General features: G+C 42.6%; 2 protein-coding genes across 2 annotated transcripts; one reads left to right on the top strand and one right to left on the bottom strand.

Moving 5' to 3' along the window:
- The first annotated feature begins 26,630 nt into the window (after window positions 1–26,630).
- POU3F2 (POU class 3 homeobox 2) lies at window positions 26,631–27,943 on the top strand. The gene is given in 2 exon segments (XM_050893087.1): window positions 26,631–26,862; window positions 26,865–27,943. Coding segments are annotated over 2 exon segments (1,311 nt in total).
- A 24,146-nt stretch (window positions 27,944–52,089) lies between these two features.
- FBXL4 (F-box and leucine rich repeat protein 4) lies at window positions 52,090–114,224 on the bottom strand. Its single transcript, XM_050893085.1, has 9 exons — window positions 114,197–114,224; window positions 108,671–108,836; window positions 107,279–107,868; window positions 97,434–97,779; window positions 89,556–89,800; window positions 79,551–79,764; window positions 63,201–63,272; window positions 61,644–61,956; window positions 52,090–53,592 (listed from the first exon to the last, which is right to left on the bottom strand). The coding sequence occupies exons 3-9, from the start codon at window positions 107,785–107,787 to the stop codon at window positions 53,429–53,431; spliced, it is 1,863 nt and encodes a 620-aa protein (XP_050749042.1). The 5' UTR covers window positions 107,788–107,868; window positions 108,671–108,836; window positions 114,197–114,224; the 3' UTR covers window positions 52,090–53,428.
- Window positions 114,225–144,179: the final 29,955 nt, after the last annotated feature.

Here is a 144,179-nt window from a genome sequence, read left to right as displayed (position 1 = left end):
TCCTCACGGTTCGGGTGAGACTCATCTCAGCAGCTGACCTGTCATCCACCATGCAGCAGAGTGCTGGGAGCCCCCCGCACCCCCTCTCTCGAACACTTCTCCCAGGAGAGAGTGCACTTCCCTCCAAGAATACCTAATATCTGCTGAGGGAGCCCCGGCGAGCAGCTTGAACTGGGCTCCTGGCTTTTCAGTGGTGAAAATGAGGGGAGAGAAACACTGCGCTCAACCTGCGCTGGAGGAAAACATTTCTGAAAACTTTGATAAAAAAAGGATGGCTTTTCCAGTGTGAGGAGAGTAAAAATAAAATGACATTTCCCTGATATAAAAATAATTCTTCTGGCTTCTTTCAAGTGTTGTAGCCCAGAAATATTCCAGAGGAGAGAGGAGAGACTTGGGAAGGAGATTGCCTCTGGGGAGTGGTGGAGTGACTTTCCCCAGTCCCATGGAAGTCCTGTTCAGGTTTGGCTGCATTATGTGGGTTTGATAATCAAAGTCTTTGTATGCAAAAGATTTATTTTAATAAGAAGAAGGGGTAACAAAAAAATCTTCCAGTTGAAAGTAGGCTGTGTTGTACAGGCATAAGGGATTTCATTGCCTACTCAGAATAGATAGATGTGGGGGTTTTAATGTAGGAAATCAGGTGGTGAAAGGATAGGAAACAAACGACTTGTGGTTCCTGCCATTTAAGCATGAAAGGAGCACGTGAAGAGGCATTGATTTCAGCCACGCTAGGCTGAAGGGTAAGGACTATTCACACAAGTAAGGCTTTGGAGGACTGGGCTTGTAAACTGCAGCCGCTTAAACAAAAGCCTGGGGCACCTTTTTCAAGAGTACCTAAGTCTGGTTTTCTAAAGGACCTTCCCCTCTTAAGTCACTTAGGATATATCTACCCCTTCCAGCAGGGCCTTGGTTAGTAGAGGGACTTTGCCTGGGCTAACAGGGGGAGGGATGAGGGAGACCGTCTGCTAATGGGGCTGTGGCCAAAGCAGGACCTCTGCAGGCTGCTGGTGCAGAGCTGGCTGTACCAGTGCGGGTGGTGTACTGGGGGCCGCACGCTATCCCACATTTTTCGTTCCCTCAGGCACTTTCAAAACTGTTACCTTAAGCTTGCAGCAGGCTTTCAGCAGAGGTCTCTTAGGCTTTAAGCAGTTTCTAACTGTATTTATGTGCTTTATCCCTTGAGTAGGATAAACAGGTTAGCAATTAACTCTAGCTTCCTGACCTCTAGCTGGATAACCAGATCTCTAATTATATTTTCAGTGGCAGTGAATCTCAAGAGTTGTGTGACACTATCTGAAAGTTTCCACTCCCGTGTAGCATCTGCAGCTCTATGTGGAAATTGGCAGCCCAGAAAGTATTGGCAAAACAGAAAGCCAATTTTTCCCCTCCCTGGTACTTCTGCCTCCTCAGCACTTCCAATCCTTCCACTCTGTTGCTTGGAAAATACTTACCCTGATAGGTGATTCCTGGTATGCCAGACAGCTCACATTGAGAAGCAAAAGATTCTGAGAAGTATTTTATTCAAAAATCCCTTTTCTTTAATAGGACCCTTGTGGTAGAGAATATTCACAGGAGTCAAGACACTGGAGGCAATGATAAGCCCCATGTCCTTTATAGGTTGTTTTCAATGGTTTCTTAATAGAGCACTATGTTGGGAGAGAGGGTGGCTTTATTTCTTTATACTGCTACAGAATTATTATTTATGAAAAAGAAAAAAAATAGAAAAAATGTGATGTACCACTTACTGTAGGAGCATAACTGACCTTCAGAAAGGTGATATAGTTGGAGGGACAACTCTGGAACTGGCAGAGCACATCTCAAAAACAGAGTATCTGGATGGCCTAATGCCAGAAGCTAACAGTGACAAAGCAGAGCAATTTGGAAAATCAGCTTGCTGTCATCCTGTATGCATGTAACTCTTGAAATAAAACAGTGATCTAATATAAAGGAAGTATATGGATTTACTCTGACAGCAATACCAAGAATCCATTCTAAGCAAGTGCCACACATATTCTCTTTCTAAAAGGGGTAAAATACACAGCAAATTAGCTCTGTTCACATCTTCAGAATGAGTGGTCTCTGCACTGATCTTTCTATGTGGTTTCCCACTATCTGTACAGAAAATGCATGTCTGCGTCTGACCCCACTTCTTACTTCATTACCCATAGGAATTGTCCCTTCTGAAGACAGATGTGGAAGAAGATATTCAAGACAGATGTTCAAGATCTGCATCAAACCAGGAGAAAAATAAACTACTTCTTACGTAGAACTTGATACTTTATTGTAATAGAAGCTGGTTTGGATTCACACCACAAACACTTCCACACTTCAGGCTTCTGTGCTGCAAACAGATTAGTTTGGAAAGCTGCACTGAATGTCCCTGCCATCACGACAAATGGGCGTTAAGACACTGGTAGATTCCTTCTCAAGACGGTGGAAACTAAAGTAAGATGTGCACACCATGAGATCATAACCTACAAAAGTAAAGGCCAAGAGAAGAAAATATGGTTCACACATCAGCTCGACAGTTAATTATACAGGTCTTAGAGGACCATGGCAAAGTCATTTTAGAAGTCTCATTTTGTTTCCCTCAATGGAAAAGAAACAGCGGCAGTGGTGAGCCTATTAGTTTCTGCTTAGATCTTTCCCTTCTCAGTGGCTTCCTTGGTTCTCACGCCTTATCACCAGTTCTGTGCAGCAGGGGCCAGTGGATTACACACCCAGCACCAGCCAAGTTCTTACTTTGCCTGCTCTACCACTACCTCTCCTCCAAACCAAGTATAACAAAAAAAAAAAATTGTTGCGAAGCAGTTAGGGGCAGCCCCCAGCACAGTTCAGATGGCCCATTACCAGCTCCAAGAAAGGTGTGCCTTTGTATCTCTGGCCATTTCACTTTCTGGGTTACCTCTCTACAGAAGAAGGCAGCGTGAAAGGGAGACTACGAAACACAGCAGCATTTCATGGAAAGAGCAGAAGCAAACGTGCACCTGAGGCTACAAAGAAGGAGGAGACCGCAGAAGAGGAGCAGAAGTAGCAGTGTTATCCCACTTATGCAGTCATGATATTTTTTGCTCCCCACAAATTCCTTGCTTGGCCTGTCTCATCCACATCGTGTTACAGCTTCTCCTTTGGACACAAAGGACCATTGTGTATCATACTCGTGTTCTCCATGTGGGACGATGCAGACCAGGCTCCAAGCTCCATGGGTAGCATTTTCCAAAGCAGCCAAGCATAACAACAGAATTGGGCCACAGAGGTTCACATCAAGAAGAGTACCCAGAAGAGTATAGAGATGTCTCATCCAGCTGTTAGCTTTATGTGAAGGAAGGGGAAGTAGTGGAGGGAACAAATGGCTAACCTTGTTTATTGGAAAAGACAAGACAAAAGCCAAATTGAAGAGGGCCAGGACAGAACTAAGGCTGAAAGAAGGAAACTCATAACAAAGGTCACCCACACAGTGACTCTGGAGAAGACATGCCCAGTGAGCCATAGCTGCTGGAAATACACATTTCCTGTATTTGTACCGAAAGAAAACAGTGTGATTGTGGTATGGAAAACAGGTGAGATGCATTCAAAGGGAGGTATACCTGAAGCAGTGTGTAGGAGAAGAGGAAGAGAAAGGAGATCAACTGAAATTTTAATTAATCTTATCTTTTAAAGCAGTGGAATAGTTTTTTTCATGGAAAATTGTGGGACAATGACTTAAGGAAGGGCCTTAAGCGTCCAAATAAACTGTGTGGAGGATATACCTCGGAGTCAGTGCATGTAATACAGCTTAGCAAGGGATAAAATATGCTGGATGAGGCCAGACTTAGCAGAAGGACAAAAGCACCTATGAACTTCATGTCCATTCCGGTGTTGAGCATCCAGCCGATACAGTGCCTGCTCGGCTCACATGGCACAGCCAGAGCCATGCAGCTGCCCAGCTGTCTCCCATGCAGAGAGAGACAGCCACATGAGGAACAAGAACACAGGAACAAAATTGTTGCAGAGCACAGATTCAGGGCACAAACCATTCTGAGTGCTCTAAATAAAGGTTTAAAAGAAAAAATTACTATACTGTATAATTTATACCTCAGAGAACAAAAAGATGGGGATGATTCTGATGTTCTTCAGATGCCTGAAAGACTCCAAATCAGTCAAGAACAGATAAGTAGGTAGGCAGGCTATTCCAAGCTGAGCTTGAAGGGTAATGTGCAAGAAGAGCTGCTTCATGACTGAGTCTCCCAACAAGTGTGTTCTCATCCTTTCTAACCTGCTTCTAGGCTAAAAAAAGACTAGACATCCTTCCTGCTTCTGAAAGTTCTGCCCTGTTTTTGTGCTTGGCAGAGGTTAGAAAGGCTGAATTCTGCAACTACCCAACCAACCGCAAATAATTTTTCTGCTGTAAAGCAAAGGCAGAGGATCCAGTGGTTGCTGTTGAATAGCCAGCAGTAATAGTGCACGCTCTCCAAGAAGCTTCGTTGTTTCTCTGTGCCTAGAATGGAAAATAATTGCTGCATGGGAGGGTTGGCTTTTTAATGGCAAGTGATATGCATACGCCAATATTCAGGTAGTCTGAAAATTAGTACTAACCTCTTGGGCAGTTTTAGAGGTTTTTTTCCCCTTTCCAGTTTGTGTGTTAGTTTTCACAATCCCATTAACAAATTTCCTAGAAAACCAGAAGTGATCTACATTCAGATAAAAGCTAGCAATGAAAAGTGGCACTCATCTACTGACATGATCCAAAGACGCCATCACACATAATCACACTTTTAATGTATAATAAAACAATACTTCACACATTTATGGAGTGGAATAAAACCAATCTATTACTGGTGCCTTTTAGTTTGGTTTAGTTTGCTTGAGAAATGATGACTTAATAAGAGCCCTCCTCACAGAAAGCATGCAGGTCTGAATTAGAAGTGTGAAACTGAATTTATGAAATAACCTTGGCAGTAAATAATAGCACACCTCAAACCGGGATTCATCACACACCTGTGTGGTAGGGAATGGAAGTCAGCTTCATCACACTTAGAGTATCAATCACTCCCAGGATGCAAATTCCATGAGATACAGAAAGATTACTTTACATAACCTGCAGAAAGTAGTTGAATCAATGTAATAAAAGTTTCAGCACAGCATTGTGCAGCTTACGAGTGTCCTTAAGACACACTTTTTTCATCATTTTAAATATGAACAGAAGTATGTGATCGTTTAACCACGACACGTATGTAGACAGATGTACTAGCTCGTAGCTGAGGGCATGCCAGGCTTCATTCAAATATTTATTCAAAGGTTTCAGTAATGAGTGTTGACTCTTTTGGTCAGAAGAAGTCTCTCCTTCTTTCAGATTAGCAGCAAAAATCCCATGGCCTTCACTAAGGGTGGGTCTTCCACCCTATGTGTATTTTTAGTGCTCTGCTTCTTTCTGACAACCTCTGGCATTCCTGAGCGGTGCCCAAAGGAGGCTCAGCCAGCAGGACACGCAGCCCCATCCATGTGTGTCTACCGTCCTGGCTGGGACTGCTCCAGGGATGGAGATGACTTCAGGGACTGCAGCTCTCCATAGCCCTGCCCCTGTCTGTTCCTGCATAGGCACCCAAAGGAAACATCTGCATTTCCAAACAGCCCAGCACACAGTAGCTAAGCTCTTCTGAAAATCCAGCCCGTGGGTAACGTATATATGTAAACGTCAAATTCTTTTAAAACACCTGTCCCAAGAGGCTGGCCAAACCCTTCTGAACTGCTGTCCTTGGTGGCTGTGCTGGGTGCTGGGACAGGAGGAGCCGGCGCAGCACGGTCAGCCCGGACGCCCACCGCTTCACTGTGGTCTGTGTGGCAGGCAGAAAGGTAATCAGGCGTTTTGCAGTGGAAGGCAAACACGGCAGCCAGAAGGAGACAGATTGTCTTATTTTTTCCTTCTACTACATAATATAATACTTAGGTTCCATTTACTATACATACAGTCTCCTATTTACTCTGTTATTTGGTAAAACTGTGTATCACTGTAAACCCCTGTATCATGTATATTGCAAGTGATTTCTGACACCAGGATACCTTAGAAAAAAAGATGCATATAAAATGCATAGGGGAAAAAAATAAAGATCTCTTTTTCATTCTCATGTTTTTTACTATCGTCAAAGTATAAACACACATACATAAAACCATAAATCTTAAAGCACATTTTATATGCTTTTTATATATTAAACAGAAATGTTTACCTTCAGTTTCTTATTTTATTCCTTTTGAAAAGAGATTAATATAAAAAAGTTTTAAAATGTGGCATTCCATTGCCACTTCTTTTCTATTGCACTATTTATTACTGCTTTGAAACTGCAGAAAAGAAAAAGGATGCAAATGGCACTTTATTCTGTAAGTCTTTGGGTCAAACTCAGCTGCCTACCATGCTGATCAGATTTCCTTTTTTTAATTTTGGCAAGGGCTAGATATAACCCATCTTCATATTAGATTTTGCAATATAATCCTTGTTATCTAAGCCCATCTACACCTGTCAGCATACAGCTTTTGATTTTTCTTTTCTTGTCATTTCTTTCTTTCTTTCTTTTTTTTTTTTAGATTCACACATACAATCCCCACCCTAACTGATGTATAAAACATCAGGATAAAAGATAATAAACTTGTTTTGCCTGCATAAGCATTTTAAAGTGAACTGTTTCTTATTTTATAGGGGTATCTTTTTACTAAAAGAAAAAACATTGGAAACAGTTAAAATGTTATGTTTAACACTGACTTACTATTTAGCTTTTTATAACTTCAAATCCTAAACAGCATGCTGAAGAATTACCGGAGAGGAACAAGAGCTCTTCCAGCGCAAGAGCAATCAGATTCAGGCAGCAGTTCTGCAAAGCCTGCGAGGGAGCGCGGGGCCGGAGAGCTGGGGAGATCGGGGTCCTGCAGTCACATCCAAAGCTAATTGAATGGCCAGCCTCAGTATAACACAACTGGAGGTCTCAATTTAGCAAAAATACCTTACAGACGTGCTTAATTCAGGGCACATCAGATCACCGGCATCATCCACCTGCTGGAAATTAGGCACATAGCTAAATCTTGAGAGGAGCACAGCTTTCGTTGCTATTACATTTCCATTGGGGCGGGGGGCCGGGGGAGGACGTGGGGGCTGCATTCCAGAGCACAACGGCCACATTCATAACAGCCTTCATTCCTTCGCAATAATTCTTCTTCCTATGTTATACAGAACAGTCATTTAATATTTGTTTCTAGGTAATTAATTTTGGAAATGCTCTTCATTAAAATTGAACAGATCATCGTGCGTTCTGCGTGTAGTGCAGGAACCCGGGTAACCTGGGGCTTATGCTGTGCAAAGATGGAGATAGAGGAGCTATAGGTAGGATGGAAAGAATGCAGATTTATAAGATTATTTTTAAAATGTGAATGAACTGACAAACCTAATTTTCCTCGGTGCAGCAATGCCTCGTCTCTATTTAAGAATTAGTAGATGCAGAACAGTCTGTTGAATATTCAGTGTGCAACCAGGACTTCTGCCTTTGCTGTGCCCTCACTGAAAATTATGAAGCATATAGGGCCAGAAAAATAATAAATCTCAGTTCCCAAGAGTTACGCTCACTCTACCCACCTCAAATTGTCATTTTGGAGCTTGATTGAAAGACAATTGAGAAGGAGGAAAACAGCAGTCAAACCAGGGCCCTGGCTATAAGGCTGCTGCAGCTGCTCTGTGCCCATTCACATGGACAAGTTGGGCCATTGGAAACTTCTCCAGCCTATTCCAGCAACCTCATGTCTTGGAGAGCCAGGAAGGTCAAGGTGAGCACCAGCCATCATGACAGGGAACAATATAACATTAACTGGTGTCAGTGGCTCATCTACACTGAGAAGTTTTGGGGCACCTGGCGAGGATAACTTGACGTTGCATTGCACAATGCTGTTCTCTATTCTCTCCAACAAAATAAAAAGGTGATGGTTTCTTTCACTTCCAGCCAGACGACTGAGTGTAATGAGCTTGTGCTCCAGCAAATAACAGGTCAGATTTCCTACCCTGGCGTCGTGGTTTAACCCCAGCCAGCAACTAAGCACCACGCAGCCACTCGCTCACTCCTCCCGTCCCCGGTGGGATGGGGAGAAGAATCGGAAACAAAAAGTAAAACTCATGGGTTGAGATAAGAACTGTTTAATAACTAAAATAAAATAAAATATAATACTAACAATAATGATAATAAAATATAATAACAATTGTAATGAAAAGGAATATAATAAAAAGAGAGAGGAATATAACCTAAGGAAACACAAGTGATGCACAATGCAATTGCTCACCACCTGCTGACCAAAGCCCCAGCAGTGATCCACGCCACCCAGCCAACTCCCCCCAGTTTATATACTGAGCATGACGTTCCATGGTATGGAATATCCCTTTGGCTAGTTCAGGTCAGCTGTCCTGGCTATGCTCCCTCCCAGCTTCTTGTACACCTGCTTGCTGGCAGAGCATGAGAAACAGAAAAATCCTTGACTTAGGATAATCACTACTTAGCAACAACTAAAACATCAGTGTGTTATCAACAGTATTTTCATACTAAATCCAAAACACAGCACTGTACCAGCTACTAGGAAGAAAATTGACTCTATCCCAGCCGAAACCAGGACACCTGGTGAGGGCTAATTTTCAATGATGAATGAAGTGTTCCACCCACGTTATGAGGGAGGCTTTGGGATGAAAATAATGCACACACAATGTGTGGTGATTATCTATCATTGCCATATGCAATTAAAACCTCTTAAAAAGCATTTGGTCATTTAATCAAACTGTTCACAAGGGATCACTCAACTTTGGATGTCCAGTCTTAGTCAACTGGGGCCAGATATGTGATCACACAAGCACAGTTTAATTTATATACACAAGAGAAGAAACTTAATTCTGGCACGCTGTAACTTTTGAAGGCTCAATTATTCAACCTTCATACCCCTCAGACAGATGGAATTCAGGAGGAGGAAAACTTTATTACTTGTTTTAAAATAAATGTATCACTGGGTAGGAGAATTAAGTCCTCCACTCACAATTAGCTCTGTGGCACCATTTCTTGCTTGAAATAATGGCAGTAACAGGCTGTTGTCTTTTATGTGGTGCTCACCAGAGGTGTATGGGAACACATGCAAGGCTAGCGTGTCCGCTGTTACTTGCAAGTCAGAGCACGAAAGCTGAGAGGTGGCACTCTTGGATCCTGCCCCGGGTCCCTTAGGGGGCTACGAGTCCTTTGGCCTCTCTCCCTCTATCCCCTTTCAGCCTCATATTCCCTCCTGCTTTAGGCCCTGATGCTTCCATTGTCCTCTTAATCTTACCCAGTTCCTGCTCTGCTTTCCCCTTTCTCCTCCTTTCCCTTGTCTGAAGGCCCATCCTCCCTCCATCTTTCCGCATTTCTGGTATTTTCCCCTTCTTTTTGTACTCCAGCCTCATCCCATAAGATGAAACACGTAAGCTCACAAGAGAGTGACCCTTACTGGCAGTTCCCCTACCCAGGAACACAGAAATATAAAGTCACCACAAAGACAGGTTGCAGGCAAATGCTCCTCCAACCCACTCACTTGGGATCTCTTTCTCCATCCACGATCTGGTCATGGCTGGGTGAGGGGAGAGGTTGAAGCATGTTAAATGCATATGGAGCCTGCAAGAACGGTATCTGGCCCAGGCTAAGCAAGCAGCTGTAAACTGATGTTTTCAGAAATGTCAGAGTTTGGTTAAAGGCACTTCTCTGTCCTACAAAATTCTGAGTTTCTGTACCAAAGCATGTTGTGCTAGATCTTCCCAATGAAATAATTGTGATATTTTTTTAGGATGTTCAAATATATCATTTTCCCTTAATTTCATTCACTGAAATGATTGAACCACAAAACTGACTCCTTCCAGGATAGTTTGCCTTGAGTCAGAGACTAGGTGGAAAAAAAGCTTTCATTGTTATAAGGTTGGCAAAGCTATAAACAATAGTGCCAGTCCGAGCATTAAGAAACTACAAATCAGGCCATGCACAAAAAGCCTCACAGATTAGCTGTGAAACCGCTATTTTTTCAAACAGCAGTAAAAGCAGGCACCTGCAGTTAAGGTGGTTTAGCTTTCTCATTGCATTTGCAAGGCTTCCTTTGCAAACTCTGCAACTTTGCAAACTCAAGAAGCTTTTCGTTTGAAATGAAAGATAGGCTGCTTATATTTTCACTTGTCTCCTGGATCTTGATCTGGATGAAAACATCAAGCACTGAAACACTCAAATCAAGACAGATGGCAAAACTATATAAGCAAGAGGAAGCAGCATCTTATGATGAAAAGCATCAAGGAACGTATCTATAGGTGATAGCACCACTGTGTCTATCATGCTCCTTGTATCTCTTACGATAAAATTCCAGCCAATGAATCTCAACTCTGTGGTTAGTTATGTGCTCCTTTCCACCACTTTGGATAAGATTTCATAGCATGACAAAGCACGTGATTTAGGGGTAGCAGTACTCAGTATAGCAAGAATAAAGTTCTGCTTCTTGCCCTGATCTTCTTCCTCCCGTAGAGTGTGTCTATTTTCTTACCTAAAGGTATGATAAAAAAGTTGTAACATTTCTAAACCGGCAGCTCCCCTAACAAGTCCCAGTGAAGTCTATGGGGTCCACATAAACACGGGGATCAAGGCTGAGCCAGCAGCTTACATGAGCGACCCCTAAGAGGGGTCACACCTTTTGGGGGCCGGACTCCACGGAGATGCATACAGCAGCAAGCGCACCTATGTGCAGCCCCGAGCACGCCAGGGGCTCGCTGGCAGCTCCAGGCTGCAGCAAGGACAAGAAGCACACTCCAGTCTACCATGTTTGCAAGAAAGGGTGCTGAGGAGCTCGCCGGACAAGCTGCTTCCAGCGATGCCGCAGCCTGGGGAGCAGAGTTAAACTCCCTGGAAGAGGGACTGCAAAGGGATGTCTCCTGGGTACGCTCCTCTCCAGTCCCACCCTCCTGCTCTCTGGGGCCATCACGCTAGCTGCTACAGGCACTTTTGGCTCTGCTGACTCTTTTCCCAGAAAGTGAACCTATGCATAACATAATATGTGCTGACTTGATATCCAGAGGAGTTGTTAAGAGAAAAAAGAAACATGAAAAAGACAATTAGACAGACACTTGTTCCTGTATTCCCATATTCCTGCAGCTTCCAGAAGAGTTTCCTGAATATGTACCTAATCCCCTCCAGGCCCACTTTCTAAATGGTACACCGACTTCGGCAACTGCAATGCAAGGATGCTCCTAATGCATCTGAAACTTCCCGGGGCATATATTACATGGAACTGATATCACTGCCAGCAAGATACGGGCCAGCAGTCCGATAATAATAAACCAAGCTATATGGGCATAGAGATGAAAAGAGAGATGCAAAATGTACAGGGCAAGAATCCCAAATCTTTTTTTAAAAAAGGGGAACATTTCAAAGCGAGTATCAGGCACCTGTTGTTACGTGCTAAAGGGGAAATCTTTCCACCAGATCCACAAGGCAGGTCTGAGATAAGCAGCTGGAATGATAAGTTATCTCTGTTGCGATTCAGGAAATATAGATGCTTCAGATGCTAATGGTGTGTCAGCAGGGAAACAGACACACAGCGGACTCAGGTTAAGTAAGCCTAGGAAGGTGTTTATTCATGTATAACATTTGCAGAGAAGGTGACTCCCTACCTCGCTCCTGGCTGCCCAGAGGAACTGCTTATAACCAAAAATATGCTCGGAGAAGTCAAGCGGAAAGGTCATGCGGGGCGGGGGGTGCATCCCAGCCGTGACAGCCCTCCCGTCAGCACTGGCGCTCCCCGACGCCGCACGCATCCCAGGAAGGACGGCAGTCTGTCCGCCTGCGCCTGCCGGCCACCGCGCCTTGGCGCAACCCAGCCGGGCTCCTGCGCTGGCGCCAGCGGAGGGGGACCACTGCCAGCTTGCAGAGAGCATAACGTGCTGCAGCTCCAGAAGAATTAGAGGTCACTTGTGCATCCTTTTGCACTGGGCTGGATCGACTGTAGCTGAAACGTTCCCGGCAGACATTTGTCCAATCTATTTTCAAAATCCTCCCACTGCCACTCTAGGCAATCTATTCTTGTGCTTTCCAACTGAAAGTTAGAAAGCTGTTCTTAATGTCTAATCTAAATCATAAGTCAACTTTAAAAATGACAAGTACGGTTAAAAGTTTCAAGATTTTTCCTAATAATAAATGTGGTTTTCATTTTATTTCTCTGTTGGTTGCTGCACATTCAGGGTACTTTCAAATCACTTTTTAGAGCATCCCTCTAGAATCATGATGTATAGAAACCATATTTTTTATTTTTCACAAGAGCTGAGATTGTCATTTAATTACATAAATCCAGGAGTAGGAGATTTAAGGAGGAAAAAAATTGTGATAAAGTCCTGTGAGAGATGCCAACACTTAATTTAGCTGTAAAAGGCTTTTTTTTTTTATCCGTATGCCTCACAGACCCATTGCCCAAAAATGTTCTGAAGTGACAGCAATGTCAAGCAGAAAAGACATCTCACCCATAACTAACAGAGAAAAATATCTCAGGTGTGGGAGACACATATTCTTATGTATATGCATACATATTCCTTCATTTACCTCTCATCAAAATCCACTTTAACTATCCCAATCATGTGAACATTGCTTTTCAGTAGACATTTTGCAAGATCCCATTCAAATAAGTTAATAGCAAGAGAGGTAGTTTCCTCCTGCTTCACCAAAGATGAACCCATAGAAAACTGCCACTTTGCTCTGGTGCTTGAATTCAAAAATATTATTCAAAACTAACTGGACTCACTTTCTGCTTCAAGGTTTTCAAAAGAGCAGCCTATGGTTACTTACCAACCACGATGCAAATGCAGCAACACAATGAAAACACAAATAGGAGCTCTGATCTTTTACTTCAACAGAACCAGATATGAAGGAAAACCACACTGCCTCAACTTTCTAGATACACATGGCTGGGCACTGAATTGTCCCTGGAGACGACCACATTCAAAATTTACATCCTCAAAGCTTGTTATTTATCACTGGAAATGCCTAGCTTTTTAACTAGGGCATCACATTAATTTTGCTTAACTTTAGCATCCACAGTGTAGTCAACTATATCTGAGTTACTTACCCTAGGCACTGCATTTCATCCCAGAGCAGACACTTAAGCACAGCAGATGAGCTGTGCCTCCCGTTGACTGCAAATGGCCCCTGCATTGCAGACATCTGAAGTTAGGCGACATGATCCTCACCCTCGCTGCCTGCGTCCTTCTCTCCGAAACTACCTGGGCCAGAGAAGAGCAGAAAACAACTCTTGGTGAGAGAAGAGCAACTGCCTCTGCTTACCATTGCCTGTCAGCAGGTGGAGGCCAGCCAGCATGCCCCTTCTGAGGTGTCCACTTATCAGGATTGTAATTATGATAACCCGGAGTCCAGTTCCAAGCTGAGGATTCCCTTGGAAAGCGGGGTATCTAAAAATCAGGCATTGCAACACTGAGCTTCAGTCCCCTTCTGGGTATCTGGCCTAAACTGCTTTTCTAGTCTCTTTTCTATACCTTCAGCAAACATGAGGGAGGGAAGAGGGTTTGTGGCTATGCTAAGCAATTTAACTAGTGTTTTTACCACACCACATCTAACACCTGGCATGCAGTTACCATCTTTGTGTGTCTTTGAATAAATAAATAGATATATATTTTTATATATGTAGCATGTGCCTTTTTCTTTATGGACATCATAGCAAGTTACACTAAAATCAAAAAGCCCTATCTATGGTCTTGTCTTTTGCAGTCTAACCTAAGACAATAAATACGGTCCAATGCAAGGTCCAGGAGAGTTACATTTCCAGAAAAGAGGAACAATCATTTCTATTCATTGTGTCGACAATGCACTCACGATCTGAAGGTATGTCATTTCCAAGTGGCCCCAATTTCCACCCTCAGCATGTCTGCAGGACATATAGCATCATGCTGAAAGACCTCAGCTATGTCTGGAAGAGCTAGTTCTGCCATGGTACCTACTCCATCTGAAGCCAGTCCCTCTCAATCTGTTCCCCACTCCTCGGACTTTTCTCTTTGCTCCATCATAGATGAAAATTCTGCCTGTGCCTGCTTTCACACCGTGTCCCAATCCTCCCTGCATGGCTCAAGAAGTCCAAGACTCTTTTACCCATCCACCCTTAGGCACTCCAGCTCTCCACACAGCTTCTTGCTTGCTCGGAGTGCCCTCAGTAAGCTTTCTTTTTGTCTTTCAGACAGCAGGATCCTCCTCCCAATCCTCAGACCCAGGTTCCTTCTTCACCCCGCTTTAATTTCTTTGCCAAACCATTCCTACCCCACTTTTCTCATTTTCAGCTCTCACTCCTAATCTGAAGGCCAAGTCATAGTTTCCCTCCCGCTTCCAACTTCCAGAGGTGAACCCGAATCTGTGCCTCCATCTTCTCTTCTCCTTCCTTTTTCACCTCGTTCCTTCCCCTCCACCACCGCGCCAGGGAGCTTTGCTGTCTGGCCCGTGTGCCTGCCAACAGCGAGTCTGTCAGGAAGCAGCGCAGAGCAGCCAGGAGGGGAAGATGCAGCCTGTGTGCGTCTCCGGTGGCGTTGCACTCAGTTGCTGAGGGTGCATGCATGCATTCAGAGGGGTGAGCGAATGAAGGTTTTTCAGGGAGGAGAGAACCTTCAAAGATGCCTGCTGTTGCTTTGCTGCATACATACAACCTGTTTGGTTGGGGTTTTTTTTCCAAACTCTTTTTAACTTGAGCGAATTGGCATAACAGCTATTCTTCGCACCCTGGAACTTCAATGCCATGATCTTTGTTCTCATTCCCAAAGCTCTGGGTGACAACAGAATACTTTGGCCTCGTTGATACTATCTAGCAACATTATAACCAAGATTTTTTAACTGGAAGTATCAGGCAACTATCACAAGAGGCAGCTCTCCCATTCCCACCTGTAATGACCAGGATGCATTCAGATAGGAAGCAAAAAGTGAGGTCTTCATCTCCTACCCTTAAAACCAAAGCATGCAGATTTTTAAACATATTGATTTTTTCAGCAGCCATGAATATGGACGTCTTCCAAAATAATGTATGAACACTGGATGTTGACCAGGCTTTTCTGGATGTTTACTAGATAAATATGTTGGTTTAGTGTAAAAAATGGCTCTAAGAAAAAGGAAGAAAGGAAATAATGGGAGAGGAGCACAAGAAGCCCTGCAAGAAACATATGAGGGCTGGTAGAAGCCACTAAAGCCACTGAATTGCCCTTGAGTAGTCCAGCCTAACCATGATGCACCAGCCCAAGAGGTTTGAACCAGCAATGCCAAAACTCTGGAGCAAAAGGACTAACTCAGAGACCCTTTTGGCTGCATAAAGACCTTCTCTTCTGAGAGGAGAGCGAGTTGTCGTGAAGCCATGGCAGGGGAAGCAGACTGACACAGGGTCCCCCAGGATTATCGGTGCCAAATACAAAAGCTACTGTCAGCTCAGAAAATGCTTTACTGACACGCCGAAGATAAAAATCGTGTATTGCCAACCACCCTCACCACACATCCCAAAACGTGCCATATGGCCGAAAGTACTACAACTGATTTTGCCGTTCCTCGTGTTCTGGTGTGAATTGACAATGAGTCTAACATATAAATTACATCATCTTTTAACTTTTTGTGATGTATAACATCGGACAGCTTTGTCTGGGACAATCCATCATGAACTAGTCTTGTTGACATTTTGGATTCTCTCTTCTGACCTTGTCCTTTCAGCACAGGCATAATTGTGCTTATGATAATTTTATTCCCAGTTAGGCAGTGATTTTGCACACCTTTGAGTTACAGAATAACTAAGAAGCCAGTTCTCTGTACGACTGCTGAAACGAGGCACCTTGAACCAATTTATGCTGAAGCGCAGTCCGGTGGTGTAGCAGTAAATAAAAGTGGGTAAACTCACCTCTCTCGGTGCGCATAAGTAGGTTAACTCTCTTTAGTCGTGTTTACTGTTGACTATACCACAGGTGCAATCTCAGCTGGGGGCTCCCTACTGAGGAAACACCAACCATATGTTTGCACAGCAGACAAGGGGGGGGGGGGGGGGGGGGGGGGGGGGGGGAGTGTACAACCCAGTCCTCACGATATTAAGGGTCTAGCAGGCAAAGGGGAGGGGTCCAGGCTCATTTCTGCCACCCAGCTCACGTGCAGAGAGCCTCCCATTTCAGCCAGGGAGCTCTAGGTTCAGGAATCATCACTAATTTGTCCATACTTACATACCATCATGGGGTTTGGGGGATTTTTTTAGATATGTAACACTTTAGCAATCATCTAGGGTGATGGGCAAATCTTTTTTCTTCAAGAATCAACTGTTCGGTGTCATTTTAGTGGGAATATACAATTATTATCGTACATGAATTATTTGAGCTGTTCCCTACAAAGACTGATTGCCTTTCACGGGCTGTGTGTGGGAGCGGCAGAGAAATCCTCGCTGTTGTAACTGGTGTCAGCACCCCCAGACAGTCAAGCATAGCTGCAGAAGTGCGACCATCATTTCACCTGTAGCAATGCTCGAGCCAAGGTCCCTGCCCACCCTGCTCTCGAAACAAGAGAGTGATTTAGCTTGTTTCAAACCAGTGAATTTACACGAATGTGAGAAAATGTGCTGGACTGCAAATATTTAAAATTAAACTTTGAGTTATCACTCACCACAGTAAAGAGAAAGGGACATCCCACCACATCCACGTCTGCATTTTCAGGGAAGAAACAGTTACGTCAGCTGTAGCCTCCTTTCAATATAAAACTTCTAGACTTATTAGATTATCATAACGAATAGGCTATTACACTCCCAGTCTGATAACTGGGTAACTAGACAAGTGCAGGTGTGTTTTAGTTGAAGACCACAGCTTCACAACACCACCCACTCACTTCTGCCCTCTTCAACACATTTTTCAGCCCCTTCAGTTCTGCCACTGAAGCCGATGGGAGGAGATGGAGGGACAGACATCGATTTGACCAGGGGAAAAAGTAACCTCCTACAGAAACAGTTGTAAAGCTGGAAGGAGTGGCGAACAGTGGGAGCTCTGCAGGCTGCTACAGTTTTTTGCTGCTTGCCACAATTTCTTTTGTGTTGTTTCTGGATCTGCTGCCTTTACATATGTTTTTCAACTGTTTCTGGCTGGAGGTTGTTGTTACTGGAGCATAGATGTGTTGCTGGAGATGCTATTCAAGTTCACAGACTTCTTGTGTGCTGCTAACTTCCACCGCCCTCGGCATTCTTGCCCCCTGTCAACCAGACTTTATTTGCCATCAAATTTAAAAGAAAAGGTATCGGTTATTTAAACTAAAAGGTATTTGTTATTTATCAGAAAGACTAGCTCCCTGGGGAATAGTGACTTGTTTTTAGCATTGGTCTGGCTGCGTGGCCTAGGCTTTGTACCTGAAGGCGAGGTGCTTCTGGAGCTCAGAGAGGCAGCCCAAGAACAAGACAATTTCCTCTTATCTCCTTCACAGCCTCCTCACCTACTCCATTTCTGGAAGCTGTTACTTAACATAGCATTAAACGTAATTGGTGATCAATCCAGTCCAGAAAGTGAGCGAGAGACACTAATAGACAAGACATGGATGTTTTAGACAAATGCAGAAGCTCATGGAGGAGCAGTAACATCGCAATAACAGAAACTGAGTTTCAATTGAGTTGAAAAAGCAATTATCTGGTACTATGGAATGAAGTGAGAACAAGGTAACATTTTATGATGTGCACGGTTCCTCTTTTTCACAGCTTTCTCGAGGTGGGGAGGGGGTTGCCGTGACCTTTGCATTTAACCGTGAGGCCACCAAAGGCCACCCCAGCTCTGCTGCGCTCCTCCTCTCCCAAAACGGCCTCTGGATAGCAAACGCTTGGTTTAATCCCGGCTTCCTCGGACCTTTCTTCGGCAGCTTTCCTGGAGGCACGGCACAAACGGAGAGCCGAGGAAGGACCGTCGAGGTGCCACCAGCATCCTCCCACCAGGCCGGGGATGCTGCCGGGAGGACGGGGCCACCGGGGCCGGCAGCCCCTGGCATCCTCTGCCCCGCGGGTGCGCACCCACGCATCCCCTCCCACGCTCCCGCCTTTTTTTTTCTTTTCTTTTTTTTTTTTTTTTAAATTTATTTTTCCCCTGCAGAAGTCGAGGTTAAAACCCTGAAACCCGAAGCCCTGAAACCGAGCTGCTTGGCCTCGCCGGTGGCACGGCCCTGCCACTCCCACCCGTGTCCGCTCCGTGGCCCGGGCGCCGTCGGGATGGCGGGGGGTGGGGGGAGGGGGCTCGGGCGAGCGCAAGCAGCAGGCGACGGCCTGGGGTGACCGTGCCCCGTGGGTTATGCGTGGGTAACCGCGGAGCTGGAGGAGTGAAGGAGCAGGGGAGGGGGGGGTTTCTCAGCGATTTCCTCACGGGCAGGAAAAGGCAGAAACTCGCGTGTCTGCGTGGGGGAGGGAGGAGGAACCGCTGAGGTTTTGTTCTTGAGAGAAGCAATTAAATACAAATTAGTTTCCCTCATGTGGAGGGAAGATAGCCCTGTCTCTCCGTCCCTACCCCTTCGGGGCGGCCGGCGGGGGCAGCCCGTGGGCCAGCGTGGGTGCCCGGGTCCCGCCTCAGAGCAGCCCCGGGCGGCGGGCGAGGAGCTCCCGCATCCCCATCCGCACCCGCGCACCCTCCGCGCAATCCCGCCCCGACCGGCCTCGCCGCCACGTCCGGGGCGGTGGATGAGAGAAATTCAAGTTAAAGGACAGGTTGACCCGGAGCTGCTCCCCGGTCCCGCTTCCAGCCCCCGGTGAGCCCCGGGGGCCGGGAGGAGAGGGACGGGGCCGGGAGCGCTCCGTGAGGCCGGCGGGGGCCGGCGACCGAACAAGTCTGGTCTCTCCAGTCTGCATTTTAATCCTGAAATCTGGAAATGGAAATTGTTTGATGTATGAGGAGACGTTATCTAATTAGGGCGTAAGAAATTTAATCTTTCCAGCAGGCAGGTCATATAATTAATGTTAATTTAACGCTCAAATTCTCAGTCATTAATTTTTATTCTCTTAAATGTAGTTTGGCAGGGCCCCCTGATCCATGGCAATGGATTTTACTGAATGTAAGAGCACACTTGGTCTTTGGAGTGAATTACTGCAGCCCTTCCTATCCCAATAACAAGATCACATCATGTATGCATTATTAAGCCATGTAATTGAATGGTCCATAGTTTGCATATCAGACTATTAAAGTAATGTGTTTTGCTTTTCTTCCAACACGTAATGTTAAAGCCTTTGCGAATATTTGGTGATTCTGATAATTATCACCAAATTACTACAAATGTTCTCTTCATTAACGTGATTTCTTTCAAGCATTTTTAAAAAATGTGAATAATGCATTAAGTGGTGGCTTGTAAAGTGTTTTTTAAATAAAACTTGTCAACTACAATTCGAAAATGAGATAAAAAAAAGAGAGAGAGAAAATTAACAGTCGCACGGGAAGAGAACAATTCTCCTATAAGACTGGAAAAGACGACTTGCCTTTTTTCCCTATTTCAGATAAGTGACTGTACACCTTTAAAGTTTCACTTCATCGGGAGCAAAAGTGCATGCAATCTAAAGAACTGTCGATTGCAGATGATACAGAACAGATGGAGGAACAAAGTTGGAGCTTTTCCCTTTACAGGGAATAGATGGGGACACAGGCAGGCAGACAGACAGAGAGATTGATTTGAAAAGATACTGACCTCTCTCCTTCAGCTGCAATTTAACTTGTCCTGGAAAAAAAACCCAAGTGAAATCTGCCTCCTCCCCTGCCTGCCTCCTGCCTCCCCCCGCCCCAAGTTCGCACTGTCATCTGAACAAACTGCTGCGCCGATCTCAGAAGGTGAATAATTCTCAATTAACTAAGTAACTAACTTTCTTCTTGCCATCTTGAGTCACTCACTTAACTAAATCTTAAGCCTTCGAGACCCTTCATTATTGCCTTCCCCCGCCACACTATTTTCAAAGTTCAATAGCAAGGCAACAAAAAACACTGCTGCAAAATAAGAGTCTCTTAAAATTAAAGAGCTGTTCGTTTGCATCGGAAGAAGTTATTCCTCCCCCCCTTTAAATTATTTAGGCACCAAAAAAAAAAACCAACCCGACAAAACAACCCACAAAACCCCACGCAGCTCGTGTCGGGATCAGTGTCACGGATGCTCTGCAGGGTGCGAAGCCACTGTGACCAAGTGAGTAGGCGCTGGATCAGGTGTGGTGTTGGGCTGTGTGACTCGGGGCATCCCGCAGCGCTAGGCGCTTGCTGCTCTGCAGCCAGAAGCGCTCGGATCCCGCCGGGCCGACCCCGCTGCTCCCCGCGGGCGGCCGGCGGAGGATGCGCGGCGGCGGGCGCCGTGCGGAGCGGTGCGGAGCGCACGGCCGCTCCGCGGAGCCGGGGCCAGGGCCGGGGCCGGGACCGGGACCGCCGAGGCTCCTCGCCCCGCCGCGCCCCGCCGGGAGCCCGGGACGACCCGCGGCGCGCTCTTATTTTGGTTGGGAGAGGGCAGCGCTGCCGGCTGGAGCCGGGAGAGCGGAGGGAGGCGAACTGTGCCCCTCTGTTTGGTTTAGGGTTGGGTGTTTTTTTCTTTCCCTTTCCCTCCTCTCTCTCTCCCCTTCCCTCCTCACTATAGCAACCAACGCCAGCCTGACAAAAATGCACCCTCTGTGGACAATGGCCCAGCCTTCCTGCTCGCCTCGCTCCTCTTCTTCCTCGCCGAGCGAAAGAAAGTTTCCAGCCCCCCCCCTCCCCCCTTCTCGCCTCTCCCCCCCCCGGGGGCAGGCCCCTGCGCAAATCCCGGCGCGGGGCGACCGGGCCGCGCTCAGCCCCGCCGAGACCGGGCCGACCCCCACGAGGGACCCGGGGGGGCACACAGGTCGCCCCCCAGCCGAGGCCCCCGCTTCCCCCAGCCTCCCTGCCAGCGGGACGGGCGAATTCTGCCCTGTCGGGGGGGGGGGGGGAGGGCTGCTCCCTTGGGCTGCAAGGGTTTGGAGGGGGGGTGATGCGGGGGGGTGGGGGGGGCTGGCAGGACGCCCCTGGGCCGCCCCCAGCCCCGTGTCCGTGTGCGGTGCGGCCCTGCGCGGCGGGAGCCGGAGCGGTGCCGCCCGCAGCCCCGGCGGTGCTCAGCCCCCGGCCGGCTCCCGGTTCCCGGGCTCGCCTCTTTGGTGGCGAAAAATAGCATCCCCAGCCTGGAACGGCTTCTGCTTTGCACCGCGAGTGACGGAGCGGGGCAGTGGCGGCCGAGAGCCCTCTGAGAAGGCGCTTCGGGAGAGGAGCGGGAGTTGTGCCCAGAAGTGCCCCGAAAGCTGGAAGTGGGGAGGGAGGATCATGTCCCCCGGTGAAGCAGGGACACGATTTATCTGAGCTCTTCCCGGGGTGTCTGCTTGTCTCCATCAGGCGTGATCACTGAACGAAACAAACAAAAAAGCAACTGTTAGATTTGTCAGAGAAGGCTGGACACTTTTCTCTCTCTCTTCCTTCCACCCCCACCCCCCTTTTATTTTGTTTTTAATCTGTTGCTGTGCTTCGTCCTGCACAATTCTCCGGACAGCGCAGGCTTTGGCAAGTCCCGGCTGAAACCGCTTTCCCGTGCCGGAGAGGCTGGATCGCCTCCCCTTTCCTACCAATTCACCTGCTTTTCACGCCAGAAGAAACGCCCTTCCAGCTCCATCGCGGGGCGGTCATTTCCCAGCCAGGCTTTTGAACACTAAATTGCAAACTCCGCAGCACCAATCGCATCTGGGTCTGTCTCCGAGAATTCAATAAACAAGCTGTATTAACTCCAACCAGAATTTATCTCGTAGACTGATGGAATTTGTCTTTTTTTTTTTTTTTTTTTTTTTTGCTGCTGCTTTTGCTTCTTTTCCCCCCAAGGCCTGATATTCACCACTCAAAATTTAGCAGCCTGCCTTTGATAAATTACTCAAAGTAATCCCTGCAACAGCTAAGTCTGACTGGTTGACGTTGTGTTAGAAGTCTTCATAGCGGTATCTGTCTATAAAATATTCACTTGCGGACTACAAAGGGTGGATCATTTTTAATGACAAGATTCAGAACTGGAGGATGAAGGGAAAAGATTAATATCCGTGAATTCAAATAACTTAATTTCAAATACTGAACTTAGAACATTATATCCGACTAGTTTAAACAGTGATGCAGATAAAATAGCAGAGTCTCAGATGAATGAAGTGGCCGGAAGAATAGAGTTGCGGGGAATGCTGGAAATGAACATTAATACAAACTTTACAGGAACTTTTTTTTTTAATTCTACACTTTTCTATCTTCTGGGATAATCAGTATTCTAGCAGGGCAAAAATGTATATGATATTACACCTATGTGTGTGTGTGTATCTATATATGCAGGGAGAGAGATTTTCTTTCCTCTAGAGATAGGTGGAGAAATCTATTTAGACGGCGGATTTTAATTTCAATGGGTAATGTGAGCTTGTGCAATCAAAGTTATCAATTTCTGTCCTTTTTGTTTAGATTTCTTAGTTAAATGTGTTTGTTACATCTACCCCGAGGAGAACCAACTTGAAAGTGTAGCTTTTGAGTCATCTTATAAATACATCCCTGAGGCTGCGGTTCTTGCAGCTTTAAGCAGTTTTCATTTAAGCAGCCAGCTGCCTCTTTGTGTAGATTGGATTTTTTTAAAGCAATCACTTGTGAAGCCCTGGCCTCAGTTTTGTCTCTCCGCAGGCCCTTAAAGTTGAAGTTTCATTCATGTCTTGGGTCTCTCCACCGAATCAGACTCCTTGGAGCAACACTGGAAAGAGCCACACGAAAGTGCAGGCTTGAATACCTCATAGAGAAAGGTTAAAAAGGAAGCAGAGATCAAAACAATCCCATCTCACAAAAGGTGCATTAAATGCGCCCCAGCAATAAGCACAAATCTTCCAAGTTGGCCTTTAAAGGGAGCACCAGGAGCCTCACGTTTATTGCACCCGGCAATTCTCTGAGCAACTCGCCGCGTCTTTGCACTCCTGGCGCATTTCCTCCTAAAACAACATCTAATGGGAAGATAATAGAGACGCAGAAAGGAGGCGCGGGGTTCCCCACCCCCACCCCCCCCCGTCCTTTCCTTTTAGCTGCGTGAGTCTATCTCAAGGCTTTGAGACCAGAGTTCAAAATAAGCTTTTCACCTCTATATATTATCCACCCTACAAACGCACGCACCCAAACGCAGGCAAGAGCGTGTGTTTGAAGAGCGCTCCCCCAGCCCCCAGAGCCGGGGAGGCTGATGAGCAGTGGCTGGGAGCCGAGGCTCGCTAGGAACGAGCCGTGCTCCTGTTTTGCTGCTGGAAATGCAGCTTTCTCTCCGGCTTGCACGGAGTTGAAACGCCAAGGGAGCGCAACATCTCGCAAGCCGGAGCCCGCCGCAGCAGCCCGAGGCGGGTGGCGGGCAGGGGACCCCCGGGAGAGGGGGTGGCCGGGCGTGGGGCGGCCGGAGGGCTCCCGGAGCCCGCCAGCGTCCCTCTGCATGCACCTGATGTGTATGCAGCACCTCGCCTCCCAGCCAGGAGAGAGCTCCAGTTAAGTGGCGCTCTATGTATTTTATAGCGAATATTCTCGAGTAGCTGCACTGCAATGAAGGAGATATCAAGGAGGCCTGTCAGTTCAAAGCTTTTGGGGTTGTTTGAAAATCTTCTTCACGTCAAAGTAAGCAGCCCTAGTATTTGAACAGCTGCTTTGAACAGTGAAAAGGGCTGAGCTGAATCAAAACACTGCAGTGTCTGCCCAAGACACCGCATCACCTTCAACCTGCTTTTATACGAGCAGAGAAAAGGAAAGAAAGGCTGGTGAGACCTCTAATCCCGCGGGGTCAGCTCCGCCAGAAAGGGGCCACATGACTGTCTCTTTCACATCCCGAGCGCCTCGGACCCGAGCGGCGGCCGGAGCCGGAGCCGGAGCCGGAGCCGGAGCCCGAGCCCGCGGCGGGCAGCGGCGCGGCGGCGCGGCGCGGCGGTCGGGCGCTCGCTCCCCGCTCCCCGGCGCTCCCCTCCACGGGGGGAGACGGGAGCGAAGGATGCTTAAGGAGCGGTATTAATGACAGGGCTAACAATGATGGGGAGGACGAGGAGGTGGAGTCTGCGGCGGCTCTGAATGCACCGGCCGCGCTCCTCGCTGCTCCCAGCTGCGACTCCATAGGCGTGCGCTCAGCCGGGGAGGGGCAGGAGGGACGGCAAGGGGCTTTGCTGCGGGGCTCGGGTTTTGTCCGCCTCCTAATGCCGTGTTGCTACTTCGGTAATTGTGTGATTACCGTTAGCCTTTGAGATCTGCCGCTGGGGCGGCAGGGGTAAGAGGCAGGCAGGACGGTGACCGCAGGCATCACCTGCCAGGCGGCCGGGCAGGACAGAGGGCCGGGGAGGCGGGGGGGGAGAGATGCACGACCGGGGCAGGGCTGGAGGGGTTTCCCCCCCAAAAAAAAGTGATGGCTGGAGCTCGCTGACACCCGCGCCCCGTCTCCTCGTCGTGGCGAGCCGCGGGGAGCGCGGGGCTGCCGGCACCCCACGGGGACCGGCTGTCCGTGGGACGCGCGCACGCCGTGGGGCCGAGGCACAAGGGAGTTCCCTGGGACGGCTGCCGGCGTAGGTCCGTGCTGGCCGAGCACCGCACGCTGGAGGCGCCCGCGTGAAAATCTAGCCCCGATAACGACGCGTGGTGCGGCCCCTCGTGTCGCGTCCACGCATGAACTTTTGGCAGCGGACCTGGAGGCGGGCTGGCGGGAAAGCCGCTCCCGGCAGAGCCTCGGCGGCCCCGGGAGCGGGGCGGGAGGGCTGGCCCGGGCGCCGGGAGCAGGGCGGCTCTCCCAGGAGGGTCCCCGCGATGCTGTGGCGGAAGCCTGCTGCGGACTTGCCCTGTTGTTTTGTTTCAACTCACTGGTCTACACCTAATTGGGAGGAGAGACACGAGAAAATGAGCATCAAATTATAAAATTCCTGGGTGCCCAGTTGTTTCCACACGGGAAACAAAAGGCAGAGCTTCACTTCAGAGGCACTGACTTCCCTCCCCGCGACACTCTCGCAGAACAGGCAGTATTGTTCTTCCCTTCGCCTACACCTCGAAGAAAGGGGGGAAAAAAACCCTTAGGAAGAATCTCCACTCTTTCATGGACAAAGTTTGTTTCCCCCCCACTCCTCCTCCTCCTCCTCCTCCTCCCTCCCTCCTTCCCCTTGCCTCCCTCCCTCCCTCCCTCCCCACCCCCCGGCAGAAGGAGCTCTTGATACGCCGCTAAACTAACGAAACGAGGTAACTCCTGCTGCGCCCCTTGTCTCAGGGCACTGGATATCCTGTTTATGCTGCTTCTGTGTATATGTTTATGTGCAGGAGCCCATCCCCCCGCTCCTCCACACCCCCACGCAGAGGAATATTTCCAGGCAAGGCGCCTTTCCAGCGCTCACGTTAAATACGATGATTTATAAACAACTCGCAGAAGAAAGCTGTTTCTTGTTAGTAGCAATAAATTCCCCGGTACGCCCTATTGTATTATTTCGATGAAGATAGCGGGAGCCTGCGACGCGCACCTACCCCCGTGAGCAGTTTATTTTCGAGACAAAGCTATGGCTTCCAGCTCAAAAAATGGGCAGCGAACTCTTTTCGCGGCGGCCAGCCCGGGCGCTGCTCATTCCTAGGAAATCCGGATCCAGTTCCAGGGTCTCCTTCCTTCCTGTCCGGGCCGCAACTTGGGTTTTTTCCCCTCTCTCTCTTTTTTCTATTTTTTTTTTTTTCCCTTTCTCCATCCCTTCCTTCCCCCCCCCGCCCCCAAAATCTTCCGTATGGGTGCAGAGCCGCCACGGCCGCTGAGTGGGGCCCGCAGGCACCCCGTCCCCCGGGGACGGGACAAGTGGAACAACGCCACCTTCGCAGTGCCGAGGTGCGAAGCCCCGACATCCCCGGCGGAGCGGTGTGCTCCGGGGAGCACCGGGTTGCCTGGGGGCCGGCGAGGCCGGCGGGCAGGGAGGGGGCGGCCCGCTCCCCGCCCCCGGGGGCGCGGCGCTCCCCGGCCCCGCCGGCGGGGCCGGCTGCGGGGCGGCGCTGCGTGCGCTCGGCCCGGCTGAGAAAGTTGGGGGCGGGCGGACGGACGGGCGGGCGTCCCCCGCCCCGCAGCACCCGCCCCGGGGGCAGCACGGCCGGGCTCCGCGCAGAGACCCGCGGCGGGGCGCGGGGCCCCGGCAGGGCGCGAGCAACAGGAGCCGGCGGGCGGAGCGGCGGCGGCAGCCTCCCGCCGGCGGTGCGGTGCGGTGCGGCGGGGCGGGGCGCGGCGGGGCGGGGCCGGCGGCGGAGCGCCCCCCCCCCTCCCCTCCCGCCGCCGCCCCCCGCCCCGCGGCCGCCGCTCCCCCGCGCCCCGTTCCCCCTCGGAGTTGGGTTCCAGAGGGCGGTCGGGGGCGGGGCGGGGGGCGGGGCGGCGGCGTCGGGGCGCGCCAATGGTGGGCGGCGGCGGCGGCGGTCGCCAGGGGCGCCCGCGTCCGTCAGGGCGCGGGGAGCCAATGGTGTGCGGCGGCGGGGCGGGGCGGCCGCGCGTGCCTTCGCAGTGGGCCCCGCCGCGCGGGCCGGGGGGGCGCGGGCGCCGCGCGGCGCCCGAGGCGAAAAAGTAGCTGTCAAATGCGCGGCGCCTTTAACCGGCGCGATCAGTGCGGCTCGGCGAGTCATGGCGACCGCAGCCTCCAACCACTACAGCCTGCTCGCCTCCGGCTCCCCCATGGTGCACGCCGAGCCGCCCGGCGGCATGCAGCCCGGCGGCGGCTACCGCGACGCCGGCGCCCTGGTGCAGGCGGACTACGCGCTGCAGAGCAACGGGCACCCGCTGAGCCACGCTCACCAGTGGATCGCGGCGCTGTCCCACGGCGGCCCCGGCGGCGGCGGCGGCGGCGGCGGCGGCGGCGGGGCGGCGGCGGCGGCGGCGAGGCGCCCTGGTCGGCGGGCGGGCTGGGCCAGCCCGACATCAAGCCGGCGGTGGTGCAGGCGGGCGGGCGCGGCGACGAGCTGCCGCCGCCGCCGCCGCCGCAGCACCCGCCGCCGGGGCGGGCGCCGCACCTGGTGCACCACGGCGGCGGCGGCGGGCACCACGCGGCGGCGGCGGCGGCGGCGGCGGCGGCGGCGTGGCGGGCGGGCGGCGCGGCGCACCTGCCGCCCGGCATGGCCGCGGCCAACGGCGCGCAGGCGGGGCTGCTCTACTCCCAGCCGCCCGGCTTCACCGTCAACGGCATGCTGGGCGCCGCGCAGCCGGCGCTGCACCACCACGGCCTGCGCGACGCCCACGAGGAGCCGCCGCCGGGGCCGCCCGGGCCGCCGCACCACGGCCCCGAGCACCCGCCGCCGCCCCACGGCCCCCACCCCGGGGCGGCCGGGCCGGCGCCCGCCGCCGCCGCCGCGCCCCCCGGGCCGCCGCCGCACCACGACCCGCACTCGGACGAGGACACGCCGACCTCGGACGACCTGGAGCAGTTCGCCAAGCAGTTCAAGCAGCGGCGCATCAAACTGGGATTTACCCAAGCGGACGTGGGGCTGGCGCTGGGCACCCTCTACGGCAACGTCTTCTCGCAGACCACCATCTGCCGCTTCGAGGCCCTGCAGCTCAGCTTCAAGAACATGTGCAAGCTGAAGCCTTTGTTGAACAAGTGGTTGGAGGAGGCGGACTCCTCCTCGGGCAGCCCCACCAGCATAGACAAGATCGCGGCGCAGGGCCGCAAGCGGAAAAAGCGCACCTCCATCGAGGTGAGCGTCAAGGGCGCGCTGGAGAGCCACTTCCTCAAGTGCCCCAAGCCCTCCGCCCAGGAGATCACCTCGCTCGCGGACAGCCTACAGCTGGAGAAGGAGGTGGTGAGAGTGTGGTTTTGTAACAGGAGACAGAAAGAGAAGCGCATGACTCCCCCGGGAGGGACGCTGCCGGGCGCCGAGGACGTGTACGGGGCCAGCAGGGACACGCCGCCGCACCACGGGGTGCAGACCCCCGTGCAGTGAACTCGCGGCGGGGGCGCCCGGCCCCTCCTCCTCCTCCTCCTCCTCTCCTCCTCCTCCTCTCCTCCTCCTCTCCTCCTTCCCCCAACTTTTGATTGTCCTCCTTTTTTTTTTTCTGTTTTTCTTTTTTTTATTATTATTATTTTCTCCTATCTTTAAAAAAAAAGACAAAAAACAAAAAAAACAAACAAAAAAAACCCGCGCAAAAAAAAAAAAAGAAAACAAAACAAAAAGCGGGCGAGCGCGAATCACAGCAGACGAGAGAGACAAAGCACCTGCACCGGACTGTCCCTTAGACGGTAGCAGGTGCGATGCTGTATTTTGACCTTTCCAGGCGAGTGCCCGTGCACCGGAGTGGAGTGAGTACCGCGCACAGGCAGGCAGGCAGGCAGGCACCGGCAGGGCAGGGGCAGGCACCGGCAGGGCAGGCGCAGGGCGAAGCGGTTCGCACAAAACTCCCTTGCTCGCTAGCGAAAAAATACGGCGCTGCCCGGCCGGGGAGGGGGCGGGGGGGGGGGGGGGGGGGGCGCGCAGCCACCTCGGGTCCCCTCCGCAGCCCCCTCCCGCCACACAAAGGCAGATTGCATTGTGGAATGTCGCTTGGTGTTGGCACATGCTGCTGTGTTTATTTTCTGTGGATCCCCTGTAGGAATATATGAAAAAAAAAAAAAAAGAAGAGAAAGGAAAAGCTATCCCTTTTGATGTAGACAGTATTTAACCGTACCAATTTGCACTGCAAGAAAATCGAAGTTTACATAAACAAATTTTTTTTCTTTTTTTTTTTTCCCTTCCTTTCCGACCTTAATTTTGCAAATGACTTGCATTTTCCACGGTGAGCGTTAGTCAACCAGTGACCGGTCTACAATATGTTACTGTGTTTTAGCCTTTGCTTTATGTGTATATGTGAACTTTTGTTATAAACAAGTCTTCTTAAATATGTGTAACGCTTATTTTCTCCTTTTACCGTAGCAAAAAGAATGCGTATATCTGTATGTATGTATACATATGCATGCGTGCATAGACGTACATACATACACATATATATAATCTCTATATATTCACATATATATATGCACCGCCAGCTTCCATTCTCCAGAGACGTGACTCTCGTAATTGCTTAATATACGCCTTCAACGGCAAGAGTCGAGTTTGGAGAAGGGAGAATAATGCAAATCGACAAAGTAAACTTCATTTTCAGGCAGTGTGTCCGGGGGCCGAGGCGCAGCCAGAGGGGGAGGAAAAAAAATATATGCAGCCCTTCCAGATTGTGTCAGTGCGGGCGAGCAAGGCCCGGTGTGGGAAAGGCGGAGACGAAACAACACGTTTCCAGAGTTTTCCCGGAGAAAGTGGCACTTCCTTGAGAGGGAAAGGGGATTATTTAGCTTCACCCCCACCCCTCCCAGCCCCCTTCCCTTCCCCTCCTCCCCCCCGAGGCTCCCCGTGCGTGCCTTTGGCATCCCCGGTCCCACTGCCCGGGCAGCCCGGGCCGATGTCAGCCCCCAAACTTTCTTTCATTGAGCAGTTTCGCATCAAGGCAGAGCCAGGGAGAGCCCGAGGAGCTGCTGGGCCCGGGGGGGTGGTGGTGGGGGTGCCCGGGTGCTTACACCTGCGTGTAAACACACGCTGCCCCCTCCTCTCCGCAGAGACCGTGTGCGTTTCTTTTTCGCTTTTACTTTTCGTATTTATTTTTTTTTTTCTATTCGTATCTAGCCCCCCCCCCTCCTCCTCGCCCCCGTCCTTTGGTCAGATTGCGGTATAATTTATTGAAGGAAAGGATCAGTTTTAACTTGGGCAGCCTTGTGTCTTTCACTGGGGAATGAAATGAAGTGGGAAAAAAAAAAATGCCATTTTTCAATCCGTCTTTTTTCCCCCCTTCGTTAATAGTTTTAAAGTGCATTTCGTGACATTATCATGATGGGAAACGGTTAACTTTCAAAAAAAAAAAGAGAAAAACCCACGGGGACAAAAAAAAAAGAAAAAAAAAGAAAAACAAAAAGCTCTAAAGGGAAGCAGAGGAGCGGGACCTCGGAGCAGCGCATGTATGTGCGTGTGTCTGCGTGCGTGTGTTTGTGTACTTATGCACACACACAGCTATGCATATACATTAGAGGAACTTTAAACTATGATAGTTATAAATTCATAAAGGGATCATTTAGTCAGCACAAACGGGTGCTATAGAGACAAAGCATTTTTATAATCTAAAAGTTTACTTAGTTGAGTGTTGGACAATTATGGAGAAAAAACAGTGAAGCATTCTCTCGCAGAACTCTCCTATAAATATTGCAGTCAGTAGCTAAGGCTTTAGAGTATGTTTCTCATTGTCTTCTAAAGCGCCTGTGACATTGGGTTTTCTTTCCTTCTTTCTTTCTCTCTCCCTTTCTTTCTTTCTTTCTTTCTCTCTTTCTTTCTTCTTGGTAAGACAGATGATGATTTCTAAGAGGCACATGCATTAGCCTTTTTCCTAGTTTTCCAACAATTGTTACAAAGATACGGGCACCAAGCTTTTCTCTTTTCTTTTCTTTTTTTTTTTTCTTTTTTTTTTTTTATGTATTGAGCTGCTTGTTATTTAAAGTGTTGAGGACTAGCGCCTAGTGAAGTGAATCAGATCAGGGCAGATCCAGTGGTAAAGGGAGGAAATGAACTTTCAGACACTTATTAATATGTGCGTAAGGTCAGAAAACGGAGTCCAGAGGATGTTTGAGAAAAGCCTCAAACTCCAAATAGGTTTACTAAAAAAAAAAAAAAAAGTTACCACACAAACCTTACCACTATGTATATATGTTTAATATTTGTCCTTTGAAATGCAGAAATAGTTTCAATGTTTTCTTTGTCTATTTTTCTTTTTTTTTTTTTAAATGCTACCCAGGGAAATATTTTCATATCATTTTTAAGTGGCCTGCCTCAATGTATATTTATTTCTTTTAAAGCAAACAGGTTCTGGAAACTGTTTTTCTGTAGCTTTAAATGAGTAGGTGAACAAAATCTATATGGGATGTAATTTTTTTTTTGGTTCAGTCTCTTTAAAAATACTTTGTTTTGGTACATTTGGATGTGCTTGTGGGGAAAAATAAAAACGCAGAGATCCTTATATATTTATGTTAAAGTAATATTTTATTATCTACATAAAACAGAAATGCACAATACCTTCATAGTTTGTTCTAATTATTGAAATATCTTTATTTTATTTTTAAAGATAGCACAGATTTGCATAGTTCTTAAGATTTGGAGGGAGAACACCCCAGTACTTATACTGAGTTGAGTTCTGTGTAAAAGCACCGCCATTCCTTTATATTTCATGGAATTTTTGGAATAAATTTGATGCCTATACCGAGAGGTTCCACGCTCATAACTTCCAGGGTCTTGAAGGAATGCCTCAGGAGCTGTGTTCATTGTGTCTCTCCGCAGACGAACCGCAGCCGTGTGTTTTGAAGCATTGATTTCTGTGCGGGTAGGGGTGTCCTGCCTTTGATGCTGGTGGGGAGATCTGCTCCTCAAGTTAGTTGCGTGTTCTGGCGGAAGGCGTGGGGGAGAAGGGACTCTCCTCTCCTCGTTCCCTTTTGATAATTTAAGGTCTGACTCCTTAAAAAAGAAAAAAAAAAAAAGAAAAGAAAAAGAAAAACAAAAAGGCGGGGCTTAATTATGGGGAGTACTGTTTGAAAGAGGGAGGAAGGATCCGGTTGCCCAGCGGGGCTGCGCACCCCTGGGGCGGGCGGGCGCTCCCCGGGCAGGGCCGGGCCGGGCCCCGGGCCCGGGGCCCCGGGCTCCGCGGTGGCGGCACCGGGCCGGCAGGCCCGGGTCTTTCACGTTAGACGTCTGCGGCTCCGTGTGTGGAACGACCCGGTCGGTTTTACCGGGGGGGGGGGGGGGGAGTACCGGCTGGGGACCAGCGGGGCTGGCGCGCTGGCGAGCGACATCAGGCTGAGCGGTGTTCGCACATGCGGCGGTGTGTTCCAAGTCCTTTTTGGCCGGCTCGGTTTCCTAAGTGCAATGTCCTGCTCTTCCCCCCCCTCCTCCTTCACGATAGTTTCTAGGCTTATTAGATTTAATCATCTTTTCTAACTCCTAGTCAATATTACACTCATCCCGAACAGATTCAGCTAAATGATCTTATCAATAGTTTCGAAGAGAAGTGACAGAAAGAAGAAGTGTTTTGTGACCGCAGACGTGCTGACGGGTAAAATGTTGAAGCCGGGTATGGATTTAAAAGTCCTTGGTCAATAGCCCGCGGAATCGGCTGCGAAAGCGAGCAGCCTCTGCCCTCTGCAGGACACTTGGGTGGGCGCCGAGGGAATAGTTCGCCTTTGACGACAGGGCCCTGCTATCGGCGAGCGCTCCCGTGTCGGGTGGGCAGGAGGCGACTTGGGTGGATGGTGTGCCTTGCGCGGCGGGGCAGGCCCGGCGCCGCGGGGATGGCCGCCCAGAGCCGGTGGCGGGGCGGCGCGCCCCGCCGCTGCTCGGGGCCGGGCCGCCCGCTGTGGAGGACCCCCGGGCTGCTCCTCCGGGGCTCTTTGCCCAGCGAGAGGCTGACCAGATGGGAGCGACTTCTCTCGTCCTTCTCGGCTGGTTGCGGGCAGGCCGGCCGGTTGGGGGGTCGTTTTCCCTGTTCCCTTCTCTCTCTCTTTTAAGAGAAAGAAGGGGGGAAAATGGAGCAGCCGTAGGATGCACCTTTCTGCAGGTGGATGTCAGGGTGCGCGGCAGCTCCCGGGGCTCCCCCACCCTCATTCCCAGCAGGGACTCTCTGTCGTAGGTCAGATGTCAACAACAAAAGCCCTGTTTCCTCGGCTCGCTCCCTCTGATGGAGGCCGAAACTGGAAGGCGGGAGGAGACTGTGTATCCCGAAGCCCTTGAGTCGCGATTGCTTCCCCCCGTGTCCCCGGCTCCGCGGGGGTGAGAGGCAGCGGTCAGTGCTGCCCGCCCCGGGGAGCTCCCGTCGCCGCCTAGCCCCACCAGCTCTCCCGAGGGCGGGCAAGGGGGGCCGGGGTTTGGAAAGAGAGAAGCGGGGGAAGGGGAAATAATCCGGCAAATCCCCCCAAGTTGCGGGGCAGGCCGGGGCGGTACCTCGCCAGGTGATGCTCTCGGGCCGGGCAACTTGCGAGAGCCCCGAGGGGGGCAGAGGCCCCGGTCGCCCCCGGCTCCGCCCCGTCGCCTCTCTCTCTCCCTCGGTTTTGTTGGCGGGAGCTCGGGGTTCCCCCCCTCCCCCCGTGACCCCCTCTCCAGTGGCCGCCGGGCCGCGGGGGTACGGCGGGACGGGCCCGGCTGCCCGCGCCTTACCGGCCTCCTGCCCCCGGCCTCGGCCCCGACCTCCAGCCTGGGGCCGCCCCCGTCCTCCCCCCCCGTCCCCCCTCTCTCCTCCGGCTGCTCCGCTGGGGGAAACCCCCCTCCCCCGGCTGCCTGCCCCTGCCCGCCGGGGCGGCCCCAGGCCCCGAAGTTGTCCCAAGCCGCGTTGTTGGGGGTTTGATGGCTCTTTGTTCCGGTGCCGTCGGTGCGGAGTTTCTCCGATGCGGGAGGAAGAGGAGGGGTGACCCGCCCTGGGAGGGGACTCGACGGCCGCCGGTGGGCGATGAGGCCCGGCCGCGGCGGGGAGAGCGGCCACCGGCGGGCGGGCCCGCTGGGTTTAGTCCGGCTTAAACCTCTGGGCTTAGCTAAAGCCACGGGGAGGGTCGCGTACACGGGGTGTCCCCCCAGCCCCAGCCCGGGCAGCGCCTTGCGGGCAGGGGGGTGGGAGCAAGGGGGAAACCGTCGGCGGCTTCTCGGCGGGTGGATAGGGCAGCGGCGGCCTTCTGCTGCCTCGAAAACGGAGGCTGGGCGTTGTGGTCTGTCTCGGAAAACGTGGCTCTCCCGCGCCCTCTGCTCCCGCGGGGGTTATCTATTTATTTTGTGTTTCGGAAGGGACGGGGGCCTGGGCTGCCGCTCCGGCTTTAATCTCGAGATGGAAAAGATTAAAAAGAATTTTTTTCAGAGTTGCGGGCGCTAAGTTGGTACTTTGTGCTCGGGGCATGGGCAGGTTGTCGTCGGGGATGTAGGAAGATGCTCCGAAGAAGGCGAATTTCACCCTGGCTCGGTCGGGCGGTACTTGGAGGAGCGGGTACTTTTCCGGGGGAAATTAGTTAGAGCAAAACCAAAGCGTGCTTTAGCAGAAATGGTAAAATAAAAAGCAAGAACTCCTTCTCAGGCCCGACTTCTCATCAAATTATAAACCAAACAAACGGGCTTTTCGGCAGGCGAGTCCGAGCCGCAGCGCGTGGATTTCCACGCCGCCCTCGGCCTCAGCCCGCGGCCTGACCCACGCTACATGTCTCTTTCCTCGAGCCGCAAATCCCTCCCTGCAAAGTCCGTGCAAACACCTCCGAAACTCGGCCAAGTGTCCCGGGTGTGCCGGGGTTTCAAGCAGCGCCCCCGGGGCCGGGGAGGCCGCCGAGGCCGGCGCGGAGCCCCTTCCCCTCGCACCCCCTTCCTCCCAGCCTCCCTCGCAAGGCCCGGGCCTCCCCGCGGGACGCAGGGGTCGGATCCTGCCCTCCCGTCGGCGGGCAAGGGAGAGGGATGGGGCGAGGGCAGCGGCGAAGGAGCGGCGGAAAACTCTTTGCCGGCGCTGCCGGGAGGCGCGGCGGGGCGGCGGCGGGCGCTGCGCCCTTGCACGGGGGGGCGGCCGGCTGGGAGTGGGAGCGCCTGATCCCTTCGCCCCGGGGAGGGGGCGAGTTTGGCCGGTGTCTGCCTGGCCCCGTCCGGCCACAGGATCAGTCCCCCGGCAGGGCAGAGCCGCTGCCGGTGCGGGGCAGGTGGGCTGCTTCCCCCCCCCGGCCCCCCCCGTGAGGGGTGCAGGGGTGCAGGGCACCGCTGCCGGCCCGGGGGACCCCACCGCTCCCACGGCGGGGCCGGGGCGGTGCGGGCTGTCCCGGGGAGCCGCCGGGGCGGGGAGGCGGCCCCGGCGCCGGGCTCCGGCTCCGGCCCGGCTGCGGCTCTCCCGGCGGCCCCGCAAGGTCCAGCCCGGCCGGGCTCAGCTGTACCGCTGCGTGTATCGCCGGGCATGTCCGCACGGATGTCATTTTTAAGGATTAAAAAGGGAGTAGGCCGGTAGGAAGTTGGCGGCCGGTGTTTCTTCCCCTCCTCCTCGCAGGGCGGTAAATCCTGGCAGGAAAACCCGGGCAGAGGCAGCTCGTAAAAGTGATGGCGAGACCGCTCTCCCCCTCCTCTTCCCCGTCCCGTCCCCTCCCGTCCCGGGAGTTGTAAGAGGCGCTCGTCTAAAAGTTAGGACTTGTTTTTAGCCAGCCTGACTCATTCATTAATTCCCTTTCCCTCCTTGATTCATTCATGTCTACAGTCATTCATTGCCAAGTCCATGGAGGCATCAGCTCCTTGGTCAGTAGGGGAGACGTACAAACAAGGATGGTGCTATTTATTTCCCTCTGCCTGTGGATTTCTAAGACGTTCAAGCAGGCACAATCATTAAACTAATTTGTATTTGATTGTTTGGGCGGACGGGGGTGAATTTTATTGCACTAAGCATTCAAGCACGCACGCATCGCTGATTACCAGTATACATTAAATAAAGTTGTTTGTACACATTGTCTTACCACATATAGGCAGTCTTATTATTCTAATTACTCTAATTAGTGCATTGAAATGTTTTCTACTTGATTTGAGGAGACAGTGATTAGTTCTATTACTTCTTTTAACTCTTATTTCATGGAAAACTGTTGATGCATGTTCCAATTACCTTGTTTTTCTCTTTAATATGGCGCGGGGCATAATATGATGAAATGATACCGTTGGCGGGTAGAAACATTCATCTATTTTCCCTTTTTAAAAGAGTTTCCATTTTTTATAAATCCCCCCACCAGACAGACACTTCCCCCCCCCCCCCCCCCCCCCCCCCCCCCCCCCCCCCCCCCCCCCCAGCGTTCGCAAATAATTATTTCTAGCCAAAGCAGCACGTTTCTTCCTTACAATTTCTTATGGTAGTGCTTTGGTAGTTTATGGTTGTAGCATTTACCTTCCCCCCCCCCCCCCAAAAAAAAAAAGGGGAGTCTGAGGTATATTTGGTGCGAATCTATTTCATAAGTTTTAAATTAAGGTTACTATTAATTGATAAGATCAGTTCATCAAACATGTTACTTCGATAGGGAATTGTAATTAAAACCTTAATCCCGTTTGAGACTTATTTTTTTCTTAAACACTTTCTTGAGGGATTTTTTTTTTTTTTTCCGTGGCGGTTGCCGTTTTAAGCACGGCGGAGGTACGAAGCGGAGCCCAGACCCCACCAGCGCAGGGAGGCTATTTCGTTATCAAAATTCCCATCTTCACTATTGGGCCAATAGAGGTTTTTGTGTCGAGTTTTGGGAGATATGTGTGTGTGTGTGTGTGTGTGTGTGTTTTTGCCTTTTGTGTTGATGTGCCGGCCACTTAAAACCAGCCGGTGACAAAGCAGGCGGCGGGGACGGAATCTCGCCTTCCTCTCACGTTACAGACAGGGAGACTGGCTACTTCTCCGTCATAAAAACACTGCTTTTATTGTTGGTGTCTCCCCCCTCCTCTTCCCGCTAGTTTGTTAAATAAATACGAAGGGGTGGTGGGGTGGGGGGAAAGAATACCAAAAAAGAAAGGAAAAAAGAAACGCAAACCGTCCCGTAAATTCTTAGAAGTCCGGGTCTGGAGGGAAATCTATGGAGTTACATAGGCAAATACTGGGCCTAGGCTGCTTATACTTTTAATATTTAAACTGGGATTATAGGGGATCTAAAGACGCTTTCCTAACCTTTGCCAATTGCCTATGCAAGGAGAAATCCCGCAAGATGCACAAAGGGGCGAGGCGGTTTACCCATTGCCTCTGACGAACGACTCCGTCGCTGGGGTGGCTGGGGACCCAGTTTCCCCCAGGGTCGGGGGACGGTGAGGGGGGGGGTTTGGGGGGGAAAGAGGGTATTTTGGGGGTGAGGGGTGGGGGGTGTCCTGTTTCTCCTTCCCGCAGAGCCTCTCCTCGCCACCGGTAGCGCTTCGGTCCAGGGAAGACGCCACCGGCCCCGGCCCCGGCTCCGGCTCCGGTCCCGGCCCCGGCCCCGGTCCCCGGGGCCGGGGCCGGGACCGGAGTCGGAGCCGGGGCCGGGGCCGCGCGTGGAGTGCGGGCGCCCCCCAGCGGCCGCCGCCGCCTCCGGGATTCCCCTGGGGAAGGGCAGAGGAGCATCCTTCCCCCCCAAACTCCTCGCCGAAACCTCTCTCTCTCTCCCTCCTGGGACGCAAGGACGATGGGGCTGAGCTCCGGGGCACCCAGCGGAGAGGTCGCTGGAGCCCGCGGTGCCTCGGGGCCGGGGGGGGGGGGGGCCGGGTGGGCGGGGGGGGGGGGAAGTCGTGAGTACGCTTGTTGTGTTCCCCTCGGTTTTCCCTTTATTTTGTTGGGGGGGGGGGGGGGTGTTTTGGGGTTTTTTTTTGGGGGGGGTGTTTTTGTCTTTTTTAAATATACACACAGCAGCATCAAAATCCCGCGTTAAACGTGCTGCTTCTCGCCGCCTGGCTAGGATTAAAAAAAAAAAACAAAAAAAAAAAAAACAAAAAAAAACCACCCAAAAAACAAACAGCAAACCCCCGGTTCATTTGCGAGCCCCCGAAGGCTGGGAGGGAGGATGCGATTCGCCTTCCCCCCTTCCAGGCGCAGGGCTGGGGAGATGTCCCGTCCCTCCGACCGGCAACCCCTCTCCCAGCTCCGCAACGCCGTGTTGGATAACCGGACGAACCCACGCCACCTCCCCTCCGCAGCGTGGAAGCGGCCTCGCGTGGCGCCCGCGGAGCCTCGCTCCAGCCCTTCCACCCGTGGAAGGGGACACCTGTGGGGCTCGGCTGCTCCGACCGCGCTGCGTGGGGGCGGTGTGCTTCCTGCTGCTGCCGCCCTTAAGTTTGCTGCGAGGTCTTGAGCCCAGCGCCAGGCATCCCGCAGCCCGTGGGAGCCGCTCTCCGCCCCGCCGCCCACCCCCCGGCGCTCCGTCCCGCTCGGCAAGCGAGGGCGCAGCCCGGGGAGTGGGAGCGGGGCAGGTCCCCGCGGCCCCGCCGGCTGCGGATCCCCCCCCTCCCCCGAGCGCTGCACACCTCTGCCAGCACCTTCCCCACCCGGCTCCCTTCTCCTGAGGGGGGTCTCGAATGCCGCCGTTTCACCAACTGGCTTCTGTTCTTGCTGAAGTCAAATCGTCCCAGATGCCAGACCGTCACCAAAGGCCTCCAAAAAAAAAAAAAAAAAGCAACCCCAAAATGCCTTCTCGTTTGGGTGAAACCCCCATTTCCCAGGAAGAGAGAACCAGAGACAGCCTGGGTCTCCTGCGGGGCCATTCGGTGCTGGCTGGGTGCTCTCTCTTTTCACCCAACACCACAACACCCTCCCCAAGCCGCCTGATGGCTGTCAGGGGTTTGGTTCATTACGGGACCCAGACCCCAGCAGCAGCACTGGATGGTAAGACCATACAGGTTTACATCTTGTGTTTATTTCAGTGCTACCGGTTTCATAACTACTGCTGTGTAAGTAGGTGCTGAAAATGTTAAAATATTGTGAATATCAAGAACCCAAGCCATTCAGACATTCTGCTACAGCAGACTTTAGCGCACTGAAAACAGCTAAGTGACATATCACGATCTCAGAGTCTCTTGCTAACTCAACAAGCAAATTGAGCTGAAACAAAACAAAACAAAAAACCCAAGAAACATTAAGTTTTAGAAAGAAATGAGCGTTCTGCACAGAGCTAATCACACTACAGACAGCCAATACTGTAGCACTGAGCAGACATGGGAGAAAATAACCTGTTTTCCAGCTGAACATCCGTTGTGGACCTGTTCAGGTAACAGAAATAAGATGCTATGCATATGGCTGGAACTGGAAAGGTAAACAGGGGCTACACCTTCCACTACAGACCAAGCCTGTGTCAGTCCTAGCTGTGGAGGTAGCTCTGTTCGCAGTAGGCAGAACGCCACGACAAAGGTTCAGCCTCTAAAGGGAAAAGCTGGCTTTGTTTCAGGGACTGTTCCTAAACCGGCAGATAAATAAGGATTGATCTATTTGCTAATAGGTCTGGGGAGCTGGATAACATTGACCTTTTGCATGCTAATTTTGCTGAACACCCTCAGTGTATAAATCATATCCCAAACCACACAGTTTTAATTTTCGGTGGAATCTAGGCCCTTAACTTAAGCAGTCCCTTATGAAACTTATGAACGCCTGGCCCTTTGAATTGGGCAAGAAAGAGGATGGACAACCCAGCCTGCCCACGTGCCTTGTGTAGCCAACTAAGGGAGGGAGGTGTTTCAGAGGACCTGCGGAGGGGCAGCCGGTCCATTCAGCTTCGGTGCTGCCACCTCTCCAGCTGACCGTTCAGAAATACAGACCCACCCGCAGCAGGGGGCCAGGCCACTTTACGTTACGTATCTATAGGGGTAGGTTAGATTTCACTTCCCTTCACTTCCCACAGGCTCAACCCACAAGGCTGAAATCAATCTCCCTCTTCCCTGCCTGGCCCAGCACTGTGACTCGTGCACTCCTGCCACTACATCTCCAGTGAAAGGGCAGAAGGGGGCTCACCCAGAGTACCAACACTTAACCCAGCGGCTAAGCCTCAGCTGCACCTTCAACTCCCCTTGGCCTGAATCCAAGGCTTCCCACATCCTAGTGGTGCTCTACCACCAGACTTGGACCTAACACTTACCAGGTCAAATAAGGTTAGCTGTAGTAGGTGTTCAGCACCTACCAGTGCTAAACACACAGCCTAAACACACGGCTGCAGGCTGTTACAGGCAGTGGGAAGCCCTGTCATTTAGACGTCCCAAATGCTTTCTATTTAAGATCAAATTCAGCAGTGTCCAGAGAGTCTGGGGTAAGAAGGACATGTTGCGGAGTTTGCAGTCCTTAGAGGCAGCGGCTCTGACAGCGGCGAGCGCTGTAAAACATGAGTAACAGCCTCATCGAAATGCCACAATCCCAACCCATTACCCAATAGAGAAGAGCATCCCGAGTGAATACGGCCCGTTTTCTCATTTCTGTTAGTTTTGAGACAAAATATAGCATTGCTATTTCTCGACCAGAGGGAATGGCCGCTCTGCCTTCCCTGGACAGATCCTGCTGTTCTGTGCGAGCAGGGCCACGACAGGTACTAGCCATCTGACAGACGGAAAGATGCAAGATGCAAGGAGCTGGAGTTCCCTCACTCTCCCAAATTTGAACTCATCATCTGTAGGAGACTTCTGAGAAAGTGTTTTTATAAGGAGACACTGTTGTTCTGAGGAAAAAGATATGCTAGGGAGCAAGGTAGTATGCTTTCTTTCTTGCAAAGAGGAGAGTGTGCATTTTCACTTAGTCTCTTACAGCATTTAAGGAAAAAATCTCTTTATTAATAAAACCACGTTCAACAATTTTAGATGATACATTGTGGTAACACTGAAAGTATGATATGATACATGCCACAGATCAACTGCATGCACAAAGGTGATCCATCTACTGATGCGTGGCACTAAACTCCTCCGGTCCGGAGCCACAGTTGAATATGGCAGCTCTAGCTGCCAGAGTTCAGGTTCAGTTCCTGCCAACTGAAAGATATAAAAACTGCCTAAGGACTGTATATAAAAAGTGGGTCGTCACCCCACCCCCTCGCAACTGACTTCTTGCTATCAGGTGACAGATAGCACCTGATCATTAGCTGGAGATCATTAATCTCAATCCCTGCCTCCCTTCCAAAGATCTGCCACTTTGAGCAGCGGAGGCACAGATGCGAAAGCCTCTGCACCTCTTGGAGAGCAGCAGAACACCCATGGATCAATACTTTAACTTGAAAGCTGCTGTCATTCTCTGAAAAGACTGAATTATTTAAAAGTATATATAAAAAAAATCAGAGAGGCATTGTAGATCCCTAGGTTTGATTGGTACCCACTGTATTTTGCTCTTACAAATCCTTTCTCTTAGCCAACTCAAAGATAATGATTTACTCCTGCATAACATTTCAGTTCTCCATGAATCTCATTAGCACGAGATACAGTAAGTATTACCTGATCACACACAGATGGAAAGTGAATTACAAGTTTAGTTACTCTTCCCCAGGTCAATCGGCAGGCACAGCACTGACAATGACACAGTCCAGGGTGCCCACCTGAAGGCTCTGTACCTACCCACCACTTTTTTTCCCTTTCCCAGTCACTTTAAAAAGATTACTACCTTATGCTCGACACTAGGTAGTGGTGGCAGACGTTACAGAAAAGATGTCTGCTGGAGGACTGAAAGTTACTGCAAAGCATCCTATCAAGTCTATCAATGCATTGTATGGAAAAAAATAAATATACAAATGCTGAAAATAGTATGTCATCATCTTCAATGGACTCTCCATATGATGGTCAGATAATTTGCACACAAACCCTTTGCAATTACTAAACAGAAGTGACTGCAAAAACGCAGTAAAGATTTCTCTAAACAGAGATACCGCATAGTAAGGTCTCTGAAGTTCATCCCAAAGCGCACTCGTTTTACATATTTTCAAAATGCCCAATTAAGCAGTTTAGCACGCTGACATTTTGCTGTAGTCTCTGCAAGGGAACAGCTGCTCCCAGCAGCAGCATCCCAGGAACAGGTGTTGGAAAGCGATAGCAGGCACCAGACCCAACCATCTTCAGCGGTATCTCGAAGCAAGAATGAGAATTGCTTGCATCAATCACACTTTCTTAGATGTAACGCAACTTTTTATTTCAATTGCCATTCCCGTTTTCATTAGCTCTGAGCTGCTTTTGATAATTCTTAGCAACTGTTAAAATTACTAATTTAGACAAGGTGCTCTTGATCCTTCTACGAGAGGCCTCCTGTGCTAAACTAACAGCTGCCCAAATTGTTACGTTTACTATTGGATACCAGTAGCAGAAAAAATAACCTAAGTGGATTGCCAGTCGCATCTTTCTGCCACATTCAGGGTAGTTTTAAAATACAGACTATTTAATGTCTATTATCTTCATTTTTTTTATTTTTTGCCTGTGGTGGATTTTGTTCGAGCCCTGAGCTTGCAGCCAGTTAACAAGGCTAATTCTAAGCACGATTTATCCTTTTTACAGAAGAACTATGCGGACTGAATCACTGGGCTCCAACCACACTCGAAGACCTATTGGCCTGAAGTTTGAACTTAAATGTTTGTGCATTTGCATCCAGAGAGATGGACATGACCTTGTTACAAAAATGCCGCTGCACTTATTTTAACTCCTAAAGATATTTGGCAGTTCAAAATTGCCTGATCACTGCATCAGGGCATTTTTATTTCTCGCTCTCCAAAACTGAGGGAAAGCGTTATGTTAAAATCTGTTTGTAATAATAAATGCCTGCATTGTATATGATGACATTTGATATTACCAGTGAATAAACAATTGCAGCATGCATGGTATCAGATCTACAGCGTTCTGTTTAAATTCAGTGAAGATTGCCAATTGCGTCTTAAAGTAACAGAGAGTAGTTCACATTTTTTAACGTTTTCACAGAACGCTAAACTTTCCTCCATCCCTCTGGACATACAACATGTAAAACTACGTGAGTATGGAGAACGTGTAACTGCTTTCACTTCCCCAAATAACAATGCACTCCTGCCATCTGGAAATCCTGAAGTATTTTGAAATCTGGCTTTATCTGTGTGTTTTTTAAACCATTTGCATGATCAGAAGCACCACACAGAGGAACGGACACACCTGACAATTTTCAGTTATACCTGTGAATTTTCAATACTGTGAAAGCAGCACTGAGAAACAGGTATCTGTCAAAAACAGAGCAGTCAAAAATGACATCTGAAACTGTACCTAGCACATGTCAAAAGTCAGCAGTATTTTGTCCAAGATGCACAGAAGCCGGGTCCAGTCTTGTCCTTATGCTTCTTGATAATCAGAAGCACCAGCAGCTCTAAGTTGGTGCTAGAAGGTAGTTTTTAGCACATTTGAAACGATACTGGCCTGAGGCAAAGTTGTGCTACAAAAGCACATAAATGATGCTGAACACTTCTGTAGGTGCTGGAGATTAAAAGAGTCTTAAGAAGAGTTTCTTTGAGATGCAAGAAAATAACTCAAAGCTTAGTGTTTGTTTTAGTAGGAGCGTTGTCTTGAACAATTAACAGTATCAGGCAAATCTAACACTTAATAAACTCTGTCTAGAAGAAAATGGGCACTGATCAGACCAATATCAATTTGGTGAACAATTCTGAACCAATAAACAAACCTTCTAGATAATTCACTGAAAACAGGAGGACAAAGTCTAGCAAAGCAGCTACTCGTTTCCAATTCAGTACTCGGGTTGTTCTGGACGAGTCGAGCCCAACCGATCACGTGTCCCCTTCTGGTTCCCATTTGCAAAGCTGCAGAACTCTGTAAAATCTTTGCTAAATTTAGAGTTTATCGTATTACTTGAGTTCCACAACATTCGAACACAACTACATCGCCACCTATATAATTAAAGGGATTAATACATTATGGTAACATGATTTGCATTAGAGTAGGAAATTATTCTTGAAAGAAATTCAACAATTGTTTTTTTCTTGGTACATGGTAATCTCCATATTCCACTTTATATCCTGTCTGTCTGCATCCATCTGTTGCCTCTTGCTCTGTACCTAGATCACAAACCATTTCAGGCATCAAAACATTTATTTTGTGTAATGCACCTAGTTTGGTGTGCTTTCATAGGGCTACAGTAAGCTAAACATTAAAGAATAACACACTTTAAAAAAAAATTAGCTCACAAATTTGTATCTAAAAACATCTAGGGTGGCTTATTTCAAAATGAACAGTGATAAAAATATGCCCAAACTGTTCCTCTGAATGCATCATATTTTGTGTTTTATTTCACTGTTTTTAAAATGAATGCACAAAAGGTCAATGAATGTAGACAAATAATTTATTTTTGTTTTATTTATTATTTTATGTACACTTGGTATTTTGCAACACAGTCAAAGGGAAACAAATTAAGTGCAAAGCAAAATAAATATTATAGATTGAATACAATTTAACACATTTCTGTCATTTCTGAATTAGCAGACACTGGCAACTCAGTGAGGACATTAACTTCGACTTCTTTATACTGGCAGTAACAGAATAAAACTGTACAACACAGTATTATGACATTTTAAATGATCCAACATGTCAGAATAAAACAGGGTTAATTTACTAAATAGAAATAATTGGTGTATAAATATGTAATTAACTTTTTAAGATAAAAAGAAACTACCTTTGAGTTAGCAATATAAGGCATTAGATGATTTCTCCATAATAAATTCAATCATTCATAAACATAGGGCTAACATCTCTGGTTTACGTGTGTTCAGGTAAACCCTTACCTTATACCACAAATACATATTAAGTGGTAGGAGTCAAAGGTATGCAAACGAGAAGGAGCCAGGTATCCATGCCTGAGCTGTGTCTGCATAGGCACAGACACCTTTGGGTTTACACAGAGAAAGATGTAGTAGTCAAATCTGAACAGAACTAATACACTAATAACGTACCTCCCGTTTACTGTTGGTCAAGCAGAATACCGAGAAGGGAAAAAACCCATAATTTTGAAATGTAATCAAGTACTTGCAAAAGTATAAAAAAAATGCACAAGCCTCAGATGGGAATATTAAAAACAAATATACAGAAGATGCTAAGGTAAACACTGCTATTATACTAAGACAAGCACTAAATGAAAAATGGGGTTAATGCTGAATGTGTACGACTTACGGAATGATGGCACAGAGAACAAATCTGGGATCTAAGATTGCACATACAGACAGAGCTCTTGGAATATTGCCGATATTTAGGACTGCAATGGTGCAAAGTAGTGGACGTTAGCTTCGTGGGCCCATGTAGCTTAACATCAGGAAACAGCCATGAAAAACATCCATGAACTGCTGCCCTCACCTCCCACATTTGGTTTTGCTAACCATTGCCTTTACCATGCTTTAAATACGCTCTTATTAGCCTTTCTAATCTAAACCTTCCAACGTCTGCTGCTCAAAGGACCTTAGTTAGGAAACTTACTGAAGCCAGTTAGGACTTGCATGTTCTCATATGTTCACAGTAGCATTTTATACTTTAGGGCTTGAACCACCATTGAGGTGAAAATAAACCACCTTAGTTTGGACATCTTTTGGATGCAGTAGCAAGGTGAAGTTATCTAAAAGTTAAGGAGCCTTGGAACACAATCAAAAGCGGCTGTCCTCATTTATGCTAATTCGAATTAAGACATTTGCACAACCAACATGCTCCCACCTGCTGCTTGTTATTCTTTTCACTGAAGTTTATTGTCCTCTTCCTCCTTCAGGTTTTAATGCCCAACTTGTGAGGGTAAAAAACCAGAAAAAGTAGTTTTAGACACTCAGCTACTAGAAAACAAAAAGTTTTCTAGTTTTAGCCACGACATTTTGTAGGGAGCGATCAGATACAGCTCAACCAACAGAGCAAAGACAGTGGTGGCCTTTGGTGGAAGCAAGAGAAGCTAGGGGGCTAATAGGGAGCACCAAGGGGTAAGCGACCTGTTACTCCGAATCCACACGTGCTAGGATAGCACGCATAGTTCAGGAAGCTAGTTTCCAATAGAAGTTTTATGCGGTCTACGTGGACCTCAGCTTCTCCAGAGGTCAACTCAACACTTCAATTTAAGACTGATCTCCTGATCTGAATTACCCTGTGGAAGAACCTATCTACCCAGAGTGAAGGGACCCTAGGAGACTAGTTTCCTAACTTTAGTACCTACCCTAAGATATTTAAAATTAGATGATACAAATAACCTCCAGCTAGAGAAAACGTGCTTAGAGGCAATTATCCCTTTTGTCCTTCTCGACTAGTTATTAAAAAAAGGCATAACTTGCTTCTGCTGCTTACTGGCATAGCATGCATAGCAGAGCTATTTACAGATAGTGTCCGGAACTGTTCCCTCTACTGCTGCTCTTCCATCTTTTATATAAATTAGTCCCTTTAAAAGGTAACACTGTAGGAGTTTGTTGTAACATTACTCAAACTCCTATTGTTGCGGCAGAAAATGGAGCATACTATTAAATCATAAATACAGTACAAGTATTTTGCTGCTGGTTATTTGAGGGGGGCGGGCAGGGATAGACCTATTATTTTTAAATTAATCCAGGTGCTGGGTTCAGGTATTTAAATTTGAAGGCCTGGAGATGCCATTCCTTCTCATCCGCACATAGGAATAAACGTGAGCAGACAATTTCCCCAGGCAATTCACGCACCTCACTGGCGGAGATCAGGCCAGTCTCGACACACTCCAGCTCCACTACCTGCCTCGTAAGGAGATGAAGGCAAAACGCCACAAGATGCTAAAGAGCTGCAGTGGCTTTATGCTCACTAGGAAGAATCAGGAGGAGACCATCACATCGATTTCACTAAGATGGCTCAAGGGACAGCTGGTAATTAGGACTTGTCTGTATGTGAAAGTTAAATCAGAAAGGTCCTCCCTGCCAACACACCAATTCCTGGTTATCTTAATTCACTTTCAGTAACTATTCCAAAATAACTCCAAGCATAGACTAGCCATTAGTTTCCAAATCACAACCAAAACAGCTGCTTTTAATTTGCCTCTATTAGTTCCAAAACAGTGTATATGTGCAGAAATCTGTGGCACTGCCCTGAAGAAAATAAATCTAGAGCGACCAAGGGCTGATAGAGAGAACCCATCTCCTGATGGTGAGCAGAGGACTGGACTACCCAACAGCTCTTGACAATGGTATAATGGTAAATAAATACACAAACGATGGGAATTCACCACAATTATACACAGTATCTCCCTAAAATGCTCAGACAGTTCAGTGTTTCATAAACTTTGTCCTCTTTTTCACCTGAATTCAAATTTTCATGTTTTGACACTATAAACAGTTAATCACTATACTCAGTTTCCAACAGAGTAAGCAGAAACAATTGGCACCATGGTAATCCCAATTTCTTATAAGATCTATGTAAACAAATACTAAAAATACGCAAACTAAACTGTTCCTAATGTATTAGAGACAACTCAGTTTCTAAACAGAAACTATTGTCAGTACCCAAGAACAGGGATATTTATCTTAGTCCTTGGTCTAACTTTCAGACTTCAGAGTGACAATAATACTCCTGTAAACTAATCATGTGTGTTTTGTACATTACAGAACTGCATGTCAAAAACATTACCAAAAGTGTAATAAGTTACATTTACATTTTCCTACTAACCTAAACCAAGAAAAATTTTACTTCTCTTAAAATTAAAAAAAAAAAAGGGCAAATGAACAAGATTCTTGTGACTGTTCTCAACATTGCAAGTTTCTTAAGATAGGTATTATTTCTCTTTCCCATCCCTACCATCTTCAGCAATCAGCACACTGAAGAAAACAGAACAACCAAAGGGCAAGTCTCAGATCACAGAACCGCAGCATGGTTGAGGTTGGAAGGGACCTCTGGAGGTCACCTAGTCCAGCCCCCCATTGCTCAAGCAGGGCCACCTAGCACTGGCTGCCCAGGACCAGGTCCAGACTGCTTTTGAACATCTCCAGGGATGGAGACTCCACAGCCTCCATGGGCAACCTGTGCCAGGGCTTGGTCACCCTTACCGTAAAATGTGTCATCTTGTGTTCAGATGGAGTCTCCTGTGTTTCAGTTTCTGCCCACTGCCTCTTGCCCTGTCCGCGGGCATCACTGAGAAGAATCTGGCTCCCTCTTCTTCCTTCCCCCCCTTCATCAGGTATTCCTATACATTGGTAAGATTTCCCCTGAGCCTTCTCTTCTCCAGAGCCTTCTCTTTACCATTTTTACCCCAAAACTGCAGTTTATTTGTCCTCAAAAAAGGACCAAGTGCAAAAATCCTAAGCAATTAAGTATTACATGCGTCTGTGTGTGCATGCACAAAATCATTTCAGAGTTTAACAAAAAAATGCAGCTGGGCAGTGGTAGGTGAAGAAAAAATATTGTTATGTAGTTCATAAAAATGAAACGAAGAGACATCAGGAATTACTGCACAAGCACATATATGAAAGGTCAATATTAAGAGCACCTAAATGCTAAATCTTGACTTAGAAGTATGAGCATGTGAAATTATATGGGAAACTAAATTTCTGGGAAAGATAACAGCTGATCTAGAACAACGCACTTACTTTCCTCACGTCTATAAATAGCTCTGGCCACCTTTTCGTGAGTTTCCAGATAAATCTCAGTAAGTCCCCTTTGTTTCTTTTCTCAGCTTTCTTGACATTTGCGCTTCTTCAGTATCCAAGGAAAAAGAGAGCTTTCAAATAGTTGAGGGTTTTTTTATTTGTTTGCTTTTAGAAAAGGGGAACAAAACACGCACAAGAAAAACTTCATTCCTCACAAAGGATCCCCTCCAATTTAGGATGTCTGTCCTAACTGTGCCATTTATCATTCTTAAATGAAAACAAGACAGGGAGAAACTAGAGCTACATAACTCAAACTAAAATAACAGTACTTAGTCCATTAGCTAACAAGGAAAATCTCACTGCTGTCTGCTATTACTGAGGCTGAATCTTCTTAAGAAGAGCCACCTCATGCCTCTAACACACAAGACTCATGCCTCAGCCCTTCCTAATGTCAGTTATCACAACCTGTCCCATGCCTGGTAATATTTAATGAAGAGCCCTTCTTGGATTTCATTATCAAGTCAGAAATCTAAAATCACAGAAACCATCATCTCAGTGAAGGACAAATGCCTTCATTTGGGAAAAATGCTGACTGTGTCTAACACAGCATGTACAGATGCATTAAACCAGGAATTTCTAGCCTAGTAATTTCAAAAGCTACAACTTACAGAATCATTGCAAAAGAGTAGTAATGAACATGTAAATCAATATATAAAGTCAACCCCATACTCCATATAATAAAATGCTACATTTTATCTAGTTTTTGTAAATTTAGTTGTCCTGCAGATGTGACGTGGGAAACATATCCCAGAAGATGCAATAAGTACACACAGTAAGAACCAGGACTAAACACACAATTTTTGCAAATGCACAGTGGGTAACATTTCTGATGACAGGAGAGCGGTTAAACTAGTCATAGTCTTAATTATAGCAATATGAAGGATTATCAAAATAGCTGCACTACATTAATTATGTTTGCCCATTAATTTCATGCATTTACAGAACTATACATATAGCCAGTTAGGTACATGAGATTTCAGAACAGGGAAAGGGGATGCCTTTCCACCAAAAAAAAACCCCCAAACAAAAAAACCCCAAAAAAACCCCAAACAAAAAAAAAAAAACCAAACAAGGACATACCACCAGCATTGGCAAGGGACTCAGGGGCAGAAGCAGATCCTGGCATTTAAAACACTGACTTTTCAAGTCGTCAGCATCTCTTTGATTTGCTTCTTTCTGGATGGATTTTGGAGGGTTTTGAGGTTTGGGGATGGATGTCGTTCCAGTCTTGCACTGGATGGAATTAATCTCAGTTTAGTATTCTAAAGCCAAGTATCTAACCTGAGCTAAATCACAGCTTCCAGTCTCCAGAGAGGCTCTCCAGAACATGACTCATTCTACCTTCCTTAAATATCTATCTTAGGAGGAGATCAATAGCTCTCTAGAGGTGCCCAGATTGCTCCCTTAAACTAGATGTCTAACTTTCAGAGACCTAACATTCAGTGAGATGAATTCTACTCACTGTGTACCACAATTACTGGACATCTTGTATCTGGAAAAGTTGGCATGAAAGCTCCAAGGAAAGAATCAGGCAGTAAATACAAGGGTCTTTTTTTTTTTTTTTTTTTTTGGTCTGAAATTTGGACCTCCAAGTACATGGGGATTATAAGGTCCAAACTCCTATGCAAAACTGTTCTTTCATATAAGTCCTGCTCACTAATGTATTTAATCATGTGCATAATTTAAGCAACAGAAACCCCATCCATTTCCATAGAGCTATCTAGCCAGACAGCTCAGAATTATGAATACAAGTAAGTACACTATTGAATTGAAGCCTTCAAGAGTTGGGAAGATACTTTAAATAGTAAAATTATCATAATAATTTTTAAAATGACCAAAAGAATGACATATCTACCTACATGCCATCCCACACCAATTTCATACAGATAGTACAGAAGCCCCCCCCCCGCCCCGTAGTTTAAGAACGGGAGCACTTCAGAGCAAGCCTCCTTTTTTTGGACATGTGAGCAATGTTTTTTTAACATCTGTTGCCAAAGCACATCTTTTACAATGCTTCAGAAAGACAAGATCAAAGGACAAGATAAAAAAATGGAATATCCTTAAAAGCAGAATTTAGATAACATGACTGAGGGACGGTCTAGTGTTGGAGACAACGACCGAATTCCAGAATAATTACATTCCTCCAACTGAGGAATTGTCGTCATTCATTTTGGATTGAATAGAACTAGAATAAGTTTCCCTCTATATGACTGCTTCACAAGGAGACAGTCCACAGTAGTTATCGGACTTTGCATTCACACTCTACCATACCCTGTAATACCTTTCACTTGTAGACAAACCAAAAGGCACTTGGGCAAAGCAACACAGGCAATCCAGCACACCTCCTGCCCAGGCTTTGCCTGCTGCACGGGTGGAGAGGAACTCAGTCTCCAGGTACAGTAACACAACAGTTGAAAACAGAACTGCTATGAAACATCTTTTGCTATTACATTCACTTCACAAAAGTAATTCCTACATGAAAAACTTTGAGATTTATACATGTAAGTATGTACACACATACAAAAAATTTTCATATATACACACACATGTGTGTGTATACATATAATTTATACATACATATGTATAAATAGATATACACACATAAGTATAAAATACCAGAACTAAAGAGACAGTGATCTATTCTTGCTTCTTTGTGATGTTTAAGGAAAGTCTAAAAGCATGTTGTTTTCTTTATCCTGAAAATATTAGAAATGTCAAGTCTGGTCTATCCTCTCTTTGCTGGAAGACTTCTTAGACGTATAAAGCCATAGCTAAAAGAGGTTCTTACCTGCTGATTGAAGGTTAAAGTCTACAACTATAGATGGAAGTCTTTCCCAATTATTTCTCAGCTATTTGAATTAATTATGTGTTAGCAATAGCTAAGTTTTAAATAGTTCAAATAAAAAGCAGATTTCAATTTATCTTTCAAGAGACAATAGAGAATTCCTGACAAAAACAATTTCAAACAGAAGGCACAACATAAGAAAAAAAAATCCTTTAGTATGAATGTCAATTTAAACCTCCTTTATACTACCTAAAAAGCAATAGAGAATGAAATCCTTTACACATACATGATTACAAAAACACTTCTTTGATTCACTGGTGCTGTAGAAGTGAAACTATTATTTACCAAGTTTACCAGTTTGAAGGCACAATGGCTATGACTTCATCCACATCCCATTCTATTTACAGTGAAAAACAAACAAGAAGGATCTCTGCGAAAAAAAGGAGATAACACAGATGCACCCTGAGAAGTGAAATTTCACAACAAAAACATTTGTTTTGAAATACTGTTCTTTGTAAACTCCCATTATCTGAACCTGTGTTCTTCTATAACTAGAACAATAATGTTTAATACTCAATTACAATGAAAAATATTACTTGTAGATAAAAAAAAGTTAAAAGTTAAGTTCCCAGAAAAATAAATCAACCCAAACCTGATTGAAAGAAATGAGGTCTCACACAGAATCACACCAAAGCTGACATCTGTCAGTGGGGCGGGCGGGGGGAAAGTAAATCAATCTAGAGATCTCTGACAATGTCCAGTTTTCTGAAAAGGAAAAAAAAAATTGGAATGGCATAATCTAGTTGGAAATCCCATAGTGCCATGTGTGTGGAGGCAAAAATCAAAAAGCCAACTGTGCATGCCCTTCTTTGGATCTGGAATTCCCAAAAGATTCTGTAAAATTTAAAAATCTGAAGAAAGATCTTTCTATAAAATCAGGTAAATGTTCTGTAGCTGTTTCATGACATGGTTTATAAAATATTGGCACCAGCACAAAGAGTTCAAAGCGTTCATTCAGGAGTCACAGAGATCGTCAAATCTTTAATGATTCGTAGCAGTCCTCTAGTTGCGGTTGGTTATTTACTGCATAAACTGAAGTATTCCTTGCCAGTGTTCTTCGGTGCAATAACGTACTTCCGCCAGACAAAATATTTTTCTTCTTATTCCAGTAGGTAATAAGTGCCATCAACACAAGAATAGTGGAACCAGTATCAAATGACAGGCTATATTTCATGGTCCATATTCATCAACAATGGCTAAAAAGGTAAAATTCTAAACTCAAGCTGTACATAGCAACATACTCTAGCAGTGGTATTCAAGGAAGGAAAAAAAAAAAACTTCATCCAAGGAAGTGCAAAAGGAAGAAACTTCTAGAGTTTGTCCATCGACACGGTTTTCCTTCTCCAGAGGCTAAACAGTGTTAAAGAGAGAGTGCAATAGTACTTAGAGCGATCACCTCTTGGAAAAACAAAAAAAACCCCAAAACCAAAACAAATCCAATACTAAGGTTTGCTGATTATTAAATCACCAAATCATATTGCCCTTGTTTCAAACCCACTATATTTTCATTGCTGTTTTACTGAACAAAGATGTTTGGTTTTACACTTGACAGGAGATTTGATGCCAGTGTAAGGGACAGTTGCTAATTCATTACCCTAAGTTCTATTTTTTTATGGTACTCTCCATGATAACAAGATGTATCACAAATCAAGTCTTGACCATGACAGAAATTTGAAAAGGAAATTGCTCTGGAGTTTTCTACACATTACCAGTTACGACACTAAGTACCTGGCTCAAACTTCACATCCAATACTAAGAAGCAGCTGGCAATTTTCTCTTTCATTTCTGCTCTAAGTTCAGGTGGAAGGTTCTTGCATCTATCTGTTGTGTCGCTTAGCCTGGACTGTAAAACATAACTACATCTATTTCAGGTGGAGAAAGGGAGAAAAATGTCTCAGATGCAATTCACTGCCAAAGAAATGAAGAAGACAAAGTGTCTTTTCAATCCATTCTTATACAAGCTTAAACAGGCTTTCAAACAACTAATTATAGGCCAGATCATAACATCTTATGCTGCAGGCCAAACTAGAACGCTACAGTATCTGTGTATGTATATACAAATACCTCTGTATACATTTCTATACACACACACAAACACATATACATAAAAAGGAAGCACCCACCTTTTCCTTACTGCTAAATATTGAACTTCTGCTTTCACCTGGATATTAACATAGTTTATTGTGTGTAACACCCTATAAAGGGACATTTAAGAAAACATTATTCATTTTCTTCTCATTATAGCCACACATATGGCTGGTATTTAAAAACATGCAGTACCACCAATTAACACAGAGTAAACCAATTCTTAGGTACAATATCAACTCTTTAAGAAACGCATAATATATTTAAATGTATTTTACCCATTTGTGTAGATAATTAATACTTTCCACTATTTCATAGGGGATTATATTCTTCTTAAAAAAAGTCAGCACAAATTCACAGGAAACAACTCTGTCAAACAAATTCCACAGCAGCATATGTAGTGAGTCACTGGGTGAAACTCTTTTTTATGAACACATTAGGAAAGTTGGCATTCAGTTCTAGGACAACTCTATTATCAATCTGTGAACAGAAGGACACATCGAGTAAAGAAAGATCTTTACAAGACTCCAGCAATTTTCTTAAAGATGCAGGGCTTACCATCCTCGTCCCTGTTCAAAAACAAAAAAAGAAACAAAACAAATTGTAAAGTTACTGAGAACCGTCTTTTTTTTTTAAAGCTGCTAATACTGTGTCATGAAAAAATGCTACTATAACACAATTTTTATTTAGATTATTTCAATTAGATTTCAAATTAAAAGCTTCTCAGAGATGATGCAGAATTTTTACCTTTAAGAAGCCTATTGTATTTTCTCAACTCAACTGCTTAAGTAACTCTGTCATTTTCTATTGGGGGGCAACTTTACAACTTCAAGGGGAATCTCTAACTACAGAAGCCAAGTACCCAAAGTACAAGACCTCCCAGCGACCAGATGCTGGGCTTTGGCAGCAACACAGTGTGCTACACTCATACTCTCATGACTCTCCTGCTGACTGCACTGACCAGCACAGCACACGAGCTATTGTGGGCTACTCCAATTCCAAACACATCAGCAAGGCTTCTAGGACTCTAGAGTGCGTGTGGGTATTACGCACATGCAGGGGCAGCTGTTCAAGAGACTACGAATCATACCTATATATACGCTAACTGTAACAGAAAACACACTATTTACCCCTGCTAAAAACGTGACCACAGTGACTGAACTCCTAACCATCACACAGGGTCAGATCAAGCATGGGATTCAGTCAGAAATCAGATAAACAGGTGTTTATAAGCACACATCCACACACCCATTATAGCTGATGGAAATCTAGTCAGTAGAGTCAATGGTGCTTAGCTCGCGATTCAGCCGACGGGGCACTGGGGTATGACGCAGTTGCCTGAAGAGCCTAGTGCCCCTTGGGGTTCCTTACACTGTGTAGGACATCCACACAGAGCTGGGAGACAGGACACTGGACCCAGAGGAGGAGATCCATGCCTTACTGGAACTGCTGGAAGCCAGGCAGGTTACTCTGGGCAAGTGAACCAAGCCTGGATGTCTAGAGCGGGCTAAATTGCTCATCAAGCTCTCCTGGCTCTAAAAAGAGTTTATACATCCAACATGACTGCAGACACCTGCTGGTACACACTTCAACTTACACAGCTCCATCTTGAGCTGAACTGCACCCCAAAAAGCCATCTAGTCCAGGATCTTGTCTATGGCCAGGGCCAATAATGCTTGCCAAAAAAAAAAAAAAAAAAAAAAAAAAAAAAAGAAGAAAAAGCAAGGGGGAAAAAAAAAAGCAAGAGCAGATTTTTAAAGCAGCTTTTCACTGGTGGATCTTTAACTGCCAAAAATTATCAGTTTAGGGATTTCTGAAGCTACCTTTCATGAACGCTATTACTTTTCTGAACTTCTTTATACTTATGGCCCCTTCACATGAGTTCTACAGTTTAACTACAGAACGTTAAAAAAAAAAAGGAGAAAAAAAATCAGCCTTAAATCCACTGCCTATTAATTGCAATAATTAAGGGGCAATGAATCATAAAGAAGCAGTGAGAGATCATTCCCAGTTCACTATTTCCACATCATTCATAATCCTATGGACATCTCTTCTGTTCCCTCAAGGCTGTCTGTTTTCCAGACTCTTTTGCATCTCAGATGATCCCTGTTGTCTTGTTTGTGCACTAATTTAGTACTTTTGAAATTGGATGACCAGAACTATACAGTGCACTGAGCACAAAATCAGTAACTGTATAATGAGGTCTTACAGTGTTTTCTCCATTTCTTTCCTAAGATACCCTAACCTTCTCTTTGCCCGTTAGAATGATGCTGAGCAGTGAGCTGATGTTTTCCAAAAATTGTCCACAGAATCTCTTTCCTACAAAACAGTAACTAATATAAAGCCACCCCTCCCACATGCTTAGTTAATGTTATTTTGCGTCATGCAACTACTTTGCACTTGATGGATCAGTTTTCCTCTTGCTTTATCATCTATTTACTAAGTATATTAAGACCATTCTGCAATTTTTCAGTGTTAAGTTCTTCAGCTTAAGATTTTTCTACCCTGAATACCTGTGCATTACCCTATGGTACAGCACTATTCACCCCTTTGCCTGGATTACTTATAAGCAGATCAGTACAGACCCTTGGTGACCACAGTAGTGACGTAACTTCATTGTGAAAAGAGGTGATACGTTCTTGTCCTCTGTTGTTTTTGAAACACCCATAATCCAGGAGAAGACAGCTAAGTTACAAAAGCAGAACAACCTTGGCTAAAGCTTTTGAAAACCCAATCCTCTATGGACTGGATCAGTGCCCACCTTCACCAAGAACTCCAAGGAATTCTAAAAGACTGGAGAGGCATAACTATACTATCCTCACAGGGATGCAGCTCTCCTTCAAAATACCGTAACAGCCTTCATGTCCACTGACTGACTTATGGTTGCAACTGGTTTACACAGAGCAAAAGACAATCTTACTGTTATGTAGCTTCTAACCTGCACCCTTTACAGAAGATTGTGCCATGTTTGTAACTCTTCATTCCTCTAGTGCTGAGGCTGATTTAAGTGACAGATGACACACCAGAAATAAGATTTCCACAGCCCTGTATTTGAGCTCATTTAGAACCGCTGCATAAATACCATTTAGTCCTAACAATTTATTATTGTTCAACGTATTGATTTGTTCAAAAGCTTTCTGTATTGGCATTCCAATTTAAGGCAGCTTTCCAGGCTAATCTGGAAAGAATGGCTCTGATGTAGTAGCCTACTTGATCCCCCTTGCCATGAACACTAACGGACAGACAATAGTTCTCCTGCAATGGCCTTCTTGTATCCGAGTGATCCTTCACATCTGGAGTATCTACCAACCTCAGTAACTCTCCTGTAAACTTCTTCTAACATACCTGAAATACAGTTTTAGCATTTACCTTTAGCCAATGGTTCCTTAGTATCTCATACTGCCTTATTGTGATTTTGTTTCACTTTCTAGAGTTCATCTTCCTATTTCCCTTCTCTGAAGATGATTCATTTCCAGAAAGATGCCTCTGTTCTTAGTAGTCTCCTGTACTCTTCTGCGTAAGCAAGGGGGTATCTAAGTGTGGTCTTCACTTCTTCTATGGTAGGCTCTCAGATTAGTTGCTTTGAGACATCATTTAACATCACCCGAGAACAGTCTTTGCTATTACGCCCCCAAATTTTACCTCACCTACACAGAGGTAATCAAAGCTTGTCATTATTATTGTGATTAACTCCCTTATCATTATATGATCACTGTCACCACAACTATCCGGTGGTTGATGTAACAGTCCCTATGGCCGTACACAGAAATTCTGTAATACGCTTTAGTTATTCACTTGACCATAAATTTTACCATAGTACCACTGCCCTATCATCAGGATCTGCTCTACCATTCCAACTGAAACTCTAGGAACACACTATGCTACTCATCTTTTTTCCACCAAGCCTTAAAATTGCTACTGCATCAGCACCTTCACTTAAAACCAGTTTCATTTACGCATCACACCTTTTACACTTCAAGATCCAAATGTGTGTTTCTACAAAAATGCTAGATCTAGATGCCTAGCCACAGATTTTTTGTGTAGGATGTTCTTCATTCCTTCCTACCTGAACTTCGACAGTTCTCCTACCGTTTCATCTAAGACTAAGATTTTTAATGGATTTGTAACTAAGTAGGCCATCCTAAATTGCATGTTTTACTGCACCTGTTTCTCTTTTCTTCCTCAGACTTAAAATTATATGTTAGGAAATACTTTCTTCTAAAAGCTAAAAAGGCCAGCAATCTGGTTGGGGTTTGGTTATTCACACCACGGCATAAGCAAACATCATCTGCAGTCTTACTTTTATTTATACAATGTACAATTAGTGAGGTATCTTTCTTAAAAGCACATTCGAAAGCATTTCAGAAGTGTAATACAGCACGTTTTCCTTTGCTTTTGAAAGACCGACAACATATCCTGCTAGTTACCTATATAGTGCATTTTTCTGGAGGCTTTTGGGCCTTTGTTATTTACTACAACTTTTCCTACATGGACTAATTGGCCATTTCTCAGAATACATACATAACTGGTATATTAAAATCTGCCATTTAATTTTGTTGTTCAGTTTATTCTCTGGAAAAATTCTCTGGTATTGCCTTTGTAAAAGGCACTTCTAAGCAATGATTTCTTTGCTAGAATAATTATGTTTATTAGCTGTAAATGATTTCATTTATATCTACCGTATGTCCAAGTCTTCAAATTCTAGAGCTGTTCATGAGCCCTGTGTATGATGGCTACAAAAACTGCCAGAGCCCCATTTCCTAGGGCAAGGGATACTACTACACACCAAATAATATTTAAGAGTAGAGACCCTGAAAATAACTAGCACTATTCCCCCAAAACGTTCTTATGTTTCTTTTCCTCCCCTAGAGCAGCCAGATTAGCCTTCTACTCTTTACATTTTATTCAATCTATTGCACGCAACTGAAATTCAAAATCTTAACGTGCTACACATTTTCATGTTTGAATTGACTAACTATGTGTTGATGCTCTCAAGATAAAGCTGAAAATTTTGACAGCTGGCAAGGGGGCAGTTGGGTTTTCTGTTGCTCAGGAAGGCGTGGGAGGTGTTGGTATGTAGATAGGAATACATGAATTTTGCGGTAACAAGGGTGTCTACTTTTCATTACTCTTTTTGTGCAGGACAGAGGCAGTCAGGACTTTTGGGGAGCGAGGTTGAGATGACTTATTCTTCATCCTTGACAGCAGCTGGCAGCCCCACAGCAACAGAACTAAGCTGCTGATTTGACGTACAAGAAAAGCTTTTGGCACTGCCAATTCAGGTTGTCATCTGACTCTTCACATTGCTCAATGCTGATCACAGTTTGAAGACTAGTTTTTAACTACAGGTCTAGAGGTGTCCACTTAACTTTTGATAGCACTGGATGATGTACTCCATCACTACAAAACCATCAGATGATCACAGCTGGATCATTCTACTGCAGGGTGGAAACCTGCCATGTCAGTCAGTGGAAAAGATGTGGGCAGAGAAGGAAATGATACTTGTAAGCAGGCAGCTCAGTATGTAATGGGTAAAAGAAAGCTCAGAACTAAAACTTCAAGAAGTACGCCCTCAGGTAGTCAGTGACACACTTACATCATGCTTTCTCTTCCAAATTGTATTATAATACAGCAGATATGGATCCAACCCATGATTTATTTTTTTAAACAGAAATTTACTTTCTGAAGTATGTTTTACACACCACAAACACAGCCACCCATCAAACAATGCTTTATATGGGCCAATAAGTTTATGGAGCCCTTGAAAACTGGCAATTTTCATCTTCTACAGAGTCCTCTGATTCTGTAACAAGGGAATTGCCAAACAATAATGGAGAGGCTAAGTAAAGGACAGATGGGTAGCAAGCCGCAGGACCTACCACCTGACAAACAGCATCCAGGGTATATATAACATTCATTTTGTAATACTTAAACAAACAACACATAGTTCAACAAGATTTCTTTCAGAGGCTTAGACTCCTCCAGTCCTGAAGCTATTGTGATGATAAATAATCTATAACTGAAACAAGAAGTCTTCCCTGACAGTTTGTTTGTAAGTTCTAACAACTGCAGAGAGAAACCAGCATAGTATTGTCAACACTGGTGACTACAGTGCAAGGTAAGACATTCTGATCCCTACTTCAGTAAGTGCCTGTATACAGCAAAAAACCTCAAGCTTTTACACAGCTTTGTTGAAGCAAAAGAAGTTCCCTTACAGCATGCACTGCTAACCTAGCAGCAATACTTCTACACCCTTCACAATGCATGTATAAGCCAGACATTTCTGTACTTGGGAGATGACAAAGGATATAAATGAGAGCACCTCTCGTTCATTCACATCACAGAGAAGACCCACTGTTCAAGGTTACTCTTGCAAAGCTGAGTGCTGACCTCAGGCCTCCAACAGCTTCAGACCTGTTGTCATACTTCTTCAAAATGACAAAAACATACTAAGCATCTATGTAGCTTATAGTAACAGGATGGCCTTACATCAGGTGCCAAAAGTTAGAGCACATACAGAGATTTATGACTACCTTGGTACTCCTGCACTGTGAGAGACTAGCTCTTCAGTTCAGACAACAGAGACTTCTGCACTTACATGGGAACACCTGGCAACTCTACCTCCAGATGACCTGATGTGGTTCTACTTGACAACTCTTTCTTTTAACCACAGACTGTAATGGTTCCCATATTCAGACAAAGAAATGAACGGTTTCCTTGCTGTTGCCAAAATGCTGGGTAACTCTTTCACATATATTGTATCACCTTGTCCTGACTTGTTTACAGTAGAAGACAACCTTTTTTCCACCCTACTAAGTATTCCTCTGAAGGAAGAAAGTGAGGTCTGGAAGGTGGATATTAAGGTTTTTGGTAACATCTTGCAGATAATTCAACTGGATATCCCCTGGAGAGCATTTATCTGAACCCAACATGCAGTCTCACTGGGAAAGGCTGACTACAAAGCCACTTGACTCAGAAATACTGGTAAGCACCCAGGGAACAGAACAAATTCCTTTTCCACGTTCACGCGTTATTTTTCCACAAAAACATCAACAAGATGTCAAACTGAATTCAAACGTGAATTCAAATGCTAAAGAAGTGTGGCAACAAACCTTCACTGCTGGCAGAGAGGCAAGAGAAGTAGCAGACTATCTGTAGGCTTAACACAGCCGAACTATTCATTGGGCAGCCTCTGGTGTAGTGAAAAGGTCAGACCACTTTGTGGGCAGACACAATGCCATTGTAATAGAAATGCATGGAAGTGGGTGGTCAGGAGAACATATGTGTTTATGAAAGACTTCATTCACTATGCCGTTTGGAAATTTTTCATGTCTGAATAGGGAAATGTGCCCTTGATAATCTAGCTACAAAACAGATTCCCTTAAGGATACACAAAACACATTACCTCCTGTGGACATATAACATCAAGTCTCTACAATTTGTACCAGGTGGAGTTAAGTTTTCATCTGTTCATCTTCCTTTCCCACGTTGGTCGGAAGGCAACTTTCTCAGTCAGAGATGAGTGAAATCATATTTCATGATAGAAGACTGTACTAGCTATACCGGAGTGACACTCTGAAGCCACATGGTAAATTTTTTGTAATAAGAAATGCTGATAGCCTTAAACTTGCTTGGAATGTTATTCGAGTTTAGGGTGCTCAGTTCTTTCCAGCATCTCTCTCAACCTGAATGTAGTATTTTCATTTGAATTATGAAATATTAAAAATACACAGTGCAGCTACTTTATTCCCTTTCATTTAAATCCTTTTTCAGCTAACTCTTTGAAAATAAGTCAGTAAAGCATAAAGAAATTTCTCCCACATTGATGTCACAAATATCCCTGCTGTCCTACATTATATTAAAGAGAAAATCTCATATTCCACCATAAAAAGAATAAATTCAGTATCATGCAAAACTACATTTCTCAAAGTCCTTACTTGAGTCCAAAGTATATTTACTTTAGATTTCTAAAAATATTTTTAACTATAGAAGCTGCAGAGGATTAGAAATTGAAGAATTGCTATGCTTTTTGCCCCTCATCACTTCCTTCCCACCTTACTAGAAAGTCCATTTTAAGTTTTGCTGTTAATTACCTTTTCCTCTTTAATGAGTCAAATTCACTTCCTGGTAAAAGTGACAAAGAAATTCAATATTGCTTGGTGTATCCGTATTGCACTAAAGCAGAAATCTATTTATTGATCACAGACTCACACTATACTTTGTCACACTTCACAGAAATAAAACAACAAACAAAAGCAGAAAGAAGGATAAGAAATTGGATCTTCTGATAGTCAAAAGAGAAAGATTTCAGTTAAAAAAAAACTAATGGTCATGAAACTAAAAGTTACTGGAAAAAATCTTGCACTTAAATCTCAGTTTAAGCAATTCATACTAAGTAGTCAAATTACATGGTTGGTATAAATCCACCAGATTCTGAGTCAGAAACTCACTGCAGTGAGTAAAACTTCCCTCCATTTTTTTTCATATGCTAAACTATAATTTTAAGAACTATTTACTTAAAAACATGTCTAGGAGACAGTTTAGTCTCAAGGACTCCTTTTTAACTGCAAGGCTTTTAAGACACAGTAAGATAAATACCAATATTCCTACATTTTCTTACCCAATATATCCAGCTGCCGTAAATGCGTACAGTTAGCAGCAAGCTCCTCAATGTCTGTGTCACACACAGACCTGTTGGCCGTAAGAAAGAGCTTTTGCAAGTTCGGGAGTTTACGTGCAAGGTTTGTGAAACAGCCTGTACTGCTCTGTAACGTAGGGCACCAGCCAAGATCAAGTTCTTCCAAAAGCTGGCAGCCTGAAGCCAATTCTGCTATTCCACTTTCAGTTATGTTTTTACATCTCCACAAATCCAGACTGCGAAGCTTTTTGCATTTTGCTCCCATCATGCTTGCTATAAGATCATAGTCTTCAATCTGCAAGGAAAGCAAACACTTTGTCATGTATACCATCCTTCCAGACTTACATAGGTGTTTCAAGATTTGCTTGCTAACACACCAACAGACCTGTCTTAAGCATTTGTCATTTCTCAAGAGCTCTGAAAATTATTCATTGTAGACTACAGTGAGGTCTACTTTTACAAAAGACAAAAATAAAATAAATTTCCTATCAACCCCCAGACAGAGGTGCTTTTAAACTCACTTAATACTAAGGATCATTGAAAATGCAGTGAAAAGTTTATTTTCTTTGAAAAGCCCTTCTCTTTTGCACAGTTGTTTTTCCTTTAAAAGATGATTAAAACTGTTTTTATGACCACAGGCACGTCAACCATAAGCACATGCAGATTGAAGAACGTGCTTATTTCCATTCTAGGTTGATCAGTTGCTGCATCTCCTTATAGAAGTCTTATTAGTTACCTTGGGCAAGCCAAAGGGACTGAAACAGAGTCCCACTATACAGGCAGACGGAATGAAATCCACTATCAAAGAACGTAGGAAGACAAGGACTGTTGACAAAAATGTAGTCACGCTGCCTTCCTCTTCCGTCCATGAGTCAAAGCAGGGAAGGCTGAGCCAATTCTGCTTTGTCACTTGCTTCGTGAACTACGAGGAAGGTCAGCTAAGTCTCCCTGATGAGTGATCTAGCATGTCTACCACCAGGGACAGCAGCAAGCCAGAATCCCTCTACACACAGCTCTGGCACACACGTGCAATACAGCTCAGATGAGTGCCCTGCAGGAATTGCCACTGTCCATGTATTCTCTTTCTTTAAATCAATGAGTGTGCCCAGCAAGTCTATGACTCCAACGGCTTTTGCTGAAAATATTTCTCTCGTGGTTATTACTGTAGGGTCAGACACAAGCATTAATCTGCTAGGAATGATGATTTGGTCTGAATAAAAATAAGTCTTGATTATTAGTTTTAGAAAGAAAAAGTGATTATGCATATAAAGAATGCCCAAAAACTTAGGAAGAGGATGAAGAACTATGAGAAAGCCTACAAGCTACGTTTTAGGCCTACTAAACTAGTACATAACGCTTAAGTATATGACTAAGCTGCATTCATCTTGGACCTTTCAAGAAAGTATAGTATAATATCAACCTAGCATTTAACGTGTCTTTGTGAAACATAAACCCAGATTGAGTTCCAAAGCAAGTGTGTGCACACACCCGTGCACCCCACACCCCCACCCCCCCCCCCCATGTGGTGTAAGTACTCACCATGACGCAGCTGCCCAGGCTGAGATGCTGCAGCTCCGAGCAGAAGTTCAGAATACTGAGCAGGGCTGTTTGCTGCCACGGGGGAACGCATCAGAAGGAAATATGGAAAGTGAAACAAAGAGAAGAGGTCAATTAGACATTAAAGGCTGTCACCGCATTTCCTGAAATACAGCTCAAAACTCTGTTACAGACACCACAAATGCCACTTAATGAGTCCCTGGGTACTCTACCCATTGATTGGCTTAAAGCAACGGTAATCGTTACAAACCTTTATGCAAGTCACTTTGGATGTGCTTTTGCATTGCCCTGAAGATACCTACATACCCATGACCTATCCACTCATTTCCCACAGGAAAGCTGCTGAAGAAGTATGGCAAGTTCAAATAACAGGCAAGGCCAGCCCGAAAACACAGAGGGCTGGCGACACACCAGAAGAACAGCGGAGGCTCTGACATTCGCTGATCAGCTGCAGCCTGATGGAACTGCCAATAGAGCTGCGCAGCATCAGGACCGAGCTGGTGACTTTAATGTCAAAGGAGTCTCCGTGCTGACACGGATGCTGACAACCATTGAGCATCTGTCACTACTAGCATGGAGACTGAAACAGATATAATGTGTATTTTACAGTCATGTTCCTGCCATTTAACATGGACATTCTCTTCGGAAAGTACTGCACATTGCTCAGCCTGAAATTGGACTGGAACATCAGATGTATCTTACAAAATGTAAAGTGCGCGGCTGTTCTGTTCCACAACAAGGGAAACTTCACAGGTTTTTTATTTGTGTTTCTAAGATACAGAAAAGACTCTTCTGCATTGTCTGTAGCCATATTTTGTTTTGTAGTTCGACATACACACAGTGCAAAAAAGAACGCAGTCTGGGATTCACATCACAAATAGCTGTGCATCATACTTGAAACATTCATCACTTTGTTAGGACTTTGTAATCTGTATGAGCTTGAAAACGGGAGTAAGTTTCACAATGTATTAACAATAAAAGTCTGTGGATTTCTACAGGATATACAACAGTTTCTAGCAGAAAAAACCCAAGCAATATACAAGGGACAAAATAATCTACTGCTAATAAGTGGAATTCCTACAAGAACACTAGTCAACAATATTTGTACACATGGGTAGTATAATTTATACAGTTTTTTTTAAATATAAATTTACTTGTTTTCAGAAAGTTTAAAGTTAAATGCTTTACTTAGTTTCCTCAGTTTGTTATATTCTAATGAAACCTGGCAGGAACATGATCCTTTGTCATACCACTGCGAAGAAATATCTGATCCCTTGCACTGAAAGGCTTGCAGACACAGAACACGGACATAGCATGGAGTATTCATGTAGACCATTTCAGACATCTAATTTAGGTGTCTCCAGGGAGCAATTAGAAGCACCCAACACTTGACATGTATGGAACCTCAGCTTTCAACTTGGCCTTCTAAGATTTGATTTCCCAAAGGCAGCCTAAAAGTAGACGCTATGAGTAAGCTTTCCTCACACATATCTTTGCAGAGGTCTTACAAAGCCACTGTCCACTTGCTTGCTTTACTTTCATTCATGTTTTTAAAGAAAAAGGTAGCTAGGGAATTAAACACAAGAGCATTAAAAAGTCATTATTAAAGAGGTAACACTTAAGAACACTTTAAAGCTAGTAAACGTAAATATCCAATATGTTTTAAACAACATACTTATTAAACAAACGCTTCATTTGGATCATTAAACCTGAATAAATGAGTAACTCCAAGAGAATGAGACACAGTCTTTACTATTTAACTCAGTGAAAGCTATGAGCTTTAGAATCTACTCAGGTGCACAAATGAACAGCAAAATCCTCAAACCCCTCTCTACAAACCTTAAATATCAGAGCTAAATAAATCGGTCTCCGACTGCACACACAGTTCTAAACAGGGTTTCTGCAGGTATTCAGGTGACTCCACAGGAAAGCTGAACACCTTGCTGCATTCCACCACGTTTTTCAGTAATGGTTTCCAGACTGTAATTTAAACACTGGCCTGAAAGGATGGGAAGCAGCAATATTTTTCCTTAATTGACACAAACAGTGCAAAAGTGAACAGTCAGTCTGAACAGCTTGTAGGATGTGAGATCAATTCCATACATCCTCTTCTTCAGAGAGGGGTGAAATAGGTAGGAAGACTAATATTCATAGTTATCTTGACTAGATAACTGAGCTACTTTCATTAACTTGAACAGGAATTTGATGCATCTCTCAGAATACCTTTTTTCAGTCCCTCTCTAATTTGAGACAGTCCTTCCTGTATTTACGTGCACTGAGTCCACATTTTCAAAGGTCTTTTCACAACCTATAAAACCTAAAGTATTTTTTTAAACAATTATTTTAAAAAAACAAAACAATTTTTAAAAAGCACTATGAATGTGGGTAATAGAAGGGAGCTTGGTAGAACACCATGTCATACTATCACAAATCATGCCAAGTCAAGCCCAAGAGTAAACAACTACTTACTCAACATTAATTATACTGGCTATATTAATTCCTCTTCTGGGGCACATATATGCCCACATACAACAAATCAGATTTACTTCAGAAGCAGTGTCTGTTATTCTGTAACTGAGGTGGGGTCTGCATATGTCAAGAAAGGAGAAAAAACCCTTTGTGCATGCCTAGTTGTGCCTCAGTCAATTGAGAATCCAGGTGGCAAAGGACATGAAAATAGCAGGAGAGAATGGCAGCTCACAGAACCCATATACACTACATATAGAAGGACTATCATTGTAATAACCTGTCTGTTTGAAGCCATCTGTCTGCACAATTCATGTCTCTGACTTGCAATACAAGATGAGTGATAATACTGCTATTTAAGGAAAGGAGAAGAGCAAGGCAATCACCCAACCCTGAAGCTGTAGCACAGGCCAAACTTCAGATGTTAGAGGGCTTTGCAAGAGGAGCTAAGAGGCTACCTAAATTCTGGATGAGCAAGCTTTAACCTGGAGAGAGTCTAATTTCACTTTCTCAGCCAAGCAGAGCCAGTCAAATCAAAGACTGCCCATGTAATACCATTCTTGAGCCTAGTAGCCAAGACACGTATAGTTTGGAGATTTTTTGAGTTTTCCCTGAACCAAAGGTAACATTTGGCTTCGTACCTGCTCTCCTTTACAGAAACTGAGAAGAGAGGAGAGTGGATGATTTTAAAAAACAAAACAAAACAAACCCACCCCACCCCCGCCTGGAAACAAACTTAAGGTAAGAATTACTTTTTCTTTGTGGAGCAATGTATGGCATGGCTTCAGTGGTCTAAATGTCTTCTGCCATCCAAGCCAAAACAAACCTACTAAAATAATCAATTTTTATAAGATGGCACAGACAACAGGAAGAGTCTAAAGGTGCCAAATGAAATTGTCTACCCTATCCTCCATTCCCAGGAAAGGTGTTTTCAGATGCATAAAACATACAGTGCAGGAGACGCTTTAAGAGAGAAGACTCTGACATCAAACTGATCAGAAGGATATGATACTGCTGCTAAACATAACCTTACAGAGCAGATTACAGAAATATTTTAGGGCATGGCAGTTAGTCCTAAACCTCAGAAAAGGGAAGCAGACTGCCTGAAGAGTCTCTGAAGTCTTTATAAACAGGTCAGGAAAACATCTGTCAGAAAGGACATCAACAGAGTCAATCCTGCCTTGAACATGAGAACAGATGAGACTACCACTTGAAATCCTAACTTACTCCACGTGAGACAGGTGAGAGGTCTGCCCAAACATGAAAGTCCTCCACTCTGTAATACAGGCCAGCCTGGAAGACATTTATCTGTTGTGTATACTTCAACTAAATAGCTGATACCGGACTAACTTGTATCCTACCTGTCTTTGTAAAGACCTTAGACATCACGCTGAAGTTTTGACTTAGATGTTGCAAGAGTGTTGCTGGTTGGAACAGACAACCCATCAGTGGAGAAACCAAATACTGGTGCCAGAGTAATACACTTGGCAAGACTGAATCTTGCTTGACTTTTTTCAGGATTTTTTGCATTCATGATGCAGCAGGAAGTGCAAATCATTTCTCATGTTAGCATGTTGAGGAAAGCATCCAACAGATAGCCTGAGCTCAATATTTGTTCAAACAGGTGGCTCACCTGTGAAAGATGCACTTTGAATATCTGACCATTTACTCATTGCAGTTTCGTTGCCAAATAGGCCAAGATTAAAAAAAAAAAGTTTAAAAAAATACAAATGATGCACTATAATACAGCTACCATATAATGGCTGCACTATAATAAAAGGCATGAAAATAAGTGCACCACAGTGTGCCTCTGGAAGATTAAAGGAAGAGCTTAAGAAAAACAAAGTTTTACTTTTAGGGTTGGGATAGGGAAGAAACAGCCTGCATCTTTTTATAAACTTTCTTTTTATAGAGAAATCTTAAAAATTACTTTTAAAATTGTTATTTTTTATGCTGGGAACAAACAACAGCCTGTTTTTTCCCCTTCTCAGAAGAACTACGTCTGACATAAGTTGGGAATTCTTTCAGCTCCTCAATGAAACAACTTGAGAGCCTAAACCTTTTACAAGTCTTTTATTCTCCTGCAGTTTTTTTCTTCAAATTTTTCAATGAAGTGAATGCTGAGAGAAAGTAATCTTGAAGTCTCATTAAAGGCTGCTTCCTCTCTTCTTTAAATATGGTTTCCCTTGCTTGCTATGTTTTTAATCACAGTTACTAATTCTCCAGTTAACCTCTTTGTTCAAGAAAAAATTGAATTATGCAGGACTTAAATTTTGGGTTTTTAACATTAAAAATTTAAGTTAGCGGTAGAAAAAAATTCCTTTAATACCTGCCCCCCCCGATTGCATTATATGAGAGGACAACCCAAGTTGTATTATTTTTTCTTATCATTTCCAAATGACAACCTCATCTCTAGCCCTCCCTGCCCTACCCCCCCAAACCCTGTTGTCTCCACTTACGTTCAAATACTTATATAACGTTAGTTGCAGGCAGATATCAGATAACACGCCTACATTTGCAAGCTCACCACAACAAGAAAATTGCATTTTTCCACAATATCAAAGAATTAATATAACAACGTTCCTTAAGATCACAATTTCTTTTTCATATTTCAGTTACTTATCTCTCCATCGAAAAATGCATCTTGAGGAGTCTTTGCAGTGAGTTGCCTTTGCATATAAATTTATGAGGTTGTTATATTTAATAACAGGTTCTATCACAGTATTTACCCATGTTTCTAGGCAGCATTTTCATCTTACTCTGCAGATCTATGTTAAAATATTGTAAAAAATATTTGCTTTTAGGTTAGCATCAGGGTCTTTAGGACTATATTAACCAATTGTATTGGATAACATATTTAGACAAGCTTATTCCACAAACAACCACCTTTTCATACGACAAACAGGAAAAGCATCAAAAGATTTAATCAGCCAGCTAATAAAGAATTGTGGAACCCCGAATATCCAGTATCCAAAACAGCTGTCACATGTAGTTTCTGTACAAATCAAATTTACATTTCTCAACACATTTAGCTAAACATTGATACGGCAATCAGGCAATTACCACAGGACATCAAACAGTCAGTATACATTTGATACTATGCAGTTATATTTTGGGAGCCTATTTATCCGATAGAACACCTGACAATATTATTCCATTTAGTAACAACTAATAATCTGAGTGAAAATCCAAGACAGAAAAGTCAACCTTGCCTGAATGAGGAGGGGTAAATGTGGTAATGAGGAGGTAACTCTGCAGGGTACTTTAAGTATTCTATCTTCCTAATAAAAGTCATAGTCAATGACTTTTGAATGAATTCCTTAAAATTCTTGGAACCTGAGAAGCAGACGGAAAGGAGAAGTGGAGAACTACATACTAGGGCCAGGCCAATGAAGTCTTCCATGTCTCTCTCGGCCCATCAATCACATCCATATTCTCAGAAGCTGACCCTTCAGCTGCACAGAAAGGTGCCTCTGTTCATGATCTGGGCAGGACCTCCCCTTTTGTTCCCAAAAGGTTTAAATTTACAGCAAGGGCGGTTGGGACCAGGTGACTCAGCCAAACACACAACGGTGGGAACAGATTAGATCAAAACATCTCAAACTTCAGCACGCACATCATGAGTGCTACTTCTACTGCTGCAGAGACAAACCCCCTTCCTGCGCAACTGCCTTGTCCTGCACACAAGTATTACTGCACATTACTGTGTACAAAACGACTTTGGGCATTCTCTTTATAGGTAACGCAAGGCCTCCAGCATGCCACAGACTAGAATTATCCTGCTGGAGAACCAAGTGAGACATACCACACATATAAAAGACATGAGAAGTCTGAATCACATTTTTCTGCGTGCAGTCACAAAGTAAAGATGATACAGAAATTAGCAAGTTAACATGCCAAAACGGTTAAGAACTCCTTCCTTAAAATAGTAACAAAAAAGATCTGCCCAGTTATCACAAGTAAAACCAAACCTGTTAATGCTGAACATACACGCATGAAGAACCCCATGGTGAAACAAAAAGCTGACTATCAAGTCAATGGGAAAGCAGAGAGGAAGGAAACCACCACTTGCTTTAAGAAAACTACAAACAAGCTCTTGGCAAATCAAGAAGAGAAATCATGCATGTGGTACTTACCACTTGACATTGAGATAATCATCTCACACAGGTTATTTATTGAGATCAAGTAATCTGAATCAAAAGGGTATCTGGAATTTTTTACAGAACGGCCTGACTACCAGAATCGAGGCCAAACATTTTGGAAGGGCAGACTAGCGACTACAAGTTTATCCCCTTCCCAATTTCACACCAACAGTTCAAACCTCCTTTGGTAAGACCCGTCCTACTTAACAACAGCCGTATCCTGCTTTTCACCAAGGATGCGTTTCTGAAGAGTGCAATGGTTAGTGATTCCGTGGTCAGCAAAGTAGTTTTTCCCCATAACAATTAACGTAACAGAGGGGACACATGCAGGGACCTAAGAGATACATGTTGGTTTAATACAGACAGGTCACACATATGATGTGATCATCACCTGAGAGATATGATGGCTTTTGAACTGGCTTTAAAACATCATCCACGCCATATGTGGTCTCTGGGTATTTCAATGGTGCGCATTAAGTCCCTACATACATGCACCCACCCTGAATTCTTACAAGAAATGTTGCTTTATCACCAACCAAATTCAGCCGCTTCATCTGCAAGACTGAACACCTGACAGAAACCTCCTAAGCGGAACACTCTCACTGCCTCTTTTGGGGCAGTTACATCTCCATCATTATCACTATCCTCCTCAGATTACTCAAAGTCAGACAAACCAATCAAAGGTGGAAGGATGGAAAAACAGGGTAATAACGACGGCTAGCAGAGCAAAATACCAGGTGACTGGCAGCAGAGCTCGAGCAGTGGCCAGAGAAGCGACAGATAGCACAGCATTGCTGTAGGTAGGCATGGCCCCGCCACCCAGAAAGCAAGCTTTCCTGAAGCCTGTTCACCTCCCTGGGGGCAGGCACTCACACAACGGCTGGCAGGAGGAGTTTTCCTGCCGAGCCTCACATCTCTCAACGTGAACCCTTCAGACAGAAAAAGGCTGCTGTGGTCTACTGCCGAGCCTTTGGAGAGAGAGCCCCTCCTCAAAAGGCCAACCAAAGGAAACATCCTGAACCGTCCTCTTTCGTATGGCAGCTTCCCCTCTCTCTACTACAAACTGACTTATACAACTTTTGCCAAAATATTTCAGAAAATGAACCAAATTACTTCTAATTTCAGGGAAAATAATTGAGACACTTAACTAAATGTTAATTCTGCTTTAGGACTTCCAGAAATACCTTAATGAATAGCAACTGCTATGTGTTCCTGTGTAAAGTGGAGACAAGGAATCTTGATGGCAGCACATCACTGGATTCATTTTTTTAAGACTACAGCTAATGCTATATGTGACTAAGGTATCTTTGGAATGGCAATTGATTTCCGTATGTAAAACTGGATAAAAGGACGTTCTAGTAAGACTCCTTGAAAAATAAAAAAACAACCACCAATCCTCTCCACGCACTCCCCACCCCGAGCTCTCAGGTCAGCAAGAGAGAAAGTTGTTCCCTCCGATTTTGGCTTCTAGTAGCAAAAATACTGCAGAAACATTCTTATTGGTGTTTTCCATCAACTATTTGAAAATATACAATTATAATTTATCACAGTCTTTATCTTAAGCCAGTGAAGTTCTGTTTCATAGGTACCGCACCAAAAAAAGTTTTACCATACTAGAACTACCTGTGGTAAAAAAACCCAACCAACCAAACAAGAAAAACCTCAGATGAAAGCAGACAATTTTATTTCAACCTGAGTGTCACTATTGCTAGAAATATTTGTAATTACAAACACCTCATGCAAATGTAAAAGGTAATCTTGTTAAGATTGTCAAAAGTAATTCAAAATCTACATAAATTCAGAATAGTTTTTTTCCCCTCTCCCTTTAGCATTATATAGCACAAGAAGAAAGCCAAAAATCAACTGTTTGGGTGTGGGGGGTTTTTTTGGCACAGTCTGTGAAAGAACTATGTCAGAAATTACTTGACATCTGCTATTCTAATACAGTAATTAAAAAAACATATCAGATGCAAAGCCAGAATTCTGTAAACTTCTATTAAACCGTTCATTTTGAAAGGTACAACAGGGCAAATCAATATTGCCTATAAAAAGGTAAACAAATCTACTTCATGAATTTCAAGGTATTGTACCTCGGCATCTAAAAAACAACCTACAATAGTCCCAAAAAGCAATTCTTCTCACAGAAAGAAGAATGTAATACATTAATAATGCAGAGTACAGTAATGGTGAAATACAACTCTTATCTAAATATGCTCCAGCAAAGAAACTGTAAAATATGCTTCTGATCTTTCCTCCCCCTCTCCTTCCCCCCCCCCCCCCCCCCCCCCCCCCCCCCCCCCCCCCCCCCCCCCCCCCCCCCAGTATTTTAAGGCATCAAGATAATTTCAGTTATGTACTTGTTGGTACTATGATACTTTGAAACAACTACATTAAAGATAGAAGGAAATTTGAGAGGTTTAGAGAGATGATACGTGTGCTTATAAACACATGAGAGTCATTGGTTTAACCAGTTAAAAAAGAACACAAAATGAATTTTAGACACTTATACAGTGCTAGCTTAAGTTTTCAGGAAAAGTTTTCATACCTGTTGGCTTCCCAGAAAGCACTCATTTTCAGACTACTTCTAAGATTTTGAGTTCTAAGGATAAATACTTATTCTCAGTATCTTATTTTTGACAGAAAGAACACGTCTTGGGATAGCACATGAACATTCACTAACACACACAATACATAATATACTGTTTCTGGAAACTAAAATTGGATCTAGAGGTCTACAAAGCTATTCAAGTTGTTCACCTTCTTTTGGCTTCATCTATTTTCACTTCTCTGTATGTTAGTTTTCAGTTAAACGACATGTTACAGAAAATGGCAGGGAATCACATGCCAAATTAGAACTAAATGGTGGCCAAATTTGTTTTATGCTTAAGTCCTTCAGTTCCCTGAGCTAACTGGTGCCATTTCATGAGGAAGCAAATAGGTCACCTTATCCCTTACAAGGTACTTTTTGTAGCCTTTAGGAAGAACAAGATACCCATATAGTCCAAGACAGAGATAACCACTGGAAGTCTCCAATCATTTAGTTCACAGAAATGCTTATACTTCTTAAGCAAGCTTTCTTTAGCAATCCTTTTCTCATTTTTTCCAGAGGGAAAAGGCTGAGCTTTGTAACTAACTGAACTTCCTGCAACTTCAAAAAGCATATTATCAAGGTACAGTATTTCAAGCCCTTATACGCACCCCTACATAGAGTACCCTATATAGTACCATACATATCAGAGAATCTCAAAGTCTTCTGTATATCCATGCTCATACCACATCTACAAAAAGAGAAAGCTGCTATTACACAAATTTTACTGATGGGAAAAGCATGCCGTACAGAAACAGCGCATCTCACAACTGGCTGTTGTCTTGGTCACAGATCAGGAGAACAAAGCTCATGGGTTAAGTCCTCAGTTAGTGCCATCAGCACCAAGTCACAGAATCACAGAAGAGCTGAGTGTTGGAAGGGACTTCTGGAGACTGTTTAGCCCAGCCCACCTCACTCCAGCTCAGCTGGCCTCTCCAACCAGACTGAAAAAAGCTGTCAACAGATGTAGGAGCCAGTCCCTTTCACACCTTCTCAACTGATGTTTGCAGAAGGGGATAACCCCCCACCCTGCCCTTTATTACCACAATCACAGGTGTATTTAAGTGATGCCTTCTGGATAGAGACATTAACACCAACAATTTTCATTTAGAGATTCAAAATAAATATGGCAGCAAAAACATTCTCCTCTACAGTATAAGCTGGCATTAGAACAGGAAGTCTATTCTCCCTCGAGCATCCATCAGCTATCACCTTGGGAGACACAACATTGAAAGAAACATGATGAAAAGGGTGGGAATTGGAATATATTTGTTAAAAATCAGCTCCCTCCCCCTTCCCTCCACCCCCCCACCATGTACTTTTGCCTCCAAAACTTTATGACACAGGTTTAAAAACAGATGCAATATGAATGTTGTATGAGCATCAGGTAAGAGAAGAACGAGAGTACATGGAAATGAAGGTGGAATGAATCTTACTATTGAGTGCAGATGTAGCCTTTCAAAAGTCAAAACACTTGCCTCCTCACAAATAGGCGCAGTGTAATTTGCAAGCTGGGATTCAGGATGTACAGGGGCACCTTTTTGTTCTCTACAGCTACTTGGCAGTGCCAGGGACACAGCAGGGACTGGGACACAGCAACACGGCAATTACTGAATTAATTCAATGAAAGTAATAGTCTCTGTAGTTAATTCAATTACTGTATTTTGGTTTTGCTTCATTTGGTCAAATTATGCCCTCCCTTATGTCTGCAAATCTGTTTTACACCTTCATTCTTCCCCCTCACTCTTCACATTACAGGCTCAAATGACCAAATTCAGCCCTATGAGCCTGACACGGCACCAGAAGGCACCACCAAGGCCCTGTATTGCATCATTATTTGTCACCGGCTCAACCTCCTTCCAAGAATCCACTTTCTAGCTAGAGGCTTTCACTTTTTTTCCACTATTTGCTTGCAACTCTTAATCCTAAAGATTTGTACCCAAGCCAACCAAATTTCGTCCAAGCTGAAAACCTCAGACAATAGCTCTCAGAAGTATAACATGACCCACAACAGGTTATTTCTGAAAACTCTGCAGAACAACTTTATGGCAGCATTAACTCTTTCATTGCTCACGGCATAAGAAAATAAGAGCTGTTACATTTACTGCTAAGATTCTTATGCCTTTTCTTGGTATCTAAAATTTCTAGTGTCGTCTCTTACAGCTGCCCAAGTTCCGAATTTGCTCTTGGTCAAAGGTATCAGAGATAAAATTTATAAATACAACACTTGCTTTAAAATGTGTGCAAAACAAAGTCCTTTGTCCATTGTAATTTGATTTAAATTTAGTTCATTTTGTATTTCAATTATAATTGTAATACAAAAACTTTTTCTTCACACATTATAAAGAATCCAGAATATCATGCAACATGAAATATATAATCTTACATTAAAATTTACACCCAGCAATAAGGAGACTGTCAAGTTCTCCTACTGTAATTGTGGCTTTGATTTCTTTAAAATACAAATTTTGGCTGCATTATTTATATGGATGGAATACTTCATGATAAGCATTAAATCAAGATAATACTCATACTCAAACCATAAAGATGTGCGTTGCCAATTACTGTATACAATAATACCTCCATTGTTCATTGTATTCTTCAAATGTATCAATGCCAACAAGTGCTTAAATTATGCTGTGAATACACTCTCAATGAATAAATATTAAGGAGTCATGTATCAGTAAATACCAAAACCACCAGCACAAAAATCCCACAAGTATAATAGTGGTCTCAAGCTAGCAGAAATTACATTTATAAAATGTTGAGATTAGTTTCTCAAAGCAAGTTACAAATTATTTCAAGCATATACATAATCAAACAACCTTTAAGAATGAAACCTTTAATAATGAACTTAAAGCACTGGAAAAATGAGCTGCATTTAGTGGGGAGGAGTATAGCGATGCAGGACAATTTATTATTATTTTTTGCTTGTTCAGCCTGGAAGAGTTACTGAAAGCCACCGGACCTTCCTTCTTGTAAGAGCGAGGTTGGAATAATTCAAGGGTGTCAGAAGCTTCCATTCAGAGGTTTGAAACCAATTTTGTACACAGAAACTTGCACTCAATAAGTCAAGGAAATAACATCATATATGGCCTTAAGAATCAGCAGGGTTAGGACCAAAGACCATAAACTCCTCCAGGTGGTACAGCTATCTTCCAAAACAGCAATGCAGTACAGTAAGTAGCAGAACACCAGAATTGCCCATTTCACTAAAAATATTCACTTAAAAAATAGGAGCTTTGATTACAGAGACAATGGGAATATTTTTAAATACAAAACCTATTCAAAGAAAACGGCTAAAATAACAAGAAACTGTCATAACAATTGCTCAGATGATTACATAATATGTTGTCAATTTTATTAAGTTTCCATTTTCCTCAAAATCTGTTTTTCTGTACCTAACACATAAAAATTATTAACAGTAGTCAATTTTCTGCAGAGTATTTTCTCAGAATTCATCCATTAGTGTCATAGTAATCATATAAACAGAAAAGTACAACAAATGCTTTAAATTTAAATGTTAAAAGCAATTTTTCTCTTTTTTTTTTTTAGCATTAAAAAACAAAAACAATAAAAGGAAAGAGTGCTGCAAGATGTAGTCTGAGTAAAGAAATCCTACACCTGGGCAGGTACATGGGAGTTTGTTTTCATTTAATCAAAATACCATTTCTTTTATTAAAATGTTAATACTGTACTTTATAAAGCATCATGCAAAAACAGAAACAGCTTTATCACATACTGACAAAAAGGATGGAGAATCTTCATCCCATATCCTATGTTATTTAATCACACGCCTAAATTCACAACCAAAAGAACAAGTCGTACTATTTACCCAGATGTGCTCTAACACAACACTGCATTTTGAACATAGGTTGACAACTGTGGAGTAGCAAAATGACCCCTTTTTCACTGGCATCACAAATAACATGCAGAGAGGGGCCTTCTTTTAAAAGTTTATTAGAGCATTAAGACCTATTTTGGTTTTTCTTGTTCTCTTTAGTGTTGCCCCTTTTTAAAAGTGCAATCATTTCGCTTAAATAATTCAACTTAAGTGTTCACCTTGATCAGCCATAACAATAAATTCAGACTGTTTACAAGCATAAAAGGCAATCTCCCTCCACATTTGATCTCATTTTACTGTGCTTCAATTCCAGTGACCGCCTCTAATTGTGCAGTAAGATACACACAAAGAAAATTATGATACCCCATTGGAGAACTCATTTTGGTCAACTTTTTACCTACTTGTTCTCTGCGTATTCACTCCCTCTTCACATTTTGGCAATTACCTCAAAATCTCTAGTAATATCAAAAGCATATCATTCCATTTTTACATCAAGGCAGTTAACACAGGATGAACAGGGATGCCATCCTTCTGTCACAAAAAATGACAACACACTGATAATTATGGTAGGACACGTACCTTTGCCATTCCAGAACATGATGCAAGAAGAAAATTTAGATCAAGAGACCTGGTGCTTTATTTTGTTTGTTCTTTAGTTTATTTTTAAGAAAAAAAGCAAACCACTGATTTATTTAGGAAAAAGGTGGGCTAAATTGAATGAACGCATTTTTCTTTTGGTTTCTTTTTTTTTGATTTTGAGACAGAACTTTTAGAGGACCATAACACATACATCAGCTCTCTTCTCCTCACCTTCTTTCTCTGAATAATCACATACTTGTTATCAGTTAGCAGTTTTCCTTAGTGGATTCACAACCTCAGATTCTTTTCTCTGAGTAGGTCCAGTTGGCAACAATACAATGCCAAGCTCTTGACTAAACATTAGCATTGTTCCATTGTTTGCTCCTTAGAAGCTCCAATAATGAAGACGCAGTAGTAGCAGAAATTTCACAAAAATCAAGAACACTACTATATTACAGTTCTTTGACAAATTTTAGAGAAGTCTAAATCACTTCAGAGCATGCTTGATCAATCTATCCTGTCTTTTTTGTACCTAGACATTAGTTACTACCTAGCATCTCCATACCAGCTGATGAGTACAGAAGGAACGGCAACCTATTTTGTATAGAAAACCAAAGATTTGCATTAAGAGAAGCTAATGTTGAGAAAGGTAATGTTACTTCTACAAATCTGTGACTTTTGTAACTCTAATCTTCTAATTCAAATCCTACGTTATGTCTTCATTCTTTCCCTTTTACTTTTCCACCTGTGACGCACAATGTATATTGTTAAGTGGCTTCATATTAACAAGTAACACAAAAGCATCCTCTCCAACTTACCTATTTAAATTTCTAGAAATTTCTTTTCCCTGGTTTGTTAGGAACAGTGCCTTTTGTTTATACTTATGTATAAAATGGAAGCACAATCTTAAGTAAGCTTGATTATGAATGAATGTTCTTGTCAGCTACAAGCAGATGCATGTCCATACACATGAAAGGCAGAAATGAATCTTCACAATTTAAGGGCTTCAAAGTCAGGAAATCTTTACCATCTACGTTCAATTTAATTTCAAGCTCTGTTCAGCAAAGTGATAGCTGAGAAATGACAGTTACTAATCATTTTCAGAGTATACCTCCATTGCTGCACTATTACAAGCATGAAGTCTCAAACTTTAGAAGTTACCTGAGTAGAATCAAGAAGATTATGATCAATCAACAGTAGAAAAAAATAAAATTATACAATCTTTACCTCTAATAAAATGATCTTTCTTGGATCTGAAAAAGCCTTGTGAATTAGAGCCCACAGTCAAAATCAGGTAAGGAGATTTATCCAAGATTTACAGAAAGACTAGTGATCTAGAAACAGAACAGATACACCCAAGGCACCAATTCAGCTCTATACAAAAGGCACTTAAAAGCAGGGCTCACCAATTTATTTTTTAGTTTGAAGAAAATAATAATTGCTTCAATACACAGAGCAACTACCACAAAGTAACAAGTTACTGAGGAGCACTGGCTTCACGGTGACTGCCTGCATACTCCACAGCAAATGCCAATCATTCCAGGTAGCCTATCCTTTAATCTAACTACCTTGCATTACCAAATCACCGTTACAGATAGCTAGCTAGACCTTTGACACAAACATATATATGATTTACCAAAAAAAGGACAAGAAGATGTAACTAAATTTGTAGCATGTGTGTTAGGTATGAACTGCTTATAAATGAAATAAGGTACTATAACTTCAGATGCCCTTTGGACATCTAGTAGACAGAACTGTTCCAGCTTCAGTTCTTCTATTACACTACAGCTTAACACCCTACACAATCCAGTGTCGTAACCTCACTTCTGCGTACCAAAAGCATAAGCAGAAGTAACACACACAAGCAAACTCATCTTAAAATGTTTAATCTAGAACTAAAAGCTAGAAAAAAACCTGTAAAGACATGTTTTTCCCCCCATTTTGGAGCTCTACTAAGCAGTAGCTTTTGCAACAAGAGAGGCACAACAAGTATGAGAGCTTCCATGTAAACCAGAGTAGTAAGGTTGTAATATATGAGTAATGTAGCCAGTGAGAAGGGATTGAACTGCCTCCGATTCAAACTGCTGACTTCACTAGGATACAGCATTTGTAAAACGCAGCAAACTACAACAGTCTTCTCAACTGTAGCATGTAAAACCATTGCCTTTTAGATAGGAAATGTGTTGCACCAAACAATAACAACCCTGATTTGGGCAGTTGAGTAATTGTATAAAGTAATAATTTTTACACTGTAAATGAAAGGTATTTTCAAAAATTTGTTCCATGTCTCAAGTACTGCTAATATACAAAGACAGTAGGAATGTAGTAATTAGCAAGTCATTCTAAAGGACAGAATGTTGAAAATTACAGTAAGGTACTAAACATGATAATTTCCCAATTATATTGTCAAATACAGTCTGTCTGGAGTACACTTCAAAACAAGAGAAAAGCTTTCACATTTGTGATTTCACTACATTGCTTAAAACAGCTGGTGAAAAGTCACCGATCTTCCATGCAAGTTAAAACATGCAGGCTTTTTATTTATTTTTGTTAAATCCAGAGGCTATTTTGAAAATAAAAAAATCCTACGGTTTTTGAAACTACCTTTGAATTTACATGCAAAATTCTAATTCACTTCTTCATTAATGAAAAAAAATACAACTTTACCAGGACTGAAAGTATTTATTGCAAAGGTTAAAAATACTTGTTCCTACCTCCACTTTTGTTCGGTAGAGAATGAGACGCTTTAGGCTGCCCACTTTGGCTATGTGGTTGAAAGCCTGAGGTGGTATTTTATCACATGACGAGAGATTTAATTCCTGAAGATTTGGACACATTTCAGTAATGACCTCCAAGCATGTTTCATTGAGGAAATGGCCACAAGACAACTCAAGACGTACTAGTTCAGAGCCACAAACTTTCAAGAACCTGTAAAAAACACATTTTAAGTGAAAAATAAACGCACTGTCAGGTGAGAGCCTGAATACTGTCAAAACCTTAAGCATGTAAACCAGGAAATAGTTCCTTTCAACAATGAAAAGTCTATAGACCACAGTTCTTATGTCACCTCAGTTAATTAACAGAAAACATGATTAGCTTAAAGGAAATTAATCATAACCACTCTGAAGAAGTTACTTCTGAATCAAATCTGTACAAATCCATAAGAGACCAAACCAATTAGGTGTTGAGTTAGAGAGCAATATTAAAAAATGAAAGGTAGTCTGAGAGTCAAGGCTGTTTCATCAACATTAACTTGATACTGTACATAACCTAGATATTATACAATGTTTTGTACAAAGGAATATTTGACCACATTTTAAGAAACACAGAAGGCTATATAATGCTGTACGTGGCATAAGGAGGCTAATGTCACTAAAACAGTCTTAAAAACCAATTCTACCTTGAAAACGAATTGCAAAAGAATCATTGGGGGTGAGAATGGTATAGAGAGGGCTTTTTACTAAATTAACATTAGTCTTGAAAACTCTGTTTCAGCTTAAAGTTGGAACATGTTTGCCATTTACTCTGAGACAATGGAGCAAAGCAGAACACAGATAATGTTTGAAATGCTTTTAAACAGTCCCCAAAGCCAATTTTGACAATAGCCTGCAAGTTTCCACCAATAATTTCATATTTCTCTTTATCTCGGAAAAATCTGCAAATACAAAAATGAGGTTAAACAAATACTTTTGAATGGATGAACTATTCAGGAGAAGTATTTTAAGACTTTCAGAAAAACATCTCATTACTTTCATTAACAAGTCAAAATCAACACTTTGTAGCTGTTCTACAACACAGATTCCTAACGACTATTTCACATGACTTCCATTGGAATTACAAAAATTTAAGATATTAGAAGACAAAAATATCCAAGATTTAGAAACTTTGATGGTCTCTGCATGAATTACACCCTCTGTCAGAGATCTTGTGTCAGAAATTCAAGCTCTATTATATTTAATCCAAGCTTTAATTAAAAACACACAAGCTTATGTCCCTTTTTATTGCAAAGATAACCTTCAAACTGTAAATCAATCACTAGGCTTGTAAGTTTGATATTTAATAGGAAAAAAAACCCACACGTTTGCCGTGATTTTGTTATACTTTATTTTAATAGTTTCTCCAGTAGAAAAAATTAAGTTCCTAACCTATCGGCTGCAATGAGTTCCCCTTGTTACTTCCTAGAATAATGGAGCTACTTGTGAGAGAGCATAAATTAGTTTCTCATAATAAATATTCTGATCTGCTCTATTACCAGTTCTATCCTACAAAAACCTTCATGCAGGCAAAGCAGCTTTAGGTTCTGACACTTTCACCACAAAGTTAGTATTACTTCTTGGGTTTAACTGATACAATAGAAATGCCAGAGACACACAAGGCTTCTGCTTGCACAAAAACTCCTATTGCTACAACTAAACAGGTATTAGCCTTCCCAAGGCTTTGCTCCTGCTGAAACTTCAGTCAAAATAGCTGCTGGTCTTAAAAGCAGACACATTCAGGGAGGCATTCCTCAATGACACTAAGAGTAGCACAGGACTTGAAGTCTGTCTTTCAAGATCCAAGTTTTCAAACCTTCTCCTTTCCTTATTTTTTCATTACTCACTCAAGTCATACTTGCCATTCATCATCACCTTTCTTTATTCCTTTCGTCTTGCACATTACGCAGCCTTAGTTTGATTACGCAGATCCTATGCAATACAGAGGGGAAAGGAGATTCCAGGGTGGCATCTCCATCCCTGGAGGTTTCCAGGAGTCACCTGTAACCTTGACTGACCTGATCTAGCATTGGGGACACTGGCACTTCAAGTGGGAGCTTGGAGTAGACAACCTTCAGAGGTCCCTAACATCCAACATTTCTATGAGCCTATGCAAACAGAAACAAAGAGAGGGTCTGAGACATGAAAGGGGAGATGTAAGCCCCAGAGCCACAGGGGTTCTGCCAAGTATGGCCTTCAAATCTACTCTTCCACTATTTTTGTGTAATTCTGCAGTCTCTCTTTAGAATCTATTTTAGCTTGTAAAATCAGAGTTTAATCAAACAATCAAGTACTTATTTTCTGTTTTCATACTGGATACAGTGAATTCACCTAGATTGGTAAGCCTTCTTATGGGAGTGTCAGAGCTGAAATGACATGAGAATTCACAACAATTAACATCGGGTATTTAAACATTAAACTGCTATTTTAGACTAGCAATAGAGTTCAACTCTGCCATGGAGCAATGCAGGATGGAAATCCCCTGGAAATCAGAGTAGAGACATATGGATTCATTGCTGACTACCAATTAGCCAATTCCTCTATTTAATGAGTGCTTTAACAATACATTCACACAGCTTCTTTCATCAACAAATTATCAGGTTTGTTTCAATGGTGATATTTTCATAAAACCCTGTCAATCGCCACTTATTATACGTCTAGCTTTTAATTTGCTAAGGGATAAATATTTTATGAATTACTCCATTACAATAATGGATGTTAGGTTAACTGCCATATAATTTAACAGGGCTTGGCTGTTATAAATTTGGTACAGATCAACGCTTTTCTCCTTCTAGGACTATTAAAAGTTAACATTACCAGGTCAGGGAAGCACTCAGTTAACCCCCTAGACTTGGAGAAGAACTCCAGGCTCACCAGCTTGAGGAGCTGTTATCCTCATCATGTTTTATTTAAATTCATTACACTTGAAACATACAGGCAGAGCAAACACAGCGACAGCAACGAGCATTGCACTTCATGGCTTTGCTGCCTTTTTGGAAAAGGTTATTTAGGAGACATTAAACAGAAAGGCAAGGGGGATAAGGGACATGCAGCAGAGTACAAGAACGAACTGACAGACATGAAGTAAAGCGATGAACAAAACAGGAGGAGGAATTTGAGGAAGTTACCAACACCAGCACAGGGCAGAGAACATCAGGCAGAACTGCAGAGTTCTCTGAATGATCAAGACACCCCAATCTTTGTTTGCACTTAACAGGCTGCTCAGGACAGAGGTTTTTGCTAATGTCTTTCTACATGGATCTCCAAAGCCATATGGCAAGGTAGAACACGGGTTCTCATGGTTTCAGAACAAATGTGGCATGGCCTTCATACTTCTGAGACTTAACAGACCCTGGATGCTTGGCTCTGACTTAGCTCATTTGAAAACAAACAACTCCCAAAAAAGCACCTTCTACTCAAATCAACATTTCTTCACATACCTCTCCTTTAATCACTGACGATTGACTGGTTCCTGTTTTTAGTCTCTCCTCCCTTCTGCACAGTCATCCATCCCTTTAATTTTGGTTTTATTATCAATATTTTATACACAATTTCTGAAATGATTTCCCTTCATCCCTTCATGTTTGTTATGAAATATGACTGACTAAACCTAGAATAATGTGAACGTGTACATTTATTTTGCTAGACACTGGATTGGGCCTTTCCTCTAAATTTATCCTCATTCTAGACTGCAGTATTTCAGGGGTTTTTTTTGGTTGTTGGTTTTTTGGGGTTTTGGTTTGGTTTTTTGGGGGTGGTGGTTTTTTGTTTGGTTTGGGTTTGGGGTTTGTTTGTTTGGGGTTTTTTAATAAAAAAAGCAATCTCACTTTGCATCACCTTCCGCCTGCTCTCAAGAACTGCTGCTCATTTTCCCCTCCTTCAGCTTCAGCTTTTGGGAAGTAAGTTAGTCGTAGTGAAATCCTTCTGAAACATCAAATAGATCTATTCGCAGTTCGGACGCTATTTGCTCATGCTGATGTTAAACCCGTCATGATCACGGGCTCACTTAGTCTATTAACAACTTCCAATCTTGTAATTCATGTCTGTATCATAAGCATATCCCACGAGCCAAAGAAGATCCAAAGTTAAAATATCAAGGTACAAGAGATAGCATCCTTCATGTCAGAACTGGCTGCATACGACCTCCCAAACAAAATTCTCAAAATACCTTTAGACATATGCTTATGAGGGTACTGAACACATCACATCTGCTCCAACAGTTTCTAATGGAACTGCACTGCATTCAAAACCTACATTTCACTGTTAGCATAATGATCCTCACTTACTCGATATCCCATGGTTCAAAGTTACTGAAAACTCTACAACAAGCAGGGATCACAGCCCAGTTCTCTCATCTACTCTTCCTTCCTAAACACAAATAGCTACCTAGTTTTATATTCCTTTAGTACAATTATCCCAACAGGTTTCAATCATGCTGATTTTACCAAATCTATTTTCAATGAAAATATTAGGTACTCATTTTGTAGTCATTGACATATAAACCATTTGGTGCCCAACGGCGGGGGGGGGGGGGGGCAGAAGCAACTTCCATTTATGAACAACATAGGGTTGATTTTTTTTCTTTAGCACTTTCCCTTGTAGTGTTACCTTATGCTAGCATCCAAATCAGGGATGTTACCTCCATTACTTGACAGATATAACATTGCCCCTTTGCCTAGCCTTCCTTGGTATCTTCCTCCTAGAGCCAGTATTTCATGAAAATAACCATTTCAGTTTGCTTCCAGCCAACTACATACTGCCTCCAGCTACTCAGGTCTCATGCTTTCCAGAGCCTGCCACCAGACAAGAATAATGTCAAAAAACCAATTGGATTTTATTCTCCCTCATTTCACTTCTAAGATCTTGAGGTCTTCCCTTTCTTACTGTAGTTCTATCTATATGATTACTCGCACAAACTCAGCAGAGGATTTCATAATCCCAACCGTCTTGCAGTTACAGTCTTGCTTTTAATCCAATGGCTTGTGGAATTACATTTTAATACACTTCTTAAAGTCATGTTCAGATATTTTTATATTCACAGTGATGCTTTTCCTTTCAGGACTGCTGTGTTACACAACAGCAGCAGCATCTAGTACAGATAATTGTAATAAAAGTGTTAAGATCGGTATGACTGGAGAACAAATGGGTACATACAGGTGTATAAGCACGAGAAAGAACAAATGGCAATACAAGGGCTGGTAGAGCAGTGTGTGTTGGTGGAAGTCAGATTAGCAGGTCATCAAGATCCTTGAACATATGTATGTGCAGTTTCTCAGGACACGCAGATTAGGAGATGAAGGACAGAGGTAGCACAGGACGGTGAGACTACACGCTAGACAAATTGCTTTGGACACACGTCTCAGCTGTCTTGGTGCAGGCGAGTATGCACCCTCGAGAGTGAGACTGAGTAAAATAATTTTGTTTTTAAAATGAAGTCACCTTCCCTTCCACTAAGCTATTCTAATTGTTACAATGTTATTCTATACTCTAGCATGTAGTACACTTTTTTTTTGTCAGCAAACCTTAAAACATTGCATGCAAGTAGGGAGAATATTAAGCACCTGATCTTGTGCTTTTCTTAACACAGATTAAACTACTTCAATAAAAACATGCAAAACAAACATTATTACTTAATCTCAGTTACAGCAACCCTACATTTTACTAAAAAACTGTGGAAATTAAAGGAAGAGACAGACATGATTTTTAAATTGAGAATCCCTGTAAAGTCATACATTACTCCTATTTTCTGTGACTGAATATTTGATGTATGTTTCAGTAATTTATCTGACCTTCCTGCTAGTTTGATCTGTAGCAAAGCCTCACCAAGTTAAACATTGTCAAAATACACCTCTATTAAACAGCAACTAAAGCCTTCAAATGTTAACAACAACAAAATTGTTAAAGAAATATTCCTGGATGTGCTTGACATGCAAACACTGCATCACTAACCTGAAAATAAAACACTATTAATTCATTTTCACAGTATAAAAAGTTAGAAGTAAATAAAAATCCTAATACCTCAGATATTTAAAGCAAAAGAGTTTAAACAAGCTAATGACATTATCAGTGATACAAAGAAATCTGCATGCAGAACTTGGTTTTTAAACTGTCGTCGTCCTTGAGCTGTTTAAACCTCAGAGCATTTATTCAGCATCTCGATATTTAGTATACCTCCAGTCCACTTGCCTCATTTTTCCTATATAGGTCTTACCCTCCCACGCTGATATTCCCCTGGCATGAAGAAATTCACCATACCTCTAACGCCAAGAGAAATGCAGTGCTGCTTATGTAACACTTGCTGTGAAATCTTTGCTTATTCCCTGTCACTTTGCATTCCAGACACTTGAGACTGCTCAGATACTCATTTCATTTGTCTTTCACTTTTCCGTATACTTTTAGTTCAATCTAAATGATAAAGTTTAGTTAATTTATATTATATGCTGAAATGAAAAATTTATGATAGTCACTTTTAGCCCTAAGGAGTAGATGTTATCAATAAGTTAAAATACCTTCAGCTTTGCCTCGGGATGTTCATATGCCTGAAGCATTTTATCTTCTCATGATAATACAGTATTTGCTTCAGTCACATTTCTTAAAATTACTCTCTTTAAAAATTTTCTTCTTTAATACATTTTTGCAAAAAAACATATATTTTCAATTATTTCTTACAATCATGTCTATATGAACCTTTTAAAGCAACACATAAATCTACACAAGCTACTTCTTTTAAGAATGTCATAAGAAACCACAGATAAAAACATTTTTGAAAGATATTTGCCAAAATAAAATTCGAGCAAGAGTAACATTTAAACATGCCCTGACTTGCAGAAATCACAACCTAAACTGTATAGTTGTAAGAATGAAGCTAACTCTACCAGTTTTGAATTCAACAGTGCCAACTGTAACACTAAATGCTGAGGACAGTGCAAAAATAAAGAAAACAAAATAAAAAACAGGCCCTGTAAAAGTGAAATGCTGTTATCTATGAGGATAAGGTATTTTGGTTTTAGAATTTTGCTGTTTCTATACTGCAGCAATTTGTAGTGTTTGGGAAGTCATGTACAAATTTCATTTAGCAAATAATGTTTTTTCTCCTTGAATTGACAAATATAGGTTGGCCTTTTAAAAACAGCGTAACGGAGTCCTTCAAATTGTTACAACTTCTAGGCACGATTCTCTACACCTCCTGGTCGCTTATGCAGCAACTTATCATAAAATTTATAAACCTGAAGTACTGGAACAAGCAATTTAGGCTCGTTTCAACTCAACCTCAAGTTACAAGAAGACTTTTTCACCAATTAAATCCAAAATAAATGATGCAGCTTGGTACTCTATAGGCACACCTCATCGCCTTATTTAAAAATTTCCTTTGCAGAAAGAAAAGAGAATACCAAGCCCAGAGAGGGAGCCAAAGAGAGCAGGATAAAGAGAAACCAACAAACTGATTCAGAAACATTCACGCAGTAGGCAGCAAGAGAAGATTTTACAGTAACAGACGTAGTGGTACGTCTTCTACTGTTATGTATAGAGACAGACAGAAATACATAAGTATTTAATTTCTGCAAAGGACAATTACAGCCTGAAAATCTGATTAAGTTTTTAGTAACAGTTAACATCAGCAGGTAACTGATAAAAGCAGCAATGCACTCTCCCCAGCCAACTGAGAACTTCCTCTGCAATACTCATATTCTGAAGAATAAACTGGAAAGAAAATTTAAGTGTGAAACAGAATTCCTAAGAAAGTCAAAGTACCTCCATTCTTTGGAAAATCTGTTTTGCGCAGTATCTCCCAAAAGTCAGGCTGGGTGAGGAAGGTCTAGAAGTTCAAAAGGAAAAATTGTGGGAGTTTATGACTACGTGTCCTGGATGCTGCAACACCCACATGGTAGTGGTATCTTAATGACAGCCAGGGCAATAGAACTGAAACATTACTTGACAGATTTCTCCTTCGAGGAACAGTATCTCTTACCAGGAAGCTACTTTTTTGAAGAAAGTTACATTAATGCTTTGGAAAAGCAACTGTTGTTCTAGTAAGTCTCCTGTATTAATAGATACTTCCACAGCAAGTGAGCAGCAAATTTTCATTTCCTGGAGGCCAGCAAATTTGACAAACATGTTGATGAAGAATGTCAAAAGGAAACTTGTGTTCGGAAATTTTGCTAGAAAAGACACTTCTACAGAACAAAGAGTTGCAAAATTATTTCTGTACTAGTAAAAAGAAAACTTTCAAAACCAGACCTAGTTACAGTGGGGAATTTTTGATTCAGAAGTTAAAATTCTGAGCAGAATTCACATGTGAAAATTATTTAGCTTACAACTTTGTTTCAAAAATTTACGACTGAACTGCATCTCCCATTCCCAGACTGCATGTATCTCTTCCAAGAAATACTTTTTCCTAGAAATACAGATAACTTCACAATTGTATCAATGTCCAAGAACACTTTTCCCCTTGTTACAAATAAATATCACCCATTATAATGAATATAAATTGACCATTGTTTGACTATTAATAATCCGTGAATAAACATGAATATTTATTATTTTAGAAATGCCTGCTACACATAAGTGCTGCTATTAGTTCAGCACTGAAGTAAAAAAAAAGTCATTAGCAATAAAGCCATTTTCAACTAACTGGAAGTCAGAAACGCCAGAACTGCAAAGTTTATAATTGTCTATATTTGGACATTCATTTCTTTCAAGACTACAAAAATTTTTAGCAGTACTGCATGTTCAAAAAAAAAATCATGAAAATTTAAAAAAAATTGCCACAAAGATGCACATACTTTAAGACAGATTTAATAGCTAAGCATCAGAAAGTAAGCGCTTCATGATTTCAGACTTGAATTCTCAATTAAAGCTTGCATATTTATCCTCTGCATAATGAATCTAATATGAAATCCAAATCTAGGAGAAATGTTTGTACCCCATTCAACAACTAGCTGATGTCTATCTCCTTTTTCTACCAACAAGCACAAAAGAGCATAAGGCTCTTGGATTATACTGGAAGGTCAGGAAAAAAGGAAGCGACATTCTCATCTTGACAAAGTATTTCTTCAAATTATTTTACTTCCCCAGGGAAGGCACCCAGGCACCAAAGGAAAGAGAATGTCTGGATACTTGATTTAACCTTTTTATTCAGAAAACAAATGAGAGTTAAGACAATTTTTTTTTAGATATATTAAACATTTCGGTTTCTTATCAGTCAAGTTCTGCTTTCACCTGCCATTGCTGATTACCTCTTAGTTGAAGCAGCAATTTTTGCTTAAATGAAATGCATTGATAGATGCTGTTTAACTAATGCAAACGAGCAAAGAAGCAAGAAATGATATGTTAAGAAAGCAGAGAACATGGCTGTTATACAGAGAAGAATCCCTGCGAATTTGCTATTTTAATGACCTACAGCACAGTCATATTTTCAGCTCAGTGGAAGATGCACATGCAAACCCCCTGTTTCCCAACAGGGCTAATGTTTTAAATCATTTTTATGAAAATATTTGCATTTACATTGCACTCCAGTGATTACTTAGGGCCCATACCTTGTAAGCATGCACTGTAATCAGTTTATTACTGCAGCCATTCTAATACAGACCTACTGATGACTCATCTGTACAAAGAACAACCGCAAACATTTTCTTCGTGAGACGGACTTTTGACAGCTTGGTTCTAGTGGAGTCTTTTAGAAGCCCAGGAGAAAGCAAAACACTGCTCCCCCTGGAAGAAGCCTTTCAGTCACAGGGAGTTTGGCACATGCAGACTCTACATATTGAAACGGACTTCTGCTGCTGTATCTAGTATCTCTTACTGGTTTAGCTGTTTTTGTTTTCTACATCATAACAATCACACCCTTTATAGTAAGTCAAAGACATTTCTTGTCTTTTAAAAAGGTTTCAAGTACCTAGTGAAACTACTGTGCAGCAGCTCTGCAAACAGAGCTTGTCAAAATACTTCTGTACATTTAGCACTGACCTGCTAAATCCAGAAACAGAGATGGCTCCCCTGTTTCCAGTCCAAGATAAATTCAGCCACTGGATGAGAGTGCAGCGAGACTGTAGGTATTCCAGAGATGTGTCATTAATCCTTGCCCAGTAAGGTTGTAAACTGAGATGAATGTACTGTAGAGGATCACAGCAATGTTGATATAGTAGCTTACAAGTTTGCGCTAGTCTACACAGGTCTGGTACTGTAAGGTGACTCAAAATCAACTGGATGAGCTATATTAAAAACAGAAAAAAAGTCACAGATGGTCATACAGCACTTGAAATGTTAAGGGAAAACTGCAAAGGAATAAGAAAAGATGTTCTAACTTCAAAGAAAAGTAAATCCTTTTACTTAAAAGTAACTTCTCAAATAAATCATTGATTAACTATTAAATAGGACTGCACTGCCTTCTCAATTTGACAACATACTAAACAAGAAAGGAAAAAGCAGATCAGCATATGAAAGTGACAGGAAGCTTTCAAATTAGAAGTTTCTTTACCCATGCTAATTTAAACAGTGATATATATGTAAACACTATGTTTACATATTTCCCTTCACAATGTCTGCACTGCCATTGATCAGAACACTGAATCGGCATCCTCCTCCTCCTCTGGGTTTGGTTTTTAAGATGGTAGCATATTTGCAGAGTACGTGGAAAAACCATACCATGTCCCAGTTTCCCCACACCTTGAACTGATTTCAGATTTATTCCTCTGCTCCCTGCTTCAAAAATCAGTGTTTTGTCTTCTACCTTATATCCTCTCCCATCCGTGCTGGACTAGGCAACTAGGTAAAAAATTCAACATATTCAGATCTTCTTTTACAAAGTAATCTCTTCCTTGCTGTAATACTTCGACAGCATTTTTGCTCTGTGCCACAGTCAAATCTGAAAGGCAAAACCCCTTTCACCTTTATGAGACTGAATCATCTCAGCTTCAGAATAATCACCAGCCCTTCTGACTAGCACCACTATATATGTTTTCGTAATGACTTATCTCACACTCAGAAATTAAGAAATATACCCATCTTCTATCACGCTCTGTTTTCCTTTTAAAGGAAGATCAACACACACAGACACATAAATACTCACTTTAGGAAATAACAAAAATGCTCAACAAAAAAAAATCTCCTTTGCTTAGAAACTGAGAGAAAATGCACTTGAAAAATGAAATCTAAAAATTAATGTTTATTTTACCAGGGCTGTCTTTAACAGCTATAAGTACCTGCACTCAAGTTATGTAACTAAAATTGACCAAGTGTTTTCAAGCAGAGTGGGAAACAATAGCTTGCTGAAATGAATCAGTGTAAATAAAATAATAATAAAAAAAACCACAACAAAAAAACCAACCCACAAATCATCTTAAACTGAAGAGAGTCCTCTGGCCCTTTCAAAATACCATGTTTCATTTTAATGTCTTACAAGGATTCATAAGACAAAACCGCCAAAAATCAGAATAAAATGCTTGACATAAAATGAAAATGAAGCTTTTCGTGAGATCCAAACAGATTGTACATCCAGTGTACCAGTTTATTATGCAGCTAGCTTCCGCCTCCCCTCCTCCTCCTTTCATTTTTGGTAGAGAAGAAATAAGAAAACAATCCAACTTCCTGCAAAATGAAAAAATGTTACTTCCTACTCAGCTCCAGATTTAGTATTTGGATTTCAAACACGATCTACGACTCTTCAAAAAATTTAACTTCAACTCCAATGCCAAAATACAGCGTTTGCATATACTCCAGTTTCTCTCAAGCTTGATTTCAAGCCTTCCCTCTTCTCTTCTCCTCGCTCCTCCTTTCCCCTAAAAACAGCCCAGGCTTTTTGTCTCTGCAGGTGCCTGGAACTCTTACCTCAGCTTGATGCAGAGGATCTGCGTAAACATTTCAATGTGACAGCAATATATATATAAAATATATCTACATATATAATAACTGCAGTTAATATACTACAATCAACAAAGTTTGCTCCCAACTGACATTTAGGTTGTTGGCATTTTGGTATCTGAGAAAGAGCAAAACAACTAGGAGCTAACATAGATCTAATCCCACGTTAATATCTTGATTTTTGCTTGGCTCAGACCCATACTTAAGCTTAAAAGTTGCTTAACACAGTTTTGTTTGTCATTCTAATAGTAGATACCTAAACATATACCTATTTTTCTAAGACTATCAATTCACTTTAAATAATTTACAATATTATCAAAGACAGCTTCAAACTATTTTGCAATCTTTCAGCTATTCCACACTCTGTAAGCCACCTAAGTATCTATTTTATCAATGTCTTTTCCCTCAGCTTTTTCCCATGCTTATTTAGTAACTTTTCTAGAGCAGAGAGCTCAGCAAGAAAGGCTACACAGTTAGATAAATTTATGTCTACAATTAATGTGGTGTAATAATGTCTGATAAAAACAAAGTAACACAAATTTTGTTCAGTGGAAAAAAAAGTTATTTTGTAACTTCTGAGCAGTAAAGATAATGGTGACTGAAACTATAAATGCCTCACCAATGTCCCTTTACACTAACTGATGACTTCAATGAGTATTTCATAACATACAGGATGTTGCAACCTTTCCACATCTGAGATTAAATCTCTTACCACATGAATGTCTTAATCAGAAAAAATAATCCTTATTTTTTACTGAAATTATGCTACTTCATAATATCTAGAATGAAAAAATATAATGAAATGTCACTACTATGACATTAAGATATAAAGTACTTTTTTTCTGGCTTTTGATTAAACAAAGATAACAGGTTCCAAACCTACAAGGCTAATAACCATTAATCACCGTTAGTCTGGAGTCTGGTGTCTGTCAGAAATTTGCTTTTTATGTATGTGTATCCTAGCATAAAGTACAATTTGATACCATAATGAGTACGTGACATGATGTGCTGTATTGTGCTACATCGTGTTCATGGTGATTCCAAGAATGCTGCAGAATTGAGTATCTGCTTTGAAAACTAATTTCATAACACAGTTTCTTGCAAACAACTGTTTTTACTCTGCATTTATGAAAAATTATGGCAACCATTAATGTTTCACACTTTCTTATAAATCCATCAGTAAAAACAAAGATTATTGGAAAAACAATACAAAGCAGTATAAAGAGGAAAACAAAATATAATTTATACAACACTGATCACCTTTTTAGGCTATGACGGACCAAAAGTAGTACTTTCTCTCCCATTTCCAGGGCAAACATGGCACATGCCAGCTTTAGAGATGTTTTAAGATCAACACCCACTACCGTGAAAACCTCCAAAACCTGAAGGTTTCCAAATCATAATTCTCCACAACAATTCAACAAACAGCAGTATACAAATTCATTGTGTGTTGTTTGAGCACAAAAAAGATCGTGATTCATACCTGATCTGTGTCTGTTTTATCATCATCATAGTCCCTGATTGCAGCGTCTTACATATATGCATATATTTTGAATTATCAATTTAGAAATATAACATCTTGAAAAACCAGACATCTCACCCACTGCAAAGTTCGCTTATAAGCTCAGGCAAGATCTCCATCACACTCTTCAATACATGGGGTAAGACTTTACCAATGGTGCAGCTCCTAATAGTACTTACCTAGCCAAAATTTCCTCCAGCTTTTTTAAGCTTTTTTGCTTAATAACAACAAGCAATAACCATTTGTACCCAATAAAATACTTTGTGGCTGGAGCACAATAATGCAGAATTTGATTTGGTCAGAAAATAATGCTTAGATGCTGGTCGAACCTAGAATATCTGCACTTTCTACAAATTGCCTTTTTCAGTTCTTCAATGTGAGTCCCTCCAATATGAAAATACATTGGTCTATGCAAACCACTCATTCAGAAACACGCAAATGAATGACTTGCAATTTTTTCATTCTGCAGCTAGAGCTGCCACAGCTTAGACTCTAATTAATTAGAATTGATACTAAGACATGCTCAGATAAAGGACGTAGGATACGTGCACAAAAAGGCAAAGAGAGAAGGCAGGAAGGAGAAGATGGTATTCTAGACATATTTTGACATTCCTCAACATAGTTTAAGAAAACACAGACCCTAGTTCCATGATCCTATAGCTTGCACCAGCAAATGCATACACATTTAATAGCGCACGTGAACACATGAAAACTGCATCTTGCAACTGTTTCACGAAACACAACCATTTAAGTCTCTCTTTTCTTTATTCTACTCACATAACATGCTTTGGCAGAGTGGGCTTTACATCACCAGGCTACAGGCTCTGATCCTCTCAGCAATGAAAGCCTGTAAAGGTTTTAAGCCTCTTCGTGATTCAAAGAACAGAAAAGGATCTTACTGACAGACTGCACAATCAAATAATTGAGACTCCAGGAGGACTAAAGCTGGAGAGATCTTCTCCATGTGCCATTGCTCAGAGCCTAGTCTGCTAGAGCAACTGGCAGTATATAGGCCATTAACTAAAGGGAATCTTGTGCCATATGGTTATTAGCTGTTAAGACAGCTTTTAAGACCCTCATGAGTTTCTCTTTCCAAAGAGAGGCATAAAATCTTGCTGATTATCTGAAAGCCTACAAATATTTGTTCTGGAAAGATGCAAGAAGTTTACTGTTGAGGGAAAAAGGGTATGATACTTAAAAATGCTCCTGCTTATTGCTCCGACTCTTCTAAGTGTCATTTAAGGGATGCAGATCTTACATTCAAGACCCGTTTTCCTGAAACATAGGTGCCAAATCCACATTTAGCGGTGAAATTCACTTCCCCAGTAGACATGAACAGCTCATAAATCTTGTAGGCAGCTTTAGGAAAAGTTGGCTTCAAGGAATGACAAAGATGTCATTTATATCTTTTTATATCAAAATTTATAAAAAAAATATCTTTTGGACTGCAGCATGCAGGATTTCTCCTGACTCTCCTCTCTAGAGAACAAAAGTTAGGTTCTTGGTACCTGGCACATCTTGGTAAGTCTCAAACTGCACAACAGGTATGCTGTGGCAGGTATTCCTCACTTTTCTCAAAGACTTTTAAATTGTTCAGGCCTTCAGGTCTCAAGCATTCCTGCAGAGCCAGCTAAGACTAAGGCCTTATTCCTTCCACTTTACAAGCAGCACAAGTTAGTCAAAGATAACTGGGAAGACAGACAAGGACATGAAGTGTCTCCTAGAAAATCCTTCCTCAATTTTAAGGTAATTCTGGAGAACAGATGATAGTACAAGTACTTCACAGCTACTAAGGGCTAGTTAACACCGTCCATGAGCAGGGAAGGAAAAATTCTCTCACCTAGTTCATCCAAGATTTCCCACTTTCTTCTAAGGAAGTCTGTGCCCCAGGAGTCGAGCGTTTTTCTCTTTTGTTGGCAGAAGCAATCTAGACTCTTACATTTTTAGAGCTCACACTGCAGCAAGACGTTCCCAATGCCATTTTGAGGAACAACACAGTCTATGAAAGGATAGTCTATGGAAGTTTCAGAAAGACAACGAAGGCAAAACAAAGGCTGGAGGAACTGCTGCCTACATTAAGATTAGCACAGAAGACCATTCAGCCTGTGTATTTTGTGAATTATGGAGGGTAGTATGAAAAAGCCTGAAACAGCTCAAAGTAAGGAACAGGCATATGTATGAAGACTTAGGACAGTTACATGTTCACAATCAACATGAATGTATAAAAAGATACAATTTTTCATGTAATGTATCAATCAAAACTGGAAAGAGTCAGTGGTTGCCTTACTTCATCATTACAAAGTTCGAACACTTCCCAGAAAAATCTGACACTTGTCAGTCTTGAAGACAGCATGCAGAGTACTGTTCCCGTATCTGATGCGATAAAAAACTGTCATACTACAAAGTACAACATTTTTGTTGTTCTGATACCCAAACCTTCCAGCTGGACCAAGAAGTAGGAGACTGGGATTTCTGCTGTCACAAAACTAGTCCAGAAATACTCTTTTGTAGTTTTCTGATAAATATTCCACCCATATTTTCAGTTTCTTCAAATGAAAGCAGAAGAAAAAAGTGTGCTTGGTATTGATAGACCATATAAATGCATTCATGAAACCAAACATGTTAAAAAATGGATAAAAGGAAGCTCGTACACAAGCAGGAAAGCAGAAAAGCACAATAAAGTACGTGGAGGAAGAAGTTCATAGGAGTAACAGCACTACACAAATACTTCCTACACTATAATCTTAATATGTATAATCATGTGGAACAGAAGAGAGATCAATCAATCTCTCTGGTACTATACTACAAATCAATTTATCCAGCCTTTTCAAACAAGATTCGCTAGATTTAAATCAAGTTTTCTCTACAATTAATTTTTTTTTAATAACTAAAACCGACACATTTTCACACTTTCAAACAGTTACATGTTTTAAGATGTTCTGGAATCAACTGCACCTTTGCCTATGCAAAGTATTTTCTTTACTTCAATACTGATATACAAGCACCAACAGTAAAATATATTAAACACTATATAGACTCTGGGGGAAAACAGAACACCACTAGAGCTGACTCAGGATGAAGTTAGTATCCTCATTTATTATTCCACTGCAGCAACAAAAAAAAAAAAAAACAAACCCAAACTCAAGAACTGAAGAAGACTTAGAAGATAAATACACAGGAGAAAGATGGAAAGAGTTGTTACATTCTCTTTCCTCTTTACAAGCACAGCAAACTTCTGCAGGTTACTAGGGCACATGGCCACCCAACCATGACCTTCATGTGCCAAATTGGGGTACTTAGAGACAAAAGACGTGACAAAACCAAAATGCTATTTGATTAGATCACGTATGTCTGAAAGTGCCCTGCAGTCAGTGACAGCATCTCTCACCATCCTCCCTTCGCTTTCAAAAGCAAGTCTGATTCAAGCCACAAGCACTCTGAGCATTTGATGAGTTACGGCAGTAAACAAACACTTGCTTCTTTTGCCAGACTGCAGTACACTGAAGAGCAGGAACAATCATGTCTCTGCCCAAGTCCAGAGGTCTGACCAGCACGTAAAGGCTCCTTTCCACTATGTGCAAGCCCAGTTTATTTCAGGAGAGGCGAAGATAATTATTTCGTCTCTCAATTCTTACTCTAACTAGGGTACTAGCCTCCATAAACAGCTACACCCCACTGAGAATTTCCTGGCCTGCACACAATATTCAGCAATCATACTTCACAATCTCATTATACTGGAAATTACAGGAAAGAAAATATTTATCTACACTGACTCTGAGCACACTTGCAACTGCCCCGCTGCCAGGGGACTTGAAAGGAGTAGTTTCTTCACAACTGTATTCCATGCTAATGATAGAATAAAAAGCAGCAAACATCAAAACAAGACAGTGTACAGAAGTCCAGCTATAACACTTTTTACCTGCACCATGATTCAAAACTTAGCTGGATGGAAGAAGCTTATTTCATAATAATTTGAAAATATTATGGCAGTTTCAAGAACAAAGTTCTGGGTTTTGTAAGAGAAACAACAGGAAAAGAAACTTTTAGCCTATTACAAGCTATTTCCACTTCTAGATCTTGATTCGATCTTTTCATATCTCTTTTATATATCTTCTTCGTCAAGCATGAGGACTAAAACTACTGGAAAACCGCCAGAAGCCTCTAAGTTCAAGAGCTAGAAATTCAAGGCTAGAATAACTGGTGTAAAAACTGTATGTGAGTGGACAGATTCTTGAGAAATAAAAGTGCAATAACTACGCAAGTACCAGCAAAGTGGCTTGCTAATATCCATCCATGGAAGTAGACAGACTTACATAATTCAGGCGTAACTATACAATAACTCCAGGAGATTCACAAAAGAAGGCAAGGAACTCTAACTGGAAAAAACAACAATCTTGACCAGTACCCTATAAAGCACCTTTGCATCCAGACAAATACATTGAGTACAAACATGCTTTTCTTACCTCATAAGGCAGTTTATCAAAATATCCGTTAGTTGGCCATTCCCTGAGGGTAACAATGCTGAACTGTTTATTAAGGGTGTCCATTCCACAGCCATACTTTTCTTCATCCTCATCTTCATCAATATCGTTCATATCAATCATCGAAGTCTTAAGTGAAAGCACAGGTCTCTCTTTCACACCATGTAGCACTACTGCATCCAATTCAGTGTAATAGTCCAGAAGAGAGCTGTTCACTTCCAGTCGGATTAAGTTTGTGGGAAAGTTTATCTGTTTGATACAAGGTGTGAATTGCCGAGCCTGAGGACCATTCACCTTTGTAGGTGCCTCGGACCAAAGGACTTCCCATCTGTGAAAGAAAAATTGCACACACAGACAGTATAGGGATTAAAATCAAAGTTACTAAAGCAATTCCTGAACACAGTAAGAGCGCTTCTCCATCAGAACTATTTAACAAGTGAGAAACATGGTTGAAAAGACAATGAAAATTATGTTTTCCCCAGATTTGGTAAATATCCTAAGGATGAACTTAACAGGGCACACTAATTCATGACCTTAGCATATTTTCTCTGCATTGCTAACTAACAAAACAGGCTGTATACGCATAGTCACGCACTTGTGTTAGAGTACTGTTATTCACGCACAAGTTGTTCTAACGTGTCATAGGTAAGGTAATTGTAACAAATGGATTACAGATGTCTTCACAATGATGGCGTGTTAGTGCAAGTATGCAGGGAACAGTCTTGCCATGTAACCCAAATATACAGTCAGCTGACCTCTCTAATTTCCCACAAAAGGTTTTCACAAAAAAATAAAAAAGAAAAAACCCACAGTTCAGACTCTTTAACATCAAATCTGTTCAAATTGCAGCATTGCAAATTATTAAAAAAATAATCTAAACTTTGCTTTGTTTATCTGTCTAAGCAAGCAAGCTATTCCTTTTAAAAGTAATTCACCGTCAAATTACCAAAGAAAACAGAATCTTAAAATAATTTTTGAAAGGGTCCTTTGCAAAAAAACATTAGAATTTCCAAACTGCTAAACTGAAAAGTTTTTCTCCTCTTTGGTCCAGTGACAGAAGGAGGTTCAGGGCATGCACAGAACTTCCATACATACATCCTTACTTTCACACACAGACCTCAAATCTCCTCCAGTAAGTGACAGTGAAACCTGCTGCCAATTAAGTCATCTGGAGAATCAAGTCTTATATTCTTTAGGTGTTCACTGCTCCCAAACTTGCTAAAAGGCCTGAAAACAGAAACATGCTCTTTATATCTGCATGGGTCCTCATCCAGTGAATGGATTTTAGAGGTCCTTTAGTCACTGATGCCCATCTTTTCCTCCCTCAAGTCTAGTTAATTCCTAAAGAAGGAAGCCTCCAGCAGCCACTACTGCCGCTGCTACTCCCTTTGACAGTACGCTTACAGCAATCTCTGCATCCCGTATGCATAGCCCAGACACTTCCACATCTACTCCATCTCTTTCCGATCACCCTAGTCCCAGCTTCAAGGATTTCTCTCAGGCTACTTGTCCTGTCACGTGGGTCTCAGAAACGCTGTATCTGCTCCCTAGTACCTCAGGATCTTGGTTTTCCCTATCTCAGGATCTTGGTTTTCCCCACCAGATACCACTACTCTGAACTTACAAGTATTGCTCAACACTGACACATACTGCAGAACACACACGGGGAAAAAAATTTTAAAAAAATAAAAATGAAACATGCTTTATTTTCCAGAACCAAATGCTTAAACTTTGTCCATCATGACAGAAAGTAAAACATATGTAAGGACTTTCATTAAAACATAGCACACGGTATAAATAAGGCTTAGAAGCTTGATATTTGCTACTACTTCAAGGATAGGAAAACTAATCCATATCGGCTGAAACTTCCATTTCACGATGGACATTTTCAGTTATGCACAGATAAATTTTCCTATCCTACATCATGCCGCTCTCCACAAATACCTTACAGTAGAATGGGAGGCCTGCAGAAGTCTTCTGTCAAAGGAAAAAAAAAAAAAGTCATGAACTAAAAATAAACATGCAGGACTGGTGAATATATGGCACATCAGAAAGTACCAACGTAGGAGAGTGGGCAACTCTACCCTAAGGTTAACAGTTTTTGTAAGAGAGACTTATTACTAAAAAAGATTGCATTCATTTAGGAAATGAATGTCAACTCATGGCAAAAAGTAACAGATGTAGTCCCACTGTCACGCCCTCTCACATAGGTCGATTCCTTAAGCAAATACTTAATGTTGGCAATGCACATGACCTTTCTTGAACACATCCAGATCACCATCTGACATTTTGCTTAGACACTTTCATATACCCACTCAAACTATCCTTAGGGAAACTCAAGGCTATTTTTTCCACTAATTTAGCACACGCTGGACCATCAACTTTTAACAGAATGTGTCTCAGTTATTGACTTCTCCTTTGGTGCCCTGGAGAGAGGATTATCTAGCAGTAGCAGAGCTCTGGAAAAAAACAACACGTCTGGAGGTCTAGGCTTATCAAATTGCAGAGCAATAACCTCCTTCAGCAAGTAGTGTCTCTAGTTTCCAGTCTTTGTAGTAAACTAGAGAAAAGGAAAGACATGTAGCATGACTTTACAATCTTGTGAGACTCCACATTACATACCAAGGGCTGATGAACAAGACCAGTGACTATTTTCCACTGTCCTCGTCATACTGTTTTCTTTTCATCAACAGCCCACCAATCTAACTGTAAAGGAGTTAGCTGTTGGTTTAACTGGAAAACCTCAAGTCTATCAGGTTGATTTGATGCTCTTCTCTGCCTTGGTGGCACCGCACACAAGAACAGCCATAGCAATTGCTCTGAGTCAGATCTGGTAAATTCCTCCTGAATGTAGGCATACTCTTAATACACCCATTACTGCAGTTGGAAGTGGTCTCTTCATCTAGGATCAGCGCTTTGACACTTAAATGGGCTACATGTAATATGAATGGGAGTGAAGACTCCACAGCTGGAAAAGGATCAAAAATGTCTAAATTTCCAAGAGGCTTCAGTAAGAACTGCATTTCTTCTGTTCTGGAGCATTTTTTTGTTACGGTCAGGATTTCAAAATCCTTCAAAAGAAAGGCATTTTGACAGTCAGTCCTGGTTTGAGTGTGCGTACCAAAATCAGCTTCCCTAATAAGGTTGCCTGCGTTTGTTCCAAGCTTAAGATGCTCGATAAACTATTTAACCCAAAACAAAGAGAAATTGAATCCCAACAAATACCTGTAATAAAGTCAAAGGAATTTTCCTCCCCTCGCCCCCCTCCCTTTGAGTTAATTAGGTAGCTCTCAAAAAATCAAGCAGAATCAAATGACTGAAGGTAGGACATTGTTTGTCCTCAAGTGTTGCAGATATACAGTAACAGCTGATCAAAGATGTTGCAACGAGAGTGCTTTGATAAGAAGGTTTCACCAGCAATGTGCTAGAAAGCCTCAGTCTTCAACGCTGCCATGCAAAGCCTGAATGAGAGGCAGTAACATCTGTATTATTTTCTCTAGTGACTGAAGAAAATGAGGACTTTAAGTGATGTTTTCCCATTCAGCTTTAATGGACTCAGTTTTCCCATTAGATTTCTCTCTACCTCATGAAGATAGCCAGGAACTCATTCTGCTCAAATTTCTGACGCTAAAGACTCCATACACCTATGTGGTTAAAAAAAGAAATTCCCATTCTCCTTCCCTCATCGTGAGGGAAAATACACTCTAGTGATTTTTAGGCTGAGAAACATACTTGCAAGTTTTGTGTCAAATGAGAGCACATATTTAGTACTTGTTTAATTTTTTGTTGACCTAATGCTGTTGGAAAGCTTTTCAATGGCTAAGACGATGCCTGAGTAGACCTGGTTACTTCTGAAGAAAATATGTAATACGAAAGATTCTTTGGAAAAGTGGCTCCTAGGAAAAGTAATCAGATTTCTCTCCAGCGAGACAAGATTAAACTTCGCCTGCAACCTGCTGAGATTTCTTGCATTGTAAAATTGAGATTGGTGTAGAAAGTGAATAAAGCACTATGTGTGATTCAAGTACAGAAAATAAATGCCCTGTCCCAAGAAACTTATAGCTGTGTTAAAAGCCAAAAGAAAGGAAAGTTTCAGGTAGACCAACAAGGAGAAATAAGGAAACTCAGAGAATAATACGACCACACCTTTGCTGAAATTGCAACTTCTGCAACAATTATAATCATGGTATGTGATTATAACACATCCCATCTGCTCCTATCCAAGCAAGTGCTCTGTAAATAATCTGTAGGCTACCTACAAGAAAATGTCTCCTGCCTGCTAACACGCCAGGGATGCTTCAGCACACTACGTTCAACATAACCTGGAAAGTGCACCCCTGGCCACAGCTGTGAGTTTGTAAATACAAAAGGCAGGGAAGACTGATCATGAGAACAATTTTAGAACCATTCAGATCAGGGTGATAAGCAGAGTTCACAGCAGTCTAATTACTGTGGGGGAATATGCAGCAGATACTCATTTCTACTTTGAGAGTTCAATTCTGAAATACCAGAGAGAGCAGATAGGACTCCAAGAACGCTCTGGGCATTTAAAATAGCAAAAGATATTTCAAATAACTGCCTGTCCGCACAAGCTTTTTATGGGTTTCTCAAAAAATTACTGTGTCCCATGAACCCAGAATTCATTCTTCTATGACAGTCATCTGGACAAGAAAAAGCTGTTTCCCCGAAGATGTCAAAACAAGTTATAAGTAAGGATACAAAAGGCTAGAACTTAAGTTGTGTGTTACACATAGGTGAGATACAGCCCTGAAGGTCTCTTATCACACTCTAATGTGTTGATGGTATCAGCAGTGTTTTGGGTGCCTTCATCTGAGATTCACAGGGAACAAAGGGTAGAGCGAAAGAACCATCTGAATGCCACTCTCTACAAGCAAGAGACTCACAATATTTTACATTCAGTACACTGCCTTTCTGGTTTCACTCCCTTTATCAGAAGGGGGGATTTTCTTTCATCAAACATTTTGATTCCTATCCTGGCTGCCAGCAAACAAATCTGCAACATTCCCACCTGGATTAGCATTGTATTGCCTAAATACAATGAACATCCTAATGGAAGGAGAGGGAGCCTTTTATTTTGTCCATCTTCCTTAGCCTGCTCCTCTGGTTGCAGCAGCTTCTGCCTCTACAGGCTTCAGGACCTTCAGAAAGACAAAGGAACCTCGCATGCAGCAAACACAGCTAAGGTAGGAAATATTGAGCCAAGCTGTTAAACTACAAATCAAATTCGGAATTTTGCTCAACAGAGCATCTAGCAAAATTCTAAACAACATGAAAGAAATTAAATTAAGTAGAAATAAGTGGCGGGAACATACAAGGCAGAATGGAACTGCTCCCAGCCAGTCAAATGATCATGGTATCTCACCTGTGAGAAACAACCTAATCAGTGTTACACTTTATCTGTGGAAAACAAGAAAAAAAATAATCACAAAACAATCTCCAATCTACTAAAGCAGCAATCATCGCATAGCAGTAAGGACATATGCTATGAAACATCACCCCAAGCACTGCCACACATCACAGACTAGTTAGGAATCTCTGGTTTTGAGCTTTTGTAAAAGCACATGAATATGTGGTGTCACTATAACATACATGAGATAAGAGAAACTGTCAAATTAAATTTAAAAAAGACCACGACAGAAGAAGAACAGGGACCAATTTTTTCTTTTATATTCCAAATTTAAAAAGCAAAGTTATTTTTGTAAAAGGAGAAAGTTGAAAAACTTCTGAAAAAATTATTTCTGACTTGAAAGCTCCCATTTAAACACACACAAACTCTTCCTGTCTGACAGCAGCTATTAGGAGTATCAAAATGTTTCAAAAGGGCTGACACCAAAGAAGCCATTAGGGAATCGCCAAGAGTAAGCCTTCTGGGTAAATGAGGAGGAAAAAGAAACAGGAAAGAAAACATTTTCCTCATCACAGAAGCTAGCTATATCTTATCCATCAATCTAACACACTATGAGAAACAAAGAAAATTCTCTTGGTTGGGTTGCCACTATCAGGTGCAGTGTCCCCATCACGCCTGTGTGGAGCTCTGCCGCTTCCACTGGCTGAAGAGAGACTCATCGCTGTCACCAAACCATAAGTACACAGAATGTGCATCACAGTACAAAATCTCAAGGCTAATCTAGTATAATAATCATAGCACAGCACAATACAAAAAAGGGAGGGATTTCTTCACCACATAAAAACTGAGACTATATGCTACAATATTCCCTTAATCTCAGATTATTAATTTTTGCTTGGATTTTCTGCACTCAGATAATTCATGTAACAAATTTGTATATGGATACTAACATATGTTAGTATAGTTTAAGAAATTACCAAACACTTCTCACCAGTCAAGGTGTGAGTGGCACTAATGAAAAGCACAAAAGGTCTCCATGTGTAAAGACAGCAGCTTCTCTGACATTTATGATTTTTAAAAATTGTTTTGTGCAGAGGAGAGTGATATAATGTCTTCTGTGTTTAAAGCAGCAAAAGATACGAGAGGACAGACAATCCTCAAATTGCTGGAAGGTGGTTAAACCATAATGAAAAAACTTCAAATTAACTGTCATGTTTTAAGCATTAGAATTATTTAGGAACAATTACATTCCATTCTGAAAAATAAACGCTTATTCCCATTCCATGAAGCGCTGATCCCACGTCTAAAAATACTCTGAATAAAGCTGATCTGAGACAGCGTCATACAAAGCCGTAACTGATAGCAGTATTCAATGCACCAGCAACAGAGGAACATGACTGAAGACCTTTTTCTGAACACCTGCATAAGTCGTTCTTTCATGCAACTGAAGTATAAAGTGAGCAATAGAGCAACACATTGGCCCACTATGTGGGCTATAGCCATTTTTCTACAAGAATATATAAAGTCCTCTTGAGCAAGGACCACGGTACACCAAGTCCTTACAGAGCCTCTTGTAGGTTAGAAGCTCTTGCACACAGCAAAGTCTTGGATCAGCTGATGTTTTAAATACTAAACAAAGAGAAAAAAAGATTACTCAGCTGGACTAGTATAATCCACTAAGCATAACATTGAAACAAGTCTCAACAGACTTTTCCCTTTCAACAGTTTTGACTCCACCATTAATTTGGCCTTCTTTTTATATCAAAGTAAGAACTGGTGAAAAGGAACCTTTCTAATGACCTGCCCTTTCTACATTCGTGTTCAGAAAGAAACAGATCCAGAGTCAGCAGATAAAACAAAGCAGCACTTTAAGGTTTTTAGGTAATAAGGTGATTTAAAATTTAGTATCAAAATAGTCAGAAGAGGAAAACAAGGTTCTAAGTGCCCTTTGAGTAACTGGGACATGGCCTTTTTTAACAGAAGAAAATAGTATGGCAGTTCTTCAAGTCCAAAACATCAGTTAAACACAGAATCACCTTAGATTATCAGCAGCATTCCACCTTCAAACAAATAATTCTTAGTTGACATCTCAGAGAATTTTTGGGATTGAAAACAAGGGACCAAGAATTGAAGCAGAAAAGAGACCATGTTCTTGCAACTCTTCATATTCCCCTCATAAAGGTGAGCAAATGAACAGAGAAAAAATACTGCATACCTCATGTGGAGAAAGGGTTCCTTCATCTTCCCTTCAAGACACCATGCATAAAACATGTTTGTCTCTTTCAGAAGAAAGGAGACAAACCAAATGTGCAGCTCTGAACAGACAAGTCCTGCTGAGGAAAGGTAAGCCAAAAGGGAAAAAAAAAAGGTCCCTCTAACACTTCTCTAGCATCAAGACTGCCAAGTACTGAAGGTGCAGCACAGACAACTGGTTCTGAGGTGCCCTGAGACAACCTTCTTCTAACCAAAACTTTTGTTAACCTAGGTAGGCAGAACAGAAGATACTCCTGCCGACAAATTAAAAAGCAGGGTCCTACAGAAACTTCATCTTTTTTTATAAAGAAGGGAAAGTCTGAGCTCTCACTCTGACCATGCCTCAAGAGGAGTCATAAGGCACATCCCAAAAAGTTTTCCATTAGTATTTTCAATTCCATCTTCTTTTAGCTCTCTGAACAATTTTCTTTTTTTTAAGCGCACCTTACTGAACAGCTCCTTCAGTTAACATTTCTTGAGCTTTCCTTCAACACTTCTTGGTCTTTATGCAAAACTAAAAAAAGTGTACTATTTTAAGAACCAAAACCTAAACAGACATTTTTATAAAAGAGCATTAGCTTATTACTCAGAATTATATCCTTGTATTGCCCTGCAGCACGCCATCTTACTATTACTCTAATGCAATATTATCAACAGTTACAGAAATAATCTCTACATAAATCTGTCCTACATCATAAAATAAAGAAGTAAAATCTACATCATAAAACAAAAAAAGTAAAATGAAAGTTCACAGAGTAATCGGCCAAAAGTCATTTCATATCAGGTTCTAAGTTCAAAAGTCTTAAAAGCTGCCTTCACCACATACCATCCTACAAATAAGCTCCGTATTACAGTGCCAAATGGACTCCTACTTCTGAAGTTAGGCAGTCTATTATTATTAGTTTGACCTATCACTGTTCCTTGAATTCAGATGTTTACTTTAGAGCTATACAGTATATACTCATTAGAGAGCTGTAAAACAAACAACTGCACTAAACAGTAGATGACAGAATCACACAAAATATATTATTGGGGTATTTTGAATATATAACATGACACCTGATTTTCTAGGTGTTTTGAATAAACATCATCAACCCAGTATGTTATACTAACTTATGGGATACTAAGTTAGACCTAAAAGTATGCTTTTTAGCTCTATCTGTAAAAGGCAGGACAGGGAAAAAACACCCAGCATCCAAGCAAACGCTGCTTATCCCACCAAAGCGTGCATTTTAAAGGAATACAGTGTTTGTTGGCATATTATTTTCTACAGGATACACTTTGTTAAGTCCTTCTTCTATCAGTTCTCCTTTCCTTTATGGGTTTGGTATCATCTCATCTCTTTTTGATGTATACAGAATACCTTGATTGCATACACTGATAGCTTTGTCCAATGTTTTTCCCCACTATGTGTTTTTACCTGTTCTCCTTCTCCTTCCATTTCTATTTCCCCACCTCCTCACTAAGAGCTTCACACCTCATACACAGTGTTTTTCTTTATTATCTTACCATTCCCCAGGTCCTCATCTTCCTGCCCCCCCAACTGGAATTTCATCAGGAGTTCCTACTATGAGGAAAACCAACAGGATCAAATCAGCTTCTTTTAATCTATGAAGCAAGTGTAAAAATGAAGTGCTGCTCACACCCTTTGATCAAACCAAAAATAAAGATCAGACAAATGGCATCACCTTTTGTCCGACTGTTCTGTGCTTCTGTTTTTGGCCTCATTTCCACATGAATATTTATAGTGCCTGATTGTACTATACATACAACCTAAAGCATGCAGAGAGAAGAAAGAGTTTATGGCTACTTGAAGCAGGATGATACAGCAACCGTGAATCCTCAGCCTCTTCTACACAATTTGCTTTTCTTATTGGAGAAAGAGAAGAACTCAGAACTGCCATTTCAAAAGTGATTTTTGTACATACATAATAATTATTGCTCATAAAAATTCCAACATAAAAACTATCATTACACAAATTAAATCTGATATTAGGATCTGCATTAATTCCTACCAAAAAATCCACATCTCTGAAATTGCTATAAAAACATGTCACCACAGTTTTAAAAACATGCAGAAATAAAGAAAACGTTAGTGGGTCAGATACGAAACAGAGAAATACTAGGAATTAAACTTCGCTAAACAGCATTATTTGTAGCATTTAACATCTTACAGGAAAGCATAAAGCAGAAAAAAAAAAATTACCTTACTTCAGCTGGTGGATTTTGTGAGTAAGGATTTGCAGAGCATGCCAAAATCCTGACTACAGCTCCAGGATGATACGTTTCCAGAATGTGCACTGCAGTGGGATAAACTGGTTCCTCAAAAGCGAGTTCCACGTAGTCCTGGCTACAGAAGGTGGGTGGCGTCCTCTTGAACGGCAGCCGAGCGCTAGGGCAACGATCCCACCAGGTCCCGTAAGTTCGAAAGACGGCAGTCTGAGTAAAGTCACCAGAACTAGGGTACACGTTTGGAATACCTGCTAAATTCCACATGGTATACGACATGCTGTTTTCACTACCATAGTGAGAGCTGAAATCCAACACTTCTTTGGCATACTGAACTATTTCAACGTTGATAGGTAAGGCTCGGGTGTTTGATTCAATAGCCCTCCGGCTGTTCATTTCTCCTCTCGTCGCTGTCCTAGCTCGGCGCCGAAGGCACATATAGTAAAACATGCTCAGAACTGTTAGCATGGGAAACACTGGTGACATCTAGATATGACTTAGGAAGATGCGAAAGGTCAGGAGTCCTTTATAAGGTGCATCAACTGCTTGTGGTGTTTTGTAAAAGAGCTGATAAAACAGAATGAATAAACATAGTGAAGAGATAAAACATTCTTAGAAAGCAAACTGTACTCTTTCCAATATCCTCTTAAAGTACTGCTACTAAAACATTAATAAACTATTACTTTTTATTTTAAGACAATTATTTAGTGGGAGGCTACTAAGTGTGGCTTCCCATTTACTGTGTTTAAAAAAAGAGAAGACTATGAAGAAACATTAGACAAAAATAGCCCTTGAGCAACAAAAAGACTAATGGTTAAATTAAGCATTATTTTCAGGGATTTATTAAGAGGAAAAAAATCTTACACTGACTTATGGAAATGAGATCAAGTATGAAATTAAATCTGGCCCTTGCAGTAAACAAATGTAGAAGAGTATCTGAAGGTACAGCTAAAATTATCCATAGCATAGTTTCAAAATACTTAACTAAAACTGACTTTTAAACAAAGTACTCGGGTACCTAGTCAGGCTGCAGTAGTATACAGCTCAAGAAAACCTAAGTTACTTCACTGCTTATATTTTGCAGTAAGACTGCTCCCAGACCCAAATTAGTTCATTTAAAGCTAGCTCAAATATATCTATATTATATTATAATCTGCAGAGTAAATACACCCTTCAAAGACAGCTCATATAGAAAGCTGGACAGCTACTCCAGCGAACTGTTTCCTCTAATTTGTTCCCATAATTTGTGAAGGGTTTCAAGAGTGTAAAAAAAGAGCTTTGGGCAGTTAATCTAAACCAAAAACTTAACCCACCGCTTCCTGTATCAGAGCACTAGCCTGAAACAGACTCACAAAAATACTGTCTTTACCCTTTGAAGTTGTCCATGACAGCATTCACCAGTGATAGAAGGGTCACCAGCCTCCGGAAGGATGCTCAGAATTCATTAACGACATCATCTTCCTTTCAGCCAAGCAACAAAGTAAGTCTTCAAAAAAGTCCTGGCATCAGAAGTCCCCATAGAAAGCATTTTACTTCTGATAAGAGAAAATATTTTCATTTATGTAACAATTCAGTTAAACACAAAATATACTAGATCCGCATACTGCCAGGCCACCTAAAAAATCAACACAAAACATACCAATAATTAAGGATACCCATGTGTTTTACATAGCCTACACCAAACCACAAATAAAAACAAACAAACAAGCAGGTTTAACAATTAGAAAAAGCCAAATTAAAGATAAGTCTCTTCACTAAAGTTTTCTATTTACAACGGTGAAGAAATATTTATAGCTGAATGTTGTCTTCAGGACACAGAAGGGCTGTATCATATTCCCTACTAATAAAGATCCTCTTACATATGCTTGTCCCATATTTAGCAGCCGCTCCATACCTGCGTGATGTAAACTGTTAGATTTACCAACACACAACGAAACGTGGAACGTATTCTCTGATTTCTGCTAGCAGTACACAACACACCTGGGCAGTAACACAGCACTCCAGAATTCACATCCTCCAGTACCACAAACTGTTTCTCACAAACTGGCCTTCCGATTAACTTGGTCATCAGCTTTACTAGGAAAGAACAAGGAGTAATGCCTGTAACCTGTTAGAGGCCAAAATAGGGATGACTAAGCATGTCTCAAAATAGAATAAATGTTTCTTCAACAGGCTGTACTGGAGTTGCCGGTTAGTTTATCACAGGATACATACTGTGGTAGTCACAGAACCAGAGGTGACTCTTCTATTGCAGAAGACGCATCAAACAACAACTAACATGATGCCTCACATTGCCCGGCAGACAAACCACACATTTAATGTCTGCAATGGGTACAAGTGAGACCATACTTTACAGAGTTTTTGGAAGCAGAAGTTTAAAGTAGGGTAAATAATTAAACAAATGGAGACGAATCAAAGTGACTTTTGTATGCCTCTATATAAATCCACTGTGCATGTTTCCTGGGTAAATTGCTTGTTTCCCATACTTACAAAATGCACACAGATGTACAAACAGCTCTCTTTCACTTGAACGTTGCCAACAAGAAGGCGCTTGTGGTAACAGATAAGGACAGGCTGCACTATTTGACCCTCTTACTTGCGACAGCGAAAAAGTTTACTAACGAAGTGTTCACTTCTCCCTTTCTTGCCTCTTCTATTATTAGCTTTTTGTTTAGTTCTTGTCCTTCATTCAGTTTCACATGTTGACATAGCTGTCAACAACATGAATTACTCCTGACATTCAGTGCAGAAGGAAATGCATAAGACGATATGCTGGATCCACTTCAACTCTCCTGGAATGCCAAAACCCAATAATGTCACATTTCCCCCAAACATCCTGTTGAACCACCTTTTAGAAAAGGCACTGGGAAAAAAGCAGCACAACCCTCAATCTCTCCTCCTTAAAAAAAACACCCAAAAAACCAAAAAAACAACTCCAAACTGAAAATTGTTATTTTATCTTTTCAGCGTGGAGCTGCTGTAAGACGTAAGTGAAGATTACAAATACATTCTCCTTCTGGATTTTTCCCTCTTAAAAAGAAAGATCTCTTCACAGAATATGCCAACAGACATTAAACTTGAACAAACTTTCTGCTGTCAAGCCCTGGAATCATGTGTAGACCAGCATATACACCAGCTTCTAACTCAAAATTTCACTGATTAACATGGTTTGAAGGCTGCTCCATGGAAATTATGGCTTTACAGAGCTCAATTTTAAGAATGATTCAGCTGGGGTACTTCAAGATCAGGTGCAAACCACTTATCTCACATATGCATCGTACACGACTTCACGTCTGCACTGCAAACTCCAGGCTTCCTCTGGCCACAGCCCGGAGCTCCTACAGCGCTGTTGTAAAACCCAGCTGCGCTCCCTACCAGATTGCCAAAGAGCAGCATAACCACTGGCTGGTTCAGAGCTGTACATCAACTAGCTGGCCAGTTAAAGTCAGGTCTAAGAGAGCAGATCACTTGAAATCATGCTGCAGATTTTCCATTAGCAGAAACATTAATTTGGGTCATTCCCCCTCTACCAACTTGATGATTTTCATAAAACCTGTAAAAATTTGATACCCTTGACACTGATGCCACTTTGTCAATTTTGGCTGACATTGGTCAACAGGCTCAAAAGTAAGTAGGAAGAAACCAGGAAGAGCATAAAGCTTTCATAAAAATGTGTTAGTCTAAACAACACAAGTGGAGGTAAATTACTTCTAAAGAATTAAAAGCAATATAGGATTTAGTAGTTTATAGCAAGTAAGAGCAAACAGAAAACTACTATAAAAGAAGGATAAATAAGCATTAGGACTACAATACAAATAGGAACTCTTCTTTTGGCATTTTAAAAGAAGCATTAAGAATTGTGTGGAGTTAAAAGACCAATGAAAAATTGCTCAGGAGGATAAAGGATAATAAGCTAGTGAAAGAATTACATTAAATACAGATCAGTAGGGCCAGATGATATAGAGAGATTTTTTCAGGAACTACCACAGGTCAAGCTGATTTCCAATTAAAGGGATTTAACTTTGCAAAAAAAGACAAAAATGCAGGCTCAGGCCTATGCAAAGCATCAAGATAAACAGCTCTGGAGCAGAGCAGTTCATGTACATGCAAAGTTTATGTGGAAAACTCCCCTCTCCCCCAAACTGCTTGATTATTTTTAAGAGATCCATTTGGGCCTATGCAACTATACCTTCCAATCTCTGGCAGCACCTTTGGCCTGCTGTACATTATTCGTTTTCTTTTGCACAGAGATAATTATGCCAAACTGAAGCTTAATAAAAGTTTCTTTTAAATGTGTCTTATTATCCTCCTCCCAAGCAGCGGCCTTCTACTTCTTTTATTTGGTTTCTTTCATATAATTTTTTTTTTTTCTGTCAAGATACTATTAAATGGACGGAAATGGCGCTATTAAACACCAGGACCTTCAGCAGCCACGCACAGAGGGCGTTAACAGTTTGGTTAGAAACAAAAAGCAATACGCTATGAACGTACAGTGACGTTGTGAGGTGCTGTCCTACGCCCGCATGCCCATTTTGCACTTCCAGACTGGATCCCATCCCCAGCCTCTCTCGGGGCTGCCTGAGCTCTGCCCTCCCGTCTCATGCCCCACACAGACCCATCCCTCTCTGCTTCACAGCCACCTCTCCAGCCGGCACTCCTGGGGAGCCAGATGAGTCTCGGGCTCATCCAGTGGCTCACCAACCACTCTTGCAAGCAAGTGTAGTTTTCAGTCTGTTTATCTCCCCAAACCAACTCGTTGCCAGTTAACGTGAAGTCAGGGCTGGCTCAAGAGGGCAGTAAGACAGCAAGAGCCCCAACTCAGACCAGCTCAATGGGCCATGGAAATGTCACCTCTAGTTTTACAAGACAGACAGGACTCCAGAGAACCAGACTGGACTAGACCTGGAATAAAACCTTCCTAAGAGAGAGAGATGCTACCTTCTTTCAAAATATATTAGAGCCCATCACATTATTTACAATCTCTCTTATTCAGATCATTATTTAATTGACAACTATTTCAATTATATGGGCAAATTCCCTTTTTCTGTTATGATTAACCCTTCTTCCCTTCGTGTAATACATACAGAAAGCCTTCTAAGACTGTAATTCACTATTTCCTTCTTCAAACACAACAAACCTTGATAAAAGAAAATGTCTTATGGTTTCTGTACAGATTTCATGGGAACAGGCACTAACTAAACTAAAGCATTCAAAAGCACTAGATCTCTTCAGTCTGTTTTGCCTCTTTTTACAGGGAGTTTATGTATGCAAATCTATTTTCCAGCTTCCAAGCAACCCATCCTGTTAATGATTATTGTACCTATTCATTTGGGTTGTTTTTGCAAATGCAGCTCCCCAGTATTCACAATTTCATCCCACGAAAGCAGAAACAGGACAGAGTTACATAGTTATTCACCAACCAGACTGCTGAGAAAAGGTGGGAAATATACAGAAAAATACCGGGGATTTGGAGGGGCTGCAAAGTGAAGGATGTGTGTAAAAACATAACAAGTAACAGATATTAGACATTAGAAAGAAAAGAAAGATGGCATATTTCGTCCCAGAGCCGTCCCTGGCAATGCACGTGTTAGAAAAGAGTTCCTACTATTTCAAGAGAAGCAAATGTTGTATATACAAGTCATGTAGACACCAGGTTTGATTTTTAAAGCCAGAGAGTTAATAATTCCTCTTTACACCAGCTTCGCTAATCCCACACTTGGGAGTTCTGTGCAGAGTTTTCTTTCATTTGACTATAGAAGAAACAGCAACATTGACAAATTACGAAGAACGTACAAATGACAAAAACAATAGACTGTATTATCTCTGAAGAGAGATTAATGCAATTTAATATATGCGTCTTAGATAAAAGATGGTAAATGGGAAATCTCTTAATTATCTTTGTACATTAATGCACAGAGGGAATACTGGATCCTTACATTACAGGCTAAAACAGAGTATTTTTACCACAGGTTAGCATCTCTCACTGTTAATTACCTAGATTATATCAACAACTACTCTCAACTTGTTGAAACTAGAAGCTAATATTAATTAAAAATTAATAAGCTCTTAGAGCATACTTTAAACTCAGGCCCCACTTGCTGCGTTTCTTCCTGTAACGTGTTCTGGCACTAAAACCGTAGCCATTTTACACATTTGCAACTTACAAATTTACAGTCTGAAAAAAAATTGGAACATTATGACAATTCTACCTATTTAAAATCTTGCTTGTGTTGCCGTCATGAGCATCAAAACATGCAAAATCCATGAATTTCAAATTACTTCACTGACTGCCTGTTCCTTCCTGCTAGGACCAGAACTCACTGCGTGGTTTAGCATCGCAGTATGACGGAGACGAAAGTTCCTTAGGCATCTATTACACGCTCCAGGTGACCACCCTGCCTTCTGGAGGTTGTTTTCGCACAAAACAGAAATTGTTTCTCAATACTGGTAAATCATCAGGCAGCCCCTTTTAGAAATGATTCATTCTACGCAGAGCCTAAAGACATTGTACCACTGGTATAGTGCAGTATACCAGCATTATACCACTTCATTTTGATCAACTGCCCTTCCAGCTACGGTGAAACTCTCCTCCTCACACCAAAAAAAAAAAAAAAAGAAAAAAATCCCCATTCAATACTACTTTCAATAAGCAATTCAAGTGCATTTGTCTTCTCATTTTTCTCTTCACAATGTTGAACTACCTCTCCATGCAGTCATATCCTGTACAGCATTTACTTGCCGGTCAGCTGCCTCCTCCCTGCACTGCTGGTAGCTATTAGGCCACGTAGTTATCTCCCACTGTCCATTCATCAGCCTGCACCGGTAATAAATAACAATTCACGTGAAGTGAAGCACCCCAAAGTACATAAACAAATACCGCTAGTTAAGCTCCTACCCGCCTTCTGTTGTGTTGTGATCGGGCAACCGGGGTAACCCGGCGTAACTCGTGTAACACAAGAGGGACCACGCCGCAGCTAACACCTACGGAGGAGCCTGGCGCTCCCCGAGCGGGCGAGGATCTGCAGGGGCGACGATGCACAGCCCCTGCCCCAGCTCCGCCGCCTTTGTCCGCTTCCGTGATCGTCCCTCCTACCGCGCTCCACCCCCGCCCCCACCCCCCCGGTAATTTCGCACCCCTCGGGCACCCGCGCTCTTTGCCGACAGGGACCTTCCCCAGGGGTAGGGTCTCGCCCAGGCCCACGGGCACCGGGCGGGGCACCCCCACCCTGAAGCAGGCGGGACTGCCTGGTGCCGCCGCTGCCCTCCGGGTCCCCTCCCTGACGCGCGGGCAACAGCCCGCCCCGGCCCCGCCGACCACCGCCGGGCGGGTACGCACACACCTGCGGCCGGCCGCACCCGCCCCGCAGGACCGGCACCCGCACCGGGCTGCTCCCGACCGGGCTCGGCCGCGCCGGGCCCGGCGGGCGCTGCCAGGCCGGGCGGGGGCGCGGAGGGAGGCTCCCGACACCTGCCGCCCCGCCGAGGCGACCCCCCCCCCCCCCCCCCCCCCCCCCCGCCTCCTCCGGCCGCGTCCCGAGGGGAGGGGCCCCGGTAGGCAGCGCGGCTCCCCCCGCGCCCGCCCCTCCCCCGCCCCCGCCCGAGCGGAGCCGCCACCCTACCCCGTCCGGAGGGCGGAGCAGCTCGGGCTGCGCGCCGCCGCCGCGCCAGGCGCCGCCGGAAGCCCCGCACGGCGGCGGGGGCGGGGCGCCGGAGGAAGAGGCGCGGCGGTGGTGGCGGCGGCGGCGGCGGGCCGCTGCGGGGGCGGGGCCGGGGCCGCCAGCTGCGCGTGGCCGCGCCTCAGCGCGGGGCGGGCTGTGGCGGGCGGCGCGCTGTGGGCTGAGGGAGGCGGCGGGTGGGCCCCGACGGGAGCGCTCGGCCCGGTGTCCCTGTCTTTGTTTCAGTTGCAAAATCAAGCGAAAGGCGGTGGCGGGTCATTGTTCTGTTATTGTTTGTGACTCAAGCCCTCTCTGGCTTGTGTCGTTGTACCTCTGCAGCCGCGAAAGGCGGCGGTGAGGCGGGCGCTGTGAGCCGCCCTCTGGAAGCCCACCTGCCCGCGGCAAGCCCCAGCCTGGTTTCTCCCAAAGCTTTTTAACCGGCGGCTTGTAAGTCTCGCCCTGGTCCCAGCCCAACCGGGTCATGCTTTTAACGCGGTGTTCTGAGTCCCCGGCATGTCATAAGGGCAGCCCTGATTTTAATTGATCTTAATGAGTGCTTGCTCCAGCGAATTGTAGTGCCTCTTGGGTCCCTAACTGGCATATTGCAAAGGAAGTGTCATGTTTTGCTGCCATATCCTTTAATTTGGTATGCATGCCCAAGCTTTTGTGCCTTCTCTCTCAACCGCCGCTTCCGATTCCAGCTCCTGCGATGATCGCCAAAATTGCTGTCAGTCTGTCTAGTCTCTTCAGGTCTCCGGTGATGCTCCATGTTAGATGGTACTTGGGACCGTTCAGTTACAGTAGAAAATAGTGATGCTGACTTTGACTACGTGGTCAAAAAATAATTCTGAAAATCCAGAAAAGATTCAAAATACTTGATATCTAAGGTAGGTTTTGTATAATGCTTTAATATAAATTCTATACATTCATAATAAATTCCAAATATAGAAATCTGCTGCTCTGTTGCTAACTGTAGTGGCAGACAGGCCACTACACAGCCCTGCTTTCCACAAGCAGACATGCCAGGGTGACCAGTTTATAGGTGATTCATATACCTGCATGCACATGTGTGCATACATACAGAAATACGCATACATATGTACATTTTTTTATATGTGTAAGATGCCACTGTACCATTTTAAAGTAATTTAAGCCCCAACATTTAAGGCACTACTTCTACGGAACAGGAAGGTAGGCTCTTTGCGTTCCAGTGCCAGCAGTGCAGTGTGCTTTTCTGCATCATTTAGCCTCACTTCTATCCTACCTACAGAGTGCTTACAAAGGGGCTTTGAATAATCGCCTTCCCAGGCTGTGGCCACCTCAAAATTTGAATTCATAATACAAAAAAAAATTGGAAATAAGACTATTAATAAGTTTGGTGAGTCAGAAAATAGGTTAGGCATGAAGCTGAATTTTTGTGTTTTGTTTATGTTACTGTTTTCATTTTAGGTTTTGTACATACCATGCTATCCTCCCTTTCACCCTCCGAATGAAAGGAAGGGAAAGGGAACACTTGGAAGGCACAATTTATCTAACCCATTTAAGACTTCTACTTTAGCATTAAATGTATCACCTAAGAACAGGAACCTAAAAGTTTCTGTCTATTGGCTATAAAGAAAAAGCGGGCAACTAGCTGAGATATCTGTACAGAGGTCTATGTTTGGTCAAATCATTCCTATCCTGTGTTTAAGACTGTATTGAGATTGAGTTCTGCATCAATGCAGAAGATGATAGACAGATATGAAAAGTTTTTCTCTCAGTCCACTCATCTGCCAGCTCACAGAGGCTGGAATTATCACAGATTCATCTTAAATTCAGCTTTGTAAAAGTTATGTATGTGTTTGATCTAGTCTGCTAGGCTTATTCTATGATCCGTGGGGAGACGTCGATACCTCCAGGTGATCCAGCCTATCCCATTCACTCCTATGACAGGTGCCTAAGATACACAGAAGGTATCACTGTTTGGAGGTACACCTCTCGCCACTTAGCGTAGACCATCCCCAAGCTTTCAGACAGCAAACAGGATGTGCGATGTGTGAACACATCCTTACCAAGCTGGACAAATTACAAAACCAACTTCATCGTTATTCACAGAGGTTGTCCAATGGCAGGTAGCATTTTAAAACTGCAGAGAGACTAGTATTTATTGAAGGGGATGGAGGACATTGGATGACAGTGTCCTTTTTGTCTAGGCTGCTGTCTCAAATTCAAGCTATATGCATTCAAGATGTGCTCCAAATTACTGTCAAATTGTCATTCCACAGCCTGTGTAAAAATCAATTGATGATCTGTTTTTATTCAACAGTTATCCACATCTGGAGCTGACAGATAATTTCCAGTGAACTATGCCACATAAACACTTTATACATATTTCTATGTACATATCAGCAGTAAAACTAGGCATAGAATATGTTCCAGAAATGGTCCTCTTGTGTTGAAGGGAAATACACTGGTAGAACAGTACAGGAAGCCTTCCATTTGTAAAGTAACAGTGAGACTTACCTTCTGTGTGTTAATCAAACTTTGTAATCACCAAATTCATGTCTTAACAGCATCTTGCTTCTGCTTCAGCTTTTGCTCATTATGATAAGCGGTCCTATGGCTTGCTCATTAGGGGGAAATCTTACTGAAGTCAGTAGGAATAATGTTATTTCAACATTAGGTATAAAGAATGGAAAGGCCATATAACTGTGATTAAGTTATGTCTGTGTCTATACCAAAGGCACTTAAGGGAATGATACGGCTAGTGACACTTCAATTACTTTTGACTCCCAAGACATGTGGCTGGGTCTTGGATCCACGCTCAGGTACTTTAACTCACTTGTCACCACAAGGCACCATTGTGATGACTGATAAAAATGTCCAGAGGGAAACTTTCCTTAGGAGGAGGTAAAGATCCCACCACGTCAGCTATTGTGTCTGGTGGTTGGAGCTCCAAGGCTCTTTTATGTTCCGCACTCCCAGAAGATGTCCAGATCCACTATTCCAGGCAAGGTGGGCGTTGAAAAAGCACAAGTGGCAAAGGGATTTTTAGTGAGAACGAAGAATCTGCTGATTAGGCAATGAAGCTTACCTGAGCCTTGGGTAAAGAGTTAGGAGACAGCTCCTCCTGAAAACAGGGTAACACTTTAGTTAAGTTTGAAAAAAAAGAGAGGCCTGTGTTGCTATTTCTAACATATCGGCTGAGAAAACATTTTGTAAATAAACAAATCATGCAAAAAACTACCTGGCTTGTAAGTCACCAGTTCCTGCGCCCGGCAGGAAACTGATCTGAATTTTGTTATCACTTTGCAAAGCTTTGTATTTTAAAGTGTTAAATTGAACCCTAAAAATAATGAAATCATTTTAATCAGTGAGTTATTTTTAATACAACAAACTTAGCCAAGTGTTAACTGCAAAGCAGCACTGAGTGCGTATGCATAACACCGTTGCCATTGGTGTGAGTTGTTCTCTCTGGCTTCCTCTGCATCCCAGGATATTAACCCAGCATGGGAAACATCTCACTGCCTCTTGGACCGGCATTACTGCTTTTTGATATGTGAAATTACATATCGTCTTTGAAGTGGAAGAGAAAGTATACTAAGTCAATGAGACTCCTCACTGAGTAAATTTAAACATGTTTGTAGGTGTTTCCATGAGCCAGGCCTCACAAGTCATTGGTTTCTGTGTCAGCTTGAACTCTGTTTTTTCCAGAGGACATTTTTTATTCCCTGTGGGGTTTTTTTTCCATGTAACAATATTTTGCGTAGCATCCTCTCTCTGCTGTGCTCTATGAAAATGCCACATTGTGTAGTTAATCATATTTGCTGCATTTTGTTTTCCTGTATTTTTATTAAAAGATAAAGAGAAGAATGTGCCACAGTACAAGTATGTGCTTAAATTTTATACACAATTCAACTACTGCAGTATTTCATCTGTGTCTCTGCTGCTTGGCACTGGTTCTCGGTAGATCGCACAGAATTTAGACTATAGACTCACTGGGGCAAGGGCGACGTCTTGCTGTGTCTCCTGTGAAGTACCTAGTATACATTATCAAATTATATAGCAATAACAGTTTCAGCATTTGAATGGCTAAGCACTGCCCTTACTGTGGAAGCACTCTGCATGATATGTAATTAAGCTTTAAGAAAAAAGCATAAAGAATGAGAAAATCCTAATTTATCAAAATACAGTATTACCTGGACATATCGTGGTTAAAAATCTTTCCTCTTTCCTTTTTGTCTTTCTGCAGAAATATGAGCAATAATCCTAAAGCCTGGAAAGGATGTGCTGACTGAAGTCTTCGTGAGGTTTTTAATGAGGATTAGGGAGTCTGAGATAGATAGTAAAATCTACTGTATACAAGGAGGCTGTTGTGCAGGAATCTTCAGACAAGTTTTAAATCAGAATCCTTTGTCAGCAGCAGTAGGATCCAGTAAGGATAATATGCTAATTTTAACCAGCAATAGGCTTCATATAGGGATCTAAAGAGACAGAGATAGATACAATCTTATTAAGCTTTTGTGTTGACACTGCACAGCTTGTTACTGCATTCAATTGAAATTTAAGAGTGGGAATGTAAAACCTGTATAACATTTTAGCAAGATATGCAGTAACATTGAAACCTGAATAACAATTGAAAGAATAAGTAGGAAATTCCCTTAGCCCTTGGGCTACCGCCATTTTTCTATTCCAGCAGACAAGTAAATGCTCTAGGTGTCTATGCCATAAAAACTTTCCCAGAGGCAATTCTGGCAAAGCACCTACTTTCTTCAAACCGGACCCGTTGCTTTAACCTTCTGAATGTCAGATTTCTAAAGCTAAGTGCTTCTGGTGCACTGTCGGCTGCTTCTAGTCTCTAGGCTTTCCTTGCAGCCTGCTAGGAGTGCAGAAGAGTATCACAGGCATGTACGCTCAAGGAACAGGGACAATTGATTCCTTCTTCATAACAGCTAGAGAGCTGCAAGGTACATTTGAACAAGGTCTTATTGTAATTTCATGATGAAAGGAAAGTTCTAATAATTAGCTGGACTCTGTGTTTTATCAGGCTTATGATATCGATTGGTAGTAATTGTTGATCAGCTCAAGTCTCCTTTATCATGCCAGTACTTTTTCTTTAAAAATGTATCAGCCGTTTCATATTTTCTTGCATAACGGCTGTATGAACTGACTGGCAGCAAGGAGCAGATGACTGGTAGTTTTGAGATAGATGTGTGTAGTGTCCACACTGAGCAGTTTTTTAGCACAAAAACCAAGGGAATAGATACAGCTGCAGTGCGGTACTTCAGTGTTTGCAGATCTGAGCCATATTGATTTCAATAGAGATATGTCATTTAGCCTCACAAAAAGACATTGTTAGCCTCTCATCAAGCATCACATAACTATTTTAAACCCTTTATAATATGTTCATATGACCAGAGATATTTTTATAGGTCAGTTGTGTTCCATGGCTACAAAGCTGCCTGTGGCTCATCCACTGCTGCCACATTTCGCAATGGCATGTTCAGTCAAATCAGAGCTCAGCAGAGCTGAAGAGTTACAGATGCTAAACAGTAAGGTGATTCCACCCAAGGGTTAGAAACCTGAAAACTATGAAAAGTACTGTGAAGTTCATATCGCTGTTCCAATCAGATCAATGTGAGCATTGTTATCAATGGCAATGAATGGAGAAGTTGGTGGTGGTGCTTTGCAACTGATGTCTTAGGTTTCCAAAACAATGGATCAGGTGTGAAAAAGTTTTCTTTCAGAAATAGCATGTGCATCCACTGCATGCAGAAAAGCTGCTTTCAGCCACGTAAATATGCTAACAGTAAAACCATAAGCTTATTTAGTACCTTTCTCCACTGCTAAGGATATCATGAAAGTATAAAAAGTGAAACTGATGTATTAAAAGACAATATAAGAAAATGTACCCATAAAAAATTAAGGAGGCTTTAGTGCTTGCTGTGTTTTATTTAAAAAAAAAAAAGAGGAAATATACAAAGCACGTTGCAAAGCTTATTTTGTGATGGAACAGTTCAGAATATGTATTAGAATTTAGCATCTTATTTTGTTGCCTTCTTCTAAAACAAAATTATTCCTGAATTTTAGTGAAGGAAAGTCTGGGAGCTCTAAATGTATGCAAGCCCTAAAAAGTCATGGGAAATCTACCACAACTTGAGCAGTTAATGACCTAATGACCTTTTGGTTAATCTAATGAGTCCTCTTCAGCAAGCAAGGGCACAAAAAAGGAACCTATCTTCTCAAAGAGATAAGGTCTATTCATCAGCAGAAGTTCAGTCCTCCCAGAGCTGAGGATAAATGGCTTCAAGTCATCCAGCGGAGTTTGTCATTCAAGCATTTTTCCAGGATGTAGAGCAAACCAGGAGAATGGATTGAGAAAGAGGGTTCATATTGCTAGGGCGGGTGTGTAAAACTGGCCAGAAGTCTCTAGTTGTGTTCTTTCTGCTTTTTGTTTCCAGCAGATAGTGTGTAAGTAAAGAGACTGTCACTTCCCTAAACATATAAGCTTTTAGCAGCCAATTTCAGGAAAGACTTAATGAGCTTCAGCTTCTGACTAGAAGCTTGTAGCCACCTTCCTTTGCGGGAAACACTTTAGATCTCCTTAATTTGTGAAAATCTCGTAAGTGTGGATATGGTACAAATACAAAATAACACAGCCAGATGTCTGACCCAAGCATTCTCTGTTTAGGAATGACTTTGCTACAGCAAGAGAAAAAACTGGACTAAGTCAATTCTGAAGTATGCATGGATACCATGTTGGCATTCAAACAATCAGAATATAAAAGCCAAGAATCTGTTTTTTTTCATTCTTGTCTACTAATTATACTGGAATTTTCTACCTTAGTGAGCTGAATGCTCTATCTTACAGCTAGGCAGAAACAAGCGAGCTTTTAGTCACAAGTAGTTCTCCAACCCTTGAGTCTTAGTTTATTTAGCTAGCTCCCTTCTATTTTGCATGTTTTAGCTTCTGAAATTATCATATTTTCTTGCAGGAATTTGGCTGGTTTCCATAGTTGATGAAGTAGGTTTGTGATCTAGGTAATATTTACAAAGAGTGGGTGAATAGGCAGCAATATCAAGGAATGTAGTGTCATACTAGTACACAGAGGAATCATAATGGGCAGGACATCTACATATAAGTTCTCCGTGCACCGTTGCCAGGGAGAAATACAGGGAAGCAAGAGTAAATGCTAGCTGATCCCAAACACAAAAAACTAGGCATCATTTTAAAATAATTCCTTTTCCACATCCACACATCATTATCGCTTTGGAAAGAGGACTCATAGCATAATGGGAGGTGATGATTCCTAGCTATAAAATTACCAGTGCTGTGAAACTTTAAAGACCCAGATGTGTTCAGGCTGAGTTAAGTATGATAGAGTCGCACACTGTTAAACCTGCATAGTCTGTGATTTTATCAGCTGTGGATTGATTCCCGGTATGTTAATGAAGACCTATGTATAGTTTTCTTGATTAACTTTAGGCCTATAACCTGTTACTTTAGCACTAAACAAGATTTAGTTTTTTGAGCTGTTGCATCTGATACCTCAAGTATTCATCCGGGGAATTAATGTACAATTAGCATGAATTCCTGCTCACCTGGAAGTAGATGGTTGTGTTAATTTGGATGCAGTTGCTGAAAGAATTCTGAATAATGAAAAGACTGGTATTAATATCTTTGTATTGGATACAGATCAGACTGTGTAAGGAGCAATTTTTTTAGTGTAGAAATGTCTTCACAGTTTGTTTTATTTGTTCCATTCTCCCTTCAGTTTCAGGCTATTCGGCACATCTGCCAATGATTTCACATAATTATGACTGTTAAACACTTTTTGACTACAAATATATATAAAATATTTGACCTACTGCTGTACTGATTTGGACACTTCTGAATGAGGGTAACTCCTTTGAAGTGACTGGAATTACCCCATTATAAAGTCGATTAAGGAAGATCGTAGGTAGGTCAGTTCTTCCTGGAGCTTTTTCCTCCAACTTATCATGCCTGAGATTTGCCAGTGAGTTACTGGTACTGTAATTAATTAATTAATCCAAAACCAAGGTAACGGTGTGCAGTTGCTAAGAACACTGGAATATGTTTTTCATGGCAGAGCGATTTCATTCTTAGCTTTTAAATACAGCAGTTTTGCCAGCAGAGCGGTGTTTGGTTTGAATCTGTTTTTTTCATCTATTGATTTCCCTGCTTCCTGACAGCAAAAGCTTTCCTTACTGTTTGGAGGACATAGCTAGGGATCATCAGTCCAAGACTGAAGCTGCAGTGACATCTGCAGCTCCTGCATGGATTAAGGAGGCTTGGGATGCACAAAAAACTGCTTATGTGCATGCAGCCCACTCACCTCCACGCAGGGGACACCAAGTTACTTGGAATAACCGGCAAAATGAAACAGGTTTTTTTGCTGCCTGCTGTTAGCTTCCAGTACGCATTAATGAAAGATATTCAGCGTTGTTAGTGAGATTTTTCCCTCTTCTATTATTATAACCCTTTAGACTGAGTGTTGTCCTGTCCCTGGCTTCCTGATGATCACTTATTCTGGGCACATAGTTAGTCCTGAAGGTGCCATTGTTATTGACTGAACATACTAACTGCTTGAGAAAATGTTGATTACTTCACATTCCTGAAAATTAATCCTGAAACCTTCCTGAACTATATTAATCAACTCCTTTAACTTTTTCTCCAGTGGAGAAGGTGGAGGCCAGCAATGTCATCGAAGAGCAGGTGCTCCTCCCTGCCTCATTAGCACCTTGCCTTCTTCAGTTGCAAAATCCTCGAAACCAAGAACGCTATTTATAGCTTTTACAAAGCTCTGTTGGCCTGTCCTGTCTCTGCAGCTAACCATTTGTCTGCCTCTTCCACCGTGTTAAATCAGCCCCTTGTGACAGCACCCTCAAGACCTGCAGAAGCAACGGCTCTGGAATGACGTGGCAGGTCTGAAGGAGATTGATGGCAGCTAGAATGGTGGACCGATGGGAGCATTTAAACACACCAGCTTCTGAGAGACTGAGGAAGAAATCAGGAGCATGAGGATGATAAAAGGGGAATATGGGGGCATAGGAGGGAGGAGAAGCAGGGACTCCCATAAATAAGAGCTGGCCGGATCCAAAGACAGGAGGGTAATCTCAAAATGCCTATAAAGAGGATGCTGATAACAAATGACTTTTTATTTTTTATTCAGACTACATTAGGAACAGAATGCGAGCAGGCACGTAGACCTAATAATAGAAGCTATGTTAGAAAAAAATGGGAATATTTTCTTCCCTGTATTTGCAATAATTATCTTCTGACAATCATCTTTGCATGATGTCACAAAATCAAATACTACTGTTGGATTATTTTGTGATCAGCAAGAATGTTTGTAGTCCTCTGTCTGCAAGGTATATCTCACCAGATGTCCTTGTGGTTCCAGGATATCTGTGGAGGATTTTTCCTTCCATATGCAAGGCAGCACAGCCGGACTGGCCAAGGATATTACTCTGAAGCACCATGCCAACCTGCCTCCACACACTGGATACTGGAATTAAGAATCATTATTTCAGGTTGGAATGGAAAATCCTGTCTTTCTAATGGCAGTAGTGATAGCCACGATGACAAGTGCTTTTTTATGATATTAAAAGGCAGGGGCCTTTAAATGTTGATAGCAGAGGTATGCAGTACAAGTTAATGCTGTGGTGATCCATTTTCAGCACGTAGGAAATGTCTCTGTACATACTCCTAGCATACAGTAATAGCTATGCACACAAGTGGAAATCAGATGCTCTAGGTAGTAACATTTAGGTCTGCTGCAGCCAGCTGAGTGACCTTAAATATCTATCACCTATCTATGTATGCAGATGCTCTCCCATCACAAAGGAGGATTAATGATGCTACTTCACAGAGCTAATGAGAAAATGAATCAGTTAATGTTTGATTCACAAGAGCCGTAAAGCATTATATAGACATTGTTTGTTTTTAATTCCTCCCTCTATCATGCTAGCTAATAAGCAGTATTAGTCATATTCATACTATTATTAAAATCACATTATATTTCCCAGATAACCCAAAGCATCTCTCTGATATGCTTTTGCTTGCTTCTTTTCCACTTAGTATTTCTCTTCCAGGCTACCTGGATTGCAGAATCTCAGTTCAACAGTATGCATAGGTTGGAAGATATAGGCAGGTAGGATCATGTCCCCCCACGCCTCTCGAAAGTCATGATCAAAGAGTATTCTCCTCTTACAATACCTAAAGATCTCTCATTTTTCCTCAGCCTCACGATCTAATTCTTGAGACCCAGTTTACTGTTCTGGATGGAAAAGGTTTAAAGGATCTGACTCAGAGTTTGTCCTCCCGCTTCTATAAAGCTGAAAGAGGTCATTCTCAAACAATCGAAGTGTACATTCGCATTTGGATAGAGCATATATGCTTTTTCCATCTGGTCCTTGCACCAACTAACAACAATGAAAAGACGTCATCAGCAAATGATGTGAAACATCATTTAATGGCGTGTAATTTCTTTCTTGTTTAATACCAGAGGACATATGATTTTGTAAATATTATACAGGGTCTTAGAGACGCCTATGTAATAATCGGTTCATATTCAGTAATGACAGAACACCAACACAAAAGCCTGTGGTTGTTAAAATGAAAGGCAGCAACAAATACACACTCCTAAGACAAATAAGAATTCTGATTTGTGTTCTTGTTTGCTTTTTTTTGTTTGTTTTTATTTTTTTCAGTAATATTTCTGGTTATCAAACTCATACATTCCTCAAACAAATCGGGCTATATCCTGTCCTAGTACAAGCATAAGTGTCCTAGGAGCATAGTTTGAGGATGAGGCAGGTCCTGTTTAGATCTCTCAAACTGCTATTGTATTTCCTTTAGGAAAAAAAATAATAAATCACTCTCTTATTTCATTCTGTTACATGCTATTAGCCTTCCCGATGTGAGAAGCTTTCTTGAAGCAACTAAGACAGCAGTTCATTTGAAGCCTCCATTAAAACCATCTTTCTACAGTACTGTGTGAGTCTTTCCAGTCCACCCAGTTAGAGAGTTTCTTTTTACTAGTAACTTTCCATCTGGATTCAGAGCCTTCTGAAAAATCAGTTCTCACTCTTCCAAGGGTTAAATTTCTGCTAACAAATATGGACTATTTGATATGAAAACCATTATTGTTTGATATGTCAAATAAAACATTTGTCAATCAAAAGTCTTTAAGCACTGGGCTATGTGACATTTACTCTTTTATAAACCGACAAAGTCCCTGGTGGCATGCCTTTCTTCCTCTCATTTAAATAGTGGTAGGAGAACAAATCACACTTCAGGGCAAGTTGATAACTGCCAGTCACGATTTCTGCCTTGTTTACTATAATGAGGAGGGTAATAAATGCATCTGACCATTTCAGCTGGCATTTGCATAGATGAATGATTTGTCCAGTCAGTCGCTCTCCAGTGATTTGGGCCTTTTTGTCAGCACAAAGAGCATTCAGTCTCCCTGGAATTTACAGCAGCCAAGCTCTCATTAGCAAACATCCTTTACCATGAATGATTCAAATAATTACCACTGAAATAATAAACTGTTTCACAAAAACATTTTATTTGATGGCTCCAAACATCAACTTTTCTGAATTGTTGACATTCAAATAAGCCAGAGAGCTTTATTGTTGAGCAACAATGATCCCCTTGTAAAAGGGTGGGCATTGTTTTACCTCCAGCAGACCTTTAAACTTGGCCAGATATCAAATGTGTCCTTCAAACAGCTAGCCAACGTGCTGGGTAATCGGAGGGCACGTACCAGACAGAGCTATAGTAAAACTGTATGTTCAGGCTCCCAACTAATTTTCACTAGATTTACTTAGGATATTGTGAGCGTAAAATTCCAGATTAATTAGCAGCAAGTTATCTATTTGCATCTACAGGAGTTGTATAATTATTAAATGCTTCTGCTTACACTGAGCTCTCAGTTCTGAGTTCTCTTCTGTAATGATATTCTATGTGTATAATTAAGTGTTATTTGATATAGTTTTGGAGTTCAATCAAATGAGCAAGCAACAATTATATCCCATTATGATCTCCTCTAGTGCCTGGCAATAGGAATGATGTCACTGCGTTTCCAAACCCGTAGCATGAGGCAAAAGGAATTTCCTGCTATCACTCTCTTTTACCCTTTCTACCATGCGTAATTAGAAAAGTTTTATTAGTTAATTTCAAGTAGGACTATTTACTACAGGTTTTCATAGGCTGCAGGAATGTATTCAGTTTTCATTGTAGCATTGTTTGTATGGGTATGTGCGTGAAATTATTATCTTAATATCAACCAAACAGGATTCAATTGCACATTTTATGCTTCTCTTAACTGCAAGGAAAGAAAACACAACAACAGAAGGGGGAAATATTTCACTCATCCTAGCACATTCTTCATTGCATGATTTCACTTTCACATTAAGGTAGGGTAGGTGACAATAATCTCAAACAGCCTAATACCTGAGACCTTGATGTTCAGAAATAGAATAACTGAGCCCTGCTTTTCATTTACAGACCCTTTATATCCCTCTGGCAAGATAAATTTCTTATGCTGCCAAGGAGAGCTAGAGAGCTCTTAAAATATGCGAAAGTCAGGCCAGTAAAATTAAATACGTTAAAACACATGACTGTTATTTGCAAGCTATAAAGTGTACTCCTTAAAATATAATGTCTGATAATTGTTCTGAGCCAGGAAGGCAAATATTTAGAACCCAACTTTTCATACTTAGGTATTTGCAATAGGAGGCACAAATTCTGCCTCGTTTTTATTCACCCAAGGATAATTGCCCATGACAACACCCAAATTTGGGATATATATCCTATTTAAGCACCAAGCTTTGCACCTATTTAAGCACCAAGCTGAATCCAAGTGAATAAAGTTACTTAGATAAATTGCACACCGTCTTTGAGCTTTCCAAGTTTGTCCGTGGGCAGTTCTTCTCCACCCAGCCAAGACCATTCAAGTCCAGCCTAGTCCAGTGTTATTTTTTATTTCCTCCTGCTGTTTCTCTAACCTGTAGTCAGTACCTAGATAAAACAGACTATTTCTCATTTCCCTTTTTGGCCTCTCAGGTACAACATCAGAAGGAAATTAAGAAATCCCTTAATAATTTACTTTTGAAAGATATATATTTTTTTAATTTCTAATCCAATTTGGTGTTGACAGAGCTAAGGAACACACAGAATTGGCTGGAGCCATCTGCGGGCAGATGACCAAGTGCGAAGAACATTTTCTACACCTCCTGGTAGTCCCATGTTCTGATAGACTGAGAGGAGCTTCCTACCTTGCAATGAAGAACAGTAAAAGCTCAGTTAAAAGCAGTACTGCTTTCCAGAGCAGTCCATTTTACACGTCAGCAGGAAGAAAACATGCACACTCACATTTAATTCATAGTTTGCTCTCTGTAGTCTTCTGCAGTAAGTAGATCACGTTGTTACCATATTGCCAGCGTGCCACAGGTGTTTCTGCCACCATCAAGCTAGACTTTAAAGTTGACTTAATTAACAAGTTACTTAATCTCAAACTGCATACATCTTAGACATCACCACAATTTAGACAGCAATAAAAAAATGGCTGGTTTCAATGAGGAAAAAACAAACCAGAATTTGGAGTGGGATTCAGCTCCGGATATAGATGCATATGTTTAGATGTCTACGTAGGAGGCAGGTATCTAAGCTCTTGTCTCAGTAAATAGAGACCCTGTCAATACTGTCAGTGGACCGTGGAGAACAAACTCAGGTCTCCACTGACTGTAAAGAGTAGATCTCCACAGGTTACAAAGGAAGATTAGATACCTTGATCACTTGTAGAAATCTCCATGTAGACACCTAAGGTTCAGTTTAGTTACCTAAATACAGGCACTTGGTGTTATTTGAGATGTTCTGTGGTATCTAAGGCATCTGCACAGGGCTATGAGCAACTTGCACCCCTCTGGACCAGCAGCTGGAGGCTTAGTGCAAGCAAGATGCCACCAAAACCCATGTCTGCAACTCTAAACAAAAGTATCTTAATATTGATCTGAATCCTTCCTCAGGTCTCCAAATCCAGAAATGCTGAAAATCCCAGCACTGACAAAACTGGAGCACCCTGAGCGGAGTTGGCTTTAGACGTAGGCAGAATAGGTGTCTGCCTACAGCAGACTGCAGCTGCACACTGCTGCTGGCAGGAATATAGCATGCAAAGGACCATTTATGTATACCTCAGCTTCTTGGGCATCTAGCATCTTCCTCACGTCTCCCCACTCATCCTCCTCTGCTGCTGCCATTCCTACCTTGTAGTAGACTATGAGATCTGGTCCCAGTACAAGAACTATTTATAGAAAGTTTTATTTTATTTTTCCAGCTCATCTTGTTGTGCTCAGACAAGCTACATAATTTAGCTCATCAAGCCATTACAGTTCCTTGTAATTGTAAAATGCAGCTGTAGTCCATTGGTAAAATATTTTTTTAATTTCTTACGTATGTTTTTCTTTATAATTAGGAGACTTCCTACATTATTTATGACTGTTCTTCACTTCTGCAACAGATAAACATAGAAATACTATGTAAACCTAGTGAAATGAGTAAATCAGGCCAGTAGTAGTAGTGAAAGTGCCACCTGTAAGTACTGGTACAGTGGATTATAAGAAGTTTCTTTAGATCACCTTCTGTATTCATGGTGACAAGGAAACCCCAATTAACACTCATAGAACAGAAAAATGCAACTTTTTCTTTTTTTTTAATCCAATGCTCTGGCAAGGTTTTTAGTGGTAGATTTAAGATTCTAAACACAAAAGCTTTCTGTAAATGTGTTTTGTTTGCAGTTATATTATCTATAGCAAAATTGGTTAATTAAAAACGGACTTGCGAAGTACCCGAAAACTGTCAATCTGGAACTGTTGTTTTTAGAGTTTAATTCAGACTATTTCAAGTCATATTTTAGTGAAGCAGCAATGAAATGCAGCCTGTAATTTTATCCCAAGCAGATATCAAATCATTCTCTGTCCCCTGTAAAAGGGGTTGTTCTGAAGATGCAAAGTGTTACAGAAGAAACTGCCCGACAAATCTGTTATATGACTTCTCAAAGGGAAAAAATATCAATGTATGTTAAGCAATTTCCTATCCTTTTAATTCACTGGGGAGGTTCTTCTTGAAAATTGTGTAGCATAATCACTTCTAGTTATTATGGCAAAAGTAAACATTTCATTAGAATTACCACGTATTATAATATCCCCAATTTCAGGCAAACACACCAGTTAATTTTCAGTGATATCCAGAGTGAGTTGTGAGTTTATTCTGACATACATAGTTTATGCTGCGGTAAATGTTTGAAGGACTTCAGGTATAAACTATTGCACAGAATGTGAAGAATTTCAAGATAATACAACTTTAGAGTTATACTCCAAGTAGTCCGTTGTATTACATCTTACTCTGCGTCTGGCTACTTGTACCGGATGTTCACGTTTTTATCAGTGTGGTCTTTTCCTGAACACTCTGGTCCTTCTCTAGCAGTATATTTAGAAACCGTCAGTTATGAATACACCAAGTACATTAGATGACTCTCAGTTCTGTGAGACCACTGTCTACTTGACCTCTTTGGCAAAGCTTCAACTGAAGAACCGAGGGAAAAAGGAGGCAGTTCTCATAAGAAGCAAACTCCTCTCTTTCAGGATGGATGCTTTCACCAATGATGTGTTTATAACCAGAGGCAAATGCTCAGCTTGCCATCTTCACATAAACAAGCATCAGGGTCTTATGATCTGGGCAACAATAAGATCCTGAAAACCTGCTTTCTCTTCCTCTGTGGGTGAGTCACAACAAGTGACCATTTATGAAGTCTGTCCTCAAACCTCATGAGTCTCAAGTCTGTGTTCTTTGTGTATGCAGATTTACTGTTTAAGAGCTAAAAAAAGCTCAACAAGCCCTGAAAAATAAATAAATCCCAGCTACTGAATTGTCTTGTAAGTCATGTCCTCTGAAAAGCTTTGTCTGACTCCTCCAGAGGTGAGTCATCTGGCCTGAAATCTTTTTGTCAGTGAGCCAGATACTGGTTCCTGCCTTCTTTTATATTCCTCCTGCAAAGTAAAAAGCCTGTAATGATCTCTGGCAATTCCCCAGGTGCAAAAAGAGTAAATCAGCCCCATGGCTGTACCTTTAGCACGGGGCAGGTGCCCTTAGGAGCCCTGCTGGAGAGCATCATAGCTCCCTTGCTTCCGTACAGTCTGGACCCTGGTCAGATGCCTAGCCAGTTTAGGAGCTGGGAAGCACTCCCTGGTGCTGCAGCCTCAACGTTTCCTACATTTGTACTGCTCTTATACCTGTGCCATATAGTATCAGGTGAACAAATGTAGCCAAGAGAGGGAGATGGTGGCTCATGGGTGGGAGAAAATGTATTTAATGTGCAAAGTGTGCATAGTGGCATAGACCATAACCAGTGTGCAAGGTTGTCAAAGCAGAACAGCTACAGATGGCAGGCAGCAGAGGAGCCCCTGTGGCCCACAGATCAACCAGAATTAAGAAGGTGACAAAATCAGAATATCGTTTATTTTCGTTCCAGTCCAGCACCCAAAACTTTCTCATCAACTTCTAGAGCTTTTAACCTTCCAGAACAGTACTGGAAAATAAAAGAGGAGTTACATAAAAAGTTTAACATGGAGATATTATGCCTAATCCTTAACAGTCCAAAACCTGATCTATAACGACTGAAAATGCAGCCTATTAAGCCTGCAGAGGCCTTCAGCCTCGGAAAGGTAAGTGCTTCCAGGGAGCCCTCCCTATCCAGCACCAAAGTGATAGCTGCTGCACAGCTGCACTAGCGATTCTGCAGTGGTGAGACCGATGCTCTGCTTTTCCAGAACGCAGTGCTGCGAGCACAGGTAGAGCTCCTTCTCCTTCCCTCCCATCTGCCTGCTCTCCAGGAGAGCAGCAGCTGCCGGGCTTTCCCTTGAAACCTTCCCTTCCCCCTGAGCACCTACACTGCAAGCTCCATAAGTTTGACTTCATTTTTCAGGAGACAATAAGGAGTTAAACTCCCACTGTACTAAATGAAACTGTATGAAAAGGATGTGACTCCCACATATCCCAAACTTTCAGATGCCGAGCATATTTTCTTGAATGAAAGCCCTTTTGGTATTTTTCATTGGAGGGAAAAATGCATTTCAGAAGAATGAAAATCAACAAAGAGATTACAGATAGCAAATATTATAAGGGACAAGTACAGTAAACATGGATGGCTAATTAAGGAAATTCTTGAGAATGTCTTGAAACAGGATTAGTATATACATTTCCGATGAGCCATCCTTTAAAGGCATCGCGTTCAGGAAGAGTAACGGAAAATCTTGTTCTTTCCTACCAGAACTGCTTTATCAAAAAGCTAGCTTTGTTTTTATTATTTACCAAGCTTACAGTAGTGCTTAGTGTTTCCAGCTGTTGATCTCGCTGCTTAAAAAATATTGTTAAAGACAGCTGCTGACTCAGATTTTGCAGAGAGGAAAGCAGAAGGAGATACTCCTTTCAGCTCCCTCCAGATCATCCACACGACACCTGGGTCTCTTCTGGGCCAAGTGGTGCCTCTGCAGATTTTAGATGTAATCATGACACCCTCCATGTATTTCTTCAATTTGAACTGCTGGAATAATATGAAACCTGCGCTACAACCCATCAGAGCAGTGTTTTTACAAAACTGAGGGCTTCACGTAACATGTCCTGGAGGGTGATGTGAGGGTGCAAAGTGGGTGAGATAGTGCTGGAAAACTGTGCCAAGCAGGAGGAGCCAGACCTAATGCAATCTCCTCCATGCCGCCTTTCAGGAACAAACCTGGGAGTGAATTCAGCAGGGAAGGTACCTGTGCCTTGTCTGTGAGTGAGTTGTCTGCAGTGATCCAAACCAAAGCCAGGAGTGGGAAAGCAATTAGCAGGGTGCATAACTGGGGCCCGGAGTGAAAACTTCTTCTTTGGTCCTCATTCATTTAGTAGTATAGACAGACTCCTATAGCCATGCGAGAAGTTGCTGGGATAGGGCAGAAACTGAAGCTGCATGTCCTGAATCTCAGCCCTGTCACTCAACCACTGGATAATCTCTTCCTCACTTCACCTACTGTGAAAACCCACCATTTTTTTAGACAAAAAAAACCAGTTCTAGTTTGTTATTTAGTGTTTAATGCTCTCAAAGGAGTAAAACTCTTTCCCCCTTGCTGCCCTCACCACTTTCAGCTCCCCATTTCTGTCTTCCAGAGTTACAGAAGAAAATCCATGCACAGAATGGAACCCCATTTCTCATATGGCAGGTATGATTTTGTGACAAAAGGCAAATCGCTAGTCCTTCCCAGATATAAGGGGCAGGGACAAGGGGCATTGTGAGGACATTCTGAGTAGGATATTTTGAATAGGGTTTGTCTGATTACTCATCATAAATTCTGAGAAAGAAACACAAACATATACTTCTGAGGAAAATACCCAGGGCCATCTAGAAAAGAGCAAAATGTCATTATCATTATCTAATGCACTCTAAGTATCAGCAAACATTTCTACTTATAGGACAACTTTTAAACTGGTGTGGGTTTATGTCTGCTCCTAGCCTCTTTGACTCTAATGAATATAAGGTCCACCTAGCCCAAGACCCTGTTTCCAGCAGTGTCCAAGGGCAGATGGCTACAGAAAAGTATGAGAATAGAGAAAACACATAGTGATATTTCCCCAAAATACTCTCCTAGCAACCGCAAATTTGCATCTCGGGCTTTCTGAGCCAGAGAGAGTGTTTTGTTTTTAACAGCCCTTGGTGGATTTCTCTTCCATGGATGGCTCCAAAACAGAAACAAGAAACAGTCAGAGACACTACATTTACCTGTCTGAATGCAGGACAGAATCAACGGAGTAAAAATGTCAAGAAAAAAATTTAAGCTCATTTTTCCTTGTGTAGAATACACTTTTTTTGCATGCTGACGGTATCGCAGTACATACTCAGCTGAAATTTTAAGTAGGTTTTGTTAATCTCCATAATGTGGATACACCAGAAAAGTCAGACTCTAGTAGCATACATTGCCAGAGCCTTCGTGAGGTCAGTGAGCTTCCCCGCTTACACCACCAGGAAATTTGGCTCACCATAGCTTCCTCTGCTTGAGATTCTCTTGACAAACAAGGCTGTAAAGAAATATTGCATGTATTCTTGGGTTGCAGGTATAAATGATGGAGATTTTTGAAGAGACCTTGCTCAAAAATGTCAAAGAAAAAGAAGTGCATGCTCTATGTTGTATTTAAAGAAGTTAAAGGATATCTTGGATAGCCTTGTATGATGTTAGATAGTACAATTTCATTCTGTTTAAGAAAGTTTGCTATCCAACTTTATCAGGCTCCATAAAATTTCAGTATGATATTTTAAAATCTATCTAAAACAGCAAGAACACAGATATGTGCAACACCATGAATATAAATGCAAGCCATTTAAAATATATCTAAGCGAGCAATCCAGGAACAGTCTGATCATGCGGGAGAAAAACAGATAATCTGAATTTGTCTATATCCATGTCTCTCTGTGTAAATATCTATCTATGCATACTCATAAATATTTCATCTGGATCTAGTTTGAATGTGGATTCAGCTCCTAACCTAGATAGGCAGAGTTCACAAATTGCCTGTTCAGTAATCCTGCTTTGTTTTGTAAGTGTGTAAGGATGTAACTCTCACAACCAATACAGAAGCAAAAAACCTCGAAGAAAAAAAACACCTGAAGGACAATACCTTCGGTTCTGAATAGTCAAACACCCTAGATTCTTGCTGCAAGGTGCGTTACAAAGAGTAGTGAATTCACTGCTCAATTTCATATTAGAGGGATTGAAATGAGGGCCTGGCTTCTAAATAGCTATTTCTATTGACCTTTGCAGAAGACCATCCAGGGCACTCAGTTATAATGCCGTTGAGCACCTCCCACGGCATGTTTGTTCTGTGCTTGGGAAGACTTTTCTTAAATCATGAGCAGTATCCATAAGATATTTTTATCCCCGGAGAGGTTTCTTTTTAATACCTAAAAATTAAGAACACCAGTGACGGTTTTCTATTTGCTTATATAAAACTAGTTTTCACCAGTATTAAATAAGAGAGAAAGAACTCTGGCCACATATCCTTAGCTCATCTTTCCTATAAGCTTTTTCTTTAAAAAGTTATCTGGTGCAACATATATGTTCAAACATCTGGATCCAGGAAATACAATGGTTTTGCCTATGAAAATAATTTTATGGTGAAAATCACTGGTTTTCTATATTCTGTTAATTCCAAAAACTGGCTTAGGCTAAGAAGAGATATTTGAATTTCTTTCTAAAATGGAACTTTTCAGGTAGGTGTAAGATCTTGAAAGCAAGAACTTAGCGATAACTGTCTGCTCAAATATAGTTGTAGCATGCTGCTGCAATGTTAAAACAAAGCCTTTCACCCTTACATGACCAGCCTGGCTCGGACAGGCAGTGCCTGCAATGCTGCCTGCCAACACGCTGCCTTGACTGAGCTAGCCCCTGCGAGCTGTCACGCTGTTACCCAGGCGGATTGCCTCAACAGGAGAAGGAGGGACCAAGTGGAGATGAGAATGTAGCTTTTCATTGCTTCAGAGGAAATAGGGGCTCAACACGGGACCGTAACGTTGCTTTAGGCAATTGCTTCTCTTTGCCTCACAGTTCCTTGACTGTGAAGTTGGAACAAGAGTATCTAAACATTAGCATAAGATAAATAATGACCATGCTTACATGCTTTTCTGTTTTCTCAATGATCCACCCGAGAAGTTGGAGCCAATCAGACTGTGGATTTTATTTGGTTTCTAGGGAAAGGGAATGTGATGCACAAAGGCTACCTGGAAAAAGGAATATAAATTCATTCTTGTTGACATAAAGGGAAGTTCTGTTAATCTTGATCCTCATTAAACAATTTTTTCTGAAGACTTCCAGCAGATCTATTATTTATGCATCACATAGATGTGTAACAGTAAGCAAAAGTATCAATATCTGGAAAAAAACTTAATTTTGTCCTCATAGAGCTTCACAGAGAAAAGCACTTCAAAAAAATTGCCCAGTTGTCTTTTTATAGACTGATTTTTAATGAACTTTTTTCTCCTCTTACACTTTAAAACAGTCGAAAACAGACTGTGTGAAATGTACCTCCTGTTACATAGTACTACCAAGCTCTTGAGTAGCTGAAACGACAGCATGCATGGGTAGCCGCAGCACAGAGAAATCCAGGCAAATGTGCACACAACACGAATTTCACAAATTTAGGTCCCGATTCAGCAAAGTCCCCCAAAACATGAGCATAATATTAAGGATGTGTATAGTCCCAGTGAAGCTAGTGGAATTATGTTCCTTGTAGTTAAGCGCCGTATTCTGAGGCACATGTGCACAAACAAAGCCATATAAACGCCCATCTATCTTTCAAATAGCTCCTGTTGACAGCTGCTGAATGTGGACAAGTATGCCCAATGCCATTCTGGCTTCTGCCGGTATTATTGCTTGTGTCACCCCGGTGTTAGGCCAAGGGAGCACTGGCAGCTGCTCTCGAGGGCCAAAGGAGACTGTAATGAACAGGAGGGAAGCAGGCAGAAGGGCCACATGGAGCTGTAAGAAGCAAGGGAGAGAGATGTGTTGGCTGCAATAAATCCCCTCGCTGGAGCCATAAAACTTGGATTTTCCCCTTAATAGGGCTCTCAGTTCCTCTGTAATGTGATCTGAAAAAAATTACAGCATTAGAGATGAAATAAAGGAAGCTTCTTGAAGATCTAGGCTGATTCAAACTAATTTGTCCAGACTGTTTCTTCATTAAGACAATATTCTCTTAAATCCATGAGAGAATATTGATTCCCGTACTCTGTTCCTTTTAAAAGCATACGTTCTCTTCCTGAGCTCGTGTATGTACAGTAAGAGAGGAGGACTGGAACAAAGATCTATCATAGTAATCTGTGAAGAGATACTTGCTGTAGGGTTGTAATTCACCATGGCATGGAGCAGTTACGCAGGTGCCTCTAGCATCCCTGTCCCCTTAGGGAAGAATTAGATAAGGCTACCAGGGCCTCTACACTCAGACTCAATCTGATCTTAAGATTGTAGATATATGTCTTGAATGTATAGTGTGAAGAAACTCTACCCTTGCTGTATTACCCTTGTTTTCAAAGGAAATTAGGTCTATGTTGTCACACTCTGTATTTGCGTGCACATCCGCACCCTCTGTCCCGCCCCCAGCACCATCTGAACTTAAACCTTTGGCCAGTTTTGACCAAATTTGGCAGAGGGGTAATAGGCCCAAAGACACAAGCTCTTGCAGTTCTGTGAAAGCAGGCAGCTGCCCAGAGAAGAGAGACCCACCTGAAAGAAAGGCAGGCATGTGCATTCAGCCCTTTTTCGACACTGGAGAATCCATGTGGCAGAGGGAGGCTCGGGGTGCCCAGCTGCGGCAGAAGCTCGCTCAGAGCAAGCCCCTTAGTAGACACTTGAGAATCCAACCAGAAACACCCACCGGTCCATAGGAAACCAGACTCCCTTAGTCCCACCGGCCAGGGAGCCACCCTGCTTCCAAAAAGGAGAGCAAAGCACCGGTTGGAAGATAATGAGACTTGTTAATTGTTTTAGTTGATTTTCACTGGTAAAATCTTAGCACTCATTACAGTTCTAACTTTCTAAGGTAGGTCCTGGGATCCACCTGACAGTGCTGTTCAGCCTGCCCACTGTACAGTCGGGGGGAAGATAAAAGCAAGCATATTCTGCGCATCAAGCTGGTTCAGTTCCAGTGCCGAGCGTGGACCTGCCTGAGTGCAAGTGGAGCTGTCAGCTTGTACAGGCTTCACTGTCAAGGGCTGTGTCATCTGTCAGTGTCGGTTCCAGCTCACTGTACCACATAGAGGCGATGCACTGGTGCCTCCCAATTGATAACATGCTGCCAGAAGCATGTTACTTTCTCATCTGTCTTCTTGTAGCTGTCAAAACTGGAATCCATTAATTAGTTTGTTCTTGTAAATTTTAGTTGTTCTGAAGACATGTAAATTTCAAAGTAAGACACACACAAAAAAACCCCCCCAACAAACCACCAGGAAGGTGCCAATAGGGGGTTCACAAATCCTAAGTGGCAGTTATTATGAACGGTAAGTGCTGGCTACAAGAACTCCATCTAAGTGAGTGTAATGATGTGGCTAGTTTCACCACATTGCTCTTAATGAGACTGAGCTGCTTACGGGGGGTGAGATGCAATGACAGCTAAGGAAAGGGAAGAAAACAAGGCACCAACTAGTGAAGTCAGCTGGGTCAAGAAGGCTCTGCTTGTTGTTTTGGTGGGTTTTTTTTTTTTCCACTTTACATGTTACTTACCAAGAGTGGAGGAAAAGTTTGACTGAGCTTTATTTCCCCATATTTTGCATCTCATGAAAGAAATGCTGTGATTTCAGAAGGAGATTTTGCCAGCTCTGTGGGTTTAAGATGAGATGCTTCTCACTCTAGCACTTGAATGGACGGTGCTATCTCTAAACAGAACAGCGGTTCCATTGAAATTTCAAATATTGAATACATATATTTTTATTTTACATGGGTACTTGCATATGCTCCCTCACTTTCTCAGAGTGTCAGCAAAGAGATTTAAGGTAAAAGTTTCAGAAGCTTCCTAAGGGAGTCTTCAAAAGCGAGTAAGGGATAGGGGAGTCTGCATTGAATTGAGAATCAATGGGACCTTAGTGCAGCTAAGTGTGGTGTAGCAATCCCTGAAATGGCACCACATGAGCACAGCCTTGAAACCAACCTTGCCAGCAGGTATCAGAAGAGCTTGCTAGCTCTGCCACAGCCATACAGACACCACCAGGCAGAGGCAAACCCAGGCAGATGCCGTCGCAGCCTCAGCTGGAGCAGCCATCAGGATCCTCCACACCGTCGCCAGCATGTGCTGCCACATGCTCTCGTGTTTCTAAGCTCAGTCACTTTCAAAAATGGGAATTAAGCTCATGCACCGCTTGCTTAGTATTTCTGAAGTTCCCATCCTAAGGAATCTCACGTACAAGCTAACTTCAACTTGGCTGTCTCGCTTCCTACAAAACCCTATAAGGTAGTCTACCTATAGGAAACCATGTACTAAAAGTTTCAGTACTGTAATTCCTTCTACTAGAAGGGCAATTTGCTAATGCTCTGACTAGACGTGATTTGTTTTTACCTTTTCTTTAAAGAAATGTCAGAATACTTCCCTAGAATTCATCCTCAAAATAGCCGCTTCTCTCTGAAAAATCAAGATATCTCCTCCTTTTTGTCTCAAATTATGCCAACCAAGGACATACAAATATATTCACCAAATGCAGAAGGTGGGACTATATATTAACAGATAAGACAAACCTGCTTCCAGGAAATCAGATCCTTTCTTTGCTTTTGCACTGGTTACAGAAAAGGAAATGAAGCCAAAATTTGCAATTCAACAAGGTTACCTCAGTGTCAGTAAAATACCTTTCATCAACGCTTTATGGCCATTGTACTTGGATATCTTCATTTGCATGCATTTACCTCGTGTGGCAATGCATACTTTCCTAGGTATGTGTACATCTTTTTTAATAGCCATTGAAAATTTGGCTCAGAATCAGCTGTTTAGTGGTTTGAGTTCATTCACTCACACGGGTAATCCATGGAAGAACAAGCATTTTAAATGCTCCTCAGAGAAATAAATAGCTGCTTTATGTGTGTTTTGGGTATTTTAGGTACTCACATAAAGAAAAATAAATACCATTTATGATCACTGGTTATATACTTGTAATAACCCATTTCTGAAGCCCCGAAATCTCATGGCCTGGAACCAGTATCTCAATGCTATGTGCAGGAATGGAGCTCTATGCTTTTTAACAGTGCTTGAGCTCTCTCGGGGCCGTTGCTGTTTTCTGTGGCTTCAACGCCACCCAAATCCTGTCAGAACAGCAGTTTGCACACACAGTCAGACCTGGGGCTGGAAGAAGGGGGCTAAAAAACAAATATTTGCGCCGTGCCAGGACGGAAGGGGCAGCCAGCTGCAGCGTCCTTGGTCCTTGCTCTTTGCTTCTGCACTCGAGCTGTCACTGCTCCTCTTCTCCTCGCCAGCAGCCCTGGAAGACAAGGAAAGTGCCTGCCTGCCTGTCCCCAGCAGCTCAGCCCCGGGCAGGGTGGGTGGCAGGCAGGCTCCTTCCCGAGCTATTCATCTGCTTGAAAAGGACCCAGAAGAGGCAGCAAGCGGCATCCCCCCTGGTTGGGGGGCTGGGGGTTACCCCCTCTAGGTGGGAAGGAAGCGCCAAGCACAGCTGGGAGGCTGTGAGCACCAAAAGGCCGCCTTACGGGGCTGGCTAGACGTGACCTGTTATAAACATCTACATTTTTATGCACTGCAGTGATGATGTGGGGCCTCCATATTGCAGGTGCTTGTAAAAATAAGCAACAGCTACTCTGGATATTTATTGCCTTATTTTGGGAATCTTATCTCTCAAGTAGCAGCAAACAGAGCCATTTGAATACAGTTGCTGGCTGTGATGCACATGAAATCAGAAGCGTTTGGTGGACAGGCTCTCTCTAATGTTAATAGCACAACAGGACTATTCTGGAGAGGGATGGGGCAGAGGGGCTCATGAGGAGTGGCTGGCTGGCCCACAGCGAGCAGCAGCCACCTAGCTGGGTGCTTTGATGGGAGCCCCTGGTGCTGGTAGATGAGAGCCAGAGCTGTGAGGCTGCCTCCACGTCCCTCGTGCATGGGGTAGGCATGAGGGCAGGACATCTTACCTTGCCCCCATGGGGAGAGTCAAGTTTGGAGAGGCTTCGGCTCTCAGCTAGATGTCACACTGTGTCTAAATAGGCTCTCTTGCATTTGGGAAGCCAGTCATTTACAGTGTAAACATCCTTTCATACCGTTAGTGGCCACTCACATCTCCACCTACATCAATCTGTGGGGAGAGACCAGGACAGAGCAAGGAGAAGGTCAAGAGCAAGACTGGGAGGAGCAGGTATCACCTCCCAGCACTGAGTGCAAACTTTTGGGTTCAGTTCTCTCTCCTGAGGTGCCTGGTTGTAGTTTGGGATACTCAGGCAATGTAACCTTAGGGACTCTGCTCTGTCACAGGCTGCCATAGCCAAACTAGGGACACCAAAGCTCCGTCCTAGAGCTTTCTATAGGTCTTGTGGGGATCCTGAGGTCTGTGACCATCTTCTTTGTCCAGAGTCAGTGTCAAACTTCACCTCTCTGTGCAATGGAAGATTGTAGAGAAAAACGTGCTGGAAAAATCCTCTTCAGTGGGATTTGTCCCCAGGACAGTCTGCAACATGGAGATGATAACATTTACAGCTGGATTAGAGATAGTTTCTTCATGGTCAAGTTGTATTGCATAGGTCAGCTGTCAATGATATAACCAGGTTTTTTATTGTAGAAGGTGGAAACTAGATCACCCTAAAACAGCCCCACCTCACTTCCCCCAAGAATAAAGAGGTATACGCACCCAGCTGTTAGTTTATAATAAAGTCTTTCAGGAGTACATTTGCCTATGAATACTTAAAGAAAGCTTCTGCTTTCTACGGTGGATAGAAATTCATACTTTTATTCACAGTTTTTTCTTAATGACCTTCTGCCATAAGAGCAATTTGCTTAGTCCACTGCAGGTGATTTTGCATGATTTGCAAATCTAATTTTTATCTCCATGTCTCACATTTGAAAATCTTTTGCCACCATATTAATTTAACATTTTTATCTTTTACCCACCAAGACAGCTCATCATGACCTTTAAATTCACTTACAAAGGATAACCCATTGGTTAATCTGGACCAATTGGCCTCAGTTACACACTTGGTGACAAACCATTATTTCTACCCCAGTTCTTTAATTGGCCAGAATGCTCTTTTTTATCAGATATATTAGCTGTCAGAAGTGCCTGCTAGCCTTTGCATACTTCCTGGATAGTGTCCAGGTCATTAAAGCAACATCTTCTGTTCAAGTCTGGAATATTTATCCTGTGCCAAAATCCTAACTTTCTCCCTGCTTTTAATTAATTAAAGCCTGAAGAATGCTGGATGGGTCATTCTACAGGCGAGCCTTTTGAAAGGAAAACTGATACGAAATCTTTCATGCTTCATTTTCTTTTACTCATTCAGCAGTTTTGCTTCACAAATCACAATTTTATACTATTTAAATTTCATCTGGTTGAAGTATTTTACTTTTATTTCTGCTGAATTATTTTGCACTACAATAAGGCAGGCACAGTTTCATGGACAGGGAGGAATAGCAGGAGCCGAAGGGTCTGTAACCCCCAGCATATGATGGGGGAGCCGCTATACCTCTCCATCGTCATCCCCCCCCATCTCTCCAGGGATGCGGTCTCATCAGGACTGCATCCTCTGAGGATCAGAATTGGCTTTTGAGAAAAAATAACACTCCACAACTATGGCCAGAGTTCCCACAAACCTCTACAGACCTGCTTGCAGGGAACAGCCAGGCAGCTGAATCCCACCTCATCTGCTGTGGTGGAACAACTGATACACCTTTTTAAGGTGCTTAGGCACTACTTGTACAACTAACATGCATGACCCACATCGTTTTCTGTATTTAATGTCTAACAGAGATGCTGGTAACATTAACAGTCCTTCATCCCTTGCAGTCGCGGAGCAGTAACATCAAGATTTTGACTGCCTTGTTGCCATAAATATTCTATTCACCAGCCAAGAAGACCTGGTTAAAATAATCTTTTACAATGAAAACTTATTTATTATTTTATATGACTGTGTTTATTGCCATTCATACTCTGTATTCTCCATCAGTGACTCACAACAGAATCAAAGGATTTCTTGAAAGGAGATGTGGTAAGTGTGGTGATTTCTTTATATCTATGTACTAAAATATTGTTCATTAAAGACATATCTTGTAATATCTCATGATATCTCCTTTATGCCAGTCTTCCACATAAAATTCCAAAGTCATCCTATGGTAAAAATGGATTGACAGTCTTCAAAATATCCTAAGTTTACTCCAGTTTTGTCAGTGTTATGTGAATTTGAAAAAAGGCCTATGTCAGTGAAAATCCATTTTGTTACAAATACTTCTTGCAGCTTCATGTTCTTCCAGCTTTAATATTAACACTCTATGAAGTGTAAGACTAATGTCTAAAGGTATGCCAAATGGAGATGTTATTTGAATGGCAAATGATGAAAAATTAATGTAATACTTCTATTTTTACTTCATGTTATTGGCTTATGAAGCAAAATCAACATATTTTTAAAGTAACTTTTTTTGCTGGATCTGTGCTTCCCGTGCATGTTACTTTTCATATTTATTTCCTATTTAGATTTGGATGATCTTTGAATAGTCGAAGAACATTTCTGGGAGAGCAATGTTGCTGCTTTGCTGTTTGATCAGGGATCAAACTTCACTATTGTCTGGATTTTACCCACAAAACCTCCTGTTTTTCAGGCAAAACAACAACCCTCAGGTAAAGTCATGGGAGCCGCATGACCTGAATGAGGCATAAGGGCTCTACTAGACGTGCTCCCTATTGAAACCTGCAGTGTCACCTATCAGCAAGCCCTTCAATCTCCAGTATACAGTATGTTTAAATGCTGTGTAAATATAGCTTTCGCACTTCCATTTATCTTTGTCTCGCTTGTGCCGCGGTGCTGCCAAACAATGCTGGAGGCCACGGCGGGGCTGGGCGTGCAGGCTGGTACAGGAGCACATCTGCCAGTGGGCTGATTGAAACGTTCAGGAGGTGAACAACGGCCTTGCTGATGAAAAGCAAGTCCTGCGATTCACGGAGTCTGTCTCAGCCGGACTGTGATAGGCTGCTCAGATTTTTAAGCCTACTGTATTTTTCGCAAGCTGAGGTGTCATGTTTGCAAAGGGTCAGAAGATGCAGTTGCACAGATCCCATTCAGGAGGAGGCCCTTTAGGTGGATTTATTCTTAAGGAACAATTTTGCAGTAGCTCAAAAGAAACCGTAGCCTGGTCATGTTTATTTTTTTTTTTCCTCCCATATGATATTGTAAATATAAGTCTCAGAATTGCCATTCATTTTGGCATCTAAAGCTGGTGCAGACATTTTTTCTGAGGACGTGGATTTTAGGTCTGTTATGTTTTCTTCTTTTGTTAATGGATAAACAGTCTACTTGTTGCACAACCATTGAATGAGACTATTTCAAAGGTGGGAAAATCAAACTCTAAAAACCAGGTTGTGCAACAGCTGAGATATTGTTTGAAAAACCCTGAATTTGAACTCCTCATAGTTATCTGCAGTAAGCATTACTTACATGGCT

Source organism: Gymnogyps californianus, chromosome 3 (genome assembly GCF_018139145.2).
Source record: "Gymnogyps californianus isolate 813 chromosome 3, ASM1813914v2, whole genome shotgun sequence".
In the NCBI taxonomy this organism is placed as follows: Eukaryota; Metazoa; Chordata; class Aves; order Accipitriformes; family Cathartidae; genus Gymnogyps; species Gymnogyps californianus.
This window is presented reverse-complemented; position numbering and strand designations above follow the sequence as displayed.

Bases quoted from the DNA above. Each gene is read 5' to 3' on its own strand.
- FBXL4 (XM_050893085.1), bottom strand. From the start codon at position 107,787: ATGTCACCAGTGTTTCCCATGCTAACAGTTCTGAGCATGTTTTACTAT. The intron at 89,801-97,433 runs GTAAGAAAAGCA...TTTTTAATATAG, and splicing joins TTGATAAACTGCCTTATGAG to CTCATCCAGTTGATTTTGAG. The intron at 63,273-79,550 runs GTAGGAACAAGT...CCCCCGTGGCAG, and splicing joins TCTACCGAACAAAAGTGGAG to CAAACAGCCCTGCTCAGTAT.